At 45.4% G+C, this 141,183-nt stretch overlaps 8 protein-coding genes across 9 annotated transcripts; 3 read left to right on the forward strand and 5 right to left on the reverse strand.

Annotated features, from left to right (window-relative positions):
- The first annotated feature begins 2,392 nt into the window (after positions 1 to 2,392).
- Positions 2,393 to 12,800, forward strand: LOC306970198 (uncharacterized protein). Its single transcript, XM_079566077.1, has 7 exons — positions 2,393 to 2,643; positions 4,194 to 4,319; positions 6,706 to 6,776; positions 6,844 to 6,916; positions 8,977 to 9,075; positions 10,064 to 10,169; positions 12,422 to 12,800. Exons 2-7 carry the CDS (start codon positions 4,197 to 4,199, stop codon positions 12,514 to 12,516), a joined length of 567 nt encoding a protein of 188 aa, XP_079422203.1. The 5' UTR covers positions 2,393 to 2,643; positions 4,194 to 4,196; the 3' UTR covers positions 12,517 to 12,800.
- Positions 12,801 to 13,054: 254 nt separating this feature from the next.
- Positions 13,055 to 26,745, reverse strand: pcf11 (PCF11 cleavage and polyadenylation factor subunit). Its single transcript, XM_079567003.1, has 19 exons — positions 26,439 to 26,745; positions 23,917 to 24,042; positions 22,428 to 22,607; positions 22,072 to 22,323; positions 19,730 to 20,667; positions 19,303 to 19,450; positions 18,541 to 18,847; positions 17,766 to 17,897; positions 17,318 to 17,679; positions 16,563 to 16,837; positions 16,112 to 16,415; positions 15,975 to 16,035; positions 15,754 to 15,882; positions 15,518 to 15,650; positions 15,248 to 15,431; positions 14,452 to 14,607; positions 13,798 to 13,890; positions 13,681 to 13,716; positions 13,055 to 13,606 (listed from the first exon to the last, which is right to left on the reverse strand). Exons 1-19 carry the CDS (start codon positions 26,673 to 26,675, stop codon positions 13,400 to 13,402), a joined length of 4,260 nt encoding a protein of 1,419 aa, XP_079423129.1. The 5' UTR covers positions 26,676 to 26,745; the 3' UTR covers positions 13,055 to 13,399.
- Positions 26,746 to 28,510: 1,765 nt separating this feature from the next.
- Positions 28,511 to 34,549, reverse strand: ccdc90b (coiled-coil domain containing 90B). The gene is made up of 9 exons (XM_079566449.1): positions 34,372 to 34,549; positions 32,622 to 32,741; positions 32,383 to 32,486; positions 31,808 to 31,909; positions 30,075 to 30,116; positions 29,934 to 30,005; positions 29,375 to 29,428; positions 29,179 to 29,293; positions 28,511 to 28,646 (listed from the first exon to the last, which is right to left on the reverse strand). The coding sequence occupies exons 1-9, from the start codon at positions 34,445 to 34,447 to the stop codon at positions 28,591 to 28,593; spliced, it is 741 nt and encodes a 246-aa protein (XP_079422575.1). The 5' UTR covers positions 34,448 to 34,549; the 3' UTR covers positions 28,511 to 28,590.
- Positions 34,550 to 36,577: 2,028 nt separating this feature from the next.
- On the reverse strand, positions 36,578 to 45,211 carry rad54l (RAD54 like). The gene is made up of 4 exons (XM_079566405.1): positions 44,643 to 45,211; positions 40,796 to 41,235; positions 37,638 to 38,523; positions 36,578 to 37,025 (listed from the first exon to the last, which is right to left on the reverse strand). Exons 1-4 carry the CDS (start codon positions 45,176 to 45,178, stop codon positions 36,602 to 36,604), a joined length of 2,286 nt encoding a protein of 761 aa, XP_079422531.1. The 5' UTR covers positions 45,179 to 45,211; the 3' UTR covers positions 36,578 to 36,601.
- A 1,701-nt stretch (positions 45,212 to 46,912) lies between these two features.
- On the forward strand, positions 46,913 to 55,926 carry alg8 (ALG8 alpha-1,3-glucosyltransferase; the record flags this gene model as incomplete). Its single annotated transcript, XM_079566587.1, has 13 exons — positions 46,913 to 46,999; positions 47,671 to 47,749; positions 47,975 to 48,168; positions 49,818 to 49,927; positions 50,038 to 50,105; positions 50,181 to 50,307; positions 50,471 to 50,574; positions 50,640 to 50,760; positions 50,994 to 51,127; positions 51,204 to 51,343; positions 52,800 to 52,897; positions 54,074 to 54,146; positions 55,701 to 55,926. The coding sequence occupies exons 1-13, from the start codon at positions 46,920 to 46,922 to the stop codon at positions 55,924 to 55,926; spliced, it is 1,554 nt and encodes a 517-aa protein (XP_079422713.1). The 5' UTR covers positions 46,913 to 46,919.
- Positions 55,927 to 59,377: 3,451 nt separating this feature from the next.
- On the reverse strand, positions 59,378 to 81,827 carry slco2b1 (solute carrier organic anion transporter family, member 2B1). The gene is made up of 15 exons (XM_079566406.1): positions 81,721 to 81,827; positions 75,540 to 75,614; positions 73,737 to 73,874; positions 73,400 to 73,562; positions 71,279 to 71,494; positions 68,698 to 68,796; positions 68,418 to 68,548; positions 65,771 to 65,852; positions 64,996 to 65,160; positions 62,987 to 63,173; positions 62,475 to 62,652; positions 61,803 to 62,035; positions 61,665 to 61,729; positions 61,297 to 61,417; positions 59,378 to 61,021 (listed from the first exon to the last, which is right to left on the reverse strand). Exons 2-15 carry the CDS (start codon positions 75,570 to 75,572, stop codon positions 60,892 to 60,894), a joined length of 1,941 nt encoding a protein of 646 aa, XP_079422532.1. The 5' UTR covers positions 75,573 to 75,614; positions 81,721 to 81,827; the 3' UTR covers positions 59,378 to 60,891.
- Positions 81,828 to 89,051: 7,224 nt separating this feature from the next.
- Positions 89,052 to 116,595, reverse strand: nup98 (nucleoporin 98 and 96 precursor). Of its 2 annotated transcripts, none has more exons than XM_079566295.1 (35): positions 116,441 to 116,595; positions 114,898 to 115,006; positions 114,716 to 114,811; positions 114,329 to 114,514; positions 113,603 to 113,742; positions 113,397 to 113,504; positions 112,513 to 112,693; positions 111,926 to 112,101; positions 111,119 to 111,256; positions 110,646 to 110,778; positions 110,477 to 110,569; positions 110,264 to 110,407; positions 109,842 to 109,975; positions 109,543 to 109,730; positions 109,142 to 109,258; positions 107,881 to 108,070; positions 107,448 to 107,547; positions 107,230 to 107,343; positions 106,534 to 106,672; positions 105,947 to 106,124; positions 105,330 to 105,467; positions 103,625 to 103,825; positions 102,489 to 102,618; positions 102,156 to 102,394; positions 101,920 to 102,077; positions 100,167 to 100,411; positions 99,565 to 99,840; positions 97,086 to 97,243; positions 96,088 to 96,228; positions 95,867 to 96,012; positions 92,797 to 93,018; positions 92,405 to 92,646; positions 91,863 to 92,017; positions 91,638 to 91,755; positions 89,052 to 89,306 (listed from the first exon to the last, which is right to left on the reverse strand). In XM_079566295.1, the coding sequence occupies exons 2-35, from the start codon at positions 114,980 to 114,982 to the stop codon at positions 89,110 to 89,112; spliced, it is 5,406 nt and encodes a 1,801-aa protein (XP_079422421.1). In that variant the 5' UTR covers positions 114,983 to 115,006; positions 116,441 to 116,595; the 3' UTR covers positions 89,052 to 89,109. The 2 variants fall into 2 exon arrangements, with proteins under 2 accessions (XP_079422421.1, XP_079422420.1); XM_079566294.1 differs by having other exon boundaries at positions 110,646 to 110,781.
- A 13,059-nt stretch (positions 116,596 to 129,654) lies between these two features.
- LOC306970052 (odorant receptor 131-2-like) lies at positions 129,655 to 138,962 on the forward strand (the record flags this gene model as incomplete). Its single annotated transcript, XM_079565878.1, has 3 exons — positions 129,655 to 130,140; positions 136,881 to 137,039; positions 138,702 to 138,962. 3 exons carry the CDS (start codon positions 129,655 to 129,657, stop codon positions 138,960 to 138,962), a joined length of 906 nt encoding a protein of 301 aa, XP_079422004.1.
- Positions 138,963 to 141,183: the final 2,221 nt, after the last annotated feature.

A 141,183-nucleotide genomic window follows, 5' to 3' on the forward strand; every position in this document is an offset into this window, starting at 1 on the left:
GGGGTGAAGTTAGAAGCGACCAAGCTCTTCCACGGGCACAAAGAGCAGACAGGTACACATCAACTCGTCTAAGCTCAGGTAAGAACATATCTCAGTATGGAAAAAACGGTGGCCTGTTCCTTTAACCAAGAGCATTTTCTCCGGCTCGGCTTTACCCAAATCTAAAAAGCTTCTCGACTGGAGAGCAACAGTGTGATGCCTCTTTTTGACCCCTTAACTCCCACCTGAACCGAGCACATTTTCTCCAGTATGGCTTTACCCCAATCCAAAAGCTTCTAGAAAAAAGGTGGGAAAATAGCGACAGAACTGGGACGAAAACAATGATGAAGATGTGACAAAGAGTGATGAAAAAATGACAAAAAATGTGACAAAAAAATGACAAAAAATGTGACAAAAAATGGAAATAAAGAGACAAAAAATGTATTTAAAAAATGACAAAAATGTGACAAAAATATCCATAAATGACAAAAAAATGCCAAAAAAAATGACAAAAAAATATGACAAAAATGTGACCAAAAAAATCCATAAATGACAAAAAATGTGACAAAAAATGACAAAAATGTGACAAAAAATGAAAATAAAGAGACAAAAAATTGATTTAAAAAATGACAAAAAAGTTACAAAATGAGTTGAATACCCCCCCCCCCCCAAAAAAAAGATGGGGGAAAAAAATTGATAACGCAAGGAAAAAGATCCATTTAGATGAGTTTTGTAGATCTTAGCTTTCAAATGAGGCGTTACACTGGCCTACAGGATTTGGGTAAAGCTGAACTGGAGAAAATGCTCTCGGTTCAGGAGGGAGTTAAGAGGTTTAAAAGAAAGCGGATTGTTGCTTTTTTTGTCACGTCGTCTGTATGGCTATGTCGCTTTGTTGCTGAGCTTTTATCCTCCATTTTGTCGCTACTTTGATGCTTTTAGCTTTTAGATTTGGGTAAAGCCGAACTGGAGAAAATGTGCTCAGTTCAGGTGAAACAAACTTTTTTTTTGCGGTTATTGAACTCTTACAAGGCAATTGATCCTTGGGCACAGGAAATGAAATGTAGAGGTCGAATTTCCCCTTCATTCTATCGCAAAACTGTAGAATAGCGTTGCAAATGTGGCAGCCATCTTGCAATCAGCCAAATTCCAACTGAAAGCAATGTGAAAGGAGGGGCAGACGTTTCGGTGAATACATGTGAAAAGAAAAAATGTTCCTAGCTCAGGGAAGGGCATCTGTTTTTGTCAGACCATTCATTTACTGAAATACATGAATATGAATATTAGTGCTAAAAAACAATGCAGTACTTCTGTGTCACTGTATGGATCTGTTCATCAATACATTTATATTACTGTGTGATAAATGCATTTAAATGTATTTATTGTTGTGTATTTATTATGTAAAATCATTTGACAGCAGCACATTTGACCTGGGACTTCACGTGCTCGGACCTTTGAAGAAGAGACCTGGATGATTACATTAATGAGAACAAAATCACAGTAATAAGCAGAGTCTCTGTTTGGTTCAGTGGTTCTCAACTGGTGGGTCGGGCCCCAAAAGGAAGCATTTGCAGTGGATTGCGAGCCTTTCAAGTTTATTTTGAGAAAAAGTTTAGAATCACCCCTTGAGTCTGTAAAACCTTTATCGAGTTGATTTTTTTAAATCATAATTTCAACATTTCCATGATACTTTCTGCATTTGGGTCGTGGCTTGTCCCCCGGGTGGGTCCTGAGCCACACCATCTGAGAACCACTGGTTTATATGATTTCTTGTGTAGAATGGACAATAAACCAGAGCTGGACATTACTTCTCAGCTAGTTTAGATCTGTAAAATGTCAAAAATGAAATGAAAATTCTTGTGTCTTTGCTTTGGTGACGGCTCATCATTGACTCCCCCCAAAATATCACAAAAAAATGCCAAATAAATGACTTTTATTTTGCAAATATAAAATGATCATGTTTGTGAATCAGGCGTTTGAGAGTGTTGTTCCTGAAGCTCTATGGGAAATCCCATTGAAGCTCAGCTTTTAGAAAGCAGCCCCTCATTGGCCAAGAGGTGAGGCCCAGCTTCAGGGGGCTGCCCAGGGGGGCTTCAAAACTTTTTCGAAAAGTCAGCGCTAAAAATACATGGGATTTTTTGTGTCGGACCCGCCACGTGACCGGGAGTGGGTGGGACTGTGGAGCTCTATATTTCCCTAAATAATGGGCCAAATTGCTGGATTTAAACATTTAGCAGAATAATTGTATGAATGATATAATTTAAATGAATAATGTAGGCCTATGTAATTGTCACATAAACTATCATTAAGGTTGAAACTGGTCAAACTGCTGCTTCTAAAATGACCGGGCGAACATAATATCAAGTGAAAAACATGCTCTGGTTTAGTCATATTTCCCCCCCTGAACCGCCCCGATGAAAACAGTCTGCTCACGCCCGTGTGGCAGCTCTCTGTCCCGCAGAGGAGCAGAGGAAACGCGCCTGGGACCGGCTCTGGGGAGGGGGCCGCCCCGACGCGAACTTCACCCCGCACTGGAGCCTCTTGGCCCGGTGTAGTTCCGTGTTCAGGCCGCGGCGAGACTCGCGGACTGTGGCTGACAACAGGGCGCCTCTGTGGGGGTAAACATGTCGGAGAGAGCCCGGGGCCAGCGGAGGAAGTGAGCGGGAGGTAAGTGACGCTCTGACCGAAGAATGTGCCCCTCAGGCCGGCCACATTAAGAACACAGTCCCCCGGGGGAGAGAGTGGAGGTCTGGAGCTGTCTGGAAGTCCCTTGTAGTAAGTCCTGGTTAAGTCCTGGTTAAGTCCTGGTTAAGTCCTGGTTATGTCCTGGTTATGAAGTTTATCCTTCATTACCAGGGTAAACTCGGGTTTCTCCTTGTTTGGACACACTGTGGACATTCATGCTGTTTTGTCCAATCCTTTTTTTTCTGAACCCGTTTCACAAACAAAGCGTTTCCAAAGTGCTGCGCATTTGGAAAACAGAAAAACCAAGGACCGCTTCAGGGCAGCTGTAGTGATATTCAGTGTTGGGGAAAATACTTTGAACTTGTAGCCTATGGAGTTACAGAATACCGAGTATATAAACAAATATATCAAATCTCTTTTGTTTACTTTGTAACGCATTCTGTTACTTTGTCCAAACTCTATTCTGACTTTCATTGACTTTATCTTCATGCATTAAAGCATAGTTAAAAAGTAGGAATGCATAAAAGCTGATTATATTATTTATAAGTTTATAAGTTTAGTTTAGACTTGAGTCCTGGTTTAGTTCTCGTTTAGTCCTGGTTTAGCCTATTCTTGCATGGTTGGAGGTGGAGGAGGAAAATAAAAGCAAAAGCGCAACAAACTGCTGATGTTTATTAACTGAAGAAGTGAAAAAGGACATGGGGGAAACACAGGGGTGTAAATACATGAGGTCATGCGGCACAGGTGGAACACATCAGTTTTTTGGGCTTTATTTTGAAATAAAGTTGTTTCACATTTTACAACTCAATAGGAGTGTAAATGTTGAGTTTTGGGTTGACAGTACTGACAGGACGAGCCCATTAGATCTCTGAACATGTGTGATTTAAAAACATATGTCCTCAGTGGTTAGACACCATTCAAGTTCAGTTGTTTCTCAAACTGTGGGCTGCACAATGTTGACCAAAAACCTAATTGCGATTAGAGTGAAGGAAGTCAAGTTCCTTTTAGACTTTAGTCAAACCACATGTTTCACACAATAATCTACTAAAAAGTGTGGTTTTATGTGAACAGCGCCCCCTTGTTACGGGGCAACAATACAATTATTACATAATGGTCCGTGTTATTACATGTTTCTGAAAATAAAGTGTCAAGTACATTTTGTAATTACTGTCTCAGCATGTAATAAATGATGACATAATGACTTGGGGAGGTTTATTACAAAATGCAGCAGTTTAATACAAAATAAAGGGACAATTTTATTACATTTTGGACTTTTATTACTTAATGCGGCTTAACAGGGCAGGCAAGTAACACAGGAGAAGAAAACAAAATCACAAGGACAGAACACACGGCAAAATAAAACACCAGACCAGAGACAAGAAAACAAAACAAGGGAACAAAAAAACAATCATGACAATTCCTGGTTTATCCCTGGTTTTGACCTGGTTTGTCCCAGTTTTGACCTGGTTTTGACCTGGTTTTGACCTGGTTTGTCCCAGTTTTGACCTGCTTCTGGGTCCCGGTCTTTGCAGAGGATGGAGGTGTCTGGGGAGAAGGAAGATGAAGATGGCGGCGCCGAGGAGAGCCTTCCCATGATGCACTGGGAGGAACTGAGCGCTCGCATTGAAGAGCTGGAGAGACAGGAGCGGACCGTCCAGGTGAGACCCGGGTCAGACCTGCTGTGAGAATAATGCATCTTGGGAAATGGCCCTTGAAGAAACGAGCTTCTGTTTCTGAGGAACATGAATGAGTGAAGATTGGGCTTATTCATCATCAGCAAATGCAAGCTGCTATTTCGGCGACTGCTGAGGCGAGCGACACGAGTCCCAGTTTGGGACAAACATCAGTCCCATGTCAAATGAGCCATAACTGTAGACACAGCAATCATAGTCTAAAAGTAAAGTCGAATTAAATCACCTGTAAAGCCAAAACACAGTTGGTTTCATTCTACATAAATAGGCTAATCGTAACACTCTCGCTAATGCTAACGCAGCTAGTGCTAACGTCCACGGCAGCTTATAAATCCTCTCACTGAGGAGGGTTTGTTACTGTTAGTAAAACGTACCTTTGCAGTGCAAACATGTCGCCTTTAGAGCAGTCAGTCCCACAGCTGTAATGGAGCTAAAGTGTGTCCTTCTCTTTGCACATATTAAGTAGCCATGTGCTCCGGGTGCGTCTCAGCCTTTAAAATGAATCCAATCAAACTGGAAAGGCGAAAAGGACTGAAGTAGCATGGGTCTGTCACAGTGAGGTTAGAATACTGCAGATGCTGCTGCTAATGTGGTGTTTAAAGGGAAATACTTCAAACTTATGTCCTAACCATTTGTCCCATGTTTGCACATGTGCAACTCCACTCAACAATGACCAAGCATAGATTTCAGAAGTGGGGAACTGGACTGGTAATCAAAGAACAGCAAAAAACAACAACAACAACAACATATATATTCACTGCGTTCCAAATTATTATGCAAATTGTATTTCAGTATCCAAAAGGTAAAAAAAAGAGACGTTTTTTAATGAAACTCATGGATGGTATCGTGTCTCGGGGCTCTATGAATCACTGACATGAATCTCAGAGACCTGGGATAATTAGTTTTCAGGTTAAGCCCAGTTAAGGGAAAAACTACTGAAAAAGGGTGTTCCACTTTATTAAGCAGATCATCATTTTCAAGCAATATGGGAAAGAAAAAGGGTCTTTCTGCTGATGAAAAGCGTGAAATAGTTGAATGCCTTGGTCTAGGAATGAAAACCTTCGATATTTCATGAAAGATGAAGCGTAATCATCGAACTGATAAGAGATTTGTGATTAATTCAGAGCACACAGTGCAGATAAAGGCACAATGAGGACGATTTCTGCCAGACAAATACATCAGGTTAAGCTGCTACAAAGCAGCAGACAGGTATTTGAAGCTGCTGGTGCCTCTGGAGTCTCCCAAACATCAAGGTGTCGGACCCTCCAGAGGCTGCAGTTGTGCATAAACCTTCTATCCGGGCCTCCCCTAAACTGTTCATTGAAGCTGAAGCAGAAACGGCTGCAGTGGCTCAGAAATACATGAGGACTCATTTTCAAACAGTCTTGTTCACTGATGAGGCCGTGTGACCCTGGATGGTCAGATGGATGTAGTAGTGGATGGTTGGTGAATGGCCACAAGGCTGTGACGTCAGTAAGGAGGGGGCGGAGTCATATTTTGGGCCAGAATCATGAGGAGAGAGCTGGTCGACCCTTTAGGCCCTTTTAGGCTCCCTGAAGGTGTGAAAATGACCTCTGAAAAATATGTGGAGTTTCTGACTGACCACTGTCTTCTATGCTACAAAAAGAAGAGCCGTGCTTTCCCTAACAAAATCCTCTTCATGCATGACAACGCACCATGTCCTGCTGTAAAGAAAACCTCTGCATCACTGGCTGCTATGGGCATGAAAGGAAAGAAACTCATGATGTGGACCCCCCCCTCCACTGATCTCATAATGTCAGCTTCATAACAATCAGCCAAAAGACATCAGCTCATATTATCTCTGCTCTCTGTTGTGTTTAAAGGTCAAAGGTTTCTCATCTCGGAGACTCAGGCATCAAAGTTATCTCACAGTTTCCCAGTGGAAAATACCAGATGAGGCAGCGTTCATGTGCAATTTTCTTCAGGGGGTATTTACCGTAATTATGAGAGCACATGAAGGCAGCATTTTGATACCTGAGTTCCAGAGATGAGATAACCTTTGACCTACGAGAAAATGAATGGGTGGTTCCCAGACTAAATATCACTTGTGATATTTCACTTGTGATATTTAGTCTGGTGCTAGCAGGCTGGTGTGCTGGGGCACCAAAGCCCAGTCTAGTCTCGGGCCCCACATTGTGTTTGTGCTGTTATTGTTTTTAAGATATTGATGATTCTCAAGTGAAGCTCAATGATTGAAAGTTTGTTTTTGCTTCATGGAGGTCTCCCCGGAGCCCCTGTGCGATTGAGCTATAAACACAGAGAGCACAATCTGCACATGTTTAGGTCGTCTTTAGGTCAGTATGCACTTAACCCATGTGTGTGGATCCTACAGGGGGCAGCGCTGCGAAGAGTGTGGTACGACGACCAAGAGGAGGACAAGAAGAAGAGAAGGCTGACCTCGCGGTAAACACTCTTCACGTGGACGTTTGAAGTTGTTCAATGACTTTAATGACCTAATCATGTGTTTCAGATTCCAGAAGAATCTGCAGCTGTGTTTCTATAACGACGGGGATAGCGAGGATGAGGGCGGGGCCAAAGGGAAGGTAGGCCAAACACAGGGTACCGCCCATAGAAATAAAAAGGAGAAATGTCCTGTGTTGCTATGTTCCATTGTCGCAATTCCGATGGCACGTTATTATGCCAATTTTTCCTGATAAAACCATCATAACAACAAATGCAAGTCTGATCATAAAGATTAAGGATTGCTGTTAATCCCAGTTTGATATTTTTACAATTTTCTTGCCACATTTTAAACTTTTATTTTATGACGTAGAATCAGGCTGTATCTACATACCGTAAATTCTTTAATACTGGCCTGTATTCCATTAGCGGCCGGGTCTCTGACAGAGGCCTGGTTAGCGGCTGGCGGAGGCAAATTAAAGCCGGTCTCTAAAACAGGCCGGGGCTTTTATTAGAAACTATAGCAGTAGAAATATTCCCCATGTTAGGAATTTGTCTCATACTGGTGTAAATGAAAACTCACGTGCAGGAAGTAACAAACTGAACCCGGGCCGAGGGGGACGCTGCGGAGGAGCTGATCCGAGCGTAACTTTGACACAGATTTAGCCACTTTTCAAACCTCCAGTGACTATATTTGGAAACGATATTGTGTGACCTTCCAGGGTTTTAATAAAGTCTCCATCGCGTCTTCAAAGCACGTCCAGCTGCTCCGTGTGCAGGTAAGTCCCACGCCTCAAAATAACTCCTCCCATCAGCGCGAGCGTCTCGTCTTCTCTCGGGTCAGTCTCATGATCGATCACAAACACAAACGCTCCGTCTAAACTCGCCTTTTACACAAGATAACAACAAATAATCCGGTCCGCGGTAAAAACGAAACAGAAACCTGCAGTGACATTGATGTCAATGTTCCGCTAACAGCAACGAAACACTTCCTGTTGTCCCGACAAAATAAAAGGCGTCAGTGTTCCAGCCGCTGGGAGAGGGTTTGAAATGTTAATTAATAAATGAACCTAATATTTTAGGTGCAAATGGACACAAATCTCGTTTTTCTTCGTTTTCCTGGTCGTCCGCTTTGCTCAAATAGAAATAAAGGCCTGTCTCTAATTGTGGCCTGGTTCTAATAAAGGCCTGGTTCTAGATGCCCTTGAGTAAATAAAGGCCCGGGCCTATACTAGAGCATTTACGGTATGAAAGGTGAAGGCAGATTACTGTGTGACATGTTTCACTGTATTTATATACCTTTCTGTGATTTCTTTATCATGTACGTATCAAAAAATAACCATTGGATATGTATTAGTGAATCCGACCCACAAAAAGCAGAAACGTGAATGTTATTTAGAATCTCCAAAGGTCTATACAATCCTTAATGATTTCTAACAAGGCTTTGGCCTCCCCTTAATGTGGTCGATGGTTGACAACAGCAGCAAACATCTGGATCCTTCATAATTTGAGATGTTTGGTGGCTAATGCTAACGGCTGCAGGGAAAATACATTGAGCAGGCTAATGGAGTCTGAAAAGTCTACCAGACTAACTGTCCGCATGCGTATGGATCGAATGACGCTTCTCCTTTTTATTTCTATGGTACCGCCCCCCTCAGACCTATCTCCTGTTCGACTAGTGGCCGCTCTGTGGAACTGCACGCTGTTCGGCGGACGCGGGTCAACAACCCTCACAAAGACATTATTATTTATTTTAGCATCATGGACCTTTTCTCCTTCAAATCTTCGTATTGCCCAAAATATGACTTTTTAAGTCTTAGCCCAAACCTGCTTTAGCTTTTTGTAGGTTCTTAGTCATCCAGGAAATGGACAAAAAACGTGACTAAACCAGGACTAAACCAGGACTAAACCAGGACTAAACCAGGACTAAACCTGGACTAAACCAGGACTAAACCAGGACTAAACCAGGACTAAACCAGGATTAAACCAGGACTAAACCAGGATTAAACCAGGACTAAACCAGGACTAAACCAGGACTAAAACAGGACTAAAACAGGACTAAACCAGTACTAAACCAGTACTAAACCAGGATTAAACCAGGACTAAACCAGGACTAAACCAGTACTAAACCAGTACTAAACCAGGACTAAACCAGGACTAAACCAGGACTAAACCAGGACTAAACCAGGCTCATGTGTCCCAGGGGTCTGTGGGCTGCGGTCTGAAACAGGAAGTGGTTGTGACGCTGAGGATGCTCCGAGACAAACGATTGGACGAGCTGCGGCGGGAAAGTAAAGAGGAGGTGAGTGCAGGTCTGTAGCACGGCTCCCACACAAACAAATATCAAAGTACTGCATTTCACTTCCAATGCAGATATAATGCCTACCAAAACGAGAGATGGAACCGATACAGCTTGTTTTTTACTTCCGATACCGATACTAGGGGTTTGAGCATCTACTGATATCCGATAACTACACCAAGTGACTTTGTTAACCTCTTAACTCCTGCCTGAACCGAGAGGATCTTTTTCCTCACGTCATCACATTTTTTTTCCATCATTTTTTTGTGGGGTATTCAACTCATTTTGTAACTTTTTTGTCATTTTTTATCACATTTTTGTCACATTTTTTGTCATTTTTTAATATTTTCTTTTGTCAAATATTGATCACATTTTTGTAAATTTTTTTGCTACATTTTGGTCATTTTTTGGTCACATTTTTGTAATTTTTTGTAATTTTTATCACATTTTTTGTCATTTTTTTGTCATATTTTTGTCATTTTTTTCTCACATTTTTGTCATTTTTTCGTCAAGTTTTTGTCAATTTTCTTGTGACATTTTTGCCACTTTTTCATCAATTTTTCCTCACTTTTTGGTCAATGTTTTCTCACTTTTTTGTCACATTTCACATTGTTTTCGTCTCAGTTTTGTTGCTATTTTCGCAGCTTTTTTCCAGAAGCTTTTGGATTGGGGTAAAGCCAAACTGGAGAAAATGTGCTCGGTTCAGGTGGGAGTTAAGGGGTTAAACAAATAAAACATACACTTGTGTCCCTTCTCCTCGTGGTGGAAGCTCTCGTCCGCTCTGAGTGTATGTCCATATTTACGTAGATTTAGTCGGTGAAATCGCTTCAGTATCGGATATTTGAAACCAATAAGGTATTTTTTTTCAGTGTCAGGTCCGATATCCGATACCAGTATTGGATCGGTGCATTCCTACATGAAACAAATGTAATTGGTTTTGCAATGATATTTTGGGCCATAATCCTGGAGAATAAGTGTCTGTGGGCTCCAGTCCCAGGTCCGGTCAGGAGGCAGTCCGCTGGTCCAGTCCGAGCTGGAGCTGAGGTCTGTCCAGGAGCTGCAGGGTCTGAGGACGTCTCTACAGAGGGACGCTCACGGTGAGTCACTTCCCCTGCTCTGTTTATCCGCGCTTGGGACTGATCTTGGGAGTCAGTGTATAATCCTGAAGGCTTTAAAGGCCACATTCTGACGTGTCACTTCACCCATTCTGCCCAATGTTTCACATGTTTCTACTTGATTCAGATGTTTCTACTTGATTCAGATGTTTCTAGTTGATTCAGATGTTTCTACTTGATTCAGATGTTTGTAGTTGATTGAGATGTTTGTAGTTGATTCAGATGTTTGAAGTTGATTGAGATGTTTGTAGTTGATTCAGATGTTTGTAGATGATTCAGATGTTTCTAGTTGATTCATATGTTTGTAGTTGATTGAGATGTTTGTAGTTGATTCAGATGTTTGAAGTTGATTGAGATGTTTGTAGTTGATTCAGATGTTTGTAGATGATTCAGATGTTTCTACTTGATTCAGATGTTTGTAGTTGATTGAGATGTTTGTAGTTGATTCAGATGTTTGAAGTTGATTGAGATGTTTGTAGTTGATTCAGATGTTTCTAGTTGATTCAGATGTTTCTAGTTGATTCATATGTTTTTTCTTGATTCAGATGTTTCTACTTGATTCAGATGTTTGTAGTTGATTGAGATGTTTCTACTTGATTCAGATGTTTGTAGTTGATTCAGATGTTTGTAGTTGATTGAGATGTTTCTAGTTGATTCAGATGTTTCTAGTTGATTCAGATGTTTTTTCTTGATTCAGATGTTTCTACTTGATTCAGATGTTTGTAGTTGATTGAGATGTTTGTAGTTGATTCAGATGTTTGTAGTTGATTGAGATGTTTCTAGTTGATTCAGATGTTTCTACTTGATTCAGATGTTTGTAGTTGATTGAGATGTTTGTAGTTGATTCAGATGTTTGTAGTTGATTGAGATGTTTGTAGTTGATTCAGATGTTTCTAGTTGATTCAGATGTTTCTAGTTGATTCAGATGTTTGTAGTTGATTCAGATGTTTGTAGTTGATTCAGATGTTTCTACTTGATTCAGATGTTTCTAGTTGATTCAGATGTTTCTAGTTGATTCAGATGTTTCTAGTTGATTCAGATGTTTGTAGTTGATTCAGATGTTTCTAGTTGATTCAGATGTTTGTAGTTGATTCAGATGTTTGTAGTTGATTCAGATGTTTGTAGTTGATTCAGATGTTTCGAGTTGATTCAGATGTTTGTAGTTGATTCAGATGTTTCTAGTTGATTCAGATGTTTCTAGTTGATTCAGATGTTTCTAGTTGATTCAGATGTTTCTAGTTGATTCAGATGTTTCTACTTGATTCAGATGTTTCTACTTGATTCAGATGTTTCTAGTTGATTCAGATGTTTCTAGTTGATTCAGATGTTTCTACTTGATTCAGATGTTTCTACTTGATTCAGATGTTTCTAGTTGATTCAGATGTTTCTACTTGATTCAGATGTTTCTACTTGATTCAGATGTTTCTAGTTGATTCAGATGTTTCTAGTTGATTCAGATGTTTCTAGTTGATTCAGATGTTTCTAGTTGATTCAGATGTTTCTAGTTGATTCAGATGTCTCTACTTGATTCAGATGTTTGTAGTTGATTGAGATGTTTGTAGTTGATTCAGATGTTTGTAGTTGATTCAGATGTTTCTAGTTGATTCAGATGTTTCTAGTTGATTCAGATGTTTGTAGTTGATTCAGATGTTTGTAGTTGATTCAGATGTTTCTAGTTGATTCAGATGTTTGTAGTTGATTCAGATGTTTCTAGTTGATTCAGATGTTTCTAGTTGATTCAGATGTTTCTAGTTGATTCAGATGTTTCTAGTTGATTCAGATGTTTCTACTTGATTCAGATGTTTCTACTTGATTCAGATGTTTCTACTTGATTCAGATGTTTGTAGTTGTATACACTCACTGACCAAAAGATAAAGTTTTACTGCAGCGTGATGGGAGAGTGTGACCGCTGTGCAATCCATTTCATGCTCCCTGATCCAATCTTTCACAACATGAGCCTCCCTGTAATCCTTGCGTCATCATCTTGGAATATGCCTGTGCCGTCAGGGAAGAAGAAATCCACAGATGGTAAAACCTGGTCTCTGTGTTGGGGAGAATACTTTGAAATTGTTGTTACTGAAAACTTGCCTTAAAGTGTATTTTGTGATGTAAATACTCTCAAATGAAAGTGTAACTTTACCAGAATACAGGTACTCAAAATGAGCATTGTAAATACATGTGTTTAGCTGCTCGTTCAGGATGTTCATGGTGCTGGGACTCTGTTGTTTGTGCAGGTCTGAGTGCGGAGCTGGTGTCAGTGCTCCTCATCAAAGACCAGCTCAGAATTGAACAGGAGGCTCTGCTCCTGGACCTGCTGGACCTGACCTGACCACCCACCCTGGTCTACAGCCACACAAAGCAACGCAGCCACTTTCAATCAGGATTACCACATAAAAAACTCAAAGTGTGGGTTTAGAAAGTTAGTTCTGGTTTAGTCTGATTGGTTGGGCTAATGAAGTATTGTTAACACTGCAGCGTAATCCGACACTAACGTCCAGTCATGGCCGTTTACTCTTGGACAAAAGGAGAATCTACTTTATTGAAATATTCATCTGAAACATTAATATATTTGTTATAAATGCCATGTACTGAATGTTTATGTACTGTGAACCATTTATACTTTATTAAAGTCATTTGTAAAACGTGGTTGTCTTTACTCAGAGCCAACAACAGGGGGCGACACATCTGAACTTAATGCACTGCATTATGGGACAGAAAGCACTTTTCCACATTTAACAAATGAGAGACTGTGGACAAATACAAGTAATAAAGTTCATTAACATAGTGCAGAGCCTCAGACCCACTTTGGAACCTCTAAAAAAAACAAACAAAAGCAACACGGTTTGTTTTAAACAGAACTTTATTGAAGCTGTGAAACGAACAGATCCACACCAAAATATAACGTTAAAGATTTTATTTCAATAAAATTAAAATAAACACAGGCTCCATTTCCTCTGCGCCATCATCCAATCAGCTCCAGGATGCTTACCTTCAGGAAACGCAACGGCCAATGGGCAGGGAGCAAATATTCACAACAAAAAGACCAGGAAATACCAAAAATACTTTAATGTCATTTGTATAAATTAAATCATGTACAACAGTTCGACCTGGTTCAATAGAAAAAGTCTTACTGCGAGGCCCCGCCCCGCGCCGTAAACAAGCTTCATCTGGAATGAAGTTTATTCACTACAATAATAAACTATTAGCCGCTGCTAGCTGCTAGCAGGCTCCTGTTTCACAGTCACTTCCTGTTTGACCTCCTCGTTCACTTCCTGTTTGATCTGGACCACTGCACACGAGGATCTGTCCTCGTCCTCAGTCTTTATGAGGACGCTCAGTTTGTCCTCTGTACTGAGCGCGCTCAGTGGGTGCTCAGTCAAGTGTTTACTCGGAGACGGCGTCGCATCGACGTATGAAGACTGGAACAGAGAGAGAGCAGGTCAGAACCAGGTCAGAACCAGGACTAAACCGGGACAGACGGTCTTGTACTTACTTTCTGATAGTCCTCGAAACATGCTGGGTGAAAGTTCTGTGGGGAAAGAGAGGACAGAGTTACAGCAGAAGTACTCATACTGCAGTATTAGTGTTAATAGATGGATTGTGTTTGTACCTTGTCGTCGACTCTGATGGCATTCTTTAGGAACCAATCCTCCTCCTCCTCCACCCAGTACGTCTCAAACGGCTCTTGACAGATCTCACACAACTGCAACACAACACAGATACGTCAGACCTAAACCATGACAATCCCACAGGTCTGAACACCACAGAAAACCATGCACCGCGTCAGGAAGTGATGCAATACCACGAGCCAATGACGCCACAGGGCGCGACGCCACGAGGCCAATGACGCCACAGGGCGCGACGCTAGGGCTGGATACAAATCTAGTTTTAATAAAAGGTCGACCTTAAAAAAGGGACAAGATGGAAGTTGTCATTTTATACAACTCATGCATGATGACAGTGACAGTGCAGGCTTTTAGCGGAGGTTGTGGTGAACAGGTCTGGGCTTATTCTACACATTGGGACATGGCTGGAACATGCACGTTCTTAAGTTAACATTTATGAAGCTCCATCTTGTCCATTTAATAAATCGCGGTGTATTTTAATCAGCATGATTATTGGTCCTACGCAGAAAAATATGTGGAAGGTGTTCATGAACATATTAGGCGACAGGGTGTGAAGTGGCACGATGCGGAAGCACTTGGTCAGTCCTAACCCATTCCCAAACCTGGCCTAACCCCCAGGACTGGACCTTGCGTCTTACCTCTGCGACCTGGTCTTTGGTGGCCCTGACGATCTGGATCTCCTTCTCTTTGGCTGCTGCCTGGTTCTTCTGCTCCTCCTCTTCGTTCTCTTTCTCAAAGAACAGGCTCTTGGCCCGTTCCTCCAGGTCAGCGATCTCCTCAAACTCGATCCAGTCCTGACACAAAACAGAGAACATGAACAACTCTCTCCAGGACTGTCAGTTTCCACCGACTCTGCTTCACCTTTTCAATGCTTCCATCAGCCCACTTTACAGTAAACTGGTACTTTTGTAGTACCCGTTTGGCCTCGATTCTAATGAGGTGGATGCAGCCAAAAGCAAAGCCATACCCACCATGGATACAGTACCAGATTCTACAAAATACTGGAAAAATAAACAGGCACAAAGACCTTCGCTCTCTTCCTTCTAAATCTGATTGAGTTGTCAACACATTGCTGACCCATTTCGCCTTGAACACATTTAAAGAGTTTACACAGGTGGGACAAGTCATATGGATTGCTTTTTAATGCCCAAACACTACATAAAAAAGGCATATACTCCATTTCATGAGATTTCTAAACCTTCCATTAGGCAACAAGAAGAATGAGAATCAGCGTTGATAATCAAAAGCAGCTACAAACTTGAGCAGTAAAAACAGTCGAGCAATGTCATTGAGATTTGTTAGTGCTGATTCAATGTTTCATGTTTTTTTTTGCACATTTCAATTAGTGACTCGATGCTTTTTAAGTGCCCCCTCACCAGGTTCCAGTTTTTAATCCACGTTTACTTCCGCCAGCAGGCCAGAGGAGTCACTCACCGTGAGGCCGTAGTACCAGCGGCGGTGTGTGATCTTCTTGGCCGCCACCTTGCCGGCGTGGTTCTGTCTGAAGTGCCAGTCGAGGTGGTCAGCGTAGAGGTCGGTCTGAGCTGCGGTGAAGCGCATACTGCACAGACAGCACTGGTTCCCCGTGTAGAGGCGCGTCACGGCGCTCTCGTAACGCCTGAGCAGAGAGGGGGGGCCGGTCTGTACTCGTGATGGTGTTTACAGGGCATTATAATGGAACACTCAAAAAGGTTTGTGTCATACTGTTTCATGGTGTCCAGGCTGAAGCTGGTGAGGTCAGGTAGATCGTCCTCTGACAGTTCCTCCTCCTCTTCCTCCTCCTCCACTGGCACTGGAGCTGCAGCTGCAGCTGGAGTCGGGGCCGGGGGAGGGCATCCTGCAGAGAAAAACATCTCTTTAGCTTATTCTCCTCTCCAAACCCTGCTGTATCTTAATCATCAGTTCTGTGTATGACAGATCATGGAGGAGCGTGATGGTACCTGCGGGGGCGGGCGTGGCGCTGCTGGGGGCCTCAGGCTGAGACGGTTTGATGATGCCGGTGGAGATGAGTTTGGACAGAAGGTCGTTCACGTCCACCTGTCCAAAGTGGTTCTCTGGAGCTGGTGCAGCTGTAACAGAAGATCCCAGAGGAGGTTTTAGCAGTGACTTACGCTGTGCTCAAAGTGCTGTAGGATAGCTCGGGGGGGGGCGGGGGGGGTACCTTGAGGGAAAGGCACTGTGTTCTGAGGCATAAACGGCGCGTTCATGTTGCCCATCATCACCTGGAAACAGAACACACATTAGTAACGGACACTTCCTGACGGGACGATGGGGAAAGGCACAGGAGTTGGCCCTCACCGGCTGCTGCTGCTGCTGCATGCCCAGGCCGGGGTTGGGCCCCGGGGGGTAGAAGACTCCCTGGGGCTGGGGGAATGGCCCTGGCTGGATGGGCTGGATGAAGTTGGGTCCCTGGAAGCCCATGGGTGTGTTGGAGGGGAAGGGAGCGTTCATCTGGGGTTCGGGGAAGTGTTGGGGGCCCATGTTGAAGCCCTGCTGGGGGGCCATGGGGCCGTCAAACATGGGGGGCCCCAGGGGCCTCATGGGCTGCTGCTGCTGAGGGAACCGGGGCTCAAACCGTGGGCCGTCGAAACCAGGTCTGGGTCTGAGGAGAGGAAAGGTTTAGTCTTTGGACACATTACCTTCAACTCCAACTACGCTGAAAACTAACAGGATTTCACAGATTTGAAAAGTACTTCAGGTGAATAACAACGATATAAAAATCCTTCGCTGTCTACAGTGAGCTCCTCACCTGGGCCCGGGTCCGTCGAACATGGCGTCGAAGCGTGGGGGCCTCGGCTGGAAGCCCATGGGCCCCACGCCGCTGTTGAAGCGCGGCCCGTCGACCCGCTGCATGGGTGGCTCGAAGCGCTGCTCGAAGCGGATTGGTCCCTGGGGGCGAGGATGTGGGCCGTCGAAGCCTCTCATTGGCCCGCCGTGCGGCATGTGATCAAAATGATCGGGGGCATTGAAGCGGGCGGGTGAGTCAAAGCGTGGGTCGAACCGGGGCCCGCCCTCGAACCAGCCCTAAGAGGAACCACCCGTTAGACAGAAAGTAATAGATGGACATGAGGAAAACAGGAAGTGTTCACACTGGAAAGATCAAATAGGGCTTAGCACGGTTACATACTGGTTACATTAGATACCAGTGCTTTAACCATACCCATGCCTGAACAAGACCTTTTCCGATACCGGTCGTATACTTAAAAAAACAGAAATGTGTGGAAGATCTGCAGATTATCATATTGGGTTAATCTACAACGTCAAGAAATGTGTGAAAATGCGGAATAAATTGGGGGAAAATTTAGTAATAAAAATGAGCAAACAGAAATTGGGAAAACGAGACAAAATTGAGAGAAAAACAAAACTTCCCGACATTCCTCTGGTGTGGTTGAACAGTACCAGCCCTACATGTAGGTCAGTCCAGCTCAGTCTGAACAAAGCCTTGGCCTGGAATCCAGATGGGACTGGTTCTACAGATTGAAAAGCATGAAGTGCTGGTGTCACCTGCGGTCTGTTGACGGGCGGCTGGTCGCTGAAGCCCCGCTCTATCCCCTCATCGTGCCGGACTTTGAGGATGGATTTGGGCTGGAGGTTCTGGGGAGGTCCAACCTCTATGGGCCCCTCCTCGGAGTGCTCCGAGTTGGGGCTCTCGAAGCGCGGCACGGGGCTGCCGTCGGGCTGGTCTCTGGGTGCGAGGTGGGGGGCTGGCAGGGGGGACAGGCGCTCCCGCTCGAACCGGGGGGGCTGCTGGGGGGTGTGAGCGGGCGGCTCCGGTCTGCGCTCCGGGAAGCGCCGGTCATAGCCGCTCTTCACCTCCTCGTCCAGACGCTGGCGCTCCGACAGAGGAGAGGTCAACTCACGGTCCGCTGGAGAGGAGGGCGGGGTTAGCACCAGCGATAAAGCGGGACAGAAGCGGGACTAAAGTGGGATTAAACCAGGACATGTGCTGTACCTGTGTCGCGGGGGTCGGCTCGTCTCTTGAACCTCAGTCCGGGCAGAGACTTAAGCGGAGGGAACTCTTTCCCGTGGTTATAATCTTCGATCATGGGCCGTGTTTCGTCAGCCTCTTTACTCCTGCGCTCGCCTGTGGACAGAGAGCACCATGTGACCACACAAATCTGACACAATCCAACTCCATCAGCCAACACTGCACATTAGACACACACTACAGTGACAATGTTGCACAAAGTCTGTTTGACATTTGTCATGTTTAGCGTTTCCCCTCCTGAAGATTCTGGCGGCGAGACGAGAGCTGACGCACCAGGAAAGTTAGAAAAGTGTCTCAGTCACAAAGAACAAAGGTTCAAAACACTAGTCACAGTGAGCCATCCCCCCATGGGCTCGTGAATAATAATATGCATTTGTGACGTGTGTGGCAGCAACATGATTAAAACCAGTGCCATGGCAACCACGAGCACACACAGTGCACGGACGTGCACGCACACGCAGGAGCAGACAGGGAGACGAACACGAGACTGAAATGACATGCGCCCCAGGTGAAAGGGATGTTCTTAACCAGGTTGGCATCGTGTTCTCGTTAGCTCAGCTGTATCTCTTTTGCCCTTGACAAAGATGCTCTACTCGCTGTTACTAAGAAGCTTTCATGACTTCATGTGCTTTTGGCAGTGCCTCAGTGTCTGTGCTGCTGAGTGTCTCTGTCTGCCCTTGTGCTGATCACACACTGAGTAGAACAGACGTCTGGACCGTCTAAACCCAGCAGCTCTCACCTGGCCGGTCCCGCGGGGCACGGTAGGCCTCGTCCTCTTCAGGCCACTCGTCGCTCGGAGGCCTTTGGGACACCTGGCTCTTCCTCAGTTTGGACTTGTGCTCGTAGTATGAGGCCTGTGCTGGGTCCAGGCCGTCAGGGGGCCCTCGCTGTGGCCTCTGCCCAGAGGAGGAGCTGCCTTTGGGGGATTGCTCCCAGGACTCTCCCCTCTGCTTCTCCTCCTGGTATTGGAACAGGTGCTTGATCTGATGGGCCAAGTTGAGGAACTCCTCCTCAGAGATCTCGCCGCTCTCCAGACGCTTGCTCGCCTAAAACACACACAGAGAATGAACAAAGGAACGTGCAGGCGCGGAGCAGCTCAACGGCACCGCACCCAGACCTAAGAGGGTCAGCGGTTCATCCCAGCAACAGAAAGTGTATAGTGCTGCAGTGCCTTTGAGCAACACACTTTAGCTGACCTGAGGTCAACCTCTTGGTTTCTATGAAAAGAACTGAACAGTCGATTTGTTCTGTAAAATGACTTAAATGTTTGTTTGCATGGTTCATCCAGAGCACAACGAGGCTGCGTTTGTTTGTTGTGGCTTCAGTCCGGAACAGTCTGAATATGGGAATGTTGAAACCAGGCCAAAAACGGCAGCTGGACTTATTTTAATAACTTTTACAATATTTGATCTGTATCGTTTGGTTTGATGTCTCTGTGTTATGAGATCAAATGGAGATGAAGTGGGTGAAGTGGGTGCTGGCGTGTTGAAGCGGCGCTCACCCTCCTCAGCAGGTCCTTCTTGGAGGCGGAGTTGAGCGCCTCTGGGATCTGCAGGTTGGCGTCCACACTGAGCCGGTGTTTGGGCGTCCGCGGCGACGGGTGCGGCTTGTGCCTCGGAGCTGCAGATTTGTGAGGCTCGTCTTTTCCACTGGAACAGACACATGGTTAACACGGCCGTCCCTTTAATTAACTCACTGTAACCGAGCACATTTTGTGTGGCATTACCCAAATCTAAATGCTTCTTGACCTGAGAGTTTATAGCCTGATCATTTGAAAGCTAAGGCCTACAAAAGTCACTTCTTATTCCTTGTTTTTGTTCTGCAAGTTTTTCCTTTTTGGTTGCTTTTAGACTCATTTTTGTCATGAAGCTTTTAGATTTGGGTAAAGCTGACCTGGAGAGAGTTAAGTTTCTGAGCAGGTGACTCACTGTTTGCCATCGTCCCAGCCGCTCCTCCAGCGGTGCGGTCCGTCTTTGGCCTCTTTACTCCCAGGGTCGTGACCACGCGGCGAGTCCCTGTCATCGGCCCCGCCTCCTTTCCTGCGGCCGCTCTCTGATTGGCTCTTCTTGCCCCCTGCTGTTCCCCCGCGCTCGGCCATGCCCCTCCCGTCTCTGCTACGGGCGTGTTGGCTCTTGTGCGGTGACGGCGAGTTGCTCCGGCCTCGGCTGCAGGGCTTTGGAGACCTCCGCTCCTTCTCCTTGCTCCCGCCTCTGCCGCCGCCGCTGTTGTTGCGTTTTGGCGACAGACTGCTTGGCGATCGCGAATGGGAGCGCGAGCGCTTCCTGGCGTGTGTCCGAGCGTTTCCGCCCATTTTAAACTCCTCCTTTATCGTCACTGAACCGTTCACTAACTTGACTTTTTTGGAAACCTCCTCGCGCTTCTTCTTTGGATCTTCACCGTCTTTAGCATCGTCTTCTCGTTTCTTTTTCTCCTTGATTTCTTCACCGTCTGGTTTCTCCTGAGTCCGTTTTTTCAAGCGCGGGTCCTTCTTTTCTTCTAGACTTTTGTTATTCCTATTTGGCACGTGTTTCGTCAAAGGCGAGGGAGATTTGGACTTGGATTTTGGCGTTTCTTCCAGGCGCTGCGGCTTGGCTTTCTTCTCTCCGTGGGGTTTCCTGTCCGCAGCAGGAGAGTGGTCCTTCTTCTGCTCTTTGCTGGGGGTCAGCCGGTTGAGGCGGGGGTCCCGCATGGGTGGGGCCGGGGCAGGGGAGGTAGTAGTAGTTGTCGTAGTAACAGGGGGAGGCTGCTTGGCCTCAGCGGGGGCCGTCTGGGTCGGGATCCAGGGGCGGATCACGGTCGCTGGAGGTACGACGGCTTTAGGGCCTAAAGACGAGAGCGCGGTCTGTGGCAGCACAAAGCCCCCGGCCTGAAACAAGAGAGGACATAAACTTATTAGAACAACTTTAGGCTCGGCTGTGGTAGGATGTTGTGTTTCCCTGTAGGGGACAGTCCAGAAAAGACAGGATCAGACCCAGTTCAACTTTGGGTTCATGGTTTTATTAGAGCACTTTAACATTTATTTAGTCTACAAACAGGAATCTGTCTCTTTCACTACATTTTTGTGACTTCATAGTTATAAACAGGAAAAAAAACTAAATCATAACGTAGAAATGCAAATATAAAATGTTTTTTACTCCTAAACAGGCTCAGCCTGATTCTGTGCATAAAATATATATTTTTGTTTCTCGAAAAAAGGCCCGGCCCTAATCCCAATTTATTTCATTGAAGATTTTACACTTTTAAATTCCCCGCAGAAAACCCTGTTCTAGGGCGTATACCCGATATATATTTTTTATTAAAACATTTCCCCCTTGTTAAAGGCTCTATTATTATTCTGTCATCATTTTAGTCAAATATTTTTGCCGACTAAAACGATGACTTCAATTTTAGTCGACAAAAGTATCTAGACACTTAAAAGAAGTCTTTAACTAACTCTCGACTAAAATGATATTTCATGTTTGTCAAAAGACTAAACCTCAGTTAAAATATGTTGTTACACTGAATGTTAGCTGTGGTCCAAACTCATTCCTAACTTTACGAATATATTTGTAGCTTCCTAATTCTTCATAGAGTCGACGTTACAGGCACATTTCACCATCTGCACTTTCACAAAAATGTTAGAAAACTAGCCTGCACGTTCATTTATAATCAGATGCACAAATGTCTGAGTTTATAATTTACTAAACAAACGTTATTACCATTACCAGAATCAGGTATAGTCCCTTTAAGTGAATTGTGAAAGTAGACATTTGTAAAAGACACTGTAGATTTATTGAAAACACAATAATGTTTACACCAATGAGCCTGTGATCCGGAAAAAGTGACATTGAAAGTTGTAAAACATGCTCATATATGGGACTTTGGGAATGAGTTTGGACCCAACCTAACTAATTATTCAAAAAAGTATAGCGCCTTTAACCTCTTTAGCTGAGCACATTTTCTGCAGTTTCACATATACAAAAATCTTAAAGAAAAAAATAGCGACCTAAACAAGGAAAGAAAAACCTTTCAAAAGTTACAAAAATGGGAAAAACATGCCAAAAACCCCCACAAGTGTTACAAAAATGTTTTAAAAAAGCATCTAGAACACAACAAGTTACAAAAACAACAAAAAAGTGACGACAATGTGTCAACAACGCAAGGAAAAATCTGTTTTATAGGTCTTTCAAATGAGGCGTCACACTGGCCTATAGGCTGTAAGCTGCCAAAGCTTTTAGATTTGGGTAAAGAAGAAGTGAAGAAATGGCCTGATGTCTGTGGAGATAGTTACCAGTTGTGCCTTGGTTTGCTCCAGCTCCAGCTCGATCTTCTTCTGCTGCAGCTCCAGCAGTTGCTTCTGCTTGGCCAGGAGCTGCTGCCTGATGAGCTGCTCCTGCGTGAGGCTGGAGGGGGCCACGGGCAGCGCCGACACCGGGACGGGTACCACGGGTGGGGGCGGCGCCGGCGCCGGCTGCTTCGCCGGGGCAGGCTGGACCGCTGCGGGCTGGAGGGGAGCGGGGCGCGCTGCGGGGGGCTCGTCTGGCTGCAGAGACACGGGACAGCTTTATTTACTACAAGTCAGTGTGTCTGAAACGTTCACCTGGGTTTCCATTTAAAGGTTATTCGACTTGTGGGTTTGTACCACACCTGCTTGAGGAACTTGGGGTTGACATGGATGCTGTTGGCTGCAGGAGGCAGTGGTTTGATGGGCCACGCCGGGTCCACGCTGGAGACCCGGACGTCCAGCGCGTACAGCTTTTTGGCCGGAAATACTTCGTCCCACGTGGAGCGCAGCTTAAACAGACTTTTCCTCGTGTTTTCATCCACCTGCGGGAACAAGAAGAGGCGCTCGGTCCGGAAGAGAACTCAGGGAACGGTGGACAAATGTGCAATCATGAGGCATGGTTTATAGAACAGAGTGAGCCTAAGTCTGAAACAGAATCAATTCTCAACAACCCAGGACAGACTACACTATGAAAACCTTTAGCTGTGAGGGAAAAGTCCTATTGTCTTCACTCAATACAAGACGAATTCAAAATGCTGCTAAACCTTGTGATGTATATTTGTTTGGAAGTGAACAGAATGGCTTCAAATTTCAGTAGTGGTGTTTCTATGGAGCAAAATGCTGAAGTGTGATACAAATCAGGAGCTGAAATGAACCGAGAAAGAGTTTATTTCAGGTTTGACATAATGAACAGGTTATTTTAAATGACTGGTCTTTCAGGATGAGGGTCAACGGCCTTAGATTGTGCTAAAACTGAAACATGTGGCATAAAACCCCAAACGTTGTGTTTTATGCGTCTGTAAAGTCAAGTGAAACTTTTCCACCTTTCAGAAACATTCACAATATTTATGTGAGTGCATAGTTTCTTGGCCAAAAACACATTTGCAAGTATGAGCGTCGCCAACCCAGTGGCCAGAGTCTAAAAAGGGAGTATGAGGAAGAAATATTCAATAACTCTTTTACAACGTTACATTTTACCATTTCTACACAGTACGGTCCTTTAGGACAAAACATTTAAGTGATTTGTTTTCTCAGAAAAAATGAAAGACTAAACCAGGACCATAACAAGGCTCAAAATGAAATGGATTTGGACTAAATGACTAAAATGTGTTTTACGCACATCAAAAAGCTGCATTATTTAACATTTATCTGGGAAAAAAAGTTGACTTGGGTGAATGTTTAACCTTTGCTTCTGGGACGCTCTGGATCAAGTGTTTTGGTGGTTCCATCAACAGTGAAAACCTACCAGAAACCATCTCCATGGTTACGCATACATTCCTTCATGAAAACCTACTACAAACTCTAAAAACAAATGACCCTGGAGCGTCACAGAGGCCACTGTGATGGAAAAGGTGCTAAGCTGACCATGCACTGAGAGATCAAATACACACAAATCAACTTTTCCTCTCAAATGAAAAGTTCCATAATGCACCTGTAAGTTCCCGTGTGTTTGAGGCAGCGTTCGAGAGAAAGGCGTCAGTAAAAACCTCCACAATTCAACACATCAGTGACTTGGATAGAAACACAGCTACTGAAACCCAGCCGCTTCCATTTGCTTTATTACAGTAGACAGACAGTAAAGCGACAGAACAGGAGGCAGTTTGAAAGCTACCGCTGAAGACTGGAGCGTACCTTCTCAAAGACACATATAAAGGACGGGATTAGGTTTTTCGCAAACACCGTGAGGTACTCTCGGCCCACGTTCTTCACGATGGAATCCACCAAGTACAAAACGGGGAGCTTCTCCAACGCAGGCGCCTGAAGTGATAAAAACTCCACAAGTTTAGAACACACAACAGAGCAGGAACAAAAGGAGGAGAGTCTTAGGCAAACTATCGTCTACAAGAGGAGGAAAAAAGGAATATACTGAGGCTGGGTTGCACGGACACGCTTTAACCGCAGGCTCACATTAGTGCCGAAACTCGCAAACTAAGACTGCACACCGCTGGGAAAAGAAACAGATTTTTCTGACTAGTGTTTGCAATTGATGTTTAATGATAAAGGATATGAGTTTGGTAGCATTAACATCTGACACAAGACTGAAATGTGAAAAAAAAAGAACAGCGTTATCGCGGATTGTTTGAGACGATCAAAATCTCATTTTCAATTTGATGGCGATGGCTTTAACAGCCGGAACAACCATTTCAAATGCCTCCATCTTGGTTTAAAGTGCACCGCTGCACAGACTTTATTTGTGAAATCCAATGATCTTAAACAGTTGTACTAATCTGAACCTTCGGTCAAAACTTGGTGTAACCCAGTACATGAGCACTAAAGACACCGCCCCCCAAAAAATCCCAATCTTCATCTTGAAATAATCTTCACATTGAGTTGAATTCTGAGTAAAGTCACAATTGTCACTATAGCACTACCTCGTCACATGCAAAGCAAAAATACTAAATAAAAACGATATTCTTCGTCTTGTGGAAAAAAATAAAATAAAAATGGTTTCAATGGAGTCCAAAAAGAGAAACCAAACTGTCGCACCATCATGACTTGCAGCAAAAAATGGATAGAAATCCTGAAAACAAAAAAAAACAAAAAACACATCTTCATCTTGAGAAAAGTGAAAAACGTTGTTCTGCTGGTTTGGATTGAGTCCAGAGAAGTGTCGGTCTCCACAGTTTACCTCCAAAGAGGGTCAGACCACTCTTTGTACATTACCGCAGTCACTTCTTCGGGACAATCCCACTTTTCAGGAGCTCACAAATGATCGTTTTTTTTCTTTTCTTTTTTTAGGTTTTAAAGATCAAACATTTCAAATACATGTGTTATCTTAATGTTAGCTGTTAACCTTTGAATCCTCTTAAAGACCCATTAGCAAAGTAGAATTCAAGTCACTAAAATAATAAAAATGACAAAAAGCACATTTCACATATTTTATTACAACTTTTTAAACCATTCATTATAAAATGACATTTGCAGATAATCCACAGCTAAATCAAAGCGAAGGTTAAAAGCAGAGAGCAGCAACTTCTATTCACAGCGAGGCCCGGGGTCATGTGACCGAAGCCACCAAAAGGTCAGAGAGTCAAAATCCACCACAAAACATCCATGTTGGAAGAAGGTTTACTTTAAATACATTAAGAGACAAAACCATTACGAGCCATTGACTAATGGCTCAAACAGCGTCTCACATGGATTGGAGACCAGTGTTGTAGCAACCAGACTCGTTGCCATAAACCCACCCACTCCCTTTCTTACTACCATTATACATCCTTTGAGCTTTCTCCTCTTGTTTAAGAATATAATACTGAAAATAAGGAAACCAATCCATTTTCAGTACTTTTATGAACTCAACTGCGTATATAGACTGATCTCGTTCCATTTCTAAATTGGAGACACTTAATACAATGGCCCAGTGTCAAAAACTCCTACACGTTTCACACAGGCACACTGCGTCACATCAGAGACAATACGAAGTACGTTTGTTTGGTCATTTTTAGGGGCTTTTCAACGACGGAACTACCCGTGAAACTATGGGCTAAAATGTTACGCAGTGTGGCTTTAACTGCGTGACGCAGAAATCAAAGTTGAGTTTCGGTTTATGTTATGTAGTGATGTGATACGTAAACGTAAGTTGATCCAATAATTACTTTACCATTATAAAATCACGAGGATTTTGCAAAAGTAGCCGTAAATACGTACTTCTAATATAGGAACCTGTACATAAAGATTCAAATACAGCAGCTCGATACTGTTCAAAAGTGCAAATATGAACTAGCCATCATTAAATACATACGTTTAAAAGTTAAATCTATGCGAATACTGTACACATGTCTCACTAGAAACTAGAAGACTCCATTGCAGCCACTCACAGTCACACGGTTCCTTTAGAAACGGTTGCATCAGAGCAGTAACTTAACGGTGGATTTTGACTTCTCCGGCCTCTAAGTCTATCAAAAAGACTGCCTTCGACTCTGGACCAAAGCCCCCGAAACTAAAAATAACTATTTGAAAACGTATGATGATGGAATCCAAACTTTAATACAAAGTTTAAATATAGAAATTCAGAAAAATATCAGGCAAAACTACGCGTGGCTAGGTGGAGACATGAGGTTAGCTGAGCGCTGGTCGCCATGTTTATCTACGGCCTACTTGCTGTTACATTGACATAAAGCGGCTCAAATGTAAAGTATTCTATGCATAAAAACCTTGCTGATTTGTGCTTCAATAATTCCGACGATATCCTTGGCGAAGCTGATGTTCTCCTCGGCCAGGATGGTGAGCATGTTGATGTGTGGCTTGCTGTTGAACGTCAGGTCTTCCAGGGAGGACTCGTACTCTCGACAGGCATCGTCCCTCGCCGTCGTCGTGTCCTCCATCTTTGCGCTGCCAAAACCTCCGCCAAACGTGTGCGCCCCGACACCGTTTATCACAAGACAGTCCATGAACACATCGGGCTAACTGTTTCGAGACGGTGGTTTGAAAAAAAGACGGTGGTTTTGCGGTAAATTTACGGTTACTCCTCCTCCGTGTCCCGTGTGTTGCCTCGTTACGGACACGAACAAGATGGAGGCGGCTGGAGTGGAATGACACAACCGTGTACGTCACTCTGGCGGCTTTATACTGGGCGTTACGTCCAGTCGTTTCCTGGCCGGGATCTTGGCGCTGATTGGTCAGAAGGGATACAAGACATACGAACAGGCCAATCGGAGCTCGGCAGGCGGACGTTTGAAGATTATATAACAACAGAACAAGGTAAACAACAAAGGCCTGAAATATTGATTATTTTAAGGCAAATATATTTTCATTTTGAAATATCAACTTAAAAAAAACAACAACTTTGCTTTACATTTCAGACCGAAATACAAGAAAAATTGCAAATGCTCAATATTTAATTCTTTTCATATAGAACTGAAAAACTAGCATTTTCTGCCTAAAAAGGCCAAAAATTTAACACATTTTTGGGGGGAAATATTTCAATTAAGGACAGGTTTAATTTCATAGGGTTATATTGTTGCGATATTGGACACAGTTATGTTTCAGGGGGGATTTTTGAGATGCTATGTCTATAAATAAACAGGTCCTTCATCCCCACTGCTGTCAGACTGTACAACACTACTCTTAAGTAACTTATGTACAATAACTACTATGCAAAACTATGTGCAATAATCTCTGTATCAACGTCACTTCATCAACCACCTGCACTACAACTGTAAACTTTGCACTGCCAATGCTGACATTCTGATATTTTACATTTTATATTTTATTATCTATACTTTTTGCCCCTTAAAGCCTTTTTTATGAATATATAAGACATCTCTATTTACTATTTAATTGTTTGCAAATGTTTCCTGTCTATTTTTAGCACCCCGAGTGTTTCTTTCTGATGTGACAAGTGAATTTCTCCATTGTGAGATAAATAAAGGATTATCTTATTTTATAAAAAAAAACATGAATCCCATGTGTGTCCATTAACATGCACTGTACCCACCAAATAAACCAAAAATGAATAAAATATAAATAGTCACATCTTATCAGGCAACAGTGGTGTCTGTAAGCTGGTACTTTGTGGAAAAAGTCTAATGAGAAAACAAGCACTGGCACGTCACAGCAACAGAACAGATCAGATGTTGAGTTGTGTACTCCAGAACAAACCAGGATCAGAAGTTGGCACCCTGGCAGGTTTTCCTCCAGGGTTTCATGGGCCATTAAAAAGCATTACATTGTTTTTAAGGGTTTCTGGTTGGTTTCCAGTGCAGAGATGGATTTGTTTCCATGATTACGTGTACATTTCATCCAGAAAACATACCCGGAACCCTAAAAACCTGAAAAAATGGGTCCTGGAGAATCCAAGAGGCCATCAGGATGGAAAATAAAGGCGACATATGTTAACCACCCATTCAGTTGGGTCACTGAAAAGTCAAATATGCACAAATATCCAAAAATGATCATAATGCAAAGTTTCTTTTCTGTGTTTGTGGCATTAAAATATAGCATTTGGGCATTAAAAAGCATTACATCTGACTTGCTTCTGGCTGTATAAACCCTGCCCTGTCACTGGTTGAGGGACTGGGTGAAATGGGACAAAAGTTCACAAATACAACGGCCCCTTGTAACCATAGGCGTTTTTGCACCACAGTTCATGGGGACCGCTCTTGAGTCACAGGAATCCGCCCCCCCCGTCCCTCTGTGCTCATGTTCGCACATGAACAACAGCAGAAATTTGGTCCAGAAAACAAAAAAACTCAACACAGTATTGAATATATTAAAATATATTTCATTGGGTTGTTAAAAAGCGGTGCCATATAAAATGATATGCGATTCATAATTTACATGTAAAACTGGTCTTCCAGTGGAGACTTATATCCACAGTCTGTAAACTCCCAAAACCAGGGCGAGGCAACAGAACACCGTGGCTGTGGACAAACAAGGACAGGACCAAACATGAGTGTCAGCGAAAAGCGCTAAGGTCAAAGGTTTGTAATATTAGATCATTCTCATAGAGTTACATTGGCACCTGCTCCATAGCTTATGTGTGTGATGTCAGAACACAGCAAATGAAAATGAAGTGTCTTTTATTCTCGTGTTAATGTTAGATTTGTCCATTCATTTGAAAATGCAGCCGATGGAGTCACATGATCAGTGGAGCTCCAGACCTCCACAGGAAAGGACGTGTATTTCAATGAATCGCAATAAGACTCCTTTAGGAAACTCCGCTATCCTTAAGGTTAGGGTTAGTTTGGAGTAGTTTAAGATTGTCCTGCAGAGATCATGTCATTTCCTGTGGAGAAATGGAGCTCCACTGCTCAGACACTTCTCTTCATTTGAGGTTCTAAATCTGCATAACCTCCATTTGAGACGATGACATCAGCAGATTCTAGAGAGTGAGATTAACCTGCAGCCCTCTTTCTTGCGCCCTCTGCTGGTTGGTGTTGGTGCAGGTCTTACCTGCCAGGTACCGGACCGTCTCCAGTTTGAGGGACTCCAGCAGAGTCTTTAGCGAGGCCACCTCCAGGTCGATCTTCTTATTGATCTCCATGTAATCGTGGTCCAAGTCTGACTTCTACAAAAACAATCCCATCTGAATAAACGGACTCTGCTGAGCGCTGGAGCGAGCACAGTGGTTTGAACATGTTGGCGTTACCTTAGTGTGGAACTCTGTGCCGGCCTCCATCAGCTTCTTCTCCTGATCTGTGAACTGAAAACATGACATATGATCATTAAGTTACTTGTAACATACATTCTGTTTTGCATTATTACGGCAGTGTTTCCCACCTCTGGTCACGAGTAGATGATATACAGTATACCGTATGCTGATGTGTAGTTACTATATCCTGTAGGCGTTTAGGCCGTTTGTGTCCTTGTCACTTTGTTTTTAACTTAGAGTAAACTCCGATCATGTTGGAGCAGTATTTATAAAAAGTCCTGGCCCTCTTCTCCGAGCAGCAGAACTTGTGTACGGGCGGAGTGCATGGGCAGAGCAGCTCTGTAGGAGGAGGGAGCACTTTTGGAAACAAATCAACACGATTTCACACAGCTTCCCGGAGACCTCAGAGGCTCATTTTAAAGCTCTATCCCTCACCGCCTTTCGTCCCGGAGTTATTCACAAAAGTATTCGGCCATATCAGCAACATTTTAGCCGACGTTCCTCTGGGAGTCTTACCTGTGTTTCACTGTGAGGCACTAAGCCCAGAGAGTCTTACCATGTCCGACACTCGGCTGCTCTCCAGGTTAATGTCCAGCTTGGCATCAGCGCGGACCCTCTGAGTCTCCTCCTGAACACACAGAGAAAACGTTTGTACCCATATGAAGATGATGAAAGAACACTGAAAGGTTCTCCTCACTGTGAGTCTGTGCTGAAGCTGCTCCAGCTCGCTCTTCATTTTCTGAAAAACAAAACAGATCTGAGCCTGGATCACCGCATTACGTCATTACAGTTCAAAATGGAAGAAAATGTTTATTGTGCAATAAAACCACAATTTGGAACAATGCGCCGCCTTTTGTAACCTTCATAGAAGCTTATTAGGGCTGGGTATACCTATACCTATACCTATACCTATACCTATACTAAAATGTTTTTTTATAGAACCATGAAACAGATTAATAATGATCATTCATTCCTTTTTCTTCCATTGAATTTCTTTTACATTTGTATCAATTATTTGAGGTGAAACAGCAAAGAAGCAAAAATGACAAAAAAAAAACACTTTCCACATCTTTCTTCATTTTCATTTTAAACCAATTGTTCCCTTTTTATTCCTCAACATTTTTTTCCAAAGTTTTTTTCCCAATTTTCTAGCCTGGCTAACACCAGACTAAAATCACAAGTGATATTTAGTCTGGGGACACCAATTCATTTTCTCGTAGGAGAGGTGTGGTTTACGATCGTCCATAGTCGTTTATTGGGCGATACGGAAAAAAAAAAAGTCTATCATGCGTCTGCCCGAGGCCACAGCCAATCGTATCATCGTATGAGACGACGTATGACGCACCCGCTGTAAACTTTTGAGCTAAATTATTTAGAACAAGGTCTAAAGCTTGATCGAAAAATACCATTGTGTCTGCTGCTGTCATGTTGGATCCGTAAATAAACTTTTTTTTTAAATCCGTAAATAAACTACAAGCTTCCGTATATCGAATAGTGCGTCATCATCTTGCCATCCCTCCTCGTTCTGTGATTGGTTCCCAAATCCACCGGAAAATTTGGGCCATGGTCCCCAGGCTGTTGTGCAGTTCGAAATAATTCGAGCGCACACAGCAGCATGGTGTTAGCCAGGTTACCAATTTTCCCAAATTCTCCCAAATTAATCCTAAATTTTCCCCAATTTTTTCACCTTTTCCCCAAATTTTTATATAGTCAAAAGCACAAAAACTTGAATATAAATCGTTTTTCCCCCATACCTCCCTTTTTTTTTTTATCCCACCCGTACCTTTTTGTCAATAGCAGACTGGTATCGTTTAACGGCACCCAGCCCTATTATGAAGCATTCCTTTACTAATAATTAGTTCATCATTTCTAAGCACATCCACAGTGCTGACCTTTGATGATAAAGTATTTACCAGTGCGGTACAAACTGTACACAAACTGTACAAACTGTTAAATAATTAAACTCACCTGTGGTTGAATTGTCGTGAAATTTTATAGTCTAACATTTAGAGTCTTTTTGTGGGGTGTTCTCATTTCTGCACCACCCTAATTTGAGCAAAACTGAAAAATGTGTAAGGGGAGTTGTTAAATTAACCTAATTTTCACGTTATGCGTTAAACATATGTTTTATTACACTTAACCTTACCAAAGATTTTGAATTTCATGTTTCATGTTTTCATGAGATTTTGTTTCAAATGTTGAAGGGGTGCCCTGTAAACACGTGTCTCTGAGTGAGTTCCCTTTAGCTTTGCTCTCGGCCCTGGTGTTTGTCCGCTCTGCAGAAGGAGAGGCCGCAGACACACACCAGTCTGTACTGATCATTTGGGAATGATTTAAACCAAAGACTTTTGTTCCTGACAACTCCTCACGCTTGTTGTTAGTTTTAAGGAACGCTCAAGTGCTAACCACTGTGCCCCTGCAGTCACTCACAGCGTTCTCTGCTCGCAGGCTGGCAAACTCGCTCTTCTCCAGGATCACCATGTCTTTCCTGATGGAGTCCAGGTGAGCCATGATCTGCTGCAGCGCGATCTCCTACAGCAAAAAACAAACATTACACCAGTGGTTCCAACCTTCTTGTCTTGCGGACCCCTTAAACCCTTCAGAAGTACTCCGTGTACCCCCTACCTCAAGAGTGTTGCAGATCATTTAGAAGAGATCAATAAAAGTACTCTTAGTTAGTGCTAAGACTATGTTGTGTGTTCAAAATAAAGCTAAAATTCAAACATTTGACAGTGAAGTGTTGTCCTTTCAAAAAAATAATGTTCTAATAAAAGGAAGTACCCCCTGAAATTACTCAAGAACCCCCAGGGGTCCCTATACCCCTGAATGGGAAACACTGCATGACACAACTGGCTTTATCCAACAGGTGACGAACATGGGAGGTCAGGGAAAGGTCACACACAGCCATCCACCAGACCGGATCAGACCGGATCAGACCAGGTCAGACCGGGTCAGACCGGGTCACACCGGGTCAGACAGGGAATGCAGCTCAAGGAGAGACTGACCTGGTGGGACTTGGTGACCATGTCTTTGTAAACCATGTCCATGTTGGCTGTGGTCAAAGTCACCAACGCGGAGACGATGAGCTCAGCCTGGGCCTTGTCCAAACCTGAAACACACAGGAGTGTTAGTCTTGTTTTAGTCAGTTTAGTCCCAGTTTAGTCCTGTGCTAGACCTGCCCCGCCTCAGGCCCACAGTAGCGGTTTGCAGTGGCTTTTGTGCAGGTGGATTACAGTGAGGGTACCGCGGTTCTGGAGCTGGGTGACCACGGCATGAGAGTCGAACGTGAGCTTCCTCTGCTCCAACGGCACCAGCTCCACCCGCCGCAGGTCAAAGGTCATCCTCCTCGTCCTCACAGCGCCACCTGCAGGAGGAGAGGGGATTTATCTGAACAAGCACAGGGTCTCAGAAGAACTAGGTTTGGATTATGGACTCAGTCGGCCCCATTATAGACCAGAGTTAGCCCCACACGGTTATGCTTCCATATGTTTATATGTATGTTTGTGGATGTGTTGTTGATGTGTTCGAGCAGAGGGATGCACTTAATGGACTACAGGGGCTAAGTAGCATTTATGCTACAACCTGGTACAATGCACCTTACCTTTTGGTCAATGTCTAAATAAAACCATACCATACCACTTGTGAGCCACTATGAACATGTGTGATCTGTGATTTGTTGGCCGGCTTGTGGCCTCGACGTGTCCTTCAGTGTCCCTGGATTAACATCATCAGTAGAAGTAACTTTCCCAGACACCGGAATCAAACTCAGTAGACGCACATGTAGAACTAGGGCCGGGTCCAATACGTATCACGATAAACTCAGGGGCTGATCCGATACGTATCATGATACAGTAAGTAATTATAATAAGTAATATGATTACCTTCAAACGTGTAAACAGTCCTGTGTGTAGTTTATAAACCAAATGTCATTTGACATTTATTGAAGTGCGATTGAAAAGTGCATTAACACAACATGTAACAAAGTGCTGTGTAATTGTTACTGGAAAGCAAAGGAGTGTTGATAAAAACGCCTCCAAACACAAGTATTGCAATACTTGATTAAATATTGAAACTTGGTATTGCAGCAGAAAGTACTGCGATCCTATCCGATCTTTTGTCCCAGCCTCAGCTAGAACATTTGTAAATAATTGTTTTGTTACACCTGTTTGAGGGATTGACTTACTAACAATGAGTTGCATTTGCTCAAATCATATCACACTTTTAACTTTGACTTCATATTATAGGGTTGTTACAGGAGTCAAACCTCTGCTCCCATCATAAGAAACCTAATCTGATTTGACATGTTTGCAATTGCAAAACATAACCTGTGTTTTTACCTATTATATCCAAGTACAGAAAAGTCGTATACTTTACTTATGCACAGACTAGTACTTAACGGAACAGGCCAGTGTTTTCCAGACTGAGATATGTTCTGACCTGAGCTTAGACGAGTTGATACGTACCTGTCTGGTCTTTGTGCCCGTGGAAGAGCGTGGTCGCTTCCAACTTCACCCTCGTTTGGAGCTACAGGAATACATAGGGAGAGGCCAAATGCTAACAACATCTTTGGTCGTGACTGAGGGCACGCACAAACACCAGCAGGTACGCATCAACTCGTCTAAGCTCAGGTAAGAACATATCAGTTTGTAAAAATGGTGGCCTGTTCCTTTCAGTACATTATGAGCAGTGTTGAATAAGTTACTTTCAAATCGTAATATGTTCTATATTAGTAGCTACAGTTTTAAAATGCAATATGTTTCTATTACATATTACTTTTTCAAAAAAGTTACATCACTTTAATTTTAGGTGTGTACAGTAAAAACATTGCTTTCATCCATTTCTGTTGTTGCTTTGTTTGACCATAAACTCTTTCTCTTTATTATTATTATCATTAGCCATCTTTTTAAAACCTGAACAATGATTTGGGTCATGACTTTTAGCTATGTGTGACTAACGTGAGTAAACCTTGCTGGTCTGTCCCGTCTGTGCCTCACCTCCTGTGGGGGACACGCCGCGCAGACAGCAGCCGAGCCTCCAGCCGAGCCTCCAGCGCCTCAGCAGGACGTTCATTCTCCCCGAGCACTGACGTGGGACAACACCGAAAACAAACGAAAAACGAGCAGGGAACTCACAGACACGGGAAAATCAGACTCTGAAAAGTCCGAAAAACTACAATCGCATCAGACTTCCCCAGGCTTCTTCTGCTGCTCCAGAGACAACTTCCGCACCACGCGACCGCCCCCTGCTGGTCCAAACTAAAACCTTCAATAACAATGTGCAGTTCATCCAAAACTCAACTTATCTGATAGAAAAGTCACTGTGAAAGTAAATGAGATTCAAATACCTTTAAAAATATCTGCATTTAAACCAGTAAAACATTTAGTGCAGTAAAAAGTAAGGTAGTTGTGAGTGGAGGGGAGGAGCCGGGCCAAGGGCAACTCCTCCTTGTGGTCTTCATCTAGACCATCTAGATCTAGAGGTGTCAAGCATAGGGCCCGCGAGATGATTTAATCCGGCCCCTGCCCTGTAGAGCATAAATTCCAGAGGATGTACCAAAAAAAAAGTAAGTCTTTAGCCCATTCCTGTGCAGAGTTATGAATTTTTAAAGAATAACCACAAGGCTCATTCAAGTCACTAGGGAGCATTACGTTTGAAAAAAAAGGAAAGAGTTCCACACGTGTCCAGCAGAGGGCACTGACATAATAAGAGCTCAGGGTATGAACAACACATTACATAGCCATGTGGTAAATGGACAGTCTGCCCCAGGGCGGCTGTGGCTTCAATAACAGCTTATCATCACGAGTGTGGAGTCATTGAATAATGACTATGTAGCACTTTGAAGAACTTGTGACACAGGCTTGTAAAGTGCAATACAAGTGTAAGCCGTTGTTATTAATGAAGCTACAGTCAAGTTGGGGCTTTGACCAAATCAGTTTATTATTATTCATTTATTGGAGAAATATTCTCTATTATTTGCGGCCCGCGACCCGCGACCCGCCGTGGGAGCTGAATTTCGGCCCGCGACCCAAAATGAGTCCGACACCCCTGATCTAGACTGAGCTGAACCTTAGTTTGCTCTTTTCATGCATTTCCTTCCACATTATCCATTGCCGGGTCACCACTGGTAAATATGTTGTGCTCATGTGACATCACAACATTCTAAAGTAGTAAAGTAAACATCTGTAACGTGAACCATCTAAATATAAAAAGTGAAGGCAATGTATGACATGTTTCACAGTATTTATAGACTTCTGTGGTTTCTTTATCATGTATATCATAAAAATATGTTTAATGTCCATTGGATGTGTATTTGTGTATCTGAGCCATAAAAAGCAGAAATTTGAACGTGATTTAGTTTAGCTTAAAGGACACCTTTAAACGCTAATTTGTATCTAAAGTCAAATCTCCAGAGGTCTGTACATTCATTAATGGTTCCCAACTGGGCATTGTCCTCACCTAAATGTGGTGGATGGTTGACAACAGCTGAAAACATCTGAACGATTCATAATGTGCGATGTTTGTTGGCTAATGCTAACGGCTATAGGAAAAATACATTGAGCAGGCTAACAGAATCTGAAAAGTCTCCCGGACTAGCTCGCTTTGCTATCTGTCCACATGTGTAAGGACACTTCTCCTTTTTATTTCTATGCAATGGAGGGTATGCACGTGATGTCATAGCATTCCACAGGCGGCACGAGAGGTCAAGTCTGTCGAGTGGCAGTTTGAATTTGGAAATGTATTGTTTGATTTTGCTGCTCCTTCACATTTTCAATGTCAATAATGATTAAACAAAGCCTCTGTACATCATATAACTACAAATACACAACTAAGTTTATGTAAGTTTGCATGAGGAAAAATATATATTTTTAAACTGAAACAATAAAAAAGAATAAAAATGATGTTATGAATGTTTTATTTACTTCAATGTGTTTGCTGTTTAATCCTGCAAAACTATAAAACTTACTGTCCAATAAAAAACAAGTAATTATTGTAACCAAGTTTAAACGAATTACAGTATATTATCTGTCAACTCAATGTCAACAGTATAGTTTATGAAGCAGTCGCAGGATCCGTCAAAGCGTCTGAATTCAAAATCACAAACACAAAATGCAAGTGGTTCAGTCCTGGTTTAGTCCTGGTCTGGGTTCAGTCCTGGTTTAGTCCTGGAACAGTCCTGGTTTAGTCCTGGTCTGGGTTCAGTCCTGGTTTAGTCCTGGTCTGGGTTCAGTCCTGGTCAGGTTTCTGGTCCTGGTCCAGGTCTGGTTCCGGTGTGGGCTCGCTCGTCTGTCTCTCGTTAATGTGCGAGCACTGATGGAACACGAAGCTGACCGCTGTGTCCCAGGACAGCTTCAGCACTTGGTCTCTGAGCTCCTTTTTGGTGGAACTGTGGTGCCACTGTGACAGGTCGCTGTTGCAGTCCGTGTCCGCTGGGGGGCGCACCTCTCGGCCGTTCACGCAGCGGCGACACTTAAACTTGTCGTGCGTGTCGCTCGCCGTCTCCTCGTTCAGCGTGAACAGCTCCCGGAGTTCTCCGAGAGAAAAGTGCCTCTCCACGTCCTGCTCCTCGTCCACCACGCAGCTGCTCAGAGCCTTCTTATGCGCCTGGCGCTGGAGGATCTTCTCCTCGATGGTTCCTGTGGACAGCAGCCTAAAGCCAGAAAAGAGAGAAGAAGAATATCTTAATGTGTCCCCCAGCGGAGCGCTATCAAAATCACAGTTATTACGTTGACATCACCTGAAGGGCAGTAACCATAGCGACACAACATGGAAACACAATGGAGTTTGCATGCTCTCCCCATGTCTGCGCAGGTTTCCTCCAGTTTCCCCTACCACTAAAACATGTACAATAGTCAAATCCTCCAGCCAGGTGTTTCTAACCATTAGCCTGACTCCACATCTGGAGATGGGTCCCCGTCTCACGCTGGAGCTCCCACTGCTCCTAAAGGTCGCCCGAGTGGCTTTAAGGCTGGGTCCAATGCAGAGAATGAATTTCCCTATGGGGATTAATAAAGTAAAACTGAACTTAGATGGTTTTCTATTTTGTGTTTTTATGGAAAGCACTTAGGTCTGCCAAGGTGTAGCTTTAAAGTGCCATAGAAATAAACTTTGATTGATTGATTGATTGATTGAGCTCCATTTATCCTGCAATCTCAGATTGTTTCTTTGCATAATAGAGAAGTATCTCACCTAATCACACCTAAACAAACATATAAGGACATGGATATTTTATAAACTAAATGGGATAACTGAGAGGCATTGCCTGTATATGTAGCAGGTCTTCTTCTGCCCGTCTCTCCAAACCCGTGCCATGGCCTGCTCGTCGTTGGCTGGGTTCCAGTCCGGGTCGAACATCACCAGACGGTTGGCTCCGATGAGGTTGAGTCCGCACCCCCCAGCCTTACTGCTCAGCATGAAGATGAACTCTGGGTTGGTCGGGTCGTTGAACCTCTCCACCACCTTGGCGCGCTTCTTGATGGACATAGTTCCGTCCAGCCGCACGTACATGTAGCGCCTGGCTCTGAACAGCCTCTCGAACAGGTCCAGCGTCTGCGTGTAGTTGGACACCAGCACCACCTTGTCGTTGGTGGTGCTCTTAGTGATGGCCAGGATGTAGTCCAACACCAGCATTTTGCCCGAGAGGTGGGTTTCGAGCGTCTTGGGGTTGTAGCCGGAGGGGAAAAGCTCGAGAGCTCCTTGGAACCCGTTCTCCCCTTCCACACACTTGTCATAAACCAGCGCCGGGTGGTTGCACAGCTTCTTCAGCGACGTGATGGAAGAGAGAGACGAGACGCCCATCTTCCCGTCCTGCAGCTTGTCGATGGGGTTGGCCTGCCTGAGGAAGTGGTGGTAGAGCGCGCTCTGCAGAGCAGTGAGCCGGCAGCACACCACCTGCTCGATCTTCTCCGGCAGATACTTGGACAGGATGTCGGACGTCCTCCGGATCAGGCACCGGTTGACGATGGCGATGAGCTCCTTCAGCTTCTCCTCTCCGGCGTGGCGGTCCTTCTCACTGGCGTCCGCGTCCCGCCCCTTCAGGATGGGCATCTCGAAGCGCCTCTTGAACTCCTGCGCCGTGCCCAGGATCCCGGCATTGACGAAGTGCACCAGGCTGAAGTACTCCAGCAGATCGTTTTGAATGGGGGTTCCTGCAGGGGTGGAGAAACAGAGTGCTTAGAGACAATACTAAACGAGATGAGCAGAGGAGTGGGTTAAGTCACATGTACCGATCCTTTTTTTTTAAACAAAACCCGTAAACTGCAGTCTTGGTCATTACTGATCTTAAATTACATAACAGATGGATCCAACAGTGCCTCCAACAGATAAAGGGGAGCTGCAGGAGAACTCTGGATTCAGAAGTTCTTCAAGAAGTCTTCAAGAAGTCTTCAAGAAGTCTTCAAGAAGTCTTCAAGAAGTCTTCAAGAAGTCTTCAAGAAGTCTTCAAGAAGTCTTCAAGAAGTCTTCAAGAAGTCTTCAAACAAAACAGAAGATACACAATAACAGACCATCCACCACTTCTTCAGTCACTCCTCACCAAATTATGTATACCAGGGGTCAAGGATGAAAAGTTTGGGACATCAATGACATCAATGTCAGCCCGTTGGGTCTTCTGTGTGACCCAACGCTCCCCAGTCGGACATTAGATGTTTTCACCTCCAGCCAAAACACATGTGGCATTTAGTCGAGGATTAAGAACCTGCATAGTCTATAGATTATTACTATTTATCCAAGAAACGATGAGACAATAAAGTGAAGTTCTCCAGACATGACATGACATGAAGCTGGATAAACAGGTAACGCACACTCAAACCCACATATATAGAGATAATATCCGGGAGAGGCAGGAGGGAGGAAAGCGGCCAGGTTTGCGTTGTGTCAGAGAAAGGTAGTAAAACTATTCTATTGTCACCAAAACACAAACAAAGAATCAGGACCTTATTTTCATTCACATCTTGCTTAGCAGCAACAGTGCAGAGGTTTTGTCAGAATCGTGCAGCAGTGACTCCTGAAGTGAGCGACTGCAAGCATTTCAAGCGACCAAACAGAAGCGGTGGAGAGATTCGGGGTGTACTTACCGTTAATGTATTCACTGTCTTACGTTCACATGCTAAATATTGATCAAATTATGTGTTCTTCTCTCTGCATGTGCTTAGACCAGTAATTCTCAAAGTGTGGTCCGCGGACCGCCATCACCCCCTGGTGGCCCGCGAACCCCTTTTTCCCCGACCCCGACACAGCGCACGTTGCACAGGGAGTTGGGCTGTTTTGGCCGACTCTTATCATTTGATCAAACTTTCAGAGTAACCAGCGCAGTGTGACCAGGGCCAAGTCTTTCCTTTTTGAGGGACAGAGCTGGAGGTGTTCTGATGCACATGGATGCACGGCTGCCACTTCTCAGAACCCAATCAGCACCGTGCGTAATCTTTCCTCATCCTGTTTGTCGATATGTAGCTAAAACGCGCAGGATTTCTCACATGGCTGGGGCAGAACGCCAGTAAGCGTACCTGATGCGGGGGTTGTAGGTTCCCCAGCGGTCTCCACAGCCATGCCTGCAGATCGGGTCATACAATTGGGGCGGGTTGGGGCGGGTGGAACGGCCTGCTGCCGCGCGCCGCCGCTCACCACGGCCGTACATGCGTCTCCAGTCTGCAGCCACGACTCATTCTCTCATCATCTTTACAGCGTTTTGTTGCTTGTGATCCAGAGAAGCTTCTGTGGAGCCAAACGTCTCCTATTTTCCACGGCGTGTGCGTCTGTGCACGAGTTTGCGTTACCGACATCCATGTGTAAAATCCCAGTAGTTTCAGTGATGTTGGACATTAAGGGAAAACATTTTTTCCCAGCATTATTTTTAGCATTTTATTGTTATCATGGTTACAACCATAGACTTCCTATAGCCACAACCTCAGTTTGAAACTATTGGCTCTTTAGAATGACAATAAGTGCCAGTGTCAGCAGCTTTTTTGCACATGTTTTGTTGTTCATATTAAGCTGCAGCTCATTTCACATTTACTTTTTCAAATTAAATGAAATTCATATAAGAATTTCTGATCATATCATTGCATTTGTGTTTGAATAATTTGTTTTTGACTTGAAACAGTTGCATATTAAGCATCAATTTAGCTTATCCTTCCTATTTTGTTGTTTTTTGGGGGGGTGTTGGGATTCTGTTAGGTGGTCCTCAGAAAAAAATTGGAAGTTAAAGTGGTCCTTGGGCTGAAAAAGTTTGAGAAACACTGGCTTAGACAAACTAAATGCCGGGAGCAATGTCAAACTACCATGTTCTGTCCTTTGCTTATTGTCATGTAATAAAATGCAATACAATTGGTCAAATGTCTCTGAATGTGATGCCACAGTTTCTTACAGCCTACAAAAAGGACAGCCCTGGTCTGAGGAGTAAATGTATCCATGTATCCGTACCTGATATGAGCACCCGCCTCTGCGCGCTCATGGCGTTCAGCGCGTGGTACGTCTGGTTCTCAGAGTTCTTCAGCCGATGCCCCTCGTCGCAGATGATGAGCCCGACTTTGCCTTTGTGCAGGACGTTGGCGTGCAGCCGGAAAGTCTCGTAGGAAATGATGAGGATGGGCGTGGGCGCTCGCAGGCCGCGCTGGTTGATGAAGCTCGTGAGCCGTTTGTCAATCTCGTCTTTGGAGCCTCCGTCGATGGCGAGGGGCGTGACCCGGGCGCCCAGCCACTTCCCCACCTCGTTGTACCAGTTTCGGACCAGGCTGGAGGGCGACACCACGATGGCCTTCTCCAGCTCTGGTTTGGCGTCCGGCCCTTGGCGAAGCAGCGTCCACAAGAGAGCGATGCACTGCAGAGTCTTCCCCAGTCCCATCTCGTCCGCCATAATGCACCTGCAACACACAGAGGGTCCCATCATTACTGCACAATGTATCACCAAATACTGCACAGTGTATCACCAAATACTGCACAATGTATCACCAAATACTGCACAATGTATCACCAAATACTGCCCAATGTATCACCAAATACTGCACAATGTATCACCAAATACTGCACAATGTATCACCAAATACTGCCCAATGTATCACTAAATACTGCCCAATGTATCGCCAAATACTGCACAATGTATCGCCAAATACTGCACAATGTATCGCCAAATACTGCACAATGTATCACCAAATACTGCACAATGTATCACCAAATACTGCACAATGTATCACCAAATACTGCACAATGTATCACCAAATACTGCACAATGTATCACCAAATACTGCCCAATGTATCACTAAATACTGCCCAATGTATCGCCAAATACTGCACAATGTATCGCCAAATACTGCACAATGTATCGCCAAATACTGCACAATGTATCACCAAATACTGCCCAATGTATCACCAAATACTGCCCAATGTATCACCAAATACTGCCCAATGTATCACCAAATACTGCACAATGCATCGCCAAATACTGCACAATGCATCGCCAAATACTGCACAATGTATCACCAAATACTGCACAATGTATCACCAAATACTGCACAATGTATCACCAAATACTGCACAATGTATCACCAAATACTGCACAATGTATCGCCAAATACTGCACAATGTATAACCAAATACTGCCCAATGTATCACCAAATACTGCACAATGTATCGCCAAATACTGCCCAATGTATCACCAAATACTGCACAATGTATCGCCAAATACTGCCCAATGTATCACCAAATACTGCACAATGTATCACCAAATACTGCACAATGTATCACCAAATACTGCACAATGTATCACCAAATACTGCCCAATGTATCACCAAATACTGCACAATGTATCACAAAATACTGCCCAATGTATCGCCAAATACTGCACAATGTATCACAAAATACTGCACAATGTATCGCCAAATACTGCACAATGTATCACCAAATACTGCACAATGTATCACCAAATACTGCACAATGTATCACCAAATACTGCCCAATGTATCACCAAATACTGCCCAATGTATCACCAAATACTGCACAATGTATCACCAAATACTGCACAATGTATCACCAAATACTGCACAATGTATCACCAAATACTGCCCAATGTATCACCAAATACTGCCCAATGTATCACCAAATACTGCCCAATGTATCACCAAATACTGCCCAATGTATCACCAAATACTGCCCAATGTATCGCCAAATACTGCACAATGTATCGCCAAATACTGCCCAATGTATCACCAAATACTGCCCAATGTATCACCAAATACTGCACAATGTATCACCAAATACTGCCCAATGTATCACCAAATACTGCACAATGTATCACCAAATACTGCCCAATGTATCACCAAATACTGCACAATGTATCACTAAATACTGCCCAATGTATCACCAAATACTGCACAATGTATCGCCAAATACTGCCCAATGTATCACCAAATACTGCACAATGTATCACCAAATACTGCCCAATGTATCACCAAATACTGCACAATGTATCGCCAAATACTGCACAATGTATCACCAAATACTGCACAATGTATCACCAAATACTGCACAATGTATCACCAAATACAGCACAATGTATCACTAAATACTGCACAATGTATCACCAAATACTGCACAATGTATCACCAAATACTGCCCAATGTATCACCAAATACTGCCCAATGTATCACCAAATACTGCCCAATGTATCACCAAATACTGCACAATGTATCACCAAATACTGCACAATGTATCACCAAATACTGCACAATGTATCGCCAAATACTGCACAATGTATCGCCAAATACTGCCCAATGTATCACCAAATACTGCCCAATGTATCACCAAATACTGCCCAATGTATCACCAAATACTGCCCAATGTATCACCAAATACTGCACAATGTATCACCAAATACTGCCCAATGTATCACCAAATACTGCACAATGTATCACCAAATACTGCCCAATGTATCACCAAATACTGCACAATGTATCACTAAATACTGCCCAATGTATCACCAAATACTGCACAATGTATCGCCAAATACTGCCCAATGTATCACCAAATACTGCACAATGTATCACCAAATACTGCCCAATGTATCACCAAATACTGCACAATGTATCGCCAAATACTGCACAATGTATCACCAAATACTGCACAATGTATCACTAAATACTGCACAATGTATCACCAAATACTGCACAATGTATCACCAAATACTGCACAATGTATCACCAAATACTGCACAATGCATCACCAAATACTGCACAATGCATCACCAAATACTGCCAAATGTATCACCAAATACTGCACAATGTATCGCCAAATACTGCACAATGTATCACCAAATACTGCACAATGTATCGCCAAATACTGCACAATGTATCGCCAAATACTGCACAATGCATCACCAAATACTGCCCAATGTATCAACAAATACTGCACAATGTATCGCCAAATACTGCACAATGTATCACCAAATACTGCACAATGTATCACCAAATACTGCACAATGGATCACCAAATACTGTCCAATGTATCGCCAAATACTGCACAATGTATAACCAAATACTGCACAATGTATCACCAAATACTGCACAATGTATCGCCAAATACTGCACAATGTATCACCAAATACTGCAGTGTATCACCAAATACTGCACAATGTATCGCCAAATACTGCACAATGTATCACCAAATACTGCACAATGTATCACCAAATACTGCGCAATGTATCACCAAATACTGCCCAATGTATCACCAAATACTGCCCAATGTATCACCAAATACTGCACAATGTATCACCAAATACTGCCCAATGTATCACTAAATACTGCCCAATGTATCACCAAATACTGCACAATGTATCACCAAATACTGCCCAATGTATCACCAAATAATGCACAATGTATCACCAAATACTGCCCAATGTATCGCCAAATACTAGGGCTGAAAAATATGGACACAATTTCATTTCTCGATATCGATGTGAAATAATGAAAAATGGTGAAAACTAGTCATTTTTCAGAAAAATAACAAAAACATTTCCTTCAAAAACTGTGCCAACACAATGCTCCACCTGAAATATAATTCTAGAACACCTATTCAGTGTTGATAATGTATTGGGGCCACAGCTGCCCAGGGGTAGACTAATGGAGGCGAGGCAGCCAATTCCGACCATCATCATCCACTCGCTTCTACACAACCTTCACACATGCAAAGTGGGTGAAGCGTCTTGCCCAAGGACACAACCACAGGGAACGAGCGTCCTCCACTTTGTCACCACCGTCACCATAGGCCACACACGCACCCGTACGATCCCGGTATGCGCCTCCCCGTCACGCACTCCCACAGAAAGCGGACCCCCTCTCTCTGATGGGGCCGCAGCACTCTGGTGAGCAGCGGGTCCACCACGACGTGCACGGGCAGCTTCTCCTTCTCCGCCCGGATCAGGTCGTGCGCGCTGAGGATCGGCGGCTCGTACAGCACCAGGGCCCCGTCTCCGAACGGGTCGTGTAGGGCCCTTCGGACGCCCGCCCGCTTCAGCCCGAGAGCCCGCACCCCCAGCGGCCCCGTGTAGTTCGCGATGGGGACTTTGAAGGGCCTCGAGAGGATGCGCTGGATGAACCGCTCGTGCTGTTCGCCGCTCGTGCCGCTGCCGCCGCCGCCGTCATTGGGCTCCGTGCGTAACGGTGTCAGAGGCTTCCTGTACGGGCTCAAATTAGCCACGGCCACGGGACTGACACTGCCTTTCTTCGCTCGACGAGACCCCGTACAGTCCAAGTCCTCGTCATCTTCTCCCCTAGTCCTTTTGGCCACTTGACTAGGGGCCAAACTCCGTCTCATCTCTGCACAGTTTTGCGTCCGTGGCAACGTTACACTCACGTTTTTACCGTTTTTTGTTATCAAGTTTGAAGTCGCATGTTTATAGCGACGTGTCTTCGTGCCCACATCCGGTAACAAGGTTGACTTTGGGAGCACATACAGTTCTAGGAAGGAAAAAGGAGGGATGGCTCGTGTAACTGCAGACGTCGCGCCTTTCTCTTGAGCGTTTGTTGTTGTTCCGGGGTCGCGCGGTCAGATGCAGAGGTTGCCAGGTACACGCATTTCTAGCCACTTTAGGGGTTCAGTTTGTTGGAATTTCTTACACAGACGGCATCTCGTCATAGAAGGGGGCGTGGCCTCGCCGAGGGGGAAAATAGAATCTTTAGAGAAACACAATTTTTCACTCTTTTTTTGCCATTTTCTGGTGGATTATGAACTTATTTATCACATAAAGTCAAGTGTAAATCAGGCCCATATGGATATTTTCTCACAGCAGATTGTTCAGTAGAAGTGAAAAAAACAGCAGTTGTAGCAAGCGCTAGCTAACCGTTAGCATTAGCCCGATGCTAACATGTAGCATCAAGTTAGCATTCTCCGTTATTTATGTATTTATGGACTGTTGAACCACTTTGCTCCTCTCCATGCCTTTGTATCTTTATTTAGTAGAAACTATATTCATATTTCAGCATTTGTTAAAGTAGTTTTTGAATAATTAGAGAAAGTGTTCATGTTAGCATCGGGCTAATGCTAACGGTTAGCTAGCGCTTGCTACAACTGCCGTTTTTTCACTTCTACTGAACAATCTGTTGCGACAAAATATCCATATGGGCCCGATTTACATTTGACTTTATTTATGTGATAAATAAGTTGATATTCCACCAGAAAATGGCTAAAAAGAGGGAAAATTGTGTTTCTCTAAAGATTCTAGTATTTTCCCCCTCAGCGAAGCCACTTCCAGCCACTTCTATGACGAGATGCCGTCTGTAGCTATGGCCCTGTATTTTGTTTGTTTTTCAGACTTGGTCTAAATGGAATATGTTTGCGAAGGCTCTCATTCGTCCAGGGAGTATCCACGGTCGAAAAGTTAAATCATTGACTGGACTGGGTTTTGGTAAAGTTGAGGACCACTCCAGTCTGGGTCATAGTGTCTTTTCTGACCTAAAGACTGAAGAAGAATCTTTTGTGACTAGACGTGAAACACGAACCTTGGAAGTTGATTGTTTTGACCCGAGAGTAATATTTGTACTCATGGACAATTCAAAAATTCTAGAACCTTCAATGATGTAACACTCGCATGCGGAATCACACACATTCTTTAAACATTTTGTAGTTTTTTGTTGCTTTTTTTTTAAATCTTGGTTTCGCCACATTTTTGTCGCTCTTCAGTTTCTTCTTTGTTGCATTTTTTTCCCTTTATTGCGGCTTTGTTTTGTTTCTTCTCTGTTGCGTTTTCATCCTCGTCTTTGTCCCTATATTTTACGCTTTTTTGAAGAAGCTTTTAGATTTGTGTAAAGCCAAACTGGAGAACATGTGCTCAGTTCAGGTGGGGGTTAAGAGGTTAGTTCAGTAAGTCCTGAGGTTTTCTCCTCTACACGGCTTCACGATCAATTGGTAGTATTTCTTTTGCTTGATTAACCCTATTTTGAGGATGAACACCTCGACTTCCCACTGATAATGATTAAACATATGAACATATAACCTACATGTGTGAAGTGTCCAGTATTCGCTTGTTTCGTCAGATCTGGCAACCACAGGTCCAAACATGGCGTCGGCGGGGGACCATTGGTTCACGGCGTTAGCACTCGGAGTTTCTTTACTAAAATGCCTCTTTATCAACGCGTAGTAAGTTTTTGAATGAACTCGTTTCAATCATACAGCTTATCTACAGTTTCCCCCCTCACACTGTCATTGTTTTACTCAAAGTATGTGGCGAAAACGGGAGGATAGAAGTGACTGACAGCTAGCATCAGGCTAAAAATGGCTAACTTTATCGGGAAATACTAACTTATTTTCAATAAACAAGAGAGTGTGAGCGTTTTGGAATGCGAGAATATCCTTCGGTTTATTTTTTGGGCCCTTAACTATAAATTGTCGCTCAAATAATCGATAAAAACTAAAGCTGACGCGTGTCTGTGTGTGTGGCCAGTCTCCACTAGATGGTGCTAAAGGGAACGCGAGCAGGCAACTTTTCATGTTATAAAGAGATGAAAAATAAATATTCTCGTCTGTTGTTATCGAATATTGCATTTACCCCACATCCTGCAGCCCCTATAGTGTCAGGCCTTAGGTTTCATGAAGCTGTTGAGAAAAACCTCGTAGAATCCATATAATATTTCGAAATAATCTATGCGACGACATCATGGACCTGCATCATGTCACTGCTCAGGGGAACATTTGTGGATTCCAATTTTCTTTTTTGAGATTTCTTCTGAAAATACCTTTGAATGATGCAGAATCCAGACTCATAATGACTGAGTAACGACAACAGCTGATATGTTGTGTATGTGTTTTAGCCGGTCCACAGATTTCGAGGTGCACAGGAACTGGCTGGCCATCACCCACAGCCTCCCGGTGTCGCGCTGGTACTATGAGGTCAGTGTTACCACTAATGCGAAGTGAGTGGTGAGTGTAGTATGCCTTGTGTGTATTGTTTAATGAAATGTGCATACACACCCTTTTTAATGAAGGGTTTAATAAAAACAATGAAATATAGTAATATTCTAGAATATTCTTTTTTCTTTGTGCTGCCCTGTAACTTTCACATTTATTCAGATCGAAACATTGTTAGTTTAATAGGCTGTGCCATGTGTTTTTCAGAACACGTCTGAGTGGACCCTGGACTACCCCCCGCTGTTCGCCTGGTTCGAGTTGGGCCTGTCCCAAGTGGGTCGGCACTTTGATGAAAACATGCTGCGGATTCAGAGAGAGGCGTATCAGAGCGAGGCCACAGTGCTGTTCCAAAGACTGTCTGTCATCGCCACGGACCTGATGTTCATACTGGCCACCCGGGAGTGAGTTTATACTGGTTTATACTGGCTTATACTGGCCACCCGAGAGTGAGTTTATACTGGTTTATGCTGGTTTATACTGGCCACCCGGGAGTGAGTTTATACTGGTTTATACTGGCCAACCGGGAGTGAGTTTATACTGGTTTATACTGGCTTATACTGGCCACCCGAGAGTGAGTTTATACTGGTTCATACTGGTTTATACTGGCCACCCGGGAGTGAGTTTATACTGGTTTATACAGGCCACCCGGGAGTGAGTTTATACTGGTTTATACTGGCTTATACTGGCCACCCGAGAGTGAGTTTATACTGGTTTATACTGGTTTATACTGGCCACCCGGGAGTGAGTTTATACTGGTTTATACTGGTTTATACTGGCCACCCGGGAGTGAGTTTATACTGGTTTATACTGGTTTATACTGGCTTATACTGGCCACCCGGGAGTGAGTTTATACTGGTTTATACTGGTTTATACTGGCCACCCGGGAGTGAGTTTATACTGGTTTATACTGGCCACCCGGGAGTGAGTTTATACTGGTTTATACTGGCCACCCTAGAGTGAGTTTATACTGGTTTATACTGGTTTATACTGGCCACCCGGGAGTGAGTTTATACTGGTTTATACTGGTTTATACTGGCCACCCGGGAGTGAGTTTATACTGGTTTATACTGGCCACCCGGGAGTGAGTTTATACTGGTTTATACTGGCCACCCGGGAGTGAGTTTATACTGGTTTATACTGGTTTATACTGGCCACCCGAGAGTGAGTTTATACTGGTTTATACTGGCCACCCGGGAGTGAGTTTATACTGGTTTATACTGGCCACCCGGGAGTGAGTTTATACTGGTTTATACTGGTTTATACTGGCCACCCGGGAGTGAGTTTATACTGGTTTACTGGCCACCCGGGAGTGAGTTTATACTGGTTTATACTGGTTTATACTGGCCACCCGAGAGTGAGTTTATACTGGTTTATACTGGTTTATACTGGCCACCCGGGAGTGAGTTTATACTGGTTTATACTGGCCACCAGAGAGTGAGTTTATACTGGTTTATACTGGCCACCAGAGAGTGAGTTTATACTGGTTTATACTGGTTTATACTGGCCACCCGGGAGTGAGTTTATACTGGTTTATACTGGCCACCCGGGAGTGAGTTTATACTGGTTTATACTGGCCACCCGAGAGTGAGTTTATACTGGTCTATACCGGTTTATACTGGTTTACTGGCCACCCGGGAGTGAGTTTATACTGGTTTATACTGGTTTATACTGGCCATCCGAGAGTGAGTTTATACTGGTTTATACTGGTTTATACTGGCCACCCGGGAGTGAGTTTATACTGGTTTATACTGGCCACCCGGGAGTGAGTTTATACTGGTTTATACTGGCCACCCGAGAGTGAGTTTATACTGGTCTATACCGGTTTATACTGGTTTATTCTGGCCCCCAGAGAGTGAGTTTATACTGGTCTATACCGGTTTATACTGGGTTATACTGGCCCCCAGAGAGTGAGTTTATACTGGTTTATACTGGCCACCAGAGAGTGAGTTTATACTGGTTTATACTAGGGCTTAAACAACTAATCGTTTACACCTAGAGTTTACATCACCAGCTGCCACTGATTAACATATGGAATCATTGTGTTTTCCAGATGTTGCCGCTGTGTCTCAGACCAGAAAGCGTCCAAAGACATTTTAAATCGGCCTTCGTTTGTTCTCGCAGTTCTCCTGCTTTTCAACTTTGGGCTCCTCATCATGGACCGTATCCTTTCAGCCTGTTTGAATCTTTATGGCTCGTTTCCACCAGCCCTACTCTACTCTAGCCCTAAAGAGTCCCGGTTTAGAGCGGTTTTCCTCAGTCAGTCGGGTCAGATATTCATTTCCAGTACAACGGTTTCCTGATGGGCTTCCTGCTGCTGTCTGTGGCCAAGCACCTTCAGGTGTGGACTCTTCAAACTGGTTTTATTGTTTTATGTAAAAAGAAGCTGGGCCTGATCGCTCCTGTGTGTGGTTAGTCCCAGCACCTCCAGGGGGCGCTGCTGTTCTCGGTCCTGTTGAACCTGAAGCACATTTACCTGTACGTGGCTCCAGCGTACGGCGTCTACCTGCTGCGCTCCTACTGCTTCACCAAGGACCACCCGGGTAAGAACTGGCTCCTGATCTAGTCCTGGTTAAGTCCTGATTTAATCCTGTTTTAGAACTATTTTAGTCCTGGATTTGGCCTGTTTTAGTCCTGTTGAAGTACTGGTTTAGTCCTGTTTTAGTCCTGTTTTAGTCCTGCTTCAGTCCCGGTTCTCTGTTGCAGATGGGCGCTTGAACTGGAGGAGCTTCAGTCTTCTGAGGTTCTTTGCTCTGGGTTCGATCGTGGTCTCAGTCACTGCTCTGTCCTTCGGCCCCTTCATCGCCATGGTGACTCTCTCACACACGGACCTGGTTCAAATCCTGGGTTTGGTCTAACTGTCGTCTCCTCTCAGGGCCAGCTGCCCCAGGTTTTGTCGCGTCTGTTCCCGTTTAAGCGCGGCCTGTGTCACGCCTACTGGGCCCCCAACGCCTGGGCTCTGTACAACGCTGCCGACAAGGGCCTCGCTGTCCTGGGTAAGACCTGGTTTAGTCCTGGGTAAGACCTGGTTTAGTCCTGGGTAAGACCTCCACATCACAAGAGCTAGACCTGGTTTAGTCCTGGGTAAGACCTCCACATCAGGACAATGGACAATAAAACAAACTGAAATGAACTGGCTTAGGTTAGGCTTTGACTTCTGTAGATGCTGGTTCAGTCCTGGTCCGGTCCTGGATCAGTCCTGGTTCAGTCCTGGTCTCTCTGCTCTCAGGTCTCCGCCTGGGCCTGGTTGAGTCCGGTGCTCAGGCCTCGATGACTGGAGGTCTGGTTCAGGAGTTCCGTCACACGGTGCTGCCCTCGGTGTCTCCATCAGTGACTCTGCTCTGCACGGCGCTGTCCCTCCTGGTGAGTCCTCCCTCGGCCCTGTTCCAGTCCCAGTCCAGGCCCTCATGTCTCTCTGCTGTGTGTGTGTGTGTTTTAGCCAGCGGTGTTGTGGCTGTTTTTGCGGCCCCGTTGCTCTGCCTCCTTCCTGCGTGCTCTGGTGCTGTGTGCTCTCGGCAGCTTCCTGTTCGGCTGGCACGTCCACGAGAAGGCCGTCCTCATCGCCATCTTGCCGCTCAGGTCAGAGACACCGGGCCTCACCGGGGTTAAACCGGGTTTAGACCCAGTCTTTCAATTCTAGTTTGAGGGAGTTTTGCCCATTCTTCCGTACAAAATGGTTCCAGTTTTTCCGGTGTCTGTGGATTGAGCTGCCTCAAAACGGTCATTGTCCAACCTCCTAACAACCATTGCCCTTTCAAAGCCAAACAAAAGCAGAATTAGCGCCTTGTAAGGCAAGTCTTCTTTACCGTTTGCCAAGCGTTTCATGAGCTGTCGTTGTTGGACATGGTCTCGAAAAGCTGTTTCTGCCACTGGAATATCTGTACATTTACTCTCTAAGTTTAGTTAAGCGTTTAGTTGTTCTGAGCAGAGCCTTGATATTTCAGCTGAGGATGAATTTGTTTGTGTCACTGCACTGACAGCAGTGGTAAAACGGGACATCTCAGCTGGAGAATCATGACTAACATGTTACCTACCTGAACCATAGCCGCGCATTCATTATGCAACTTTTTATGGGAAAGAAAGTTTACGACCAGTTTTGCATGGTTGAGCTTAAGTCTGCAACAAAAAGAAATGGAAGGGAGCCAAATAAGGAAAACTTTTTAAACTGAAATAGTCTGTTTTCTACTTTACTTTTTTGTTCCATAACCCTCAGGATCTTTTAAGACATTCCAAATGACTGTTCCTGCGTCCCAGCTCAGCAGCGATGGTGCTGCGAGAGGTCCTACGTTTGCAGCTCAACAACCCAAACACATATTTTAAATATTTTCCTCCACTGCACATTGCAACCCATTTAGCCTCGATCTGGAGGAGGATGAAGAGGAGGACAACAAACATTTACAAGGACAGAACACACCCTGGACACTCACAGTTTGAGCCCCTGCTCTCAGGCAAACACTTTAGCGCGTTAAAGACTCACACCAACAGACTGAGGAACAGTTTCTACCACCAAGCTGTTAGCTCCAGCACACCTTATCACTTTAGCACCACATTGTAGCTGCTGCTACTCTTTTTGTCTGTCAGTGTTTTCATTATTATTATTTTATTGAGACTGAGAGCCATGCAAGTCTCATTATACCTGTGTATAATAATGATAAATAAAGCATCCTATTCTATTCTAAGGGGGCGGGGCTTTTGCGAAAGGTCAATTGTGCAACATCAAACATAAAGTAGCAGTAAAATAAACGTCGATGAGGTGACCCCTCGTAGATTTTGAGGTGTTGGATCATTATTCATTTGTAGAGCCGTCCTCTTTTTTAACTTCAGCTCTTTCACAGATGGTGTCACATTTGGTTCAAGAATTTGTCCGAATTTAGTTTAGTTAATAATGAGATGATGTATAATCAAATAATGTAATCTAATCACACAAACCCCAGTCCCAACAGTTCAGGCAAGACCGATAGAGCTCAAAGACCAACAACAATGAGGACCATAACCATAATCTGTTTCTTATGCTTTTCTCTGTGTGTTGCCGTAGTGTGCTGGCTGTTCAGAGCAGAGAGGATGCTGGGATATTCCTGATTTTGTCGACGACGGGACATTACTCTCTGTTCCCCCTGATCTTCACCGCTGCAGGTACATGCTATTCTTTTCTTTTCTTCTTTTTTTGTTTAAACAGGCAGCAACCTCCCTCTCTCTTGGCACAGCTGCATTTGTTTGCCTTTTTCTGCGGGCTGCATTTGTAGTTTCTGTGTTTCACATAGTTTTACTGGATACTTTGCAGTAAAATTGACCGATCCCCAAAAAAACATGGCAAAGAGTCCATAATGGTCCTAAGGAAAAGAGCTTTTGGAAGTAAACAGCTAGCTTATCAGCTAAAGCCATTTGAGACGCCTCATTTCGATTTCTAACCAAGTTAAGCCATAAGCCACGCTCCCGTGAATTCTCATTGGATGTCACTCATAAAGCAGCTTTTTCAGATAAGATAAGGTTTATTGGTCTCACAATGGAGAAATTCACTTGTTACATTCAGCTCAGGGTGTGCAGGATAGACAGGAAATGTGCAAACAGTTTGCTAATAGAGGTATCTTATATACAATGACTATCAGAAACTTCAAGGGGGCAAAAAGTATAAAAAGTATATACAGTAAAAAAAAAAAGATGCCATAAAAAGCCTATAGTAAGGGGGCAAAAAGTATATAAACAACTTGGCTTTAGTTAATCTAGTCGTTTTACAAAAGTTTAAGGTTAGGGTTAGGTTTGCGAACAATGTGGGGGGCGGGATCATGGCGTAACTGAGTTGGAAAGTGGATAGCTGCGTTTGAGACCTAAATGTCTTATTCTGAGACACTGAAGAGGCACCAGGAGCCCCCACACCTGCAGCACAGTGGAGGCGTCACAAGAGACGCTACAGGAAACAAGGAAGGGACAAACAAGGAGGTATCCGGGTGAGACTCACAGATAAGCCACAAAGGCCTTCTGTTGTTCTGGCTAATGGACGTTCACCGGAGAATAAAGCACATAAACTGCTAAGCTCTTCACAGAAGATGGTGAAAGACTGTTGTGGAGCGGAGGGAGCTGCGCAGGAGGAAGAGGAAGGAGGAGGTTGAGGAGCTGACCAGTGCAGGACACCACGCTCTAAAACAGGGACAAACACAGGAGGCGCTGTACTGTTTCAGAGGATCAGAGGAGACTGACGGGCAGGCAGGGCTCAGGACTAACGCCTGAGCCTTATTGACTTACTTCTGTGGTGTTTTCAGAAGGATGTTTCCCTTACGTTGTCGACTCTAACGTGTCTGTGATGTGTTGCAGAGCTGCCCCTGAAGTTTTCCCTGATGCTCCTGTTCACGCTCTTCTCCTTCTGCGCTCTCACCAAACTTCACCGGTAAATACTGTCTTATCTAAAACCTGCCAGACCTGTAGTTTAGAACAGGGGTTTCATTTTCAAAAATAACCAGGCTTTTCATGTATTTTCCACATTTAAGCAGACCTAAGCAAGTTAGCTCACTGGGCTTTTCAAATGTACCTGATTTGATTGAAAAGAAGAACCGTTTGGAAGCGAAACACTGAGGCAGATCTCACACTGAAAAAGACAAATGTGATGTCTAAAGTCTGACTGTGGTGCAGCAGATGAGTAGCTGTCCCCCGTCCTTGGACCAGGGGTCTCTACCCAGGGGTCGTAGCTCTCCAGCCCAATTTGGTCGCTCGCCAAAAGCTTTCCACATTTTTACACACGCTTGTAAAATCGCATTTGTAGATGTATTTTCTTTTATTTCTGAGCATTTTGAACAGAGTCAAACCAATTAGGTCAATAAGAAAGTAGAGAACAAAATTCAAGTCAATGTCTTTAATTTTGTTGAAATATCTTGACGAACTCCTAAATCACATAGGAGTTCACAAGTGTCTTTGAAGCATTCGAGGTTTAGTTTAGTTTAGTTTATTGGTTTATTTGGTATGGACAGTGCACGTTAATGAACACGCCACACTGGCCTTGGGCTTATTTCCATTCGTTGTCCCCCACTTTCATTCAACCTGGCCTATTGTACATGTTTTTAGTGGTAGGGGAAACCGGAGGAAACCTACGCAGACACGGGGAGAACATGCAAACTCCACAGAAAGGGCCCAGGTGGGAACTGAACCCACGAGCACTAACCGCTGTGCTACCTACCGCCCCTCAGTAGCGCTCTGATGGTTTGTTCTGTGAAAGCAGCTCACCGGGTAAAAAAGGTTGGAGACCTGCCTGAGGTTATCCTTCAGGGCACGGAAAGAAACCTATTCTTCTGTCAACTGCAAAATACGTTCAGCCACCAAACATATCTTCTTATGGCACCAAAAGCAGCAGCCCTGGTGGACCAGATTTTAGATCAGAGGTGGGCAAACTGTGATTCTTGTGCTTAATTTCTACAATTTCATTTGTTCAGCATTTCCATTTGCGTAAAGGTATTATGCAAAATCGACTTTTTCAAGCTTTACATCATGTTATTATGTCATTCCCTCATTAAAAGCATGCCTGAAGTGTTCACATATTTTTGAGTAATCTGTAAATACTGTAGGGATAGGTTTGCCTGAGTCCTCCTAGGAACGCCCCCACCTCCTGGAGACGCCTCCGAGCTTTGGTCACCAGCCGAGTAACCAACCACTGCTCCTCAGCAGAACCCCCTCCCCACTGATGCCACAGACAGCGTGTGGAGGGGGCGTGTCTAAAGGCTCAGAGGTTCTTAAAGAGACAGAGGCCTATTTCAAGACATTCACTACAGCCATTTTGAGAGAGACATTTTATACAAGGCAGTTATTCTAATTTAAGCTGAGCAGAATTAAGTTCAAGTTATCGTTGGTGCAACCCTTGAAAAATGTAATGGCCCCGCGTGTTAGATTGAGTACCCTAATTGCAATTGTGTTGGTGACTCTTTCCCATGATGCCCCTCTCTCCCCCTCTCAGGTGCTCTCTGTTGGGTTTCCTGGAGCGCCTGTACCTCCTGGGCGTGGCAGTGGTGTGTGCGGTTTGCGAGGTCGTTCTGCCGCTGTCACCGCTGGGCGCACGCCTGCCGTTTCTCCCGCTGCTCCTCACCTCCGTCTACTGCGCGGCGGGGGTGGCCTACTGCTTCACCCGACTCTACGGCAGCCTGCTCCGGACGCCAGGCCACGGCAAGACCAAAACCAGCTGAACCACTACGCCATGTCGGTAACAGAGGAGGTGAGTGGGCCGCGGGCGCTCTGTGGACTGGGACAATACAGCGCACTTTCACCACTGAAAGGGTCCACAAACATACATGCGTCAAGAGGGTCATCGTTTCAGTGTAATTAATAAACATTCCTTTTATATATGACGTCTCTGGCTTACTGTTTTTCTTCTATGAGCCATCATCAAGTGTAGTGATCCAGGCCAGGTGGGACTTAATGAGCTAAATGAGCCGAGGTACTAACAAACGTATCAAACACAGAAAGCAACACCTGGGCCGAGCTGTGTCATGTATCATTTTAAGAAAGATCACGTGACCAACGCTTTCACTCTGCCATTTTGTTTTTATAGTGTTGTACACAAGGCACAGCAGCTAGCAGCAGGGGGCGCCAGCTGAACGAGAGCAACACTGGGCTCACTTTGTCATTTGGGATTCAGGCACTTGCACTGATCAACAGGGTGCTGCTGGGGCTCTAGCACTCGCCCTGGGGCTGTCAAAACATGGGGGAGCCAGGCGACCCAGACAGTCCGAAACATAGATATACTAGTATGTTGGTTGCTATCACACTGCTCCTGTAGCTTTGTGAGGAGAGAGCCTGGTGTGTAACCAGAAGGTCGTGAGTTCGAGTCTGATGATAATAATAATAATGCATTGGTTTTATATAGCGCTTTTCTGGACACTCAAAGACGCTTTACATTGCACTATTCATTCACTCCATACCTGGTGGTGGTAAGCTACTCTTGTAGCCACAGCTGCCCTGCGGTAGACTGACGGAAGCGAGGCAACCAGTCTGCGCAATCGGCCCCTCCGACCACCACCAACCACTCACTCACACACTACATTCGCTAGGCTTCCTGGTGTTACCAAACGGTCTCCCATCCAAGTACCGACCAGGCCCTTCCCTGCTTAGCTTCCAAGGTCTGATGGGATTGGGCATTGCAAAGGTGGTATGACCACTGATGGTCTATGATGGTGGGGCTCAGTGATTTAACCCCCACTGGTAAAACATAAATGTGCTGTGCGTCTTGATATGAGGGGGATCGCTGTGTCGTCATGTCCGAGGCTGGTGGGCAATGCAAATGTATTAAAGCTATATTATTAGGCTTTTTTCAGTCCCATAGCACCAGTCTATATCACACTACAATGATGAGCAAACCTTCTGTTGGTCTGTAAATGCAGTAAATTAGACTAACTGCCTTGTATAAAATGTCTCTCTCAAAATGGCTGTAGTGAATGTCTTGAAATAGGCCTCTGTCTCTTTAAGAACCTCTGAGCCTTTCCGACACGCCCCCTCCACACGCTGTCTGTGGCATCAGTGGGGAGGGGGTTCTGCTGAGGAGCAGTGGTTGGTTACTCGGCTGGTGACGAAAGCTCGGAGGCGTCTCCAGGAGGTGGGGGCGTTCCTGGGAGGACTCAGGCAAACCTATCCCTAAAATGGCCGCCATCAGAGTTTTTACAGATTACTCAAAAATACGTGAATGTGCCAAGGCAACACTTCAGGCATGTTTTTAATGAGGGAATGACAGAATAACATGATGGAAAGCTTGAAAAAGTCGATTTTGCATAATACCCCCCCTTTAAATAGATAATAGTTCTCTGGTGGGTCAAAACAATGTTCCCAAACAGAGCATTGCTTCTTAAAAAAAGATCTGTGATTTGAATAAAAATCTCTTCACGCCTGGAGAAACCAGCTGTTTGCTCACCATTTACCAAAACATCCGGTGAAAAATAGTGGAAATAATGAGTAGCAGCGATCCTCCCTACAAGCAGAAGTATCCTTTATTAAATCATAGTTCATATTTGTGAATGAGAATAAATGAGCTCAGCCAGTGTGGAGTCTGGGTAGTCAACATAGGCATTAGCTTCAGCCTACACCTGTTTGTTCAGTTTGTATGTTATGTTGCTGCTTTTTTCAGGCTCACTGGGGTAGTGCTTTTTCAACACCAGAGGGCGCCTATACAATGTAGCCTCCCAACACCTTGAACACATTTGGGGGGGGGGGGGGCTGTGGTTTTGGCAAACTCAAATAATGGCCTATTAACATTGATTCTACACAGACACAGAATTGGGAATGTTTTCTTTCGTAGTCGTATGCTTAAATAGCTGCTCTTGTGACGTGACTCTGTGACCTTTAACTTCAACAGAGCCTCGTCCCGTTTCAAACCAAATGATGAAAAAAAAAAAAAGCAACAAACAAAGCAAGAGAACATAGTTTTATTGATACAATTATGATAAATGAACTGAATGTTTTTCCATCAAACTCAAAGGAGTCATATGTTTGTATAGTCTAAACCTGGACTAAAGCAAGGACTGAACCAGGTCTAGTCCGGTCTCTCTCCTCGTCCTCTGACCTGCAGTGCTTCTGGACAGTCTGGAGGAGTTTGAGGAAGCGAGAGGCGCATGTGTCGACTCAAGAGTTCAGTATTTTTAATTTTGCCCGAAGGCGCACTTTGGCAGGAAGTCTGAGGGAAGAAAACCCGCAAACCTTTAACCCCCAAAAACCACAGACGGGAAATGGCTTTGTCCTGCTGCTCAAGGGCCCACTTTTACAGATCACTTCCACTCATTCATTCATTGATCCACGTCACCGCCGCTCAGTGATGCACCCGAAACAGTGCTAAACACGCAGCAAAAGAGACACAAACATAACTGTGATGAAAAGGCGACATAAAAGCTACAAAAGAGTGACAAAAACGTGACGAGAACAAAAACGCAAAAAAAAATGCCACAAAAAAGTGACAAAAATCCAACGAAAACATGAGAAAAAGCATAAAAAATCAATGAAAAGAAGCGATGAAAAAACAAAAACACGACAAAACAAGCTACATAAAAAGCAATAAAATAAAGAGAAGAAAACATGACAAAAAATGCTTAAAAAAATAGATTGAAATGTGATTTGGGTAAAGCTGAACTGGAGGAAATGCGCTTGGTAAAAAGGGATTGTTGTGTTTATTTGATCGTAGGTGAAGCTCATGTTCTGCTGGACCTAAACCTCAACACTGGGAGAAAGAAACAACTTTATCCCCCTCAGTGTCTCGGAGGGCAGAAGAAGAATGATCCAAAGGAGAACAGGACTTTTTTTAGACAGAATTTTAATACAAAACATCAATGGCAGAATAGCCATAATTATTTTGATTGAATCGTTTTTGCACAAAACATTACATTTACCACAAAAGCAGACATACACTGTAGAAAATGATCAAATATGTATTGTAAAGTCAGGCTCATGAAAAGCACAAACACTCATCAGTATTTTGTTCAAAAGGCATCTCACCTTTTTCTGAATCAGAAAGTCTTCATCAGAAAGTTTTACCACAGATTTCTATCACATTGTTGATAAAATAGGATTAGTGTAGTAATATAAAGAAGGCCCTATACCTGAGTTTGTCTAGCAGTGGAATGAAATTTGTTTAGTCCTCCTTTAGTATATTGTAAAGTCAGATTTTTGCTTCTAATTAAAAAGCATTTTTATCAATTTCATGACGTTCCCGGCGAGTTGTCCAGCATTTCTGTGGAAGTGAGACCCTGAAACTTTCCAACAAACCCAACCTTGTAAAGAGTCAGGACATCACAGTACAAGCGTGTTGGGAAAGGTAGTTTGGAAAATATTACTCCACTGGCTTCCTCTTTCAGTGTTGGTTATAGAAAACAGATCAGGTATAGGACCTTTAACACAACGCAAAAGCTCCGCCCCATCGAGAAGTGGGGTTTAACATGTCATTAAGTCAGTTAGTGAGTCTTTTTGGTGCAATACTGGCGCGATCTCCTCCAGGTTAGGCTAAATGGGCTGCTATGTGCAGCGGAGGAATATATTAAAACTGTGCAACAAAGGGGACTCTACAAACTATCGAGGCTAAAGCACCGGCCTTATGTGAAATCAGAAAAACTCCCCAGGGCTCCTTAAATGCAGCAGACAGTCGGTCATGTGGACTAGGCCTGCTCTGGCTCTGTCAGTCCGGCATTGATCAAATATAAGCATTCTTGCTTTATGGGAAAAAAGGTTGACGTTAGTGTGTATTTGACCTTTCAGTGACCCAGTGGGCAGTGGCTGTATAGGTGGTTAGCTTGGCGCCACTACTTTCCATCTAGGTGGCTTCTATGACGCTCCGGGACCAAGCTTTTATAGGGTTTCTGGTAGGTTTTCTAGAGAGACTTTTGGTCTGATGTGATGGATTCGGGGAACAGGCCAAAACAGTTGCCGGAACACTCTCATTAAACACCATTATATCAGATCAAATATTTGCTGGATCCTCCTAAATAGTTCCCGGATCCTTTACCCTGAAAAACTGAAAGGTGGGGATCAAATTAAGCACTGTACGTAACCATGGAGACAGAACCATCAGCAGTGAAATCCCACCAGAAACCCTGAAAAAAAAAGGTCCTGGAGAATCCTGAGAGTCCTTTTTTCGGCAAGAAATGAGAAAAGCAGGTCACGCTTCTCTACTTTCTACTTTGGCAGGAGAGCTGGAGAGTGTCTGGTAGCAACGGTCGCTGTGAGGTATGATTGGACGATGACTGTTTTGGGGCGGGGCTTTTGGTCGATTGAAAAACCTCTATATTCATAAATGTTCCACAGTTAATTGTTATGTAAATGTTCTACAATTCACTCATTCGGCACAGATTCAGCATAAGTCCACAGTTGATCAGCAGCGGCCATCTTGGATCACATAGCACATAACATCATACAAAGTTCACATATGTCTTTAGTCCGGGTTTGGGCCAGGGCCTTGTGGAGGAGACATATCTAACGAAAGCAACTTTTGGGAGTTTGTATAACATTCCCTCGTTTAAAACCGACCTGGAGTAATATTTCCCTTCAGTCATGCAGTTTGGAGTAATCGTCTTCACCCTGGTCTGATCTCTTTGTTGCATCATAGAGGGAACATGATTTGAAACTGTCCTTCACATTTTGAAAGCGGCCTCATGAGCCGTCCCTGCAGAGGAAGTGTGTTAGGCCTCAGTGTGGGTCAGCTCGTATCTGGGTTTGGCCTCTTGTTTCTGGCCTCGTTTCTGAAGCAAAATCAACACCAGGAAACAGAACCAGCCGCTGCAGAAGAAGACCAGCTGTAGACCCAGGAACCTGCAGCACAACACACCGGGTCAGTCCTGGTTTAGTCCCGTCTTAGTCCTGGTTTATCCCCGGTTTAGCCCAAATTAATCCCTGATTTAGTCCTAGTTCTGGTCCTGGTTTTGGTCCCGGTTTATTCTTGGTTTACTCCCGGTTCAGTCCTGGTTTTGTCATGGTTAAGACCTAGTTAAGCGCTGGATTAGTCCTGGTTTTGTCATGGTTAAGACCTAGTTAAGCGCTCTATTAGTCCTGGTTCAGTCCTGGTGTAGTCTTGGACCAGACAGTACCTGTGTCTGAAGAGGTCCAGGTCGTAGTAGAGACAGGAAGTGTTGCGTTGGCACTTCCTGCCCCAGAGCAGGCAGGTGGTGTCGATGACTCTGCCGTACAGCACCGGGCCCGGCATGAACGCTGCAACAAACCACAGTCACGTCAAACACACACCGTACCTGCCCATCACAACATTCGAAATCTGAGGTAACTATGGCTTATATCTCTCTCTTCTCATTTTGGTGATTTCTCCACAAAACTATCTGTCTCCTATAAGGTAGCATGTCCCCTGATTAGGACATCGTCCTAGAATGGGATGATGGCATTCACTGTTAGGCACCAATGTCCGACAGGCCCCGGTCTGTGCCTCCTCTGACTTGCTACTGACCCAGGACTCTGAAGAACATGTACTGAAGGCCCACAGCGAACGACTTATCCTCCACTGGCACCGACCTGAAACAACACAACAGCATTAGATCCGATGTGCCAGTAGTAGTAGTAGTAGTAGTAGTAGTAGTCGTAGGACCTCAGGATGATGATGTAGGAGGGCGTGTGGCAGAAGGAGGCGATGAAACACGTCAGAGCTACAAAAAACATGAATAGGATGAAGAGGTGTGAGCACGGACTCCCACAGGTCCCTGGAAACGCCCAGCCCTCAGGACCAAAACTCAAATCCGGGCTGAAACTGGGGCTAGATTCAGGGCTCAGCCCGGTGGTGGGCAGGGCGTGCGGAGAGATGCAGTCACAGTTTGTATAGTTCTAAAAACACACAAGAAACAAGAGTCATGAGGGAAGGAGGGGTCAGGGAAACTGAACCCAACATAACAATGATGAACAACAGGACTATTATTTGTGACCGTTCAAAGTGGAGATTGCCTTTGGAACAAATGACGTCTTATATATGTCTTTGTGGGCCACTTTAAACTTTAACATGAGTTTGGGCAATCCTGTTCATATTTAAATGTATTTATTCCTATATGACCTTTATTTAACCAGGAAAGTCCCACTGAGACTAAGAATCTGCTCTGAATAGGTGAGAGGTTGGACTTTCCCTTCGACATGTAACATTCACATCCTATCACAAATTTCATTTGTTTATTTGTGTCCCTGGTCAGTCGGGTTTGGGTTCATAGGTTGCATTGTTGGCTCGATTCTAAACTCTGGTGGATAAAGGGAGGACACAGGGGGTCAGACTCACCGTGGTGCGGCCGCTCTGGGGGTGGAGTTCCTCGCTGGTGCAGCCAGCGTGACACGGCGACCTGAACTCCACTCCATCAGAACCACACACCGGGTTAAAGGAGTCCTCAGGACACAGGCATGACCCACAGGGCGGACCAGAGACTGGGCCGGAGAGCGGGTTCAGAAGTGGCTCTGGTCTGCACAGAGAAAGAGATGACGGTTATTTCCTCAGTCAGAAGCACCTGTGGTCTTCATGAGCCTTTCTGCATCAATAAAACTGTCCACGGGTTTTGGATTACAGTGGGGTGTGAAAGTTGAAGCAATGGGAAAAGGAAATGATTTTCAAAAGCTATGAAGTCACACATGAGACACTCCCATGACAGAAAAAAACAGGCTTCTTCCAATCTTTAACATAAAAGTACAAAAGGAAAGAGCAAAAGTCTGGACACCTCAAACTGCAGCTCTCGGTCCATCGTGGATTATGAAGCATTTGCTTTTGAACTAGCGTCAGAGTACAGAGGTCCGGTTTACCGTGGGTAGACTCCGTGCACCTTCTGGGTGGAGCAGCCGATGAGCAGCAGCGGCACCGCAGTCAGGACGCACAGGGACACGGACACGAAGCACATCCGCCCGGCGCCAATCACAGCCAGGGCACGCCGCCGCATCACCACTCCGCCCAGAACGATGCCCAGGATGGAGAAGGGCAGCGCCACGCCCCCTGCAGGACACACGCAGACGCACGGCAGCGCCAAGTTAATAACATTGATAAGAGTTACTTCGGGTCTGAAGCTTAAGACGTTGACTGCCAATGACGTCTATAGACGTCAATTAGGTTGTTTAATGGGAAGAGCTGCAGAAAAGCCTTGAGCACGTCTGGTGTCAAAATCTTAGTTGTGCTGCCTAATGCTGCCACCTAGTGACTCAGTAAAAGAACTACAAGTTATTTTATTGAGTCACTAGCATTGCTCTTTCATTTTCTCAGCTTTTTGGTCAGAAAACAGCATTTTGGGTGATTTCACCTATTTTCTACAGACCATAACTAAAGAATGGAAAGAGGTACAAAGTCTAAGGCACAGAGTACAGAGTCTAATCTTTCTTTTGGTGGGTTTCGTGTTGACATAGACCTAAATTATCTGTGGGTCTTGAAAAAACTGTCAAAATCCTGAAAAGCCTCTGGCAGTGGGGAGCTCTCTGATTTGAAAATGGCGGGCAGTCAATGAGTTAATATTGAGACTGCAGTTACGTGTAAGACCTGAGGTGGCAGTAGTGAGCATAAAATGATCAACTTGCACCTTGGCTCAATCCGAAACCATCAAATTGTATCCTCTAAGCACTAACACTAGCAACTAACTCCTTAACCTTTCATGGGTCGACTGTTAGATCTGTGCAGTTTGGGAACTAGAGCTTCAGCAGCATTTTGAACAATACGTCCGTCCTTAAACAGGGGAAAGGGAAGTGACATCACCAACAGCTGTTTTTCTTCTTCTTTAAAGTTATTGGTGGAGTGCAGGCCAAACAAAAGTGCATGTCGCCCCCTAGTGTCCAACAACAACATAGTGTCCAAACAAAGACATTTAACGAGAAAAATAAATCCAAATGATCCAAACATTTCCCTTTAGTGTTATTTTATTTCAGCAGCTGTTTCATAAAGCTACAGCAGCAAATGATCCATGTGGCTTAAGTTTCTACTAAATGAAACAAAAGCATTTAATCTGTTTCCTGAGTTTCCTCTTTAACACTGACATGTGACTGAGCTGTGGGGACGACAACGTGGATTTATCACTTTTATAAAGTTTGGCTTGTGCAGAATCTTAATTTTTAATTATTATTATTTTTATTATTAAATGTGCACCTGTCAATCAACAGTGGTTGCGCATGAATCACTCGAGGGTGGGGGCGAGGGGGGTGGGGGGATTTGGCCCAGTGGCTTGTGGGATGGCACATAGCTCCTAATCACTGGTTAGTTAGCATCAGAGGTCCCTATGCTAAAGTGGCTATGATAGTTAGCATCGGAGGTCCCTATGCTAAAGTGGCTATGATAGTTAGCATCGGAGGTCCCTATGCTAAAGTGGCCATGATAGTTAGCATCGGAGGTCCTTATGCTAAAGTGGCCATGATAGTTAGCATCAAGGCTCCTTTTCCTAACCACTTCCTAACTGACTTACCAATTCGGAGGCAACTTGCCATGGCGGATGCTGACGCACATCCGGTTTGGCGTAAGAGCTCTTAGCAATGTGACCGTTTCGGAAGCAGCCCTAGTCTCTTTAAGCTCTCTGTGTGCTATGCCCTGCCCACAGAGCTGGGTGTAACCAACAGGTTTAGGTAAAGCTGAGCACACACAATAACACTATCTTGCCCAATTTTACAAACTAGAACCACACACACAAACAGAAGCCTTTCTTTGCAACAACTTCTTGCATCTTGTGAGGTATGAATGAGCCTTTATACTATTTGTGCCGTTTCTATGGTAACAGTAGCATTTGATTTAGCCCCGCCCTGGATGAATATTCCCCCCACAGTGGCATTGGTTTAGTGCTGACCGATCATCATGTTGGAGAAGGCCGTGGTCTGGTTGAACTGGCGCTCCATGAACTTGGGCATGAAGGTGGCGAGTCCCGACAGCACCGCGGCCAGGCAGACCTGAGCCAGGACCACGGCGAGGTACACCGAGGTCCTCAGGGTCCGCAGGGCGGTCCGCGGGAAACCTGAGGAGCACGACAAGCGTCACTTACAGATTTAGTGTGGAATCTGTGGTTGAACTCAGAGAAATGATGGTTGAAAGTGGAGCTTGCGGTAAGTAAAGAGACTTCCACCTCCTGAAGGATTCATCACTTGGACTTGCCCATCTACACAGTCGATATAGATATAGCTCAACTAGAACGTCGTCACCTTCAGATCAGGCGTTCTGAGTGGAGGTGGCTTTTCCAAACGTCTATAATCAAGTATATGAAGCTTCTAAAATGTAATGTGTCAGTGTTGAACTGTGACAGCAGGGGGCGCTTTATTAGAGGCATAGGGCTGATGTATTCACAGCATTCATGTTAGTCGGTGCTTCAGAGGACGCTCGTTTGAGAGACAAAAATCAGCAGAAAATATAAGTAAATGTATAATATATAATCTGAGTAGTACACACTTGTATCCGCTGTTACCTACGGGTCGCTTATGCCTTACTTTTTTGGCGCCTGCATTTTTGGCCCGTACATTTCCTCACTCTCACTGTTCTGATTGGAGTTCCTGAGTCATGACTTGATGGATGTTTCCGGATCCTGCTGCGGTCACATACTGTAGTCATGTGTTTAGTTCATAAGGACTTACTGCGGATGAACCCGAGCAGAGTCGTCTCAGGGCAGCTCTGGCGCCGTTTCCAGTCGTCCACCGCCTCCACCTCCGTCCCATCCTGAAACAAGAACACACAAGGTCTAAACCAGGACTGAACCTGGACTGAATAAACCACAAAAGTACATAAAAAACTTCATGTCCTTTTGAGACATCAAGTATATTCAAGGTATTTCTATTTTTATTATTATAAAATTATTGTTTTTTTTTGCCATTTAACTCGCAATTGTACATTTGCATATCTTCAAACAATAATTACAATATTTTATCTTATACGAGAGATCATGATTTTTAGTCTCGACCGTAGCCTCCTCACGGGGGGGTCGGCGGGACCGTCTTGTGGCTACAAATGTAACTTACCACCAGCAGCATGGAGTGAATAAACCCCCCCCCCCTTTCATGTGTGAAGCACTTTGGGTGTGACTTGTGCCATTTGAAAAGCGCTACACAAATAAGATACAAATAAGAAGTTTAGTTCTCAGGTATTTAAGTCAAAAACATTTGTATATGTTTTTTCTATAACTGAGTATCAAAAGTATTGTGATAGTTTCCGATGCGATACACGTATCACAACCAAGAAGGGCAACACTTATACAGTACCCTTGATACATTGTACCTCATTAAATTTAGTACAATGTACTGTGCTCTGTAACAATGTGTAATAACTTGTACCTATGAGTTAGATACACAATGGAGTAATATGTATTTGTAGTTTGTAGGTACATAATGTAATAAGACATAGTTCTAATTCTAACCTTAAGCCCTAACCCTGAGGGTCTCGTGTCCTAATACTTTATGTACCTACGAAGTACTAATACAAGTTATTCCATTGTGTATCTAACCCATAAGTAAAAGTTATTACAGATTGTTACAGAACATTACATTGTACTAAATGTAGTTAGGTGCTGTAAAATAAAGTGATACCCAAAGGAGTATTGCGATATGTTGCAAAATGATATTTTGTCCCAGCCCTAATAAATCCTTTTTACTGGGGCTGGGACGATACTCTTTTGTCACGATCAGCAGGAGGAAACGTGTGTTTCTTTAGCCGTTAGCTCTAAGATAAAACTCCACATCAGTGTCTGACTGTGTGATGTTCTCTTCAACTATTCGTTGAGTTGTGCAAGACGTCGCTATTCCTTATTTGGAAACTATCGAGAGAGGAAGGACCACGACCTCCGGGACCGTACTCGGAGTGACAGTCACTCACATGCAGAGACTATATGTGCCCTGTGGGGGTCGTGAGGACCACGAATCTGAGAAACCACTGTAGAGAACCTGTCCCAGGCAAACGGCTCCAGGCGTCTTATTCCTGGTTGTCCCTGTTTTGTCATGATGTAGTCCTAATGTTATGTAGAGAGATGATCAAGTCAGGACATGTGTTAGTCCAGGACCAGGTCCAAAGCTTTTTACACAACACATCTGGATTCAAGCCAACTTTCACTTTAACAGGAAGCTCCAGCTGCAACTCAGGCACAGACTGAGTCTTTTACAGCTCCAAACACACTATTGTTACATCGGAAAACAATGTCTGGACACAGAGGACAGAGGAGCACCCCTTTGTGACATCACAGAGTGAGCGGTCACATCACTTATGGCCTACCACCAAGAAACCAATACCGTTACAAAGACGCACATTCTGATCAATTCCAGATGTGTTCAGTGTCTTTGTGCAAAATCACGCCTACTTTTCCCACCGGCAGGAGACGCTTTTCTCCTGGAACGGGGAAGTTTATATCGCCTTAACTGTGAGGAACTTTGCCAACTCCGGTTCTCCCCCCTCCTCTCACTCCCCCTGCAGTGAACGCAGACCATCCTTCACTCCTGTTTGTTCTTCTACAAAATCCTTATTGACGTGTGTAACTTGGAGCGGGAGAAGCTCACCACAGCAGACTCGCATAAGCCGTGTGTTTGTCAAAGGCGGGTTTCTGAATGTTGGAAGTGTGTGGTAATCAGCTGAAACATCTCTATCGCTCTCTTACACTTTGTTCATCTGCTTCCTATCCTGATCCTCCACCGAGCTAACATAAGTCCCTCATACTCCACCTCCTCTTGCTCCCCTTTACTGTGCAGCTGTTTCAATAACACGTAAAAGAAAACAGAAATAACACGTTGTTCGGCTCGTGTGGCTGCAGTAAAGCTACGGCGACTGTTTTAACCTCCCGATGAGAGGCTTAAGTTTAGCAAAAGACGGAGAGGAGACTGCAGAAGATCCAAAGATTACTTAAAGAGGCGCTAGCAGCTCGAAACACAGCTCCTGCTCTGTTTTTGTTATTGTAACGTTGGTAAAAAGGCTCTAAAAAGAGGAGTTTGCACAATACACTCTTTAAAGGCTCTATACCTAATATTTTGATTACAAACATTAGTTGTGGTCCAAACTCATTCCTAGCTTTCCTATTCTTCACAGGAGGGCGTTTATAGGCACATTTCACAACTTAAAGGGTCACTTTTCACTTTTGTCCCGATATGATACATATATGTACAAGTGGATCATTTATGCTTTTTTTTTTAACATTTGTGCAGTTTCCGTGTCTTTGCCTCTGGAATATTAACTCTGAGATGATCGAATGAGATTCTCCAACATGAACCCGACACAGTTCACCCCAGAGACGGTGTCGAGACTGACCTCTTGGGGGAGCTCTTTGGGGAAGAACATGATGGGCACCGCCGTCAGCAGCAGCAAACACGAGGCCCCCAGGAAACCCAGCCACCAGGCCCCGACCCACCGGAGGTCCCCCGGCTCCAAGGACACCTGGTCTGAGAGGGAGCGGGTTAGACAGGGTTTAGGCCGAGTTCAGTCCGGTTTAGTCCTGGTTTAGTCCTGGTTTAGTCCTGGTTTAGTCCTGGTTTAGTCCTGGTTTAGTCCTGGTTTAGTCCTGGTGGTTCTGTCCTGGTTTAGTCCAGACCTGAGTCCACGGTGTTGAAGTCCACAAAGATCCGCAGTGTGAGGGCACTGGTCATGAATCCGAAGGCGGGTCCGATGGAAGTGACTGCGAGGAGGATTCCTGAGGAGCAGAACAGAACCATTAGTGGAGGAGCAGCCGTGCTACTCCGAGCTCTCAACAAGGCCACCACCAAGTAAATATGAACACATTTTCACAGTGAAATTTCGTATTGACTCTGTCTGTTGTGATGCTAGAGGGTTTGTAAATGCGTTCTTTTCATCTTCAGTCGTCGCGTCACTCGTTTGTTTCGGTCGTAGCAGTCGCACAAGTTCTTTTCGCCTCCTGTTCTTGTTAGGCTCTCTGGCTCAGTCGCGTTCACAAAGCCAATGATCCGATTCAGAGTTCGTTTTAACTAGAGACCGAGAACCATGTTCATGTCTTTGTTTCTCATTAAAAACGATTTATTAACCGCTGGTAAACTTTGTCTTGCTAAATATTTCGTAACTAGCAGACGACTCTTTCTTTTATTACATTTAAACGGTCATGCTTCATGATATTGACAAAACTTGTACTTTTTTTGTTTTTAAAGCCTATATTTTCAACCGACAGGTTTTTAAAGGCTAATTGTTACGTCATTTACTAATTACATGTAGAATAGACTGCCCGATTCGACAGTAAAATTTATGAAATCGTGTTATTTGCTGAAAAAGCGGAACCCGATGGCTGAATGTAAAATGACTCGATAGTTCTGCACATGAAGTAGTGCAACTCGACAAGCCGTCTGTTTCCATTGTACACCGGTTCTAATGAGCAGGTGTTGAGTTTGAATAAAGTGGAAGTATTTGTGTTAAATGTAATGCAGAATGTCATCATCTGTTTATGCTGAGATTTATTTTGAGAAATACATTTAGAAACTTCTTTTGTGTCTTCTTGCCCGGCAGTACATTGATATATACTATAGTAGTTTGTTCTAAATACTACATCTATTTTAGTTTGAACCCTGAGCGAGCTTTAGGCCTGTGGTCTGTGTGCACGAGGTCATGGGAGGTCAGGACTCAGTAGTGAGTGTTTTTAAAGTTTGGGGTTACATTTACGGTTTCCACCTGATATTTAAAACAACCACAGCCCCAAAAGTGCATGTGTCTTCTCTCGGTGTCGGTTTTTCCGTTTTTCCCGTCACTCAAACATGTCCGCACACGTCGGCTCAACTCCCGCCAAAGTAAACTGTGAAAACCATCCATCTCTCGACAGATCAGATCAGTCTGACGTCAGTGATGGAGCTGTGCATCTCCTCAGGCTGACCCTGGTTTAAAACATGTCCCCCCGTCATCTGTTGGTGGGTTGCAGGTTCTAGAATGTGATGATGTCACCAGACCCGGTTTTTCCTGTTAACAGCTTTACACTTTCACAAGTCGTATCTAAAAAGAAAACGCATGAATTACAAAAATGATCATTAATGTCAGTCACTGGGTCCACGATCTCTCTGTATAATGACCAAAAACTTGCTCTGGCCAACGACTAGTCGGCTAAAAGGGGGCGTGGCATGGCGCTGACAAAACAAACTCCTAGAATTACATCCCAAACTGCACTCATAAGACATCAAACTCATGCTGTAACTACTACGATAGGCTACATATATCAGTCACAGTCACATGAATCTCACCTCTCAGCTCCCTGCCTCACTCGCATCTGCTGCTGTACATGTGCTGTCCATACATCCATATAATCCAAATAAAGAGGTAGATCCATCATCATCCCTGTCTGCCTCCGGACAGTGTCTCTGACTTGTCTCTGTTTGTCGTAATGTAAACACGAGCCATGTGCTTTATTGTCAAATGCTGAATCTGTTCACGTTACGCGGCGCTCCTTGTCTTATTTATCTCGGGAAAAGCCAGAATGAAGCGCAGAAAGACACCGCGGGTCCATGAGCTGCGCCTGACGGTACAGTTGGCTTTCGTTTGGTTCTCCCGTGTGCTTTAGTGGAGCCGCTGACAGAGGACAGGGACTGGCGTTTCGGCTGTTTCACTGTTCAACCAGCGCTTGGGCGCGGTTCGGATGGACAAGTGTGAGTGTGCCCTTAAACAACTGTAGAAGTCGGGCCTATGAGGAAACATCTCAACAAGACACAGAGCCGCTGATCTCAGCTGTGAATGTGCTCGCAGGAGACGCCTTTCACACAAACAATTCAAACGTCACTCTGTCTCTGATATACCTGCTTTATAATGACACACTAGCCCAAAGTGAAAGAAAGACCTGGCACAGGAAACTGGGAGCAACTGAAAATCAGGGTAGAGGAGTGTGGATATTACCCAGGTAGAGGAGTGTGGGTATTACCCAGGTAGAGGGTGAGTATTACCCAGGTAGAGGGTGAGTGTGGGTATTACCCAGGTAGAGGGTGAGTGTGGGTATTACCCAGGTAGAGGGTGAGTATTACCCAGGTAGAGGGTGAGTGTGGGTATTACCCAGGTAGAGGGTGAGTGTGGGTAGTACCCAGGTAGAGGGTGAGTGCGGGTATTACCCAGGTAGAGGATGAGTGTGGGTATTACCCAGGTAGAGGGTGAGTGCGGGTATTACCCAGGTAGAGGGTGAGTGTGGGTATTACCGAGGTAGAGGGGGGAGTTGCGTTTGCTGGAAAAGTCGTCGATGTAGGAGATACCAAAAGGTTGAATGGGCACCGCTCCGATTCCCAGCAGTAATTGACCCAGTAGCAGCAGTGGGTATGCCCCCTGGTGGCCGCTCGCCTCGTGCTCCCCACAGCTCTGATTGGATGAGGATACGGTGCGATCTGATTGACAGAGGCCGGTGCTGTTACCGGGCACTGAGGAAACAACACAGAATCAGTGGACAAGAACTTAGTGCAATGACAGTGCCTTTTGAAAGTACTAATACACCTTGAACTTTTGCACATTTTGTCATGTTTACAACCATAAACATAAAGATTTTATTTTGAATTTCTTACTGAACGTTCTCACACAAGTAACAGACAACTGTGAAGTGAAAGCTAAATGATACATGATTCCGTTATTTTTCAAAAAGTAGAAAAGTGAAAAGTGGGGCTTGCATAAGTATTCATACAGCATTTTCTGAGTGCATTAAATTACCTTTATAACATTCCTAATGACGGCAGAATGTTCACACCTTGGCCTAACCATTAAATAGAGGCCACCTGTGCGTAATCTACTCTCAGTATAATTACAGCTGTTCTTTTAGGCCCTCAGAGCTGTGGTCGGAGTGTATTGGTCACTAAACAACATCATGAAGGTCAAGGAGCACCAGAGAGGTCAGGGATAAAGCTGTGGAGAAGTTTAAAGGAGCGTTAAGTTACACAAAGATTTCCCAAGATTTAAACATCTCCCAGAGCACTGTTCAATCCATCATTCAGAAATGGAAAGAGTAAAGCACCACTGCCAACTTACCAAGTAACGGCCGTCCACCTAAAATATTAGATCAAACAAGGAGAGCACTGGTAAGAAATACAACCAAGTGCCCCAAGATCACTGTGGAGGAGCTGTGAAGTCCTGCCGCTGAGTTGGGGGAATCTGTACATGGGACAACTATAAGTCGTATCTACACAAATCTGGCCTTCATGAACGAGTGGCAAGAAGAAAGCCATTATTGAAAGGAGGCCATAAAAAATCCTGTTTGAAGTTTGCTAGAAGTCATATGGAGGACACAGCTCCATGTGGTTTGGTCAGATGAGACAAAAATGCAACTTTTTGGCCCAAATGCAAAACGTTATGTATGGAGCAAACCTAACACTGCTCATGGTCCTGAGTGCACCATCCCCAGTGTCAAATATACGGGGGGGAGCATCATGCTGTGGGGCTGCTTTTCCTCAGTGGGGACTGGGGAGACTGTAAGAATAGTTGGGAATATGGATGGAGCCAAATACAGGGACATATGGAGGAAAACCTGCTGGAGTCAGCAAGAGAACTGAGGCTGGGGCGGAGATTCACCTTCAGCAGGACAATGACCCTAAACACAAAGATAAATCTTCAATGGAATGGTTCAATAAAAACATATTAATGTGTTAGAATGGCCCAGTCAAAGTCCTGACCTAAATCCTATTGAAAATCGGTGGAATAAACTGAAAACTGCTGTTCACAAACGCTCTCCTTCTAATGTGACAGAGCTGGAGTTGTTTTGTAAAGAGGAATGGGCTAAAATGTCAGTCTCTACATGTGCAAATCTTGTAGAGTCAGACCTCAAAAGACTTGTGCTGTTATTGCAGCAAAAGGGGTCCCACAAAGTATTCATTCATGCTGTATGAATACTTATGCACACCCCACTTTTCACTTTTCTATTTTTTGAAAAATAACAGAATCATGTATCATTTCGCTTTCACTTCACAGTTGTCTGTTACTTGTGTGTGAACGTTCAGTAAAAAAAAATCAAAATATCATCTTTATGTTTATGGTTGTAAACGTGACAAAATGTGCAAAAGTTCAAGGTGTATTACACCTTTCCAATTGTAAGTTTTATGGATAAAGCTTGTGTTAAGCATTATAGTTTTACAACAAGACAGTGGTAGTTCTATGATGAAATGTTAAAAAAGGTGAATTTAAAAGGGACTGCATTTGCAACAGGCAGAAATTCTGCCTCTATAGAAGCCACGTTTTGTGACCCAGGGCCATTGTTGGGATCAGCCCCAAACTGCAGAAGTAACAACAGAAGTAGTAGCAGTAGTAGGATTAGGAGTAGCTGCAGCAGTATTTGTACTCACCACTGGCCCGGTCTGTGTACTCGTACGGTCCGTAGATAAAGTGTGGGACGGTCATCAGAAGCGAGGCCATAGCGGCTAAAACAGCTCCTCCAGCGATGAACCGCGGCCTGTGGACTCGACTGCCCAGAAAACTCACGAAGACGATCAGCACCGTGTTGCCCACCTGCAACAGTACTGGGTTAGTCCTGATTCAGTCCTGGGCTAGTTCTGGTTCGGTCCTGGTTTAGTCCCGGTTTAGTCTTGGTTCAGTCCTGGTTCAGTCCTGGTTCAGTCCTGGTTTAGTCCTGGTTCAGTCCTGGTTCAGTCCTGGTTCAGTCCTGGTCCCGTCATAGTTTACCTCGTTGAACGCGGCCAGCAGACCGGCCCGTTGGCTGGAGAGCCCGTAGCGCCTCTCGATGGTGGAGATGGAGCTCTTCATGTATCCAGAGACCAGGAGCTGAGAGAGCTGCAGCGCACTGTGGCACAGCACGAAGAACTGACACAGGGAGAGCGGAACCTGGGTGTTATCTTTAACAATAGTATGATTTATGACAAGCAGATAGGTTCAGTTGTGATTTTTACCAGCTAAAGCTCCTCAGTAAGGTCAAACCATTCTTATCCCAGCTGGTGCCAAGCACAGCAGCATGTCTCCTCTCTGACACCTCCAGACGCTCATCTATCACCCCAGTCCTCCACTCTCTCCACTGGCTCCTGGTGCGGTTTATGTGCAAGTCCATCAATGGTCTGGCCCCAGCCTACCTCGACCAGGTATATGTTTTGGGCCCGACCTCTGGGTGTGGCCAAAGCGCTGACCTGTGTCTGATGTGACGTGAACAGACTCTGAGCTCTGATTGGCAACGAGAGAGTGGACAGCCCTCACTTTTGGAACGCAGGTCATACGGATTTAATATTTCACAATTTCATACCACTGTTCAGGGGTTATAGGGGATATTAGCATTTAGCTTCTGTTAGCGGTAGAGGTTTCTTTTCTGTTTTAATACAGCTTGGCTCTTCTGAATGATTCCATAAGTCCCACCAGAGGGCAGTATTTGTCCACATTTGTTCTCATCGCGGCTCTTGAAACTTTTAATGACGATCTGTACAGCGTGTTCCTCCGTGGGGGCGGCTCCCACAATAGATGCATGTGTGTGTGGTGGAAACAGAAAGTCTGCGGTGTAGAGTCGATACGTGCAGGTAGATCATGGCGTGCACGGTCGGGTCGCTCTATGTGGAACGAGTCAGAACTCTGCCCTCCTGAACACACCTCGCGGATCACTCCCAACTTCAGTTATTAAAGGTTTGCAGTCCGGTCATTTGCCGTCCACAGGCCAAAGCTGCGGATTTTTTTTAAATCACAGTTGAAAACACATCTATTCGGACGAGCTTTCACTACGAAGCCACAAACTCGACTGTTGTGGTTCTTTATGGACATGTTTTATTCTATTGTTTTATTGATGTTTGTGATTCTTGTTTTTACTTCGAAAAGGGCCTTGGTGCATCTTTTGGCTGTTGTAAGGCGATATAGAAATAGTTGTTGTTGTTTTTTAGCACATATTAAGCCGTTGTCACAGGTCACCTCTACTCGTGCTTGACCCTCTAGATGACCTGAGGGCGGTGCAACCTGGGCCCACTTCCTATCGGCTGATTGTTTTGGAGTTTTTGTGGTGAGACGATCATCATCATCATCATTTATAAGTATAAAAAGACATAGATATATAGATATCTAAAAATCTCAACACAAACAGATTCCAACAATTATGAAAAAATATCTATAAGTAATTAAAACAATATCAAAGTGAAATGTAAAAATAAACATCTTTCAATGAATAGGTTTGTAAAATAAAACATTTGAACACACCACACCGGACTGTACCCATGGCCTAATTTGCAGCCGTTGTCCCACACTCTCAAACGTCCTGGCCTATTGTACATGTTTTTAGTGGTAGGGGAAAACCGGAGTACCCGGAGGAAAACTACACGACACGGGGAGAATATGCAAACTCCACACAGAAAGGCCCCGTCCAGGTGGGAATCAAACCCGGGACCTTCTCGCTGTGAAGCATGAGCGCTAACCGCTGTGCCACCGTGCCAACCATTTCAATAAATGAGTAAATGACAAACAGTTGAGATGGAGCAGATGGAATCATGGGAAGAGTTGTACCTTGACATTCTTGAAGAGGCTCCGGGCGGCCATCTTGAATCGGACCAGGGTCTCTATGACATCACCACTCGGCGTCTGAGGAAGAGGGAAGAAGTCAAGACCTGTACTTCGGTCAAACTGCTATTTCAAACAAAACAACTGGACTCAGGTCGGCGGTTTTAAAGTGACCACGGTTATAAAACGGAAGGTTAATCGTCTGACACCGCGGTCACGTTTCATGAGCCGTAGTGTATTTGTATATAGGCTGGAAAAGTAGGGTAAATACTACCCACAAGACATGAAGAAAGCTACAGGTTCAATAATCCAATGTGCAGAGCTAATATCATCTCATTTTGTGAAGGAAGAGTCCCAAAAGAACCAAGTGCGTTTGTATGTTGCGGTGAAAACTAAAGCAGCTCTTTTGGAACTCTTGTAATCACGATGTGTTTTTCTCATATTTATCCATCTCGATTTTCAATTGGATTTTATTATTTCATTATTAAAGTGAACAACACATGCAGCTGATTCATGAACCTAAAGGTCCTATATCATGCAAAATCGACTTTTTTGAGCTTTTAGCTATGTTGTTATGCTATTTCCTTCTGAAAAAACACCCCACAGTTCTCAGCACTCCCCCTGAATCCTGCTCTCCTGGAAAATGACTGAGTTGCTCAGTTGTGTCGTCACAGCGGAACGGAAGTGCTCGACGTCTGTAATGTAATGTCTTAATTCTATGCTTATGGCCTGATTTTAATTTTCCACTTCCAGGTCCGCCCTGCCCCTGCGGACAAAACAAACGCACCCACTGAGCATCTAAACAGTCATGTTTGCACTGGGGAAGCTGTAAAGAAGGAGCTCTTTCTAACCTACTCTGGACACGCCTGTTCTTTTTTCTTACCTAACGATAATGTCACAGAGAAAAGGAGCAGGACTTTTTTCAACCTTCCTAAAGAAGAGGACACTCACCAGAAGTTGGAATTTCTTTCCTGGATTCAGCGACTATCACCAAAATAGTGTTTTTCTGTGACTGTCTCTGATGGATGTTTGGCCAGAATCAAAGTGGATTCACTTTTATAACCAACGCGAGTCCTATAATGTAAACACCCAATGGAGTGGTGAGTCAATTCAAACACGTGTTAGCGTGTGTGTGCTAGCATGTGTGTTAGCGTGTGTGTTAGCATGTGTGTGTTAGCGTGTGTGATTTAGCCATTTATGAAGCTGTGTTGCAAATGTCAACTCCTTATAACTGCATCGTGAAGTAACTTCACTTTTTGCTGTGTATTTATATTTCTACTATTGCAAAAGTTGTATGAGTGGAGAGAGGGGGCGGAGTTAACTGAATCCAAGCGTAGTGTCTTCTGGGTTTGAAAAATACCTCCAGAAATTACTTATATTTATCACAAAAAAAAATACTCCATAGTGGTACAATATATCACATAGATGCCTATACTTTACTTTGGGTTGGCTAAAATAACTTGCCTGGCTCCTCCTCCTTCCCTGTCCATTCCACACAGGGAATTAATCTGGTCACGGAGCAATTGGCGCAGTTTGAAGGGGCGGGGCCTAACGCGCGCAGATTGTCAGTGAAATAAACCAACTAGCGATTAGCGGACGTGACGACAGCTGTGTCCAATTCAAAAAATATGAAGTGAATATAAACTCACACGGAGAACGAGAGGCAATATCCTCGACTGCATCATCCATGATTAGTTTTGGCTAATGTTAAAGATATCTGAACCAACAACATAATGGTGCAGCGAGTGACGCAACCTCGTCATTTCTCAGTGACGGTCGTGATTGGTTCGGCCTGAGCCGCCGATCAGACACTTGTTTACCGGGTGTGGTTTATCAGGCTAAAAAATAGCAGATACAGATCCTTTAAAGAGGGGGTTTTATGCTTTTTTCAGTCACATAGCACCAGTCTATATCACACTACAATGATGAGCAATCCTTCTGTTGGTCTGTAAATGCAGTAAATTAGAATAACTGCCTTGTATAAAATGTCTCTCTCAAAATGGCTGTAGTGAATGTCTTGAAATAGGCCTCTGTCTCTTTAAGAACCTCTGAGCCTTTCCGACACGCCCCCTCCACACGCTGTCTGTGGCATCAGTGGGGAGGGGCTTCTGCTGAGGAGCAGTGGTTGGTTACTCGGCTGGTGACGAAAGCTCGGAGGCGTCTCCAGGAGGTGGGGGCGTTCCTAGGAGGACTCAGGCAAACCTATCCCTAAAATGGCCGCCATCAGAGTTTTTACAGATTACTCAAAAATACGCAACACTTCAGCCATGTTTTTAATGAGGGAGTGACAGAATAACATGATGGAAAGCTTGAAAAAGTCGATTTTGCATAACACCCCCCCTTTAAGACAATGCTTTTATACAAACCTCGGCTCAAACAAACACAAAAACCTTCCTCCAGTTTTGTTAACAAGTCTCCACCTCCTGTGAGCTGTGTTTTACTCACACAGATCTTTTACATATTTTTAGAAATTAGCTTTCAAATGAGGCACTGCCCCGGACAAAAGGCTGTCAAGAATAATGAAACAAAAAACTGGACAAAAAAGCAACGAAAATGCAACAAAAACATGACACAGTAAAGAATAAAAAGATACACTCTCTTTTTTGTGGATCTTAGCTTTCAAATGAGGCATACACGGGCATATAGGCTGTAAGAAGCTTTTAGATTTGGGTAAAGCCGAACTGCTTGGTTCGGGTGGGGGTTAAGAGGTTAAACAGAAATCTTCCATCCAAACTCCAAAACTAGGTCCTGCTGCAAACCTGTCGATGATTAAGTCCATGTGGATTATTGAGACTGACCGAAGTGGAGATGGTGATTTCATTTACATTTGGATGAATTGCCCAGCCCAACTCGCGGACACATGGGCGTGTCCGAAATATTAAAACAATAATCCCAATGGATCCTGGACCACATTATTACTGTCATTAATGGCCTGGCGCAGAGACGCACCCTGTATATCCCGTCTGAGCAGAAATGAGGATGACGCACTTTCCAACACTGCTTTGTTTCCAGTGTTGATGAAAGTAAAAGTGCAAGTGTTACACCACATTTGCTCCAGTTTGGCTTTACCCAAATCTAAAAACCTCTTGGAAAAAACGGCAAAAGGAACATGAGTATGAATGTAGGAATGTTCAACAAAATAAAACACAATAAACAAGCGACAAAAACATGATTAAAAAGTGACAAGGAAACAACAAAAGAGAGACGAAAATGCACCAGAAAAGCAACAATAACGGCAGAAGAAAGTGGCTAAAACACAACATTTAGGCGTCAAAAACACGATGAGGAACTACGAAAACACCACAAAAAAAGACACGATCAGTTTGGGGAAGTCACAGTGGCCCATAGACTGTAAGCTCCAGTTGAGAAGCTTTTAGATTTGGGTAAAGCTGAACTGGAGAAAATGTGCTGGGTTAAGGCGAGGGTAAGAGGTTTTTAACAGCACCGCACAAACACCGGTGCTTCCCCCGAGAGCTGGGGGGACTGAGGCGTGGAGTGTTTCCTCTTCACTCTCTCTCTACATTCACATCGGGCACAGCCTCGGACATCTTATTAAGGACCAACTATTTCTCCCACTGTGAGTGAAACACTGTCCATGTCTCAAATATGTCAGTGGTCCCACCAGAGGTTACATTAACCGAAAATTCTCCGTCATTTTGAAGGATTGACAATCAAGCCATAATTAAAATAAAGACATAGCTCTGCTGTTGTGAAGCAGCTTCACTGTTTCACTTGTATCACTGCCTAGCTAGCTAGCTAACGTTCTGGGTGCTAACAACAACACGGGGAAGAAAACCACGATGCAAATGTGGTTAAAGGCTAATAACATCCTTCCCATCTGTGTGCAGCTTATATAGTCTATGAAAATGTCTTTAAAAAAGTTTATAATGCGAGGTTAATTCTTGAAGGATAAAAAATAGCTCATGACGGATGTTTTATAACCCTGCCCGTCAAAATGAAGGAGAGAAATGATCCCGAGCCAAACCACTAGGTGCCGCTGTAGCGCTTGAGTGTTGGGCTCTCTTTGCCTCAGAAACGTGATCAAAACATCAGTGGCTTTATTCCATCATATCTAAACAGCAAAAGTCTTAGGGGTCATTTAACAACAAGGCTAAAGGCTAAAGGCTAAAGGCTAAAGGCTAAATAGCAAATAGCGAGTGCAAGCTGGGAAATAGAACAGAGCTTTTTGTGGACATGTAGCACTGAATGTAGCATTTACAGCACAGCCCAAATCTGACACTTAAGTGATGTTTTACAAACGAGCAAACGCCCGGGAAATCAACCCCTGGTCATGAAGATATTGGCTAAAATGGTACAAAGTGGGTTCTCCGTGTGAAGCCCCTGTGATGAGGAAGAAAACTTCATTTGTGTCGCGCTTTTCACACACACAAAGTCACAAAGTCTTCAGTCAAAACAGACAGAACACATGACCAGGAATATTTGGAATGAGAACACGGGATGTGTCACAGTTTAAAGAGGCGGCTTCACACACACGTGTACGCACGCACACACACACGTGCGCACACACACACGTGCACACACACACACACACACACACACACACACACACACACACACACACACACACACACACACACACACACACGTGCACACACACACACACACACACACACACACAGGCGCGCGGCTGGTGTTGAAATGATTCCATAAGATCCTTCTCGTCCCAAACAAACAGAATCCTGGGAAAACAATTAGAGATTTTCTGTTGGATTTGTTTCAAAAGCAGCGTCGCTCTCACATCACCAGTGCTAGAAAGTAAGAGTACTTGCACTTGTACTTTACTCCAGTACATTTTTGGGATTATTACTTTGTACTTCATTTTAGAGCAGCGTTGTGTACTTGGTATTTCCACACTGACCGGTCGGTGAATCTAAGCTGCAGCAAAGTCACATAATCCAGTCCGAGAACGACTCCAGCGCCTCGTTCACACTCCTGTATCTCCCAGATGCTTTTGCCCCACATTTCCCTTTCTTTGTGAAACATAATCAGTAAATCAGATCTGAGAGCAGCAGCAGCAGCAGCAGCAGCTCGGGCTGTGGCGTGTCCACATTGTACAAACACACATATCAGTTTGTCCAAACAGTTTCCTGAGAGCCGCTCCTGAGAGCCGCCCGAGAGCCGCTCCTGTGGGCATTTTGAGCAATAGAAAAACAGATGTGTCCAGATGTAAAGCTGTGTTTATGTTGTAAACACAGCAAAAAAAACATACATTCAGCTCATTTTGGATTGAGAGACAGAAGGAGAATCTAAAGCTGACACGGGCTTAAAGGAACAGGCCACAGTTCTTCCACACTGTGATCTGTTCTGACCTGAGTTTAGACGAGTTGATCTGTACCGTCTGGTCTTTGTGCTGTGGAAGAGCGTGGGCGCTTCCAACTTCACCCCGTTTGGAGCCATAGGAATATACTCGGAGAGGCCAAATGCTAACAACATCTTTGCTCTTTTTTGCGTGACTGAGCGCACGCACAGGTACACATCAACTCGTCTAAGCTCAGGTGGCCTGTTCCTTTAACACGTTTAAATCAGACCAACCAGAAACATGAGGTCGAGGTCAAAGTCAGAGACTGATGTGAAAACTCACTTTCAAATTCCACACATTCCAACTACTTTGTTTACTCTGGACAGTCACAACAGGAGCTACTACTAATACTACTACTACTAATACTACTAATACTAATACTACTACTAATACTACTACCACCACTACCACTACAGTTATAGTAGCACTAATAGCAGTAGCTGTCAGTGTAGTAGTAGTATCTCTAGCATTATCAGCAGTTGTAGCAGTAATCCAGATGTTGTCATTGTTTGTTTCCTATTGCAGCAGTGCTGGCTTTGTCTTCCTTTAGTCCTGGATCAGTCCTGGTTTAGTCCTGGTTTAGTCCTCCTTTAGTCCTGGATCAGTCCTGGTTTAGTCCTGGTTTAGTCCTGGTTTAGTCCTGGGTCAGTGCTGTGTGTGTTATTGCAGACACACACAAGGTATGCTCCTTTAGTCCTGGGTCAGTCCTGGTTTATTTCTCAAAGTCTTGCATCTGTTGTGTGCGCGTGTGTTCTTGCAGACACTTACATTATCTCTCTTTCACTCCTCCTTTAGTCCTGGTTTAGTCCCGGTTTAGTCCTGGTTTAGTCCTGGGTCAGTGCTGTGTGTGTTCTTGCAGACACTTACATTATCTCTCTTTCACTCCTCCTTTAGTCCTGGTTTAGTCCCGGGTTTTGCAGGGACTTCAGTGAGCTCCTGGTTGGATCGTGTCTGCGCGCCAGTGTCAGGAGGAGTCCGCCCGGGGAGAAGGAAACGGGGGGGGGAGGGAGGAGGGAGGAGGGAGGGAGGCAGAACAGCTGGAAAACAAACTGAGTAGATCTGTCCTAAAATAGTCCTAAATCGATCAGTCGTGACTTCACTTAGAGCGGACTAAACCAGGACTGATCTGACCGTCCCCCCCGCGCGCGCTCCCGCTGCGTTTCTGTTCGATCCTTCTCATGACGGAGCAAAGTTCAGTCTGATTACAAACAATAAAACACTGTTCTCTCCGGGCCCATTGTGTTCAGGCTTATGGTCCTTTTAGATTTGTTTCTTGTTTACATTGTTGCATTTGGAACTTACACAGCGATGTAAAAGCACTTTTCCACAGAGAAGAGACAGCGCCCTCTGGTGACTGCTGGTGGTTCTGTGCTCCGGTATGGAGGAGAGGTGTTATTAGAAATATGTAGAAATAAGTATGTAGTTTAACTCTTAACCCCCACCTCAACCATTTTCTCTAGTTTGACTTTACCCAAATCTCAAAGCTTCTTGAAGAAAAGAATCAAAATAGCAACAAAAATGAGACGGAAACAAGAATGAAAATGTGAACAGACCGAAAGAAGAAGAAAAAAAAGACACACAAGCAGGAAAATGGAAAAAAAAAGTGACGGAAAAGTCACAACAAAGCGAGGGAAAAGATTCTTTGAGATGAGCTTTGTTTGTCTTAGCTTTCAAATGAGGAGTTACTCTGGGCCTATAGGCTGTAACCTTTTAGATTTGGGTATCCATCCATCCATCCATCCATCCATCCATTTTCTTCCGCTTTATCCGGGGCCGGGTCGCGGGGGCAGCAGTCTCAGCAGAGATGCCCAAACTTCCCCATCCACACACACCTCCTCCAGCTGTTCTGGGGGGACCCCGAGGCGACACCAGGCCAGCTCGGAGACATAGTCCCACCAGCGTGTCCTGGGTCTTCCACGAGGCCTTGTCCCACTAGGACATGCCTGGAACACCTCCCGCGGGAGGCGACCAGGAGGCATCCGGAACAGATGCCCGAGCCACCTCAGCTGCTCCTTTCGACGTGAAGGAGCAGCGACTCTACTCCGAGCTCCTCCCGGGTAACTGAGCTCCTCACCCGATCTCGTAGGGTGCGCCCAGCCACCCTGCGAAGGAAACTCATTTCGGCCGCTTGTATTCGCGATCTTGTCCATTCGGTCATGACCCAAATCTCATGACCATAGGTGAGGGTGGGAACGTAGATCGATCGGTAAATCGAGAGCTTTGCCCCGACTCAGCTCCCTCTTCACCACGACAGACCGATACAGCGAACGCATCACTGCTGACGCCGCACCGATCCGTCTGTCGATCTCACGCTCCATCCGTCCCTCACTGAGAACAAGACCCCGAGATACTTGAACTCCTCCACTTGAGGTAAGGACTCCCCACCGACCTGAAGAGGGGAAGCCACCTCCTGATCCTCATCCCGGCCGCTACACACTCGGCTGCAAACCGCCCCAGTGCGTGCTGAAGGTGCCGATTTGTTGAAGCCAACAGAACAACATCATCCGCAAACAGCAGAGATGAGATCCTGAGGCTCCAAACAGGACACCCTACGGCCCCCCTGCTCGAACTCCCATGAACCCTCGAGTACCCGATGAAGGGTATAGAGCTGGTCCAGTGTGCCACGACCAGGACGAAAACCGCATTGTTCCTCCTGGATCCAAGGTTCGACTATCGGCCGGATCCTCTCCAGCACCCTGGAGTAGACCTTACCGGGGAGGCTGAGGAGGGTGATCCCTCTGTAATTGGAACACACCCTCCGATCCCCCTTCTTAAAGAGAGGGACCACCACCCCGGTCTGCCAATCCAGGGGCGCTGTCCCCGACCGCCACGCGATGTTGCAGAGACGTGTCAGCCAAGACAGTCCTACAACATCCAGAGACTTAAAGGAATAGGCCACCGTTTTTATATACTGAGATACAGTGCCTCTCGTGAGTATTCATACACCTAGAAGGAGAGCGTTTGTGAACAGCAGTTTTCAGACCTTTCCACAGATTTTCAATAGGATTTAGGTCAGGACTTTGACTGGGCCATTCTAACACATTAATATGTTTTTATTGAACCATTCCATTGAAGATTTATCTTTGTGTTTAGGGTCATTGTCCTGCTGAAGGTGAATCTCCGCCCCAGCCTCAGTTCTCTTGTGACTCCAGCAGGTTTTCCTCCAAAATGTCTCTGTATTTGGCTCCATCCATCTTCACAACTATTCTTACAGTCTCCCCAGTCCCCGCTGAGGAAAAGCAGCCCCACAGCATGATGCTCCCCCCGTATATTTGACACTGGGGATGGTGCACTCAGGACGATGAGCAGTGTTAGGTTTGCTCCATACATAACGTTTTGCATTTGGGCAAAAAGTTACATTTTTGTCTCATCTGACCAAAGCTCCTTCTTCCACATGGAGCTGTGTCCTCCATATGACTTCTACAAACTTCAAACGGGATTTCTTATGGCCTCCTTTCAATAATGGCTTTCTTCTTCCACTCGTCCATGAAGGCCAGATTTGTGAAGATACGACTTATAGTTGTCCCATGTACAGATTCCCCCAGCTCAGCGGCAGGACTTCACAGCTCCTCCAGAGTTATCATGGGGCACTTGGTTGTATTTCTTACCAGTGCTCTCCTTGTTTGATCTAATATTATAGATGGGCGACCGTGTCTTAGTAAGTTGGCAGTGGTGCTTTACTCTTTCCATTTCTGAATGATGGACTGAACAGTTGCCCCGGGAGATGTTTCAATCTTGGGAAATCTTTGTATAACTTAACGCTGCTTTAAACTTCTCCACAGCTTTATCCCTGACCTCTCTGGTGCTCCTTGACCTTCATGATGTTGTTTAGAGACCAGTACACTCCGACCATAGCTCTGAGGGCCTGAAAGAACAGCTGAAATTATACTGAGAGTAGATTACACACAGGTGCCTCTATTTAACCGTTAGGCCAAGGTGTGAACATTCTGGAGTCATGAGGAATGTTTTAAAGGCAATTTAATGCACTCAGAAAATGCTGTATGAATACTTATGCACGCCCCACTTTTCACTTTTCTATTTTTTGAAAAATAACAGAATCATGTATCATTTTGCTTTCACTTCACAGTGGTCTGTTACTTCTGTGTGAACGTTCAGTAAAAAAATCAAAATAAAATCTTTCTGTTGTAAACATGACAAAATGTGCAAAAGTTCAAGGTGTATGAATACTAAAGAGAGGCACTGTATGTTCTTACCTGAGCTGTGACGAGTTCTTTAGGACCTGTCTGATCTTCCCCCGTGCCTTCAGTCACGTAAACACAGCGCAGACGGCGTTAGCATTTAGCCTCTCCCTCTCTCCTCCAAAACTGGTCAAAATAGAAGCTACCAAGCTCTTCCACGTTTTCCCTATTTAAATATGGTTACGTGACTAACGTAACTACTACTTTGTAGTGTTCCACTACAAAGTATAATTACACAAAATTAAACAGAACATATCTCAGTATGTAAAAACGGTGGCCTATTTCTTTAAGGTACTCAGGGCATGATGAACATATTAGCATGTGAGGAAGAGGAGAGGGGTAGGTGAAGAAGAGGAGAGGAGCAGATGAAGAAGAGGAGAGGAGCAGGTGAGGAAGAGGAGAGGAGCAGGTGAGGAAGAGGAGAGGAGCAGGTGAGGAAGAGGAGAGGAGCAGATGAAGAAGAGGAGAGGAGCAGGTGAGGAAGAGGAGAGGAGCAGGTGAGGAAGAGGAGAGGAGCAGGTGAGGAAGAGGAGAGGGACAGGTGAGGGGTGGGTGCATGTTAGAGGTTAGATTCGGGCCGAGATATCATGCATGAGAGTCGGCTTCGGGTCGGGTTTTAATTTTTTAATTTTTTTTAAATCTCGAAAAAAAAACTGAACCACAGCGGTTTCTCCAACACGTCTTTATTACAAATCTCTTTCCCGTCTCTCACAAACATTACGGTAACATTCGTCCGTTCTTCACAACAAAACGTGGCGTTTCTACAAAAATATTGTCGTTTTTCGTGCTGCACAATCGAACGCCACTCGCAGACAGAAAAAAAACCCAAACACACCTTAAAACAATATCGACTCCACACTCATTTCGTCGCCATTTTAAACCCCGCCCTCATCTGTGATTGGCTGGAAGTTCTGACGTCACCAGTCCGACATATCATTGCTGATTGGACAGATTTATTTACACTAACCGATGTCCTTTCGTTACTAAGCCGATGGAAACTCTCATTTGTTCAGCCGCATTTTGGTTGAGCGTTTAAACAATTGTACTAATGATTATCAATCATTAATTGTCTAAACAGTTGCCATGGTAACAGCGGGTCTGGATCAGGTTAGGGGAAGGGTTTGGGCCATTTTCTAGGCACAGAGCTGTAGTTTTCTTTCAATAAAATATTTCATTCTTAAAAATTGCCAATACTTTCAGCAACGTAATCTGAATAATGGATAGACCCAGGTTTAAATGTATGTTTTTAGTGAACGTTTTTTTTCCAGAGGGATTTTGGTCGTTACTTCCTGGAAATAAGCATCGTAAAGGGTGAGTTTCGCCTGACATTAAAACCAAGATGTTAACGGGGAAATGAGCTAAAAATGTCAACACTGACCACTGCGGGACCACCTGCAGCGTCTCTTTACAAATCAAATGTTATTATAAAAGGTTTTATTACATGACTGAGAATTTAATCCTATAATGCAGTGTCTTTACAAAAGGAGGCTCACTTTCCAGGTCCAAATGACTTCAAAACTCATATATCCAAGGCTTGCAGATACTTTCCACATGTGTGTTGTGGATTGAAAAGTCTCCCTGGTTCACTGCCTTGAGTTCGTTCCAGTGTCCAAGCTCGAACTCAGGACAGAAATATGGACGTGACTCATCTTTCCATTTCCTGTACATTTTCATACAATACTTTCAGAGTCTGGGTTGTTTCTTTAAAGGGATATTTCAGGATTTTTGACACAGGGCCTCATTCCCTAGTTATCCAGAGTGTTGCTGATTTCTGGAGATTTTTTTTTTTTGTAATTCATGCAGTTCTTATATTCAAAGAGTTTCGTGGCGCTAGGCTAATGCAAGGCTAGTGCATTTCTATGGTATCAGCTAGCCTGCATTAAAAACAGCGTGACCCGCTCCACAGAGCACCTGAGGCAAATCACTTATAACACCAGACTAACCATATAAATGTCTGTGTCCATAGAATCAGTTCTTTAACATAACCGACCTTGTATCTCATGAATGATCGCATTTTGAGGGACTATTTTCTAGCAGATCACTCCGCCGCTGCATAACTTAAGCTGATGCTGCTCAAAGAGAAGGTGGTTAAAATGATTCTATTGACAGACATATGGTTAGTCTGGTGTTATAGACCCTTTAACTGCTGACATCATCGCTGACATCATCAGTGACATCATCTGGAGGCAGGACGTGATCAAGAGACATAAGATTAAACTAAAACTAGTGATAAGTGTAAAACTACAATTAAATAATGTGGTCCTGTTGTGGACATTTGAGACGATAAAATAAGGTTAATCTGATATTGCCAACATTTGTTTATCGTTACCATGACAACAGCTCCAATGGCAATAGATAGGAATCTTAACTTCCTGCCTCCAGCTAAGCCTGGAATGTTGACAAACAAAGGGTCTATAAGTGATTTGCCTCAGGTGCTCTGTGGAGCGGGTCAGACTGTTTTTAATGCAGGCTAGCTGATACCATAGAAATGTGCTAGCTTTGCACTAGCCTAGCAGCACGAAACTCTTCAAATATAAGAACTGCATGAATTACAAAAAAAAATATCTCCAGAAATCAGCAACACTCTGGATAACTAGGAAATGAGGCCCTGTGTCAAAAATTCTGAAATATCCCTTTAACCATTGGTTATTTAAAGTGCATACGACCGCTTTTCAGGATGTTCCAATTATTCCTCCGGTGGGTTTGTTCATATTCCCACAGGCATTATCCTCATGAAGCCATAAACACAGCATCATTTTAACACTCTTTTTTTAACAGACAATCAGCAGATTTATCCTCTTAAAACAAGCACATTTTCTCCAGTTCGGCTTTAACCAAATCTAAAGCTTCTTGAGAAATGCGTCAAAGAGTGACCAAAAATGTGTCGAGAAAACAACAAAAAAGTGAAGATTAAAAAAAGTCAAAAAAGGTGACAGCAACAACGTGAGGAAAAAGATCAGTGTAGATCACTTTTCTACCTGTCAAATAAGGCTCCACACTGGCCTGTAGAAAATATCCAGTCCAGAAGCTTTTAGATTTGGGTAAAGCAGAACTAGGACAATGCGCTCAGCTAAGAGGTTAACATACACAAAAACATACAAGTTAAATTGGTCAAACCGGGTCATTATCAATGCCTTTACTGAGCAGGCTGTCCACTAGAAGCGAAAAACCGGCACTTGAAGCTAGCAATTAGCATTAGCATGAACCTAACAGTAGAATCATGGTTAGCATTCTCCATTATTTATGTGTATATATGGGTCTCTCCACGTCTGTCTTTGGAAATTACTCCAGCACTACTTTTCTCCAAAATGACAAATGACTGATTATGAATATGTTAAACCGAATAAAGATAGAGACACGGCGAGGATGCTAACCATGCACATTAGCTTCGACTTAAGTGCAGGGTTTTCACTTCTGACAACTTGCTGTGATAAAAACATCCATATGGACCCAGTTTTGGCTTGACTTTGTGTGTGATGTTTGTAGTTACCATAGCTACCACCACAGAATTTGTTGTAGTGAAGCTACAGAATTGTAGTAATTTGCTTCCGTTTTGGCCTCGTCTTTGTCTTGATTGATAATTTAGACATAATTTGATGAAAAAAAGAAAACACATTTCCATTATTTAGTTTAATGTCTGAGATGGTTATGTGAAATATCACATAATGCAGAAAGGTGAACTAAAACACATGCTTTTCCTCATAACTGCGTGGGGTTCTTGAAGAAAAGTGGGGAAAAGTATTTGAGAGCTCTAAAACATCAGTGACAGAAGTAGGGGAATCGCTCATGGCCCATTAGTACAGTATGGTTCCGTGGCGACAGTTATGGAATGTTTACCTCTTCAAACATCGGGGGGGAAAGTGAAACCAGAGAAAAGTAGATAAAACATTAAGCAAAACCTTAAATGAAAGGGGTCGTCCACTGTGTCATATGCACTTTAACCCAAACACATCGAGTTCAGAAAAGTCTGGCGTTTGGAGTTGACCGTCACTGGCTGACCGTCACTGGCTGACCGTCACTGGCTGACCGTCACTGGCTGACCGTCACTGGCTGACCGTCACTGGCTGACCACCAGCTGGCGCAGGTAGGACTGGGTGAGCCCCCTCAGCTCCTCCAGGGTGTAGTCTTCGGGCATGGGCAGGCGGCTGATGTGGGGCGCCACGCGGGCCAGGGGCACGGCGCCGGTCGACTGGTCCCCCCCGAGCTGCAGGGACACCACCACACGCAGGATGTTGGCCAGACGCTTCGCCATCTCTGGAAGACACAGGGACGACGACGGGGTTAGAGGGCGGGGGGGGCGGAGCCGATATACATGAGCAGACCAAACATCATCAACAGTTCAGCTTTTCACCTCATTTCTTTCTTTTTACCCAACTACGTTTTTTCCTCCTAACTTACCGTATTTTCCGGACTATAAGTCGCACTTTCTTTCATAGTTTGGCAGTCTTATACTCCGGAGCGACTAATATGAGATGTTTTTTTTAAATTCAACTATATAATTTCACATACCGCTAGAGGGCGCTGCAGGCTGATTGAGCAGCAGAAAGAAAGTTTGGAGTGAGCGAGAAGAGGTTACTCTTAGAGAAGAAAACTAAACAAAGCTAATCATGGGTTAAAAGCTCGATGGCCAAAGCGAGAGGAACGAGTTCACAAATGAGAGCCTGAAAAACGTGCTGCCGGGAGAGGCTTGTCAACGGAGCAGTTATGGGATTGGTTCAGAAGTGATGCAGAGGATGAAGATTTCAATGGATTTAGTGATTTGGAGTGAGATGGAGCATTTGGTATGTTCTTTATGTCATAGTTATCTCAACTGTTTATGTGACGTTAATGTACCAGAGACATATTTAGTTCCTTGTTTATGCTTCATGTAGCTAACCATCAGTATCATTAGGATTTTTTTTGGCTACTGCGTCTAATATTCCGGCGCGACTTATAGTCTGGTAAAAAATGGGGGAAATGGAGGAAAATATTAGTACCGTTTTTTCCAATTTATTTCCCATTTTCCCCTAAATTAGCCCTGTTTTTTGGATCCTCGCCATCTCGATCACTTCGGACGGAGTCTACGTCATCACAGCGCCACCAAGTGGTGTTCCAACTCAATTAGACCACTCACCCCCTGGCAGGATGCACCTGTGGATCCTCTGCTGCCTCGGAGAGAAGAGGTTACCCATGATGCACTGCAGCCATGTTTTTTTCTCCCCTTTTCTCACAAAACTTTATTTTTATTCACTATAAAAAGTTTCGTTCCACGTTTGTGCAAGAAATTGATTGTAATGATAAAATCATTGGCAGAAGTCGAGTAAAGATGAGGTTTATATTAAGGCCTAATAAATTGGCCTATTTAGTGAGAAATTAGACCTATGGTTAACGTAAGTCTGCAATAGCAGGCGATTAGCAATAAACTGGACCTGATAAATAGATTTTATATTTTAATTGAATATCTTACAAATCCTTGCAGAAATGTTATTATTTTATTCAGGCCAAAATGTTTAAACAGTAAGACATCCAACCAAAACCAGCTTATAAACGGCTGCCTGGCCTCTTTTCCCAAATTATTATCCCATTTTTTTCTTATTTCTCCCCATTTACACAAAGTTTCCTTGTTTTTGCCTCAATTTTTCTCCCAATATCCTCCTATTTTTCCCACATTTGTGGACATTGGAGAGGAACTGGATATTGAAAATGTGCAGCTTCCACACATCATTGTTCTGTTTTAGATAAATATTTTAAAGGTATCGGTATTGAAAACCAAGTATGGGTGAAGTAAAGCCCTGACCACATGACCCGCACAGCTCTGGTCACTGAGGCCGTACGGCACAATGGAAAGAAGTCTATTTTTGACGGCGGAGACGCTGCAGCACTTTCCCAGTGAATCACATGAACCAAACAGGAAGCACCAACCAAGAAAGAGAACATAGTTCCTGATTTTATTCTAAAATTCACCAACTTAAGCTCCCTTGGATGAGCTGGACTCTGACAGCGAGTTCATTGTAAGCTTGATCCGTCCTTTTTCCACATAACTGCGCCGTTTACAGAACAAAGTTGTCACTCCGCACCATGCGCCAGCCTTACACAAAAGTGTCCTCAATGTGAGTCACAGTTTACTAGAAAACCGTACGAACACATGCACAACATGCAGTTCAATGTGAGCCCGGCGGAAGCTCTGCTTTCACACACATTTAATGTAAGGCTGTGGTTTCAATGCAACTCTTATCGCAATATTCAACACAATGACAGAATATCCAGAGAATGCTTTTGTGGAGCTCATGTCTCTATTTTCCACAGTATGTGCGACTGTGTGTGACTTCACGTTACCTCCTCGCTCCCTCCTGCACAGGGAGAGCGAGCGCGAGGGGCTGACACGGCGGTTCTGTTCATACGGATCATATTTGTAACGTGTCATTTTTAATAGTTGCAGGTGCGGGCGGGTTGTAAAAATAGAAAAACGTTGCGGGGCGGGGCGGGTTAAAACCTGCTCCAAATGCGGGACCCGCGGGCTGAAAAAAACCCTGACCCGCGCAGAGCAGAGCTCAGTTCAATAATCATTGAGTGCACCATGTGAACATAGAAAAGTGAGGCTCTGACCGGACTGGGCGAGGCGGTCCTTGGCGCTGGTGCAGGGCAGCAGCTCTATCCTCCCACACAGAGACGTGACGTCAGTGTAGAGGCGCTCCAGCTCGTACCCACTGTCGGCGCCGTCCGCCTGAGGAGACACGTGAGAATGAGCCACAGTGTGTCCCACAAACCCTGGCACAGGTCCCTGCACTACACAGAGGTACAAAGAGACTCTGTAGCTGATTAGAGCGCCACCTGCTGGATGTGCTGCAGCGTCTTGAGCACTCGGATGTAGTCGAGGAACAGGCTCCCGGAGCAGTCCCAGTCCTGGATCACTGCGCTGCGTTCAGGGACACTCAGACCCTCCAGGAACTCCAGCAGGAAGTCCAGGCTGTCGTTGATGATGCAGTCTGTGGAAACATAGTTCAGGTTTTTTGAATCGATATTGGAATATTCAAAGGAAAATCGAGTCAAATCGATTCATCAAACCCAGCTCTACTGTTGACTGCTTATAGAGATTAAGGAAATACTTAGGCAATAGTTCTCCAACTGTGTGTACTTATTGGAAAACTTTGATAGGAGACTCTTTAATCAAATAAATCTTTCAGTTTGGGCGTTGGTAATACAAATGAAGACAGAAGTTTCACTTTACTTTCTAAAGCAATGGCAGCAGGAGCTTGAGCTTCTGTAGAGGGGAGTAAAAGCCCACGTTTCCTGACTTCCTCCCACAGCATCAGCACGACTCCAGTACTGCCTCTCTCCCCCCTCCTCTCCCCCCTCCTCTCCCCCAGTCTTACCTGACGCCAGGTGCTTGATGATGACCCTGTGGCACTGGCTCCACTGTGCCGCCCTGTAGAGGTGCAGCGCCTGCAGCCGGTGCTCCCTCTGGCTCTGTGCTCTCTGGGCCTTGGCCTGGTGGATCCACTGCTCTGGGATCAGTAGAGTCTCTGTCAGGAACTGCTCCCTCTGCAACGACTCCTCTGTGTCCACCAGGGGGCAGTGCAGCGCCAGCATCAGCCGCACCGCGCGCTCCCTCTCACTGTGGAAGCACAAGCTCACAGAGTCAGATGTGGATGTAAAGGGGTGTTCGTGAGTGTGTAGGGCTGGATACTGCTATGGGGTAAACAGTTTAGGTTCTACTGTAAGGGGGAATAGGTACTGTTAAAGCGTGTGGTAGTCGTTGCAGTACCTGTGGTTGTGTATGTGCAGTAGCACGAACACTCCGAGGTGCCACAGCCCCACACTCTGCAGCAGGGCGCAGTAAGACACGTGCAGGAGGCCCAGTCTGGACTCTGGGAGGTGTGTGTAGTTGAGAGCCTGGAGGACGCTCCACAGATGCCAGCTCAGCCTGTAGTCCAGCCGCCCTGAGGACACGGCCAGGGGGTCCAGGAGCGGCTGCAGGGGGTAGTGCCTGGGGGAGGGGCGAGACGGCAAATGTAAGAGGAGAAAAAACATACGCTTCTGAATGTGGTTGAGTGGGAGCCTGTACAGTGTGGAGTCTGTAAGAGCGACTGACGTGCAGATGTGGTTAAAGAGTGGAATGAAAACGTTTAGTCCCTTTGTCACATGCCCCTGTGTACATGTCTCCCATCTTTAGCCGCTGCTGTCTCCCACAAAGGACATGACCATATTTGGATTACAACGTCATCTCGTCACAGCTTGCTACACGCGGATACCAAACAGGTCTGTATTTGGGAATGACCGTGGGAAAGACCAGGGAAGCCCCACCATGTTGGAGCCATTTCCAGGAAATGTCCAGTGGACAAAACATCAAATAAGCTTCGCTAATTTATTCTGTCATTAAAAAATGTAAAAAAGATGTCAAGAGGAAATGAGCTAAAATCTCAGAATTAACCACATTTTCTTTTCACCTGCAGCGTCTGGATTAGGGCTGAACGATATGGACAAAAATTCATATATCGATGTTCATGCCAGATACCTCGATATCGATATAACTATGGGTTAGGCGAAAACTAAGCATTTTTCTGAAAAATAAAATCATAATACAAAAGAGTGCACTTTTACGGATGAAAATCTATATTGTTTATATCTTGCTTCTAGATTTTTAGATTTTTTGAAAGTTCATCTCTCGATATCAATACGATAAGGATTTTTCTTTCTTTTTTTTGCAATATTGATATCTTGAATTAGGGCTTTTATTATTATTATTATTAATATTTTTTTCTGCAAAGTGAGAGCAGTGAAATTAAATGTTAAGTCAAAGTAAAAGCCAAATAAGAGAAGTTTTATTGAAAACGCACTATACAATGTAGACACAATCACTGTATAACAAAGCTCCATATGGTGCACATTTAATACAAAAAAATATCTTGGATAAAATAGCCTATAATATAAAATTGGTCAATCTTTTTCTGAGGCAGCATCTATTATAGAAAATCTATTATAGAAAACGCTATCTCAATGGCCGCCGCCTGGGCGCCGCCATGTTTATTTCCCATACCGACTTTGAAGCTAAGCAGGGACGGGCCTGGTTAGGACTGGGATGGGAGACCGTTTGGGAACACCAGGCAGCCTGGCGACAGTACTGAGTGTGTGCGTGGTTGGTGCTGCCGTGCGTGTGCGCGCATCCAAACAGGGCGGTGTGTGCGTATATGTGTGTGTGCGCGCGCGTGTGTGCGTGTGTGTGTGCGCGTGTATGTGTGCGCGCGCATCCAACCAGGGCCATGTGTGTCATTGTCACTCACCGCTAACCTGCAGACGCTCCGCACAGGTACAGTTACATCCTCCAAAACACATCTGCGTGTCTTTGTTTAAGTCTCTCCTGCAGTGACCGAGGCTGTGGTTCATTTTACATCCAGGGCTGCGTAATGTTAGAGACGCTGACAAATGCGCTAGATCCAATCCTGCCCATATACGTCTCCAAAGCTTTGTCTCCGAAAAAAAAGCACACGCTAAACATTGCCCAAAACCTGCTCAAACACGAGCCTCTAATCAAACGCGCTGCTCCGACTGATTTATCCTCCGTGTGCGTCAAAGCGAAAATGAAACCACTTAACGAGCGCATGGCCTGCACTGCGTAGTTTGTTTTCTTTTTTTTTACTTTGCTGCTGTACCATTTGTTTTCTATTTTGCTTTCACGTATTGTGAGCCCAGAGGCACATTTTATTCTAAAGCAGCTTTGAACGCATTGCCAATTTTATTGTAAGGTTATAAATACTGTCTAACAACGATCATTTGGCTATTTCAGTTCAAAACCTACTCATTATTTTTCTGATCGTACACTACCGTGATGCACCAAACCACGGGTCCTGCACCGTGACCCAAACCGTTAGAGCTGAACCCCTAATATTTATCCATAATTATTCCACTGTCTCTTGAATTCTATTCCCTGAGTTTAGCGAAAATATTGTCGATGTAGTTTATAAGAAAGGAGTACGGGTGCATCAAACACTCCAATTGCAGTTTGTTTGACATTATTTTTAGCATTCATTATTTTACACATTTGTAGTGGCCACAGTTTTTGGAATGGGTTGGGAACCACTGGTCTACAGCTGAACTGTGTGACGGGTTGGACATTTCTTTGTAATCACTCACAATCTCAGAATATCAAATGTGGAGACTAGCGAGGCCCAGCCGAAGGCCGGGTCTCAGCTAGTTTATATATAAAGAGATAACTAAATAAAGTGCGCATATTAGGATACACTTTTTTTTAAATCAGCTTGAGATTACCCGTTTCTTTAAGTTAACTTAAAAGCTTATCTGAATTTGAAATATCCAGATATACACGATGTAGTCCATGTCTCATTTAAAAATATCGGATTTGGTGTTGTCTGTACATACTGCTCGAGTATGTACTTCGCCTGCATCGCTTGTCCGCAAAACTTTACAGGCTTGAACTAAACATTTTGAAGCCTGATTTATTGAGCTTTGAAACCAAAAGAACAAGGTGAAATTTGAGATTTTACTAAATTTTCACGTATGACTAGCTTATTTAAAAACGAAACAATCAAAAATCCCCTCTGAAAAAATCTTTGTAACTAATATGTCACAAAATAATTGGTCCATTATTCAGATTTGTCGAAAACATTGGCAATGGTCTTATTTTTATATGAAAACATAAAATGACAGAACACTTGCGATACATATTTCCTCATATTTATATCAGTGATGTTCAGCAAAAGTGTCAATTAGATTTCCTTTCCTATTCAGCTGCAGAGTCTGGCCTTCAGTGAGTGTGCGTATCGTAGCATCAGGCAAAGCACGCGAGGGGGGGGATTGGGGGTGGGGGAGACTGTTACCTGTCACTGTGGAGCTTCAGCAGGTGGAAGCACAGGTCGTACAGCGGTCGCTGGTTCAAACCCTCCTCGTCCTCTTCCAGGTCTACACACTCAGACTCCAGGTAAGGAGGCAGGGGAGCGCAGGCGTACCGACTCCCATCGCAGCCCTACAGACGCAGCCCGTCAGAGAGGTTTTACAGGAGGTTCAAAGATTACAGACTGAATTAAAACAGACGGCAGACCTTGAACGCAGCCTCGTATCGGTGCAGAGCGTCCGACACGGAGGCGGTCGGCGGCAGCATGAACCACAGGTGGACGGCCACGCAGCGTTTCCAGTCCAGCTCCGAGCACACGTTCACCGTGGACTCAGACGACTGCCACACCTGCAGGGGGCAGCAGAGAGGCCGAGTGAGTACACACATAACATGTCCTACTACAGGTGGCAGCAGGTCACATGTAATGCTTCTTATCTAAAAGCTTCTCCACTGGAGCTTACAGCCCATAGGCCTGCAGCGGAATTGTTTTTAGACCAGAGTGTGTTTTTAATGGATGATTGACATTGATCATTGATCAGCCCTGGTGCAGTTATGTGAGCTCAGCTGGTGCAGTTATGTGAGCTCAGCTGGTGCAGTTATGTGAGCTCAGCTGGTGCAGTTATGTGAGCTCAGCTGGTGCAGTTATGGGAGCTCAGCTGGTGCAGTTATGGGAGCTCAGCTGGTGCAGTTATGGGAGCTCAGCTGGTGCAGTTATGGGAGCTCAGCTGGTGCAGTTATGGGAGCTCAGCTGGTGCAGTTATGGGAGCTCAGCTGGTGCAGTTATGGGAGCTCAGCTGGTGCAGTTATGGGAGCTCAGCTGGTGCAGTTATGTGAGCTCATTTTTTGAGAGTTCCGTTATACTCTCAAAATGGCCAGAAAAAGGGAACTTTCTTCTGAAGCTCAGACTAAAATAGTCCGAGTCTAAAACAGTCTGACTAAAATAGTCAGTTACTATAAGATTGAAAAGGTAGTGAATGATGTGTTAGAACTCTAAGACTGAAGCTTTATGATCTGAACTGCTGAACAGACTGATTGTTCCAATTTTGTATCCAGACACAAACCAAACTACTGTATGTTGGATGTGCTGATAAAGGTTTCTTTATCATGTGTGTGGTGTCAGTGCGATTGTGTTGTTACTACGAATAAAGTCTGCTAATCATAATGTGGCCTTATATTAGTGGAGCCCCACTCCCTGGTGCACTCACGGGTTTCCCCGACAGCAGGGTGAAGATCTTGAGGCGCTCCTCCATCAGGTAACTGTCAGTCTCCATGCGATGCCAGTCGCTGAGCTGCAGAGCCAGGAGCTCCCTGCTGCACTGAGAGCCTGCAGCCTGAGAGAGCAGCAGAGCCAGGCGGTGGTCCCCTAAAGCACAGCAGATACAACGTCAGGGAGACCTCCACCCCGCCTGAACCCTCCTCCTGTGCCCCGTCTGAACCCTCCTCCTGTGCCCCGTCTGAACCCTCCTCCTCCACCCCGTCTGAACTCTCCTCCTGTGCCTAGTCTGAACCCTCCCCCTGTGCCCCGCCTGAACCCTCCTCCTGTGCCCCGCCTGAACCCTCCTCCTGTGCCCCGCCTGAACCCTCCCCCTGTGCCCCGTCTGAACCCTCCCCCTGTGCCCCGCCTGAACCCTCCCCCTGTGCCCCGCCTGAACCCTCCTCCCGTGCCCCGCCTTAACCCTCCTCCTGTGCCCCGTCTGAACCCTCCTCCTGTGCCCCGCCTGAAACCTCCTCCTGTGCCCCGCCTGAACCCTCCTCCCGTGCCCCGCCTGAACCCTCCTCCCGTGCCCCGTCTGAACCCTCCTCCCTACCCCGTCTGAACCCTCCTCCTGTGCCCCTTATGAACCCTCCTCCTGTGCCCCGTCTGAACCCTCCTCCTGTGCCCCTTATGAACCCTCCTCCTGTGCCTCGCCTGAACCCTCCTCCTGTGCCTCGTCTGAACCCTCCTCCTGTGCCCCGCCTGAACCCTCCTCCTGTGCCCCGCCTGAACCCTCCTCCTGTGCCCCGCCTGAACCCTCCTCCTGTGCCCCGCCTGAACCCTCCTCCCGTGCCCCGTCTGAACCCTCCTCCTGTGCCCCGCCTGAACCCTCCTCCCGTGCCCCGTCTGAACCCTCCTCCTGTGCCCCGCCTGAACCCTCCTCCCGTGCCCCGTCTGAACCCTCCTCCTGTGCCCCGCCTGAACCCTCCTCCCGTGCCCCGTCTGAACCCTCCTCCCGTGCCCCGTCTGAACCCTCCTCCCGTGCCCCGCCTGAACCCTCCTCCCGTGCCCCGTCTGAACCCTCCTCCTGTGCCCCGCCTGAACCCTCCTCCTGTGCCCCGCCTGAACCCTCCTCCTGTGCCCCGCCTGAACCCTCCTCCCGTGCCCCGCCTGAACCCTCCTCCCGTGCCCCGTCTGAACCCTCCTCCCTACCCCGTCTGAACCCTCCTCCTGTGCCCCTTATGAACCCTCCTCCTGTGCCTCGCCTGAACCCTCCTCCTGTGCCTCGTCTGAACCCTCCTCCTGTGCCCCGCCTGAACCCTCCTCCTGTGCCCCGCCTGAACCCTCCTCCTGTGCCCCGCCTGAACCCTCCTCCTGTGCCCCGCCTGAACCCTCCTCCCGTGCCCCGTCTGAACCCTCCTCCCGTGCCCCGCCTGAACCCTCCTCCCGTGCCCCGTCTGAACCCTCCTCCCGTGCCCCGTCTGAACCCTCCTCCTGTGCCCCGCCTGAACCCTCCTCCTGTGCCCCGCCTGAACCCTCCTCCTGTGCCCCGTCTGAACCCTCCTCCTGTGCCCCGTCTGAACCCTCCTCCCGTGCCTCGTCTGAACCCTCCTCCCGTGCCCCGTCTGAACCCTCCTCCCGTGCCCCGTCTGAACTCTCCTCCCGTGCCCCGTCTGAACCCTCCTCCCGTGCCCCGTCTGAACCCTCCTCCCGTGCCCCGTCTGAACCCTCCTCCTGTGCCCCGTCTGAACCCTCCTCCTGTGCCCCGTCTGAACCCTCCTCCCGTGCCCCGTCTGAACCCTCCTCCCGTGCCCCGTCTGAACCCTCCTCCCGTGCCCCGTCTGAACCCTCCTCCTGTGCCCCGTCTGAACCTCGTCTGAACCCTCGTCTGAACCCTCCTCCCGTGCCCCGCCTGAACCCTCCTCCCGTGCCTCGTCTGAACCCTCCTCCCGAGCCTCGTCTGAACCCTCCTCCTGTGCCCCGCCTGAACCCTCCTCCTGTGCCCCGTCTGAACCCTCCTCCCGAGCCCCGCCTGAACCCTGCTCCCGTGCCCCGCCTGAACCCTCCTCCCGAGCCCCGCCTGAACCCTCCTCCTGTGCCCCGCCTGAACCCTCCTCCCGTGCCCCGCCTGAACCCTCCTCCCGAGCCCCGCCTGAACCCTCCTCCCGAGCCTCGTCTGAACCCTCCTCCCGAGCCCCGCCTGAACCCTCCTCCTGTGCCCCGTCTGAACCCTCCTCCCGAGCCTCGTCTGAACCCTCCTCCCGAGCCTCGTCTGAACCCTCCTCCCGAGCCTCGTCTGAACCCTCCTCCTGTGCCCCGCCTGAACCCTCCTCCTGTGCCCCGTCTGAACCCTCCTCCCGAGCCCCGCCTGAACCCTGCTCCCGTGCCTAGTCTGAACCCTCCTCCTGTGCCTCGTCTGAACCCTCCTCCTGTGCCCCGCCTGAACCCTCCTCTGTGCCCCGTCTGAACCCTCCTCTGTGCCCCCGTACCGTATTTCTGGGCGAGCTGGCAGGCCTGGCTGATGCAGTTCCCCGTCAGGAGGCTAAAGATGGCGTCCGTGTGTCTGCTCTGACACAGAGAGACCTCGTGCTCCACTCGGCCCAGCGCGCCCCGGGACAGCCAGGCGGAGACAGAGCGACGCCGGAGGAGCTGCTGCCGGTACTCCCCTGCGGGCCGCTCTGAGTCCGGGTCCGAGTCCTGGTCTGAGAGGCGGCCCCACAGAGCCTCACACAGAGTCCAGGCCTCCCTCCAGTCTGCCAGCGCCGCTATGGAGGAGAGCACGTGTGTGTTCATCGTCATGTCAGCATTGAAGAAAACAAACAAAAAACAACAACTAAACTTTATATCGGAGTGTAGGAGGTGGGAATAGATCGGGGTCAGCAACCTTCAACATCAAAAGAGCAATTTTGGACCATTTCAAACCAAATCAAACAACTGATTGATATTACAAAATAAAAATGGCCCAAACTGCAATGCAAGCATTTAAAACTTTATCAAAGGGATTTAAGGACAAAAAAATGGGTAAAAATAAAACAATAAAATAAAATGTGCATTATTTGAGAACAGGGGAGCAGATAAAGTCCGGACTCACGCTCTGCCGGTCCGTGGCACTCGCTGACCTCGGCCGCCCACTGAGCGTACTCGTGCAGAGCGGCCACTCCGTTCTGCGGCTGCACAAACGGACAGCGCTCCGAGCTGACGATCCTGCTGTGCTTCAGGCAGATGTCCAGGGGGCGCTGTAACACGGCCTCGCGCAGCTCCTGGTCCTCGGCGTCCAGGCCCGAATGCAAGCCCTGGACCCGCTCAATAGTCACTTTGTACGGAGACTCCGTCAGGCTGTGGAGACAGGAGTAGCGAGAGGTCAGGACAGGAGCAGCGAGAGGTCAGGACAGGAGCAGTGAGAGGTCAGGACAGGAGCAGCGAGAGGTCAGGACAGGAGCAGCGAGAGGTCAGGACAGGAGCGGCGTGTGGTCAGGACAGGAGCAGCGAGAGGTCAGGACAGGAGCAGCGAGAGGTCAGGACAGGAGCAGCGAGAGGTCAGGACAGGAGCAGCGAGAGGTCAGGACAGGAGCGGCGTGTGGTCAGGACAGGAGCAGCGAGAGGTCAGGACAGGAGCGGCGAGAGGTCAGGACAGGAGCAGCGAGAGGTCAGGACAGGAGCAGCGAGAGGTCAGGACAGGAGCAGCATGTGGTCAGGACAGGAGCAGCGAGAGGTCAGGACAGGAGCGGCGTGTGGTCAGGACAGGAGCAGCGAGAGGTCAGGACAGGAGCAGCATGTGGTCAGGACAGGAGCAGCGAGAGGTCAGGACAGGAGCGGCGTGTGGTCAGGACAGGAGCAGCGAGAGGTCAGGACAGGAGCAGCGAGAGGTCAGGACAGGAGCAGGGTGTGGTCAGGACAGGAGCGGCGTGTGGTCAGGACAGGAGCAGCGAGAGGTCAGGACAGGAGCAGGGTGTGGTCAGGACAGGAGCAGCGAGAGGTCAGGACAGGAGCAGGGTGTGGTCAGGACAGGAGCAGCGAGAGGTCAGGACAGGAGCAGCATGTGGTCAGGACAGGAGCAGCGAGAGGTCAGGACAGGAGCGGCGTGTGGTCAGGACAGGAGCGGCGTGTGGTCAGGACAGGAGCGGCGAGAGGTCAGGACAGGAGCAGCGAGAGGTCAGGACAGGAGCAGGGTGTGGTCAGGACAGGAGCGGCGTGTGGTCAGGACAGGAGCGGCGTGTGGTCAGGACAGGAGCGGTGCCAGGAGCACATTCTTAGGTGGGCAAAGAGAAAAGCCCTGCCACCCTGGTGCTGGGTGGTTAGATCTAAAAAACACTTTCAGCCACACTTGGATCACACATCACGAGAGGTCGACTGATATGGGTTTTCTAAGGCAGACGCCGATATGCACCGCAGATATTTTTGGAGGAATGGTGAGACGGTCTCGGTCCCCGTCTTTTTTTTGTGGATTTATAAATACCTCATGTGGACAAGGCCTCAAAGCTCTGATACGAGCGATCGCGATGTCGTCACATCCGTTGGCCGTGGTAGGCATTTTCTGTTTTCATATTTGATAAACATTTAATTTACATCCTATGATCAGCAAAAACAATGTCCATAAACAGGGCATTGCTTCTCTTGCTCTGTAACAGATCTATCATTTTATAAAACCGAGTTACAGGCCTGGATGCATCAGCTGTTGCCGACCATTCACCAAAACATCCGGCCAAAATTGCGGAAGTAAACAATAACAGTGATCGCTCGTATTGAGATCATTCCAATCACTTTCATTTTTTGTTGCCGAGATATCGGCCTTGATATCGGTCGACCTCTACACATCACCATGAAGATCAGAAATGGAGCCTCACGTTTTGTGCTTGGGCCGCGGCAGGAAGCTGAAGTCTCGGTCTTTGTCCTGGACTGTGGGTTCGGAGCTGAGTCCAGAATGAACCAGCGTCCAGGCAGGACCCCAGCCCACTCTGAACGAGCGCCCCTGAAACAGCCCCGCGTCCATCAGCAGAGCGCCCTGAGGAGGACATCAGGACATGGGTTAGACGCAGGTTCGTAGTCCTTGGTCGGTCCCGGGTCAGTCCTGGGACGGTACCTTATTATACGTGACGGACTCCTTGAGAGGCACGGGTCCGTCCAGTCGTCGTGCGCCCACCGTCCTGATGCTGAGGTTTTCCTGTGTCCGTGAGGAGAGGGAGGGCGGGGCCAGGCTTTTCGTGGGGGTCCATAGGGCGGCCCCCGTGATGGGGCGGGGCACGGAGGGCGGGGCGAGGGAGGGAGACCGAGGAGAGTCCGGGAGCTGGGACAGGAACCGCGTCTGGAGAAGTCCACCTACTGGAGACACGAGACAAGTGTGAACTAAACACAAACTTTGATCATTTCAAGTTCATCCTTTTTGAAACTTTTAAAACAAACAAACATTCAGTACCGGAGGGTCGGCCCTGGGCCCCCGGCAGCACGACGCGAGGAGAGGACACGTCTGTGGAGAGCTTCTGTCTGTGCTCCTCAAACATGTCTGCGTCATCGTACTCCTCCGTGAACAGGGAGGCCTTCATGATCTGTAACAGAGGAAACTGAAGCTAAAGACCGGCTTCACCAAGGGAGCAGAGTCCAGTTCAAAGCCTGCTTTTTTCTGCTGCTGGAAAATGTGTTTTGTCTTTCAGGACACTGTGAAAACTGCAGGCGAATGGGGGACATTTCCTGTTCTAGATTTGCATAGCAAGTTTTCTGTCATCTTGTAGAAATAAGACATTTTATGCACAAAATGGCCAAATTTGTCATATTTTCAGTGACAAAATCTAAATGGATAGAGCCAGATTTAAATTGATGGTTTTATTTAGTGACATATTAGTAATAAATAATTTTTCAGAGGGAATTTTGATGCTTATTTAGTTCGTGAACACGCCATTTTTAAGTGAAATAATCAGTAAAAATTCTAAATCTTATTTAGGTTTAAAGCTCAACAAATCAGGCATTAGATATTGAAAAATCAATAAAGTGTGGAGTCTGTAGGAGCAACTGAAGTGAAATGACCATAGTTGGATTACAGCACCATCTCGGTTACCTTTCATGCTACACGTGGATACCCAACCTAATTATTTGTGAATAAATATCTGAGAACTTTTGTGGCTCTGTGTTGTAGTTACTTTCACGATTTCCTGGACAAAACATCATAAAACACGCATCGTACAGGGTAAGTTTAGGCCTTTTTATACTTTTAGACCTTTTTATACTCCGACATTAAATCTTAGATGTTAAGGGAGAAAACTAGGTAAAATCTCAACATTAACCACTGCGTGACACTTTTCTCGGCTTAATACGTGTCCAAACGGGGAAGAAGTGCACGTCTGTTTTTGGTGCAGTACCAGAGCTGCGGTGTCTTTGTCTCCCCCGCCTGTGGCTCAGCCAGGAAACATAAAAGTCACATAAGTCATTATTCTCCAGCAGACAGAATATATCATTATTGTGAGGCAAGATCGGACAATGACCGTTTTGGGGCGGGTTTTGTGAAAGGTCAAATGAATGTGTGCCTCTTCCTGCGTGTCAGATGCCCTCCCGTGTCACCTGTAGCGTGTGAGGGTTGATGCCCAGCGACGAGGCGATGTGGGCGGAGCCTGAGATGGCGGCGTGCTCCGACTGGCCGATGTCCCCGAGGAAGAGTTCCGGTTGGTCGGGACTCTCCGATGGGATGGGCTGAGTGATGTCGGCCATGTCACTGTCCAGCTCCAGCTCCGGGGGGCCACAGGGCTCCAGCACCACTGTGGACTGAGGACAGAGAGGTAAGGTCAGGTGGACTCCTCTGCATTCGACCCATCCTACGATAACGCTGGGGCAACGTGTAAGCAGCAGTGGGCGACCGCACCCGGAGGAAAGGGAGAGAGGCAGGAGGGGGAGGGAGGGTGAAGGGAGAGGGAGGAAAGGTGGAAAGAGGGAAGAAAGGGGGAAAGAGGGAGGAGGCGGGTGGAAGAGGGGTGCGGGAGAAATGGTGGGGAATCATAACTTTTTAGACATGCACATGATTCTCCACATTTCCTGCTCTCTGTACCTGTAATAAAGTAAGCGCCATTTTAAGTCCTCGCTGTGAACAGTGTTTGAAGATGTTTGCGAGATGCAAATAATAGTTCTCCATCATTCCAATCTGATATATTACATAAAATCAGAAATACAAATGTTTTATGGCCCCATTTATAAAAGTGTTCCAGCCATGTACAGTATTGTTGGTACATCATAAGATCCTTAGAAGCTCATTTCCTGTCAATTCAACTAGCTGGGACGAGGGGGTTTTCTCAAAAGCACAAGGGGACACCTTGGCCCGAGTTTGAGCGCTGAGTGGAAAAGCCTGAGAGCAGAGGCCCAGTGTTTTTAATTTAGACTGATAACTGGACCACTAAAAAACATGACAGTTAAACGAACATAAAAGCTAATGGTTACTTGCATATTTAGCAGTTTTAGGCAGTATCGAATCGAAGAAAAAAACGGGAATACTTTAAAAAATGCCTTAACCATAACCAGTAACGGCACCATGAAAATTAAAACTTCATGGATTTTCGATCTACAGTAGAGTAGAGTGTGAATTTATGCTTCAGACGTCCCGGGACGAAAGCAGAAATACTGACTTCTAAAAACCAAAAACACACTCGAGACAAACTCTGTGGTGTTTTTCTCGTCCCTGTGGCTCACGGTTGAACAGAGGAGCGGCATTAAACTCATTATAAAGTCAGTAGATTATAGATACAGACACAACCTGGCACTGTGATGTCATCGTTGTTTAGTTAAAGTTGTGGAGACGGCATAAGAACGGAGCCATGTAAACGGCGCTTTGAGATCTTTCCACTCAGGGACCTGGCTTGGTTCATTTACATCATATGGATGATGTGCTGGATTGATAAAACATTTTATGTGTGGACAGCGACTTAACGTTAGCCGAGTTTGACAATACAAGTACTTCCCACTTTGAAAAGTGAACTTCAGGAAATGGAGCGGATGCCAGATCATAAAGCCTAGTACCCACAGTTTATGCTAGCAAAAAGGTAAACATTCTTTTCGTGTCGTCAAGTTCTAAACATTTATTCACACATTTCAGAACAAGGTTACAAAGTTACATCATTAGTTTTAACTTTATTCAATAATCTGTCATATACAATTCAGCAGAAAACTAGCATTTCTTTCTCCTTCCATTAGTTCAAGCATTAAAAAGCAGTAGTTTGAAGGTTGAATGCGTTTATTCAAACTGCAGTAATGGGAGAGGTGCAGGTGAGTGGGTAGAGACCTGAGCTTGTGGCGCCCCCTGCTGCTGGCCCACAGGAGGAGTGGGGCCCACGGTCTTCAGCTTCTTTGGGTCCGTTTTGAGAGGAACGTCCTCCTCTTCGTCCGAGTCCTGCAGCCCGTACTTTGAGAAGTGGGACACCTGCGAGAGACAGATTTAAACAGTTTGGCAAAGGGAAATAAACAACTATTTTGTGTATATGCCATTTGTTTTTTAACGAATTGTGTCAATCATCGAAAACCTTAAACTAAATAAGGAAAATACACACTAAAATTGGATCATAACACGGTTTTATGATACATTGTGTGTTTGTTTTAGAGTCAGGGCAGGGTTTATTCAGGTAGCAGAAAGTCGAGAAAACCTCTTAACCCAAGCCTTAACCGGGCACATTTTCTCCAGCTCGGTTTACCCAAATCTAAAAGCTTCTCGAGTTTACAGACAATATGCCGTTTTTCGTCCTTTTGTCACTTGTTTTGTCACCGTTTCATCACGTTTTTGTCTTTAAGATTTGTGTAATGCTGAACTGATCTACGTTGCGTTTTCGATTAACTTGTGCAGTATAAACAGATGGTAGGTTTCCGTGTTGGTTTGGGTGTGTGCGCATGTGTGCGGGTGCTGACCTCGAACACCCAGGAGCCCGTCTCCGGCCTGTACTCCAAAAACCTGGCTCCCTGTCGTCGCGAGGCCTTCTCCAGCCGCCCCTCGTAGTTCATCTCGGAGAGTCGCTCGGGGCTGCGGACCTGAACGCAAGACGTTTTATCGTTGGGCCACACTCCGTCCAGCGTCACCTCGGCCCGCCTGCAGGGGGAGACAAAAGGTCAATACCCTGTGGAGTAGTCAGTTGTTGAAATGGTAGTAGCTTTAGTAATCGTAGTGCTCCTACATTCTTGTCAATACTTATTTACTGTACTCTTCGATACTCTTTACGATACCTAAACTAAAATATTTGTTGTCTAGAACCAGAAAACAGAAGAAGAATGTGTGAAAGATCTGCAGCCTCAACACTTGGATCTAAAGGTAGGAGATGTTTTTTCGATACCTGCTTTCGATATTTTCATTGTTTAATACTAGTAGTATCTAAACTTTATTTCCGATACCAGACTGGTAAAGTTTAATGGTACCCAGCCCTAAGTAGAATAAATAAAATAAGAGGCCAGGACTAATTGCAGATGTGTGTGTAGTTCATAATTTCTAGTTTTAGTATTACCTGTTGAGCCCCTGTCCCTCTGGGGGCTTGTTTTTGTCATCCGGGTAAACAATCACTTCTTTCCGTCTGAAGTGAACAATCTCATCCAGGTTCAGTCCGGCCACATTCACCTCGCCGGGAAAAAACACAGAGCCGTATCCTACAAAAACAAACAACACTGAGCCGTATCCTACAAAACAAACAACACTGAGCCGTATCCTACAAAACAAACAAACACTGAGCCGTATCCTACAAAACAAACAACACTGAGCCGTATCCTACAAAACAAACAACACTGAGCCGTATCCTACAAAACAAACGACACTGAGACGTATCCTACAAAACAAACACAGAGCCGTATCCTACAAAACAAACAACACTGAGCCGTATCCTACAAAAACAAACAACACTGAGCTGTATCCTACAAAACAAACACTGTTTTGTAGGATACAGCTCAAACAACACTGATCTGTATCCTACAAAAAAACAACACTGAGCTGTATCCTACAAAGGGTGTTTTCACACAGGCTCAACCTAAAGGGACTTTCGGCCCGAGAGCAGCACTTAGGGTCAGTGTGAATCCAACCGCAGCACTTTGAGATTACTGCCCAGTTCACTTTGAGCGACTATATTTTCCTTGATGTTTAGAGATAGTCTTCACCGTGCTCAAAGGAGGATGCATCTAAAATGTGACTCGAGCGTTTTGGTGGTTGGTACCTTTTCTCCCGACAGTGAAGTTCACCACGATGCAGTTTCCGTTGGAGTCCACCATCTCAGCCAGCTCGTCGAGAGAAGGGATGGTGTAGTATCCAACGCGGCCCAGCACCAAACCTGGGTCAAGCAATGAATTGTCATACAGCGAACGCTTTGTTAACCTGTCGTGCTCTGAGTGATTGTCAGGCCGATTAAACCATGAGACCAAACAGATTCATCACCTGCAGGATGTGGTGACTGGTTGACCTCCAGCTGCTCGTCTTCCCTGTCGTCCTGAAGAGACTCCTCCCCAAGAGAGGCAGAGATGTCGTCACTGCTCAGCTGTCAATCACACAGGGACATGTACTCAATTTACTCCTTGTCCAATGAGAAAATGTCAAAGAATAAGCTAGAATATGCTGGTCTAACGCGGGTCTAACGCGGGTCTAACGCGGGTCTAACGCGGGTCTAACGCGGGGCTAACGCGGGGCTAACGCGGGTCTAACGCGGGTCTAACGCGGGGCTAACGCGGGGCTAACGCGGGGCTAACGCGGGGCTAACGCGGGGCTAACGCGGGGCTAACGCGGGTCTAACGCGGGGCTAACGCGGGGCTAACGCGGGGCTAACGCGGGGCTAACGCGGGGCTAACGCGGGGCTAACGCGGGTGTGGCTCACCTCGAGGCTGGTGCGTGTGTTCTTGTGCATGTTCAGGTCCGAGATGGTGTCCTGCAGGCTGTTGTGCCCTCGGCTCTGGGGGATGGGTTTAGCGATTGGGTTCATGTAGAACTGGGTCACCTCTGGGTCCTCGTCCAGGCGAGCGCTGGGGCCCGGCACCTCCCGAGACGCTTCCTCCTCTTGCTCCAGACTGCACAGAGACAGAGTTACAGAACCCACTAAAACCTCGGTTTAGAGCTGGATGAATAAAATAAAAGGCTGAGGCAGGACTGAACTAGGAACAGAAGGAGCACTGGAATACATGGCAGGTGAACATAGGGGGGGGTTTGCTGAACATTACATTATAAATGTATTGCAAGTTTTCTGTCATGTTGTCAAGATATTTTATGCATAAAAATGGCCAAAATTGTCTAGATTTCCCAAAATAATGGTGAATCCAGTCAAAGATGAAGTAGTGAGTCTGGCTGCTCCTCCGTGAATGCGCCCTCGTGTCTAAATCCCTATTTGGACGGGATTAGAATGACCTGGGGACATCGGTACAACGGAAATTAACCCTGGACTTGTATATTGTCATTCACATGGGCTCAGCAACGTCAGTCATTTACCTTTTTTTTTACAGATTTTTTTCAGGAAATGGATAATGAACACTGACTAATGACACTGAATGAGTCTTTAATTCATTCGTGTTGCGAGCGCCAAGTCTCAGGTTTGTTTGTGTGAGCTTTGCTTTAGCGAGAGAAGTCATTTTTTACCGCACAGCGCACGCTACGACGAACAACATAAGCGTCACGTCTGTGGGATTTTGCTCAGACCAAAACAGTACTTTCCTTTCTCCTTTAATCTGTTAGCTCTGATGCTCCTCTTCCATCTAAACTTTGCACCAAACCTTTACTCAGACCCTCCATGTTGGTCTGTCTAACGTTGCCACAACAACGTACTTCCAGTTCACCTCTGTAATGTTGTCGTTTTTCCCTTTCCCTTTTTTCCCCCCTACTTTTTCAACTAATGCTTTCAACTAATGAGTAATGCTTTGATGCATGATATTATTATTATTATTATTACTAATTATTAATAATATTATATATTATTATTACTGTAAATGCGAACATAAATATACTGGTAAAAAGCTGTCTTCCTGATGGCGTGGCTCATTCAGTGGGAAAAGCCTGAGTGAGTGCGGCGAGGCCGAATGAGTCTGAACTCATGCGTCACGCTCTCAGGTCTAAAGGCAGGACTTCAGACGGTCTAACTGGGGACTTACCTGTGCCCGTTCTGGGGGTACTCTGGGGGCGAGGCGAGGTCATCTGTTTCTTTGGACAGAGGGCTGCTGTACTGAGAGCTGTTCAGGTTCTTCAGCATCAGCTTCTTTATGCTCTTCCTGAAACGTAAGAATAAACATTTGACTGATCCTGTTGGCATCGAGAGAACACTCCACAGACTAAAGCCTTCGGGGCCGGAGGTATAGTTCTGGAAGAGGACTGCGCAATGACTTAAAAAACACTTCAACACAGACTAGGAATAAAAGCCCTACAGGATATTGTATTGTTTTCACTTCATGATTCATTATCGACTGACCAATAAATGGCTTTGATTGGCTTTGTAGAGCTGGCGTGTTTGCAGACGTAATGGAGACGGTTGGTTTCTGTTCAGAAGACACTTTACCTGGGAACGAAGGCTCCGTTGCTCAGCGCGGGCTCGTCGTCGTCCAGTCCGTCAAACAGCTGGGATTTGGACGATCCAGACGAGGACAGTGCTTTAGGGCGCACCCTGGTGGCTGGACGTGGAGTCAGCTTGTAGTGAGTGGGCGTGGTCAGAGCCTTCTGTGCCGTCGGGTTTGTCGGCTTCAGACGCTACAGGAAAGCCAAGGTGCTGGTTTAGCGGTTTGACTAGATTTTGGGCTGCACGATTTTGGATAAAATGTGACTGAAGAGGATGGGAGGGCATCCGACACACAGACTTACATCCTCTATCTTCTTTGGGTCGGACAGGGCGTTCCTGAACAGGGGGGACTCTCCGTACGGGGAGTAGGCCAGAACATTGAGCTGCTGCTGAAGGAGAGCCTGCTGAGCCGCCGCTGCACCGGGGTCTGCGAGGGCTGAGAGAGACAGGGTTTAACCGGGAGAGAAAACAGGGACTAAACCTTATATGAGGCTGCAGTAAAATGGGACTAACCCAAGCCTTTAAATGAATATTTGCGGACATTAGCCAGACTAAGAACAAAACCACGATTACATACAAATGCTGCCACCCCTGACTATTCCCAACCTATTCCCGCTCCATTTCTACCCCGACTATATCTGAACATAAATACTATGTAAATAACTCAAAGTGTAAAAAGTGCACATAATGTTACATTAATATGAAATGATCCCCTGATACCCACCCACGGGCTGCTGTGGTGCCCCGAAGCCCAGGGAGGTGGCACCAGTGTTGAACCCAGTGGCCCCAAAGGTGCCCATCGCGCCCAGAGTCGTGCCCAGCTTGTTCTGCGTGTTTCCGAACAGAGACGTCTGCCCTGTGCCCACCGCTGAGAGAGACACACAACACGTTAGCTGTAGTCCCAACGGCAACATCAACCTCAGGAAAAGGGCTTCACCTGTCCCAAAGCCAGTGCCCAGCCCGGCCCCCAGGCCTCCAGTCGCCGGTTTGTTCCCGAACAGACCTCCGGCCGCCGGGTTCGTGCCAAAACCTGCAGAAAGCCACAGTTACTTTCACACGTGCCTGTTAAAGCCCATGTAAAGCCGCGCTCAGGGCCGTGGACTTGCCGAAAGTGGAGGTGTTGGTGGCCGTGCCCAGGGTGAGCGTGGGCTTGTTGCCGAACAGACTGGTGCCGGTGCCAAACGACGGAGCGCTGGTCGTGGTGGTGCCAAATCCTGCCGTTTTATTCCCAAACAGACTCTGCTGCCGAGACAACAACACACTGTGAGGATTCAACATGTACCGAACAAACACAACTCACCTGCAGCGTCTCATCCCTGGGTTTGAATCATTTTACCTTCGCTTATTGTTGGGACAATATTAATCTTTGGCAGTTTTTGCTTCATTTGTTAAAAGGTATTACAAAGATATTCACCATTCAAGGCAAAGCAGCAGTTATGTTGGTGCCAATAACAAGTTGAGAGTGACTTGATTGACCCCGCTCACAGACAAGTCCTGAATTGCTTATAATTTTTGCAAACGTGGACTGGATGTGTTGCCTTTGGACATGTAACATGAGCGCTGTACTCCTCTTCCTCACCTGAGTGCCCACGGCGCCGAAGCCCGTGTTGGTTTGGCCGAACAGACCGGTGGCTGTGCCAAAGCCTGACGTGGTGCTGGGCTGAGCCGCGCCAAACAGACCTGCAGGCTGAGCGGGGGCAGTGTTCCCGAACAGGCCCTGGACAAAACGACAAGGCCATTCAACTTCCAGCAAATACAGCTTTTACACAAAATGTCAGTAGATTAGCTGCAATTGATATAATCACAGAGGAACGGTTGAAACTCTTTCCTACGTGTCATAAGCTACAACAATTATTTAATGGGAAAAGCTCCAGGTGTCAGAGAGAAAATACTGTCTGTTCTAGTTGGAAACCCTGCTTCTGAACTTTTGATCTTTCAGTGACCCAGTAGCTGTTTGGGTGGTTAGCGTAGCGCCTTTACTTTTCACAGATCAACTTTATGTCAGGTTTTTTTTAAGGTGAGCAACCACTACACCATTTGTGCAGTCTTAAAACATTTTGTAAAGAATTGGGGGTCCACACGCCACAGCAGAATTTGGCACAAATGTATGTATGGAGTCACTGAAAGGTCAAATACGCACTAATATATACAATATTCTTCTGCTTAAGAAGTTGCATAATGCTCCTTTAACATGTCATAAGTCACGTCCCAAATCAAAATATTCATTCTACTAAATCATACTAAATAAACAATTGTTTTCTGTACGACCCTGTTATAGTTAATGACATCAAAAACGTTAGAGTTCAGATGATTGAGGCACTGATCATAAAGCTAACTCTGCTGCTCCAGCCTAATGAGTTCCTGTGGGTTTCCGTGGGACCCTCACCATGCTGGCGGTGTTGGCCTGGCCCATGCTCGGCGTGTTGCCAAAGGAGAAGCCGGTGCTCTGGGTGGTGGTGGTCTGACCAAAGGGTTTGAAGAGGCTGCCGGTCTGTGGCTGCTGCTGCGCCGGCTGGGTCTGCCCGAACAAGGAGCCGGTGGTGGCGCCAAAGCCCCCTGCACCTGCGGCCACAGGGGAACAGGGTTAACCAGACCACACCGGGATCCCCCAAAACAACATCTGCTGAATGTCTCTCCATGACCTTCACCTGTCCGGTCTAATGAAGCCTTCAGGCCCAAAAATAACCCTGTCCTAGTTTCCCTGGTCATGGCCTGGGAGGTAAACTAGGAGGAGACAAACACTCCATAACTGTCGCCATGCAACCATACTGTACATAATGCTTCATAGAACTACCACTTATGGGGCTCCAACTGACATTCTTACACTTACTAAACACAATAACTGTAATACCGGTTCATTTTGACATCCCTAGTTGGAGAATCATTCATGAGCACAACTTAAAAGAATATTTCTGTTCATCTTCATCACAGAAATGAGGATACGATCACAGATACAAAAGGTTGACAGCGTACTGGTGCCGAAGGTGCTCTTGTTCTGGCCGAAGGAGAAGCTGCTGTTTGGGGCCGAGGAGCCGAAGAGCCCCGTGGGGGCGCTGGAGGTGGCCGTGTTGGTCCCAAACAGAGAGCCGGTGGCGGGGGCCAGAGGGTTGGCCGGGCCCTTCCTCCCTGCCTGGTAATCCTCCAAACGCAGCTCCTGCAGACAAGTCCAGAACGTGACCACACATACAGGAGTCGGACACAGATCAGCTTTTAGGGCTGGGCAATATTATAGCCCAATGTCACCACAGGAGTTGCCACATTAAAACAGAATCAAATAATCAATATAATGAGTGAAATAATGTGTTAAAACGATCATTCTGACTTGTGTTTTTAGGGGTGTTCAAAACAAAAAATAAATCAGGCTGGAATAAGGTATTGAAAATTGCCCTGAAAGAAAAAAACGTGCAAAGTCTGTGGAGCTACGGACCTCTCATAATTCTTTTATAATGAATGGACAATAAACGTGCAGCATAAAAGGTGGGTTTGTGGGGTTCAAACGTTCACCTCCAATGTCAAGAAATGAGAGGAATAGGGAGAAATTGAGTAGAAATAGGGAAAACATTGGGGAAGAATCAGGGGAAATAAGGAAAATATAAAAATTAGCAAATAGGAAAGGAAAAAAAATTGGGAAAACGAGAAATAATTGGGGCAAAAAAGTTTGTCATTCAAGGTACACCTAGAAACTGTGCACCAAGAAAGAAATGTAGTAACAAATGACCCTGCTTGTAAAGGTGCAAAAACAAAACTAAAATTGGGAAAGAAGCGGGAAACATTGGTCAAATTTCTTTAAAGAAATCCTGTATTTTCCTTTTGCACCTGTTGTGCATGTTTTCGGGTGGGATAATCTGCGCTCTGACCTCCAGACTCTTGTTCTCGTACTCCTTCATGGCGGTGATGCACTGGTGTTTGGTGTTGATGCTGGTGGTGACTCCGGCCTTCACCATGGTGTCGCTGCCGGTCGGCGCCTGAGGAAAAGGACAAAACGCCACCACGTTCAGACTTCTGCCGGTTCGTTGTGCAGCATGTGACAAACTAAGTCGTCGGCGAGAGTGAAATGCCTTACGGCGAATTTGACGGTGGTCCCCGGCTGCTGCGCCGTGTTGAAGGTCGACCCTCCGAACAGGGAGTTGGCCGCGCCGAACGGGTTGGACGTGGTGTTGGTGGATCCGAACAGGCCCCCGCTGCTGGTGCTGGTGCCAAAGTCTGAGCGGAGACAAACGCCGTTAGCATTCATACAAACTGGAGAAAGAACCACAAATCACAATCAGAAAATACATGACCCTTCTTTTCCAGACTCACGTTTGTGTCATATGTTAGGGCTGGGTACCGTTCATTTGTTTGTACTTAAAACGATACGTGCGGCAGACACTGGGCTTTTTTTTTTAAACAAGGAAAAAAAATAGTGATTAAAAAAGAAATTATCTAAAATTGGGGGGAAAAAAACATGAATTTAAACTGAAACAACCAAATCACTTCCTTTAATGCTTTTTAATGCTCGGACCAACAACATCAAAATGGAATCTAAAGATGTAAGATTCTTTTGTCTGTACCATTTTTCTGATACCAGTAGAATCTACCAGACTGGTATTGTTGAACGGTACCCAGCCCTGGTCATACGTTTTTAAAGTCAACATATCTTGGACCACCGAGGCTCACACTCATTTTGAAATAATGTCCACATGTTGATGAGTGAAATAATTAGAAGACGAGTCCAGAGGAATCTTGGACAGCTGCATTATCTTAAGTCATATGACAAACACAATATGATAACAGGAAGTGGTGGACTGACTGCCGAAGGACGTGGGCTTGTTGGCTGCGAAAGCATTGTTGGTCTGAGAGAAGAGGCCCCCGGTGGTGCCTGTGTTGGTGCTGCCGAACAGGGACGTGGAGGTGCCGGTGTTGGCGCCGAAGCCGAAGCCGGAGGTGGCAGAGGAGGTGGCCGGCTGACTGAAGGTGTTGGAGCCGAACAGGCCGCCTGCGCAGAGGGAGGAGTCTCGGTCAGAGCAGCTCTGGTTTACTGTATACTGTGTTAGTAAAGTCATAGTAACGTTATTGTTAGATTCCGGACTTCTCTATCTGCCAGGTGTTTTCACAAATCTGGTCGCAAAGCTCAGGTTGGTCTTAAGTGTTAAACGTTGCTAATTGTGTCTTTATAGAAGCATCTGTAGGCGCACACCTGGTTTACTCTGCGTGGAGCCGAACAGCCCTCCTGTGTTTGTGGTCGCTCCAAAGGCCGACGTCCCGAAGCCTCCGGTTGCTCCAAAACCCGTGTCTGAAACAGAGAGACCGCACATTACCCTTCCTTCCGGGATCTTTGAAGGACGTCATTCAGTTGGTGTAATATAGAAAGGAACTCACTCTGCTGTCCGAAGGTGGACGAGGCTCCGAAGCCCCCGGTGCCGCCTCCAAACGGAGTCCCAAACGACGACGGCTTGTTAAACATGTTCACCTCCTGAACATGCACCTCCTGCAGAGAAACACAATCCTGTCAGTGTTGAAAGGAAACTCATCTGCGTAGAAGTGACCGGTTTATGTAAATCATTTATGTAAATAATAAAAAGAATCAGACCCGTTAGGGCTGGTACAAAATATCAGATTGGACTTTGATTGCAATACTTTGTGCTGCAATACCAAATATCGATACTTTATCAAGATCGCAATACTTTCAATACTTGTGTTGAAGGCGTTTTTATCATCACTCCTTTGCTTTGTGTCCAATTTTTGTTTTTTTACATTATGTGTAAATGCACTTTTTAATCTGAACACTTCAGTAAATATCAAATGGCATTTGGTTTATACATTTTAGACACAGGATTGTTTACACATTTTAAGGTAAACATAATATTACTTATAATGACTTCCTGTATCGCAATACGTATCAGATACGTATCGGATCAACCCCCGAGTATCGGAGCGTGACAAAAGTGGATCGTCCCAGCCCTAGAAGATACTGTTAAAGAACGTCCTACGGTTTGGTTTGACTATCCGATATTCCATCATTTTTCCTTTAGTACCGAGTAATCCACTCCATTCTATTGAAGCGTTTCAAAAAGGTGTTCTAGGGCGTTTTCACACTGGCACTATTTAAAATGATGGAAAACCGCCCTCATGCTACACCAAAGAGCTCTTAATCAGTATTCAGTAGTTGAATTGGTGAACTGTCACTGGGGAAAGCAAACTGGCTGCAGTGTTTTATTCAGGCTTTAGGACACAACAACAATATGTTCTCTCTCAGATTAATCCATTACACAGTAAATATAAAAACACCAGCACAGCAAACAAACTAGAACGGTATTAGGTGGCCTGTTTAAATGTTTAAATGTTGTATATATGTTTATATTGCATTGTACTAGGCCTGTAACTAATCACAGTTGCAACAATAACAATGAGTAATGTTTGAAACTGGTTTGAAGCAGCACAAACCGAACCGGGAGTTAGTTTGTTTACTGGCGGATCATGTGCGGCTCCACGTGCGGCTAAATAAAGCCTCATCCCGGAATGAACATAAACAAAACACCGTGGAGTTTGTTTTACTCACAACACTAAACGTGTTTTCTCCAGCTCGCTGCCTTTCGAAATCAAAGCTGCGACTTGTTAGCTTGAGGCGTTCTCAGAAGCCACAACATTTAGGCTTACTTTAGCATTAGCTACAGGGCTAACTCATAACACATACCCCACACCAGCCAGACTAAACCTATATAAAAACAACTACTATGTCAGCATTCACGACGACTAATGTGAGTGATTACGTACAAGAAACCAGCGCAATCCTACTCTAAACAAGTGTTGTTGAAGTTATAGGCTTCTCACTAGCCTCGTCGGTGCTAACTCCGAACCGCCGTTGGGAAACTACACTAAAGTGCGCCCGATTGTCCTTACTTTGCGTTTGGTCCGTATTTACCTGAAGTCACGCAGTGCCCGGAGTCTCGCTGTTTGTCCGTGAGTGTTTATATCTGCCAGAAAACTCTTACTGTTAACGTTATCTTCCGCGGCACGTTAGCTTTTGCTAACGCCTTAGCTTTAGCTCGTCACCGGAGGGAAACTGACTGACGTAGGGAGCGTGCTCACGCTCTTTCAAACGTCCACCGTACGTAAGCCGGTGGTTTTATTATTGTTTTTTTGTTTTTTTTATTAAACGTCAGCGCGAAATCATACACATAGATACAATTTACTCATATTAAAGTATTATTCAACCAGTAAACACAAAACAACAAAAACACAAGGGTCTGCTAATTCACAACAATAAGAAGAATGGATTTATTTATTTACATTTATTTTGTCAAGAGAGGCCAAATAGGTTTTCTATTCTGATCTGATCTGATTATTTAAGATGGACCCATAAGGGTATTATTTCTATTCAAATTATGGATATAATATTTTGGTAGTATTATAATATGTCTATTGCTTTATTTGTCATTATGCATGTACAACTGTTCAACGGAATTAGTTGTCCAGGTATTATAAATGTGTCATCTGAAGTCAAGTGGTATCAATATATATATAATATATATATATATATATATATATATTATATATATATATATATATATATATATATATATATATATATATATATATATATATATATATATATATATATAAACTGCTCACAAAAACTTAGGGCACACTCAAAAAACACAATGTAACTCCAAGTCAGTCAAAGTTCTGGGATATCAGACTGTCCAGTTAGGAAGCCACGCTTATTGTGAATCAGTTTCACTTGGTGTTGTGGAAATTAAACAGACACAGGTGGAAATGAGAGGCAATTAGCAAGATCACTCCAAAAGAGGAATGGTTTTGCAGGTGGTGACCACAGACCATTTCCCTGTCTTCATCCTTTGTACCGTGTTTTTGGAACACTTTTGCATTTGTCCAGTGTTCTCACCACTAGAGGCATCATGAGGAGCATCTACAACCCACAGAAGCTGCTCAGGGAGTGATGCTCATCCAAAATGGCACGTCCATTCGTGCTGTGGCAAGAAGGTTTGCTGTGTCTCCCAGCGCAGTGTCCTGAGCATGGAGGAGATACCAGGAGACAGGCCAGTACACCAGGAGACCTGGGGGGGGCGACCGAGGTCAACAACCCAGCAGCAGGACCGCTATCTGCTCATTTGTGCACGGAGTAACAGGAGCAGCACTGCCCGAGCCCTACAAAATGACCTCCAGAGGGCCACAAATGTGCATGTTGGTCGTCCACAGGTTGGGCCGGTGCTTACTGCCCAACACCGTGCAGCCCGATTGGCATTTGCCCGAGAACACAGCGATTGGCAGATTGGCCAATGGTGCCCTGTGCTCTTCACGGATGAGAGCAGGTTCACCCTGAGCACATGTGACAGACGTGGCAGAGTCTGGAGACGCCCCGGAGAACGTTCTGCTGCTGCAACATCATCCAGCATGACCGGTTTGGTGGTGGGTCAGTGATGGTCTGGGGAGGCATTTCATTGGAGGGCCGCACAGCCCTCCATGTGCGAGCCAGAGGTTCCCTGACTGGCATTGGGGACCGGGATGAGATCCTCAGACCTATTGTAAGACCATATGCTGGTGCTGTGGGCCCTGGGTTCCTTCTGATGCCTGATAATGCCAGGCCACATGTGGCAAGAGTGTGTCAGCAGGTCCTGCATGATGAAGGTATTGATGTTCTGGACTGGCCTTCCCGTTCCCCAGACTTAAATCCAATAGAGCACATCTGGGACATCATGTCTCGGTCCATCCATCAACGCCACGTCGCACCACAGACTGTCCAGGAGCTGACTGATGCTCTAATCCAGGTCTGGGAGGAGATCTCTCAGGAGGACATCCGTGGTCTCATCAGGAGCATGCCCAGGCGTTGTAGGGAGTGCATTCAGGCACGTGGAGGCCACACACACGACTGAGGATGATACAGACTCGTTTGGAGGAATTTCTACAGAATTTGGATCAACCAGTGACCTGATTTGTCACTTTGATTTTGACTATAATTTTGTATCCAGACCTCCAGGGGCTGAGAATTTGATTTCCATTTATCATTCTTATGTTATTTTGTTCTCAACACATTGCCCTACACTATGAATAAAGATTTTCCTCCGAAAAATCGAATTGATTGACATTTAGGATGTGTTTTTTGAGTGTGCCCTATGTTTTTGTGAGCAGTGTATATAGGGTAAAGTGGGACAATGGGTAAAGTGGGACACTTAACTTCAATCTTATTTTTTAGTGCATCATATTTTATTACTAAAAATACAAACACACCCAATAATTAGAATGTGCAGGATAAGAAAATAATGGTGTGGCTGTGGATATAACTTATGTTATACTTATGATATAACTTATGTTATATATATATATATATATATATATATATATATATATATATATATATATATATAGGGGCCACCATCAGTCACCTCCTCTACATGGATGACATCAAGCTGTACGCTAAGAATGAGCGAGACCTCGACTCACTGATCCATACACCCGGGATATACAGTGCAGACATTGGGATGTCATTCGGACTAGAGAAGTGTGGTCGGATGGTGACTAAGAGAGGGAAGGTCGTCCACACAGAAGGTCTCACTCCCAGAAGGAACAATAGCAGACATTGAGGACAGTTACAAGTACCTCGGAATCCCACAAGCAAATGGCAACCTCGAAGAGGTGACAAGGAAAGCGGCTACGGCCAAATACCTCCAACGAGTAAGACAGGTCCTAAGAAGCCAGCTCAATGGCAAGAACAAGTCCCGGGCAATAAACAGCTACGCCCTGAAAGTAATCAGATACCCTGCAGGAATAATAAGCTGGCCAAAGATGAGATACAGACCGTTAAGACGGGAAAGCTCCTAACCATGCACGGAGGGTTCACCCCAAATCCAGCACTCTGAGACTGTATAGCCATAAGGAAGGAGGGCGAGGACTAGTGAGTGTGAGAGCCACTATCCAGGATGAAACATCCAAGATCCAAGATCCAAGTACATCAAGGACAAGGCTCCAACAGATGACGTGCTCAGCGAATGTCTCAGACAATGGGGAACAGAAGATGAGGTGCTGGAGGTCCCGTCATGGGAGGACAAGCCCCTACACAGCATGTACCACCAAAACATAACTGAAGTGGCGGAGATTCAGAAATCCTACCAATGGCTAGACAGAGCCGGACTAAAGGACAGCACAGAGGCTCATCATGGCTGCACAGGAGCAGGCCTTGAGCACCAGAGCAATAGAGGCCCAGATCTATCACACCAGACAAGACCCCACAGGTCTTGTCATTGGCCCCCCCTTGTGTCATTGGCCTCTTTGCACAGTCTACACGACTGTGCAAAGAGGCCAATGAGACAATCCAGCACATAACTGCAGGTGTAAGATGCTGCAGGGAAAGCTTACATGGAGCGCCATAACCAAGTGGCTGGTATAGTGTACAGGAACATCTGTGCAGAATATGGGCTGGAAACCCCAAGGACAAAGTGGGAAACACCTCCAAAGGTGGTAGAGAATGACCGAGCCAAGATCCTGTGGGACTTCCAGATACAGACGGACAAAATGGTAATGAACCAACCGGACATTATGGTGGTGACAAAGAGCAGAGGAAAGCCATTGTGGTCGACATAGCAATACCAAGACTTCAACATCAGGAAAAAGGAACAGGAGAAACTAGAGAAATACCAGGGGCTCAGAGAAGAGCTGGAGAAAACCTGGAGGGTGAAGGCATCAGTGGTGCCCGTGGTCGTTGGGGCACTCGGGGCAGTGACCCCCAAACTGGAGGAGTGGCTCCAGCAGATCCCAGGAAATACATCAGACATCTCGGTCCAGAAAAGTGCAGTTCTAGGAACAGCAAAGATACTGCGCAGAACCCTCAAGCTCCCAGGCCTCGGGTAGAGGACCCGAGCAGGAGGAAAAAAGAGAGACCGTCCGCGGAGGGTGAGGAAGAGTTGTACGACTCGACCGACCACGACCCGAATATCATTAAAAATATTTCTGGAGGACTCGTAACTGTGGGTGACCGCAGGCACTCGTTCACAACGATCAGGATGAATCTTGGACCATTCCTCTTTACAAAACTGCTGCAGTTTAGTGAGATTTCTTACTTACTCCACGCTCTCCTGTGAATGTTTACATGTTATAGCCATTAAAATATGATAAAATGTAAATGTTTGGGTGGTATTAGTTCAACCAGACAATGTTTATTCATTCCTGTGATTTAAACAAAGATCAGGCCACATTTAGTGACCAATTTAGGCATTATTGTGAGAAATTCCACACATAATTTCTACACTGTGCATTCACATCAAAAACTCTTGGCTAATGACCGGCTCCAGCAGCAGCCACGGCTAAAATGTACCATCGACTGTTCTTTACTCATAGTGTTGGTCCAAATGTGCTCATTTATCACTGAAACATATTTTGTAGCAAATTATGAAACTAATGGAACAACTCTCCAGGATTGATTTTAATTCAGGTTTTTTAGAGTTTCTGGTAGTTTTTCTGGAAGGAATGTATACGTAACCATGGAGACCGTTCCATCAGCAGACAAAATCCATCAGAAAATCTAAAACATTTTCAAGTCAGGGCATCAAAACTGAATGCACCTTTGATTCTGTCATTCATGGGGCTATCCATTATCTACATTTTAGTTTAGTTTATTTATTTATTTGAACAGGGTCAAGTACAATATACATTAACTTCAAAAAGAAGCGATGTATTGTGGGTGTAGCACTTGTGCTAATTTCCACCATAGTCCCTGGGCAGGCTGATGTCAACAGACAAAGTCTTAAAAAATGCACACGTTTATAATACATTTCCCCTAAAACAACATTAAAATGATCATTCATTTGCAAATACACTCTCGCATACACACCAGTTACAGTATGAGATCAAGTTTATTTTAAAAGAAGCAAGTTTTTGGCCTGGTGTGAAAAAGTGTCATGTGGTCAGCTCTGTTGGCAACATACAGTATTCCACTGTCTGATGGCCACACTGGAGAAAGCTGAGCTGTTCAATGCTATTTTACACTGAGGAATCCAACACTCGCTCCGGACAGTCCACTGTGTGGCTCCAGGAGGAGCTGCAGAACCATTAAATATCTTAGACAGAATACATGAAACACAAACTATCAGCACGTATGGACTAAACCAAAGATTTTCTCCTAAAGGTGTGTGATCTTGGCCAATTCAACAGAATTTCAGGTAAAATATTAAGGTTGCAGGTTTGGGGATCATGATCAGGTTTCAACATTTGTCTTAAACATTTGTTTATCTGTCTCAAAAAAAGGGTGAATCAACACAACTGGAGAGCTGACAGTTTGAGTGAGTGTATTTGAGAGTGCTCCCAGTGCTGTCTTAGTCGGCCCCTAAACAGAACACAATAAGAGACCTTAAGAAGCTGATAGAGCTGGAACAAGATCTGCTGTCCTGGTGCTTGATGGTGCATTATGTCACTTTTGATCCGGAAAAAACTTTATATCAGTGCATATTTGACTTTTCAGTGACCCAGTGGCTGTATGGATGGTTAGTGGCCTCTGTGGCACTCCAGGATCAATTGTTTTGAAGGTTTCTGGTAGGTTTTCTCTGTTGGTGTTCATCTCCATGGTTACGCATGCATTCCATTCAGAAAACCTACCAGGAACCCTAAAACACAGTTGATCCTGGAGCGTCCTGGAGGCCACGGTGATGAAAAATAAAGCACACTGCTATTCATTCATGGCCTCTGACAATCGAGAGCTGAATTAATCACAGTTTAGTTACACAGAATGTAGCTTTAGCCTAGCAAACCAACAATACTTTAGACTTCCATTTAGTGAACTTTCTCCCAAAGTTGTAAGGCCCACAGTGATGGTAAAGTTTGCCCGTGGTGGATCCGTCTCTGGAGGTTTGGATCAGGAAGAGTCTCTGTTGTTTGCACCGAGTCATTAATATTTGATGTTGTGACGCCGCTTATTAGATGAGGCCAAATGAGACTTCAGGGACACGAGCGCAAACAACTTCAACTTTGTTTTTCCACTGAACTTTAATGATGTAACCACTGGGAGCACGGAGCTGAACGATTGTGAAAAATGATCGGTCACAAATCAGAGTGGTCAGCTGGTGCCGCCTTGGGCTTTTTTCTGAAAACATCCTAGTTTCTTTCTCCCAGATCCGGTTCCTTTACCTTTGAGGGCCACGTGATGAGGTCAATCATAATGTCCCAATGCCTATGAACAATCCACCCTCCTCAGAAACAAAATGAGAAATTACGTCACCATCTAACCTGGCTAACGCCATGCTGCTGTGTGCGCTCGAATCATTTCGAACTACACAGCAGCCTGGGGCCATGGCTGAAATTTTCGCATGGATTTGGGAACCAATCACAGAACGAGGAGGGACAGCAAGACGATGACGCGCTATTCGATGTACGGAAGCTTGTAGTTTATTTACCATGGATCTTATGGATAAAAAAGAAAACGTTTATTCACGGATCCAACATGACAGCAGCAGACGCAAGGGTATTTTTTGATCAAGCTTTAGACCTTGTTCTAAATAGTTTAGCTCAAATGTTTACAGCGGGTGCGTCATACGTCGTCTCATACGATGATACGATTGGCTGTGGCCTCGTGCAGACGCATGATATACATTCGTAGTGCCAAATAAACGAGTATGGACGATCGTAAACCACACCTCTACTACGAGAACATGAATTGGTGTCCCCAGACTGAATATCACTTGTGATTTTAGTCTGGTGTTAGCGAGGCTAGTCACCAACAGCTTTTTCATGAAAACTGCAACACCCATCGGACAAAAGAAGAGTTTTAAAGGATTAAGATCACATGCATTTTAAAGGTCCAAATCTGTGCAAAAATGTGGATTCTGTGTCATTTTCACACTGTCAGGATATTGTCCTGACGGTAAAGGTTTAGAAGGCGGTCGGGTTGTTGAGCTGCATGAGCAGAGCTTCTCACAGTGCACCATCACTGCTGCTGAGGTGGGACGCCGTAAAACAGTCATTTTTCTCAAAAGATCCTGAGGAACAAAAAAGTCAAGTGGAAACACAAAAATCACAAAAAAAGGCTCCAGTAATGCCTTTCATTTGGATCCAGGATCCTCCAGCCAATCAGATCCTCCGGCTCAGTGACATTTTTTGGGGGTCTTTCTTGACCTTTTTTTCCATAATCCTCAGCATCTTTTTAGAAATTCAAAATGACTGTATTACTGCGTCCCACCTCAGCAGCGATGGTGTTGCGAAGGCCAAACAAATGTGTTCTTACGGCCGTCTTAAGAAGGTTTCTGATATTCACAAAACATGTTCTTAAATGAAACATTCCAGAACACCCAGCAGGACTCTTGCGCACCAAAAATTGGCCAGTGTGTGGGACTTTAATCCCAGTGTGTGGGAATCTAGACCCTGTGTGTGGGACCTTAATCCCAGTGTGTGTGACTCTAGACCCAGTGTGTGTGACTCTAGACCCAGTGTGTGTGACTCTAGACCCAGTGTGTGTGACTCTAGACCCAGTGTGTGTGACTCTAGACCCAGTGTGTGGGACCTTAATCCCAGTGTGTGTGACTCTAGACCCAGTGTGTGTGACTCTAGACCCAGTGTGTGTGACTCTAGACCCAGTGTGTGTGACTCTAGACCCTGTGTGTGGGACCTTAATCCCAGTGTGTGTGACTCTAGACCCAGTGTGTGTGACTCTAGACCCAGTGTGTGTGACTCTAGACCCAGTGTGTGTGACTCTAGACCCAGTGTGTGGGACTTTAGACCCAGTGTGTGGGACTCTAGACCCAGTGTGTGGGACTCTAGACCCAGTGTGTGTGACTCTAGACCCAGTGTGTGGGACTCTAGACCCAGTGTGTGGGACTCTAGACCCAGTGTGTGGGACTCTAGACCCAGTGTGTGGGACTCTAGACCCAGTGTGTGGGACTCTAGACCCAGTGTGTGGGACTCTAGACCCAGTGTGTGGGACTCTAGACCCAGTGTGTGGGACTTTGGACCCAGTGTGTGGGACTTTAGCCCGGTGTGTGGGACTCTAGACCCAGTGTGTGGGACTTTAGCCCCAGTGTGTGGGACTTTAATCCCAGTGTGTGGGACTCTAGACCCAGTTTGTGGGACTTTATCTAAGTGTGTGGGACTTTAGCCTCAGTGTATGGGACTTTATCTAAGTGTGTGGGACTTTAATCCCAGTGTGTGGGACTTTAGCCTCAGTGTGAGGGACTTTAATCCCAGTGTGTAGGACTTTGGACCCAGTGTGTGGGACTCTAGACCCAGTGTGTGGGACTTTAATCCCAGTGTGTGGGACTCTAGACCCAGTGTGTGGGACTCTAGACCCAGTGTGTGGGACTTTAATCCCAGTGTGTGGGACTCTAGACCCAGTGTGTGGGACTCTAGACCCAGTGTGTGGGACTCTAGACCCAGTGTGTGGGACTTTAGACCCAGTGTGTGGGACTCTAGACCCAGTGTGTGGGACTCTAGACCCAGTGTGTGGGACTTTATCTAAGTGTGTGGGACTTTAGCCTCAGTGTATGGGACTCTAGACCCAGTGTGTGGGACTTTATCTAAGTGTGTGGGACTTTAGCCTCAGTGTATGGGACTTTATCTAAGTGTGTGGGACTTTAATCCCAGTGTGTGGGACTTTAGCCTCAGTGTGAGGGACTTTAATCCCAGTGTGTAGGACTTTGGACCCAGTGTGTGGGACTCTAGACCCAGTGTGTGGGACTTTAATCCCAGTGTGTGGGACTCTAGACCCAGTGTGTGGGACTCTAGACCCAGTGTGTGGGACTCTAGACCCAGTGTGTGGGACTTTAGACCCAGTGTGTGGGACTCTAGACCCAGTGTGTGGGACTCTAGACCCAGTGTGTGGGACTCTAGACCCAGTGTGTGGGACTCTAGACCCAGTGTGTGGGACTCTAGACCCAGTGTGTGGGACTTTAGACCCAGTGTGTGGGACTCTAGACCCAGTGTGTGGGACTCTAGACCCAGTGTGTGGGACTTTAGATCCAGTGTGTGGGACTTTAGACCCAGTGTGTGGGACTCTAGACCCAGTGTGTGGGACTTTAGATCCAGTGTGGGGGACTCTAGACCCAGTGTGTGGGACTTTAGCCCCAGTGTGAGGAACTATAGCCCAGTGTGTGGGACTTTAATCCCAGTGTGTGGGACTCTAGACCCAGTGTGTGGGACTCTAGACCCAGTGTGTGGGACTTTAGCCCGGTGTGTGTGACTCTAGACCCAGTTTGTGGGACTTTAGACCCAGTTTGTGGGACTCTAGACCCAGTGTGTGGGACTCTAGACCCAGTGTGTGGGACTTTAACCCCAGTGTGTGGGACTTTATCGAAGTGTGAGGGACTTTAGCCCCAGTATGAGGGACCTTAATCCCAGTGTGTGTGACTGTAGACCCAGTGTGTGGGACTCTAGACCCAGTGTGTGGGACTTTAATCCCAGTGTGTGGGACTCTAGACCCAGTTTGTGGGACTTTAGACCCAGTTTGTGGGACTCTAGACCCAGTGTGTGGGACTTTAACCCCAGTGTGTAGGACTTTGGACCCAGTGTGTGGGACTCTAGACCCAGTGTGTGGGACTCTAGAGTCAGTGTGTGGGACTCTAGACCCAGTGTGTGGGACTCTAGACCCAGTGTGTGGGACTTTAGATCCAGTGTGTGGGACCTTAATCCCAGTTTGTGGGACTCTAGACCCAGTGTGTGGGACTCTAGACCCAGTGTGTGGGACTTTGGACCCAGTGTGTGGGACTCTAGACCCAGTGTGTGGGACTTTAGACCCAGTGTGTGGGACTTTAACCCCAGTGTGTGGGACTCTAGACCCAGTGTGTGGGACTTTAGACCCAGTGTGTGGGACTTTAACCCCAGTGTGTGGGACTCTAGACCCAGTGTGTGGGACTTTAGACCCAGTGTGTGGGACTTTAGACCCAGTGTGTTGGACTCTAGACCCAGTGTGTGGGACTTTAGACCCAGTGTGTTGGACTCTAGACCCAGTTTGTGGGACTTTAGACCCAGTGTGTGGGACTCTAGACCCAGTGTGTGGGACTTTAGCCCGGTGTGTGTGACTTTAACCCAGTGGGAGGAATATTAACCCCAGTGTGTGGGACTTCAGGCCCAGTTTGAGGGACGTTCGCCCGGTGTGTAGGACTTTAGCCCAGTGTCCGGGCCGTGTAGACACAGTGCTGGGTTCTGATGCTGAACATTAGGATCTACACATCTTATTATGGAATCTTATTCAAATCAGCAACTGTGTCCATAAATTACTAATACACTGCCTGATGGGGCTGCAGCAGTTAGTCAGCAACAGAATGAGATCAGCTGAACATCCATAATCACCAGGTTATTCCATCAAAGGATTCCTTCTTCCCTGATGGGTCTGGCATATTCCAAGACGACAATGCCAGAGTTCATGGGGCTCACATTGTGAAAGAGTGGATCAGGGAGCGTGAGATGGATCGGCTGCCACAGAGACCAGATCTTTACCCCATTAGCCCTTGTGTCCTGTTAAGAAACACTACGCTAATCTCAAGTTAGCAGCTTTTCATGACACTTTTTTGACGGCTGAAAAAATACTGTTGATTAATACATTTTCTATTTTTTTTCCACATAATTCCGGCAGTTTATGGGACAGAGGCTGTTAAAACATTTCAAGTTAATCTGTAGAAATACATTTTTGAGTTAATGTCACATCCCCTAGCACAAAACGCCCCATAAGTATATCCCCCATGAGCCTCATGACTCCACAGAAACAGCCTCTCTGTGATATTTCCCATAGAAATGCATCGGAAATGCATTTTCAGGGTAAATGCATGAAAGGTAAAAATGTACTACCCAAACTTTTAGGGTAGTACATTTGTACAGGTTTCAATATTACAATAGAGCTAACTCTCCCTGTGTCTCGTGAAAGTCCCCGCCCTGTTTTCAGTGACATCACCGTTGGTCCCGATCATGTGACCAGAGTCTTTTATTGCGCTGACTCCAGACTCAGGCGGTCACTCTGAGGCTGCTGCTTCAGGCTTGGCTTTAGCTTCAAATCTTTTCTCGTGTTCTGAATGAAGAGATGTTCTCTTCCTTTTATGTTTCTGTGAGCTCCTTTGATTTTTGTTGTCATTTTGTTGAAAATGTATTTTTATGTGTGTGTGAACTGTGACTTTCTTTGAATCTATCAGAAGCAAACCCAGGTCTAAACCAGGTCTAAACCAGGACTAAACCAGGTCTAAACGAGGACTTAACCAGGGCTAACCCATGTCTAAACTAGGACTAAACCAGGTCTTAACTAGGACTAACCCAGGACTAAACCAGGTCTAAACTAGGACTAGCCCGGGACTGAGCCAGGTCTAAACCAGGACTAGCCCTGGTCTAAACCATGTCTACACTAGGACTAACCCAGGACTAAACCAGGACTAAACTGGGTCTAAACTAGGACTAACCCAGGTCTAAACCACAACTAAACCAGGACTAACCCGAGACTAAACCAGGACTAAACTGGGTCTAAACTAGGACTAACCCAGGTCTAAACCACAACTAAACCAGGACTAACCCAGGACTAAACCAGGACTAAACCAGGACTAAACCAGGACTAACCCAGGACTAAACTAGGACTAGCCCGGGACTGAGCCAGGTCTAAACCAGGACAAGCCCAGGTCTAAACCATGTCTACACTAGGACTAACCCAGGTCTAAACCAGGACTAACCCAGGACTAACCCAGGACTAAACAAGGACTAACCCAGGACAAAAACAGGTCTTAAACAGGATTTAAATGTCCGATATTGTCCTGTCCTGTTTAAAGTGCACCAGGTTAAAATTACAGTTAAAACTTGTGTCTTACTTTCTTGCTTTTACAGCCTGTTTCTTCTTGAGACTGAACTTTCCAGTTCGATGACACTCTGTGAGGTAAATGTGATTAACAGAAAGAGGTGGAACCTGGAGCAGCATCGTGCATATTCACTTTGTGTTGTTTTAACTGTTATCATCTGTGAAATGTAAAATCCTCTATCTTTAAACGGTTGAGTCCTGGTTGACCTGACTTAAGTCCAACTTTAGACCAGTTCTTGTCAAGTCCTCCTTGGTTCTGATCCCGAAGCTAGTAGAAGAAGCAAATCTGACACTCCAGCATGTGTCCTTTGGCCCCTGGACGCTTTTGAAACTGCAGGCAACAGAGATTTAAATACGTGTTATTATTCTCTGAAAAAAAGGAAATACTGAAAAAAAAAAATCCTTTCAGAACACCTCAGTCTTAAAGAGGACTGGCTATACACCATGGTTTGGGTTGATGGGGAAACCAGAGCAACTGGAAAGGAAATAAAAAATACTCTAATGGAGCTTAATTTCTAACTGTCAGTAAATTCTTAAGACATTGTTGTTTTTAGATCGCAGAAGAAAGAGGAGTGGGAGAAAATGACTATTTCATTTAACAAAGTCATACAACTGCTAATAAAGCTGCGAGGGCCGTGACCACAGGCCAAGGCCGGGCCAGATTGAGGACGTGAATTCTGTAAACCTGACCTTGTTTTAGTGGTGACAGTGGTTCAGACGGTTGAGCAGGTTGTCTTCTAACCATAAAATTCAATACCCGGCTCCTTTTGTGTCTTTGGACATTGCAGTTCACTCAGCCCAGGACATCTCTGGCAACAACCTTAACCCTCGGGCTGAAGCCCATGAGTCTATACAGAGTGAGAGGGCCTATCGCTAAGCACCTGTTTCCATCGCAAACTACTTTGTGCAATCACTTTTCTTCCTTTGCCGTGTCCCCTGCTCTGAGCCTTCAGTGTGTAATGTAGATGTGGTCATATAGTTTATCGGCCAATACCTGGAGTTAAGTGCTTTCATTAAGTGCAATATTCTTTTCTTTTCAAACTCATGTTGTGCCATGTTTTGTGTTTAGTCATGAAGATGGCTCTTTTTATTAGGACTGTAGTAGCCTGTTGATAATCATTAAACAATACTTAAAAAATATGTCACTCTGCCGTAATCAATACAATTAACAAATGCTGCAGGCCTCTTTTTGTATGCCTTTGTGCCTATGAAAACTCCCACCCCCCGGGGCCTCCTGACACCCGTCTTTTCCACCTGTGGTACTGACTCTCCAACATGAGTGATTTGAGTGCAGATGTTTTGATCAGGGACACTTGAATGTGAACCCCCCCCCTCTGCCTCCTCGGCCGGTACGTGTGAACCTCCTCTCAGTGATGTCGAACACGTCATACACCATGCACCTGTCTGCGTTTGAGCGCATGGTGTTCGGCATGGTGGGGTCCGTGCCGTGGCTGCTGTGTCTGTGGGTGAACGTCCTGATGCTGTGGACTCTTAGCTCCAAAGCCGTGTTCCGGGAAACAGCTCGCTTTGGGCTGCTCTTCCAGCTGCTCCTGAGCGACACGCTGCAAATGGTGCTGAGCCACCTGATGTTTCTCCTGGCCTACCTGCGGGTGCTCCTGTCCTTCCCCCTGTGTCTCCTCCTGGTCCTGCTCGTCCACACATCCCACAACTTCTCGCCCCTGGTACTGATACTCATGTCTCTGGAGCGCTGGGTGGCCGTGTGTCTGCCCCTGCGGCACTCTGTCATCGCCACCGCCCGCAACACCGCAGCCACCTACCTTGGGGCGTGGGCAATTAGCACCACCTACAGCATGATGCGAATGGGGATAATACTGCAGACCACCTCCATGAACACACAGGTACACTCTGCTCACTCTGCTTTGTTATGCCTGTTGTCTCTGTGACAAGTAGAGCTAGGCCATACTGAGGAAAAGGAATATCTCTAACAATGATGAAGCATTTTTTGCAAAACACCAAAAGAGCAGAAAAAACACAAAAAAGCTAACCAATTTTTCCCACTTTCCAACACCATCTATTAAACCTTTTTTCTTGCAACATCCCAGTTTTTTTTTTTTCAAACCCATTTTCTCTCTGTGACAGATGAGTTTGTTGTGACTGTTCTCTCAGTGACAGATGAGTTTGTTGTGACTGTTCTCTCTGTGACAGATGAGTTTGTTGTGACTTTTCTCTCTGTGGCAGATGAGTTTGTTGTGACTGTTCTTTCGGTGACAGATGAGTTTGTTGTGACTGTTCTTTCGGTGACAGATGAGTTTGTTGTGACTGTTCTTTCTGTGACAGATGAGTTTGTTGTGACTGTTCTCTCTGTGACAGATGAGTTTGTTGTGACTGTTCTCTCAGTGACAGATGAGTTTGTTGTGACTGTTCTTTCTGTGACAGATGAGTTTGTTGTGACTGTTCTCTCTTTGACAGATGAGTTTGTTGTGACTGTTCTTTCTGCGACAGATGAGTTTGTTGTGACTTCTTTCGGTGACAGATGAGTTTGTTGTGACTGTTCTTTCTGTGACAGATGAGTTTGTTGTGACTGTTCTCTCTGTGACAGATGAGTTTGTTGTGACTGTTCTCTCAGTGACAGATGAGTTTGTTGTGACTGTTCTTTCTGTGACAGATGAGTTTGTTGTGACTGTTCTCTCTTTGACAGATGAGTTTGTTGTGACTGTTCTCTCAGTGACAGATGAGTTTGTTGTGACTGTTCTCTCAGTGACAGATGAGTTTGTTGTGACTGTTCTCTCAGTGACAGATGAGTTTGTTGTGACTGTTCTCTCAGTGACAGATGAGTTTGTTGTGACTGTTCTCTCTGTGACAGATGAGTTTGTTGTGACTGTTCTCTCTTTGACAGATGAGTTTGTTGTGACTGTTCTCTCAGTGACAGATGAGTTTGTTGTGACTTTTCTCTCTGTGGCAGATGAGTTTGTTGTGACTGTTCTTTCGGTGACAGATGAGTTTGTTGTGACTGTTCTTTCTGTGACAGATGAGTTTGTTGTGACTGTTCTCTCTGTGACAGATGAGTTTATTGTGACTGTTCTTTCAGTGACAGATGAGTTTGTTGTGACTGTTCTCTCTGTGACAGATGACTTTGTTGTGACTGTTCTCTCAGTGACAGATGAGTTTGTTGTGACTGTTCTCTCAGTGACAGATGAGTTTGTTGTGACTGTTCTTTCTGTGACAGATGAGTTTGTTGTGACTGTTCTCTCTGTGACAGATGAGTTTGTTGTGACTGTTCTCTCTTTGACAGATGAGTTTGTTGTGACTGTTCTCTCAGTGACAGATGAGTTTGTTGTGACTGTTCTTTCTGTGACAGATGAGTTTGTTGTGACTGTTCTCTCAGTGACAGATGAGTTTGTTGTGACTGTTCTCTCTGTGACAGATGAGTTTGTTGTGACTGTTCTCTCAGTGACAGATGAGTTTGTTGTGACTGTTCTTTCTGTGACAGATGAGTTTGTTGTGACTGTTCTCTCTGTGGCAGATGAGTTTGTTGTGACTGTTCTCTCTGTGGCAGATGAGTTTGTTGTGACTGTTCTCTCTGTGACAGATGAGTTTGTTGTGACTGTTCTCTCTGTGACAGATGAGTTTGTTGTGACTGTTCTCTCTGTGACAGATGAGTTTGTTGTGACTGTTCTTTCAGTGACAGATGAGTTTGTTGTGACTGTTCTCTCTGTGACAGATGAGTTTGTTGTGACTGTTCTCTCTGTGACAGATGAGTTTGTTGTGACTGTTCTCTCTGTGACAGATGAGTTTGTTGTGACTGTTCTCTCAGTGACAGATGAGTTTGTTGTGACTGTTCTCTCTGTGACAGATGAGTTTGTTGTGACTGTTCTCTCTGTGACAGATGAGTTTGTTGTGACTGTTCTCTCTGTGACAGATGAGTTTGTTGTGACTGTTCTCTCTGTGACAGATGAGTTTGTTGTGACTGTTCTCTCTGTGACAGATGAGTTTGTTGTGACTGTTCTCTCAGTGACAGATGAGTTTGTTGTGACTGTTCTCTCTGTGACAGATGAGTTTGTTGTGACTGTTCTCTCTGTGACAGATGAGTTTGTTGTGACTGTTCTCTCTGTGACAGATGAGTTTGTTGTGACTGTTCTCTCAGTGACAGATGAGTTTGTTGTGACTGTTCTCTCTTTGTGACATGTGTTTGTTGTGACTGTTCTCTCTGTGACAGATGAGTTTGTTGTGACTGTTCTCTCTGTGACAGATGAGTTTGTTGTGACTGTTCTCTCTGTGACAGATGAGTTTGTTGTGACTGTTCTCTCTGTGACTGATGAGTTTGTTGTGACTGTTCTCTCTGTGACAGATGAGTTTGTTGTGACTGTTCTCTCTGTGACTGATGAGTTTGTTGTGACTGTTCTCTCTTTGTGACATGAGTTTGTTGTGACTGTTCTCTCGGTAACAGATGAGTTTGTTGTGACTGTTCTCTCTGTGACGGATGAGTTTGTTGTGACTGTTCTCTCTCTGACAGATGAGTTTGTTGTGACTGTTCTTTCTGCGACAGATGAGTTTGTTGTGACTGTTCTTTCGGTGACAGATGAGTTTGTTGTGACTGTTCTTTCTGTGACAGATGAGTTTGTTGTGACTGTTCTCTCTGTGACAGATGAGTTTGTTGTGACTGTTCTCTCAGTGACAGATGAGTTTGTTGTGACTGTTCTTTCTGTGACAGATGAGTTTGTTGTGACTGTTCTCTCTTTGACAGATGAGTTTGTTGTGACTGTTCTCTCAGTGACAGATGAGTTTGTTGTGACTGTTCTCTCAGTGACAGATGAGTTTGTTGTGACTGTTCTCTCAGTGACAGATGAGTTTGTTGTGACTGTTCTCTCAGTGACAGATGAGTTTGTTGTGACTGTTCTCTCTGTGACAGATGAGTTTGTTGTGACTGTTCTCTCTTTGACAGATGAGTTTGTTGTGACTGTTCTCTCAGTGACAGATGAGTTTGTTGTGACTTTTCTCTCTGTGGCAGATGAGTTTGTTGTGACTGTTCTTTCGGTGACAGATGAGTTTGTTGTGACTGTTCTTTCTGTGACAGATGAGTTTGTTGTGACTGTTCTCTCTGTGACAGATGAGTTTATTGTGACTGTTCTTTCAGTGACAGATGAGTTTGTTGTGACTGTTCTCTCTGTGACAGATGACTTTGTTGTGACTGTTCTCTCAGTGACAGATGAGTTTGTTGTGACTGTTCTCTCAGTGACAGATGAGTTTGTTGTGACTGTTCTTTCTGTGACAGATGAGTTTGTTGTGACTGTTCTCTCTGTGACAGATGAGTTTGTTGTGACTGTTCTCTCTTTGACAGATGAGTTTGTTGTGACTGTTCTCTCAGTGACAGATGAGTTTGTTGTGACTGTTCTTTCTGTGACAGATGAGTTTGTTGTGACTGTTCTCTCAGTGACAGATGAGTTTGTTGTGACTGTTCTCTCTGTGACAGATGAGTTTGTTGTGACTGTTCTCTCAGTGACAGATGAGTTTGTTGTGACTGTTCTTTCTGTGACAGATGAGTTTGTTGTGACTGTTCTCTCTGTGGCAGATGAGTTTGTTGTGACTGTTCTCTCTGTGGCAGATGAGTTTGTTGTGACTGTTCTCTCTGTGACAGATGAGTTTGTTGTGACTGTTCTCTCTGTGACAGATGAGTTTGTTGTGACTGTTCTCTCTGTGACAGATGAGTTTGTTGTGACTGTTCTCTCAGTGACAGATGAGTTTGTTGTGACTGTTCTCTCTGTGACAGATGAGTTTGTTGTGACTGTTCTCTCTGTGACAGATGAGTTTGTTGTGACTGTTCTCTCTGTGACAGATGAGTTTGTTGTGACTGTTCTCTCTGTGACAGATGAGTTTGTTGTGACTGTTCTCTCTGTGACAGATGAGTTTGTTGTGACTGTTCTTTCAGTGACAGATGAGTTTGTTGTGACTGTTCTCTCTGTGACAGATGAGTTTGTTGTGACTGTTCTCTCTGTGACAGATGAGTTTGTTGTGACTGTTCTCTCTGTGACAGATGAGTTTGTTGTGACTGTTCTCTCAGTGACAGATGAGTTTGTTGTGACTGTTCTCTCTGTGACAGATGAGTTTGTTGTGACTGTTCTCTCTGTGACAGATGAGTTTGTTGTGACTGTTCTCTCTGTGACAGATGAGTTTGTTGTGACTGTTCTCTCTGTGACAGATGAGTTTGTTGTGACTGTTCTCTCTGTGACAGATGAGTTTGTTGTGACTGTTCTCTCAGTGACAGATGAGTTTGTTGTGACTGTTCTCTCTGTGACAGATGAGTTTGTTGTGACTGTTCTCTCTGTGACAGATGAGTTTGTTGTGACTGTTCTCTCTGTGACAGATGAGTTTGTTGTGACTGTTCTCTCAGTGACAGATGAGTTTGTTGTGACTGTTCTCTCTTTGTGACATGTGTTTGTTGTGACTGTTCTCTCTGTGACAGATGAGTTTGTTGTGACTGTTCTCTCTGTGACAGATGAGTTTGTTGTGACTGTTCTCTCTGTGACAGATGAGTTTGTTGTGACTGTTCTCTCTGTGACTGATGAGTTTGTTGTGACTGTTCTCTCTGTGACAGATGAGTTTGTTGTGACTGTTCTCTCTGTGACTGATGAGTTTGTTGTGACTGTTCTCTCTGTGACAGATGAGTTTGTTGTGACTGTTCTCTCTTTGTGACATGAGTTTGTTGTGACTGTTCTCTCGGTAACAGATGAGTTTGTTGTGACTGTTCTCTCTGTGACGGATGAGTTTGTTGTGACTGTTCTCTCTCTGACAGATGAGTTTGTTGTGACTGTTCTTTCTGTGACTGATGAGTTTGTTGTGACTGTTCTCTCTGTGACGGATGAGTTTGTTGTGACTGTTCTCTCTCTGACAGATGAGTTTGTTGTGACTGTTCTCTCTGTGATAGATGAGTTTGTTGTGACTGTTCTCTCAGTGACAGATGGGTTTGTTGTGACTGTTCTCTCTGTGACTGATGAGTTTGTTGTGACTGTTCTCTCTGTGACTGATGAGTTTGTTGTGACTGTTCTCTCTGTGACAGATGAGTTTGTTGTGACTGTTCTCTCTGTGACAGATGAGTTTGTTGTGACTGTTCTCTCTGTGACAGATGAGTTTGTTGTGACTGTTCTCTCTGTGACAGATGAGTTTGTTGTGACTGTTCTCTCAGTGACAGATGAGTTTGTTGTGACTGTTCTCTCTGTGACAGATGAGTTTGTTGTGACTGTTCTCTCTGTGACAGATGAGTTTGTTGTGACTGTTCTCTCTGTGACAGATGAGTTTGTTGTGACTGTTCTCTCAGTGACAGATGAGTTTGTTGTGACTGTTCTCTCTTTGTGACATGTGTTTGTTGTGACTGTTCTCTCTGTGACAGATGAGTTTGTTGTGACTGTTCTCTCTGTGACAGATGAGTTTGTTGTGACTGTTCTCTCTGTGACAGATGAGTTTGTTGTGACTGTTCTCTCTGTGACTGATGAGTTTGTTGTGACTGTTCTCTCTGTGACAGATGAGTTTGTTGTGACTGTTCTCTCTGTGACTGATGAGTTTGTTGTGACTGTTCTCTCTGTGACAGATGAGTTTGTTGTGACTGTTCTCTCTTTGTGACATGAGTTTGTTGTGACTGTTCTCTCGGTAACAGATGAGTTTGTTGTGACTGTTCTCTCTGTGACGGATGAGTTTGTTGTGACTGTTCTCTCTCTGACAGATGAGTTTGTTGTGACTGTTCTTTCTGTGACTGATGAGTTTGTTGTGACTGTTCTCTCTGTGACGGATGAGTTTGTTGTGACTGTTCTCTCTGTGACAGATGAGTTTGTTGTGACTGTTCTCTCTGTGATAGATGAGTTTGTTGTGACTGTTCTCTCAGTGACAGATGGGTTTGTTGTGACTGTTCTCTCTGTGACTGATGAGTTTGTTGTGACTGTTCTCTCTGTGACTGATGAGTTTGTTGTGACTGTTCTCTCTGTGACTGATGAGTTTGTTGTGACTGTTCTCTCTCTGACAGATGAGTTTGTTGTGACTGTTCTTTCTGTGACTGATGAGTTTGTTGTGACTGTTCTCTCTGTGACGGATGAGTTTGTTGTGACTGTTCTCTCTGTGACAGATGAGTTTGTTGTGACTGTTCTCTCTCTGACAGATGAGTTTGTTGTGACTGTTCTCTCAGTGACAGATGAGTTTGTTGTGACTGTTCTTTCAGTGACAGATGAGTTTGTTGTGACTGTTCTCTCTGTGACAGATGAGTTTGTTGTGACTGTTCTCTGTGTGACAGATGAGTTTGTTGTGACTGTTCTCTCTGTGACAGATGAGTTTGTTGTGACTGTTCTCTCGGTAACAGATGAGTTTGTTGTGACTGTTCTCTCTGTGACAGATGAGTTTGTTGTGACTGTTCTCTCTGTGACAGATGAGTTTGTTGTGACTGTTCTCTCGGTAACAGATGAGTTTGTTGTGACTGTTCTCTCTGTGACAGATGAGTTTGTTGTGACTGTTCTCTTGGTGACAGATGAGTTTGTTGTGACTGTTCTCTCAGTGACAGATGAGTTTGTTGTGACTGTTCTCTCGGTAACAGATGAGTTTGTTGTGACTGTCCTCTCTGTGACAGATGAGTTTGTTGTGACTGTTCTTTTGGTGACAGGTGGAGATCATCTGTAACAGCCTGGTGTTGTACCCCAGCTCAGACTCCCGTCTGTTTGATGAGGTCGTGACCTACTCCTTGTTCCTTGCCGCCTTTCTCTCCATCAGCGTGTCCTATGCAGCCGTGATAAGGGCGGCCCGTTCTGCTTCCACCAACCAGGTCCTCTTACTCTCTCATACTCTCTCATACTCTCTCATACTCTCTCATACTCTCTCATACTCTCTCATACTCTCTCATACTCTCTCATACTCTCTCATACTCTCTCATGTCCGATGCCCCTCCTCCTTTAGGGGGGAGTGGGGTCAATTGAGCCACTTTTCGCGTTGGTGTTTAAAACAATTTAATATAAGTGCAAAATATTGCTATTCACATACATTTTAGGACTTTTTGCACTTGTTTGCCTCTTTAAAAATCTTCTGGAATATATGTTTTTAAAGGCATTAGAAATTTACACTTCACACTACACAGCAAATTTTTCAGCTGTAGAAAAGGTAATACTTTATTTTACACTTCCTTGATACATTGTACCTAAGTAAATTCAGTACAATATAATCTGCTTTGTAACAATCTTACTACTTTGGCGGTATATAATGTAATAAGACATGAGTAGGGTTCGGTAAATGATACAATCAGAAAAAATCAATCCCAAATCAATCAATCCCATTCATGCTTGCTTGCACCCTTCAAAGTACCCCAGAAACGGATCCCATATTGAGTGAAAATCATCCACTTTCCCTTTGAATTTATTTTTTTCTGCATCATATCATGCAACAAATTAATATAGATTGGAATTTTTATTTATTTAATATATTTAGTAGTATTTTATATATTAGATTATTCTTCTAGATAACACGGTCTAACAGTTTTCTGCTTCGTACTAAAATTAGCCGTTCAGAAAGATTAGCCGTTAAAATAAGTATTTTATTTTTTTAAATTCACATAATTGTTTTGTTTTATTACAGTATAGGTATTGAAAACAGTATCGGTCAGGTATTGGTATCGTAAACTAAGTATCGTTAAAGTGATGGTATACACTTTTAACGGTACCCAGCTCTAGACCTTTAGGGTTAGGGCTTAAAGGAACAGGCCACTGTTATTCCATTCTGAGATCTGTTCTTACCTGAGCTTAGACGAGTTGATGTGTACCTGTCTGGTCTTTGTGCCCGTGGAAGAGCTTGGTCGCTTCCAACTTCAGAGGTAAGTTTTGAGCCTCGTCTTAAATGTAGAGACTGTGTCTGTTTTTACAAACTACAAATACATATTATTCCATAGCACAGTATTACACACTGTTGCGGCACATTACATTGTACTAAATGTAATCCCCTCTTGAAACCGCCACCTTAACGTGGTGGAGGGGTTTGAGCACCCGAATGATCCTGGAGCTCTGTTGTCGGGGGCTTCGTGCCCCTGGTAGGGTCTCCCAGGGCAAACAGGTCCTAGGTGACGGATCAGACAAAGAGCTGTTCAGAAGCCCCTTATGAGAGACCAACAGGCCCGGTTTGAATCGTGAGGCCGTCCTTCTGTGGAGGGGCTGGTGCAGTGTGATTTGGTCAGCTGCAAAGGCTGCCCCCACGACCCGGCAACGGACAAGTGGAAGAAAATGGATGGATGGATGAATGTAATGTGCAGGTACAATGTATCAAGTGGTAGTATAAAATAATGTTTCTTTTCATACGTACAATCTGCAGATTATGTTATTTTGTCTCTAAAAACCCACACCCTAAACTTAAAGTGTAATATTTCATTGCATCTGGCTTGACAAACCCAGAACCACCAAAAACAATAGAATTGTTGTTGTTATCCATAGTTTCTTGTGCCCAGGTGTCTGCTGGGAAGGCGCGCACCACTCTGCTTCTCCACCTGCTGCAGCTTTGCTTTATGATCACCTCCACCTTCCACGACATCCTGATGATGGCGCTGTACTTCGCTGTGCCCCGTGTTGTATTTGCACGAATCCAAGCCGTGTTTTACATTTCACTGATCATTCTACCCAAGTGCCTGAGCGTCCTGGTGTACGGACTGAGAGACCCGACTATCAGAGCCGCGCTGCTGCTGCATCTCTGCTGCAAGATACACAAATAGGACATCTGCATCTACTACACGTTCTAACACAGGTGATGTTTGCAGCAAGACACACATACCTGCACACACAGTGTTGGAGAACACTTAGAGGATAACATTAAATCACTGTCTATCATACTGGGTCAGGCTGTACAGTCGTACTCTCTCTGTCAGAGTCTTGACTGTGGAGCTTAGGCGCCACTTTCAGCTACTGAATGTTTGCTTGTGTATCAGTCTGACGCTCTGAGAGGGGATTTATCCCTTTTCTGTGGAAGCATAGACAGACTTGAATGGTAGGACTAGCACAATGTCTGGAGTTCATGTCTCCGGGTCCCGCACCGATGGTAAATAAACTTCTCCTGTATAAGACGTCCAGCCTGCTGCCTATTCTTCATCCATCCTCTCCAACACCATTGTTACTTCTCTAACATCTCCTGATGCTGCAGGTGTGTTCCCTCAGCCTAGCTCTGTGTTGTAGATTTAATACTTAGAGATGCATTACTGCCATTCATGGTAATGGTCCTGTGTTTCTGTGAAAATAACATGGCACACCTTACTCCTCCTACAGAGCATGTTCCTGACAAAGGCAGGAAGCCCGCCTCCATAGTGCTCCAGAACCTGTCAATCAAAGACCCGAGGTTAAACTTTTTAATTCCACAAAAACAAACATGAGCGTAGTTCATAATATGAGTTGTCACATCGGTAATCTTTAGAAAAAAGCAAACTCTTTGGAGCCTTAAAGCTTTAAACTGTTTTTGGGAGGTGTAAAGTCTCTATTGGAATCTGCTTTACAAAGTTTAATTTGGAATGGCCCTGGCCGCCAGGGGGTAGTATGGCAGCAATGTCGGCTCCCCACCATGAGGGTCAAAGAGAAGCACTCTCCCATTGGTGTTGTACTGCTGTTCTCGCCTCGAAGTTAGGATTAGGAATGGATCGTGGCTTCATGTGGAGGAGTATGCAGACAGTGGGTGTGTACAGGTGAGGACATTAGTACACACTACAGGGAACAGCAACACTTTCTAAAAGCATTTTGGCCTAAAGCTTTGTTGGGCAGGCCAGTACAGAGTTAAATGTGAAGAGCAGATAGAGACATCCAGCAAAATGTCGGTGTGAGGACTTGGAACAGTGCTCTGCGTACATCCGCCTCTACACAAACCTAACACCAATCAATAACAACACATTTATTGTAATATTGATGAATCAAAATTGATTGAGCTGTCTTGGCTGACACGCCGCGTGGCGGTCGGGGACAGCGCCCCTGGATTGGCAGACCGGGGTGGTGGTCCCTCTCTTTAAGAAGGGGGACCGGAGGGTGTGCTCCAATTACAGAGGGATCACACTCCTCAGCCTCCCCGGTAAGGTCTACTCCAGGGTGCTGGAGAGGAGGATCCGGCCGATAGTTGAACCTTGGATCCAGGAGGAACAATGCGGTTTTCGTCCTGGTCGTGGCACACTGGACCAGCTCTATACCCTTCATCGGGTGCTCGAGGGTTCGTGGGAGTTCGCCCAACCAGTCCACATGTGTTTTGTGGATCTGGAGAAAGCGTTCGACCGTGTCCCTCATTTAATCGCGATAGTTTCCTCAAACTTAAGGTTTTGCTATCATTACAGGCCTACTCACACCTCGTGGTCTCCCATCCCGGTAATCACCGAGATCGACCCTGCTTAGCATCGCAGATGGTGGATCAAGATTGAATCAGGACTAATGTGGGTCTAAAACAGACCAAAACTGTACTGTCTCAGCTGGGTGTTCACAATATCTATAGTAATATGCTTATTTAGTAGGGCTGGGACCAAATATGGGATCGGATTTGGATCGTGTTTGGAGGAGTTTTTATCCCGCACTCCTTTATTTTCCAGCAACATCACAAAGTGATGTTGCTGGAAAGCACAAAAAGTGCTGGATGCACTTTTCGATCTGAACACTGAACACATGACCATTTTCGTTTTTTAATTTTAAGGTAAACATATTACAAGTCATAATTACTTGCTGTATCGCAATACATATCGAATCGGCCCCAGATTATCGTGATACGTATCGGATCGTGACAAAAGTGGATGGTCCTGGCCCTAATATTTAGGCTTTTCTTCTAAAGCATAAAAGTGGGCGGGGCGGAATAAGATGAATATTTTCCACAATCCGTTTGGCTTTGAGCACGTGGATCACTGCGAGCCCCCGCCTTCGGCCCCTCCTCCTCAGCACCTCCAGCTGAACAACAGCTGATCGTGAGCATGTCACTAA

This window comes from Gobius niger (genome assembly GCF_951799975.1).
Source record: "Gobius niger genome assembly, chromosome: 11".
Lineage (NCBI taxonomy): Eukaryota > Metazoa > Chordata > Actinopteri > Gobiiformes > Gobiidae > Gobius > Gobius niger.

Bases quoted from the DNA above. Each gene is read 5' to 3' on its own strand.
- LOC306970198 (XM_079566077.1), top strand. From the start codon at position 4,197: ATGGAGGTGTCTGGGGAGAAGGAAGATGAAGATGGCGGCGCCGAGGAG. The intron at 6,917-8,976 runs GTAGGCCAAACA...CATGTGTCCCAG, and splicing joins AGGGCGGGGCCAAAGGGAAG to GGGTCTGTGGGCTGCGGTCT. The intron at 9,076-10,063 runs GTGAGTGCAGGT...TGTGGGCTCCAG, and splicing joins GGCGGGAAAGTAAAGAGGAG to TCCCAGGTCCGGTCAGGAGG.
- pcf11 (XM_079567003.1), bottom strand. From the start codon at position 26,675: ATGGACTGTCTTGTGATAAACGGTGTCGGGGCGCACACGTTTGGCGGA. The intron at 22,608-23,916 runs GTACGCTCCAGT...TTGTTCCCGCAG, and splicing joins TTATATGTGTCTTTGAGAAG to GTGGATGAAAACACGAGGAA. The intron at 17,680-17,765 runs GTACAGCACATG...CCTCCTCTCCAG, and splicing joins AGCCGACCCCCGCGACACAG to CGGACCGTGAGTTGACCTCT.
- ccdc90b (XM_079566449.1), bottom strand. From the start codon at position 34,447: ATGAACGTCCTGCTGAGGCGCTGGAGGCTCGGCTGGAGGCTCGGCTGC. The intron at 32,742-34,371 runs GTGAGGCACAGA...CTCCTCCTGCAG, and splicing joins CGGCGTGTCCCCCACAGGAG to GTGGCGCTGTGAGGACGAGG. The intron at 29,429-29,933 runs GTAAGACTCTCT...TCATGTTTTCAG, and splicing joins GCAGCCGAGTGTCGGACATG to TTCACAGATCAGGAGAAGAA.
- rad54l (XM_079566405.1), bottom strand. From the start codon at position 45,178: ATGAGACGGAGTTTGGCCCCTAGTCAAGTGGCCAAAAGGACTAGGGGA. The intron at 38,524-40,795 runs GTACGGATACAT...CCACCCCTGCAG, and splicing joins GAGGCGGGTGCTCATATCAG to GAACCCCCATTCAAAACGAT. The intron at 37,026-37,637 runs GCAATGCCTCTC...TTCTGGCTTTAG, and splicing joins AAGACCTGCTACATATACAG to GCTGCTGTCCACAGGAACCA.
- slco2b1 (XM_079566406.1), bottom strand. From the start codon at position 75,572: ATGGCCGCCCGGAGCCTCTTCAAGAATGTCAAG. The intron at 61,418-61,664 runs GTCAGTAGCAAG...GGTTTGTTGCAG, and splicing joins CATGTTCTTCAGAGTCCTGG to CGTTCATGCCGGGCCCGGTG. The intron at 61,022-61,296 runs GTACTGTCTGGT...GTTGTGCTGCAG, and splicing joins CTGGACCTCTTCAGACACAG to GTTCCTGGGTCTACAGCTGG.
- nup98 (XM_079566294.1), bottom strand. From the start codon at position 114,982: ATGTTTAACAAGCCGTCGTCGTTTGGGACTCCGTTTGGAGGCGGCACC. The intron at 113,743-114,328 runs GTCAGTCCACCA...GTCTCCGCTCAG, and splicing joins CAAGCCCACGTCCTTCGGCA to ACTTTGGCACCAGCACCAGC. The intron at 108,071-109,141 runs GTAAGTCCCCAG...GTCTCTGTGCAG, and splicing joins TACCCCCAGAACGGGCACAG to TCTGGAGCAAGAGGAGGAAG.